Source organism: Oncorhynchus nerka, linkage group LG24 (genome assembly GCF_034236695.1).
Source record: "Oncorhynchus nerka isolate Pitt River linkage group LG24, Oner_Uvic_2.0, whole genome shotgun sequence".
Classification (NCBI taxonomy): Eukaryota; Metazoa; Chordata; class Actinopteri; order Salmoniformes; family Salmonidae; genus Oncorhynchus; species Oncorhynchus nerka.
The window spans coordinates 77120468-77264646 of NC_088419.1; the positions used below are offsets into that span (position 1 = coordinate 77120468).

General features: G+C 44.2%; 2 protein-coding genes across 4 annotated transcripts in view; both read left to right on the forward strand.

Annotated features, from left to right (window-relative positions):
• Nucleotides 1-2034: 2034 nt before the first annotated feature.
• mylk4b (myosin light chain kinase family, member 4b) lies at nucleotides 2035-77730 on the forward strand. 2 transcript variants are annotated; one of them, XM_029633149.2, is made up of 15 exons: nucleotides 2035-2313; nucleotides 35776-35959; nucleotides 36340-36408; nucleotides 60031-60130; nucleotides 62185-62515; nucleotides 62669-62892; nucleotides 63360-63465; nucleotides 66427-66520; nucleotides 67097-67206; nucleotides 67367-67508; nucleotides 67917-67987; nucleotides 68230-68358; nucleotides 71256-71408; nucleotides 71649-71727; nucleotides 74477-77730. In XM_029633149.2, the coding sequence occupies exons 1-15, from the start codon at nucleotides 2249-2251 to the stop codon at nucleotides 74537-74539; spliced, it is 1920 nt and encodes a 639-aa protein (XP_029489009.2). In that variant the 5' UTR covers nucleotides 2035-2248; the 3' UTR covers nucleotides 74540-77730. The 2 variants fall into 2 exon arrangements, with proteins under 2 accessions (XP_029489009.2, XP_029489010.2); XM_029633150.2 differs by lacking the exons at nucleotides 2035-2313; nucleotides 35776-35959; nucleotides 36340-36408 and adding an exon at nucleotides 40812-41475.
• A 27032-nt stretch (nucleotides 77731-104762) lies between these two features.
• The window catches only part of gmds (GDP-mannose 4,6-dehydratase), a 195862-nt gene continuing 156445 nt past the window's right edge, over nucleotides 104763-144179 (forward strand). Inside the window, exons 1-5 of one of the 2 annotated variants that reach the window (XM_065009167.1) lie at nucleotides 104763-104954; nucleotides 129051-129095; nucleotides 130864-130951; nucleotides 131287-131307; nucleotides 133985-134094. In XM_065009167.1, the coding sequence (XP_064865239.1) occupies nucleotides 104859-104954; nucleotides 129051-129095; nucleotides 130864-130951; nucleotides 131287-131307; nucleotides 133985-134094 (360 nt within the window). In that variant the 5' untranslated portion in view covers nucleotides 104763-104858. The remainder of the gene's footprint in view (nucleotides 104955-129050; nucleotides 129096-130863; nucleotides 130952-131286; nucleotides 131308-133984; nucleotides 134095-144179) is intronic. The other variant, XM_065009168.1, reaches the window with a different exon arrangement.

Consider the following 144179-nt stretch of genomic DNA (forward strand, 5'->3'; position numbering starts at 1 on the left):
CATACAGAAACGGTATATGGTATATGGCATACAGAAACGGTATATGGCATACAGAAACGGTATATGACATACAGAAACGGTCTATGACATACAGAAACGGTATATGACATACAGAAACGGTCTATGACATACAGAAACGGTATATGACATACAGAAACGGTATATGACATACAGAAACAGAAACGGTATATGGCATACAGAAACGGTATATGACATACAGAAACGGTATATGACATACAGAAACAGAAACGGTATATGGCATACAGAAACGGTATATGACATACAGAAACGGTATATGGCATACAGAAACGGTATATGACATACAGAAACGGTCTATGACATACAGAAACGGTATATGACATACAGAAACGGTATAAACGGTATATGACATACAGAAACGGTATATGACATACAGAAACGGTATATGACATACAGAAACGGTATATGGCATACAGAAACGGTCTATGACATACAGAAACGGTATATGACATACAGAAACGGTCTATGACATACAGAAACGGTCTATGACATACAGAAACGGTATATGACATACAGAAACGGTCTATGACATACAGTACACTTTTAGTTTTTGTTGTCATTGGCTACCTGGCTAAAATGCTTGCTCACTAGCATAACTTCCTTTCATGGGCAACGATGACCCAGCAAGTTAACATTAGCTAGTTAACATTAGCTTAGTTAACATTAGCTCGTTAACATTAGCTTATTAGATCTAGCTACACATTCTATCCTCTCAGGCCAGGGACACAATGTAAGAATGTATGGTTGGATCAGAAACTCTGTTTTAATCATTGGCCAGTACGGAGAATTAAGTAAAACCCACAAGTCCAAAGTGATACCTCCATCCATGGCTAATTTAGGGAAGGGCCAATTTTAGCTAGCTAGCTAGTCACCAGAGGACAACAACACAACAAGATGCAACAATTATTATTTTTCCTGTCATTTGACGTTTTGCTCTCGATGTGATGGAATTGGTGAAAATCCAAATTGACTTCACTTAATACTTTTTTTGGGTGCACCAGGACCATTCACAGTTGAGCTCACTCAGTTTAGCTCAACGCTGATTGGCTATTATTTTATATTTGTTTTCACTGGCTTCCCTTGCATTTAATGCTATGGGTGGCAACAATGTCATACTCATTTTGACTAGACAGCATCAGATAGGCCAAGATGGGCTACACATACAGAGAGGTGCTGTTTCGCTCGCTCGGATGCTTTCTCAGGAGAGATACATTCAGCCTTTTGCGATTTGAAAGAAAATGATGAAACACAGACGAAAGATACATAATTTGAATACACGCTACAGCATCTATATTCTTATATACATTTTTAAATGTTGATCCTCCCATGTGGTCAGGCCTTTAAACCCCCATCATCTCTCTTCCTTATTTCAACCACTCTCCAGTTGTCAGCCCTCTCTTAACCTCATCTCCCTTACACCACTCTTGCTGTCCCCCTCTCCCCTCCCCCTACTCCCCACCCCCTCTCCCCCATTCGGAGACTCATGGCGCTTCAGCATTCCAGGCATTCCATTTTAACAAGCCACATTCCCTGGAAGACTTCCTCACTCCCATCTGTCCCTGTTGTCCCAGGAGTGAATGGAGGAGCAGAGAGATAGAGCCTCTTCTTATCTAGTTCATACCCCTCTTGCCTCTCCAGTCCCATCAATCCCTTCGACCCCTTCCCTTCTTTATATCTCCCCTGCCCCTCATGCCCCCTCCCTCCCTTTCCCCACATCCTGATTCTGTACCCCCTCTACCCCCAAAATCCCCCTCCCAGGACCTGCCCTTCATGCCCACTCCCTTCTTTGTACCCCTCCTCCTACTTTCCCCTCCCTTCCTTCTCTGCCCCTCTCCTCCTCCCTCCTAACCCATCCTACCATTATATTACCCCTCCTCCTCTTCCTACCTCCAAGCCTCTTATCCAGTTATACCCCTCCTCCTTGTCCTCCTCCTCCTCACCCCCGCCATACTATAGACTGATGTCCTTCAGGGCCCCACTACAGAGCAGAGTGACTCTTACTCCAGCCCTGTACACTGAGCTATCTCACTGTACACACAGAGAGGAGAGAAGTGGACATCTATAACCTGGTCTGTCCCCCCAGAGCTCACCTGAACACAGAGGTATACACTATAGTGTGACTCTTACTTAGACATCACCACGACTACCACTCACGAAAGGAGAGAGGGACAGGTAAACAGACGGCTGGAGGAAAAAAGGGACCGAATCGATGAGAGATATGGGTGGGAAGGAGAAGAAGACTGTAGGCATTACCAATGTGCCAAAATACCAGGGGTGAGTGTCACTATATCTAATTGGCTTTAACAAATGGACTCAAATGAGACGTGGAGATTTCATTGTCTTGAAATGTACAGCTGTGAAAAAGTGGGAAAAGAAGACTTTTGATAATGCAAAACAATAATGAAAACAATCAGACCTTTTGATACATTTGCATTCTGGTATGAAATTAGATCAGAGCAAATTACAGTAGTTTTAACCTCTTGTTAGCCTTTTCTGTATATCTCTCTCTGTTATTCTACAGAGGTTCCGTGCAATCTCATGCGTGCACATAACCATGATGTGAATGTTAGCACCTCTTTCCCTTTGGTGTTGGTTGCATCCCATGCAAGGTGATAGCTAACAAGAAACACTGCACAAGAACGATCACAGTTTAGCTATCATACATTTAATGGTGCCCCATGAAACATTTTACAGATATTTTTTTAACTATTGGCATACAGGATAGCCCTTAGTGAAAGTTAACCTTGCTATGACCCCAAAAACATTATTTGCTTGCATGTGAAGTCATTATATTGTTAACATTTCAACTCGAAAATGAGAACCGCCAGAAAATCATGAAGGCTCTTCTTTTTGTTATACTGTGTACACTGAAGGTAGCCAGCAAGCCACTCTGACAGGAGACAAACTTCAGAACTTAGGGTGGTACATTTTTCTCTATCACAATGAATGTATTATTTGACCCATCCCTTGTTATCTATATCAAAGACTATATTGGGTATTAGTATATACACGTTAGGAAATTCACATTCAAGATGATGTGAAAATCAAAAAAAAATCTATGAATATTTGATGCAAATCAGAATGATTTATCTGACAGTATTGAATCGTTATTGAATGAAACCTTTCATATTCAATAATACTTCTCAACCTCACTTGTTCACTTTATCAATGTAATTCCTTTACTGCAAATAATGAATGAGCAAATGAGTGGAATAACAACACTTACAACGCAGACTGTACAACATCAACAACAACACTTACAACGCAGACTGTACAACATCAACAACAACACTTACAACGCAGACTGTACAACATCAACAACAACACTTACAACGCAGACTGTACAACATCAACAACAACACTTACAACGCAGACTGTACAACATCAACAACAACACTTACAACGCAGACTGTACAACATCAACAACAACACTTACAACGCAGACTGTACAACATCAACAACAACACTTACAATGCAGACTGTACAACATCAACAACAACACTTACAACGCAGACTGTACAACATCAACAACAACACTTACAACGCAGACTATACAACATCAACAACAACACTTACAACGCAGACTGTACAACATCAACAACAACACTTACAACGCAGACTGTACAACATCAACAACAACACTTATAACGCAGACTGTACAACATCAACAACAACACTTACAATGCAGACTGTGCAACATCAATAACAACAACACTTACAGCTGCTACAGTTTACATGTCCACACAGAGAGATACATGTGCAGAGGTTTACACCAGGGAGATGTGAGATGTGACTTTCCACCGTGATTATTTTTGGTAATGCTGAAATGGGCGTACTAAAAGAAGGACTGTCTGCTTTGTTTTCTGCTGTTGAACGGAAAAGTACATTGGGTGGGACGAGGAGAGGGGTACAGTTACACTCTTCTGCAAGGTTGCTTGGCTGTCGCCGGTGTGAAGGATGGGGAAAGAGTTTGTTTGTGTGTGTGTGTGTGTGTGTGTATGTGTGTGTGTGTGTGTGTGTGTGTGTGTGTGTGTGTCTGTATGTGTGTGAGAGAGAGAGACAGGCTGCTAAGGAGGATAGATTCATGGCCTACATAAAATATTCATAAAAAATAATTGCACACAGTCACAGCCATACACACACACACACACACACACACACACACACACACACACACACACACACACACACACACACACACACACACACACACACACACACACACACACACACACACACACACACACACACACAGTAAGCCTACAGAGCTGGGATTGGGTTCTGGAGGACTTGGTTGTTGTAATCGTATACACCCCCAGTCCAGACCTTCAGTAAGAGTAATGGCGATGACACTGTGATACTTTGACCATGGCGAATTCGGCTTTAGACACGATCAAAGCAGCGACGTGTGTGTGTGTGTGTGTGTGTATGGAATGTTGTTGGCTTGGATGGAGAAAATAATCCTGCTGATGGCTCATATATTATATTCTCTTTAATTACAATTAACTTAACAATAATTTGTTAATAATCTGTCATAGTGTCAGTTAGAGAGAGAGTGTCACACAATCACACAACTCCTCTTAGAGGACCTATAGTAATTAAAGAGAGGGAACAAACACCATCTACTTGACCTCATTGGGTATCTTTCTGGCAAACTTGTTGGTGTTTGGAGAGTGTGGTCAATTAGTACCAGGGTAGTTGGAGATCTACGTGTTGATCTCTGGCTAAAAGCCTTGGAGCTTTCAGTCAGATCTCCACATCTCTCTGGGCCAAAACTGCCTTCAAATACTATTTGAAATCATTTGAAATACTTTATATGTGGTTGATTGAGTTTGCCTGTTGCAATGGAACCAATATAAAAGTCCTAAAAGCCATCCAGCTGGCACTCAAAACAGGCTAAGGCAAACCCCTTTAAAGTTTTTGAAAGATTTCAAATACTATTTGAACCTAGGCTTGACCATGAGAGGTGGTTGCCATGCAACTTAACCTTGACTACAAAAACAACAACACTCAGACTGAGACTGTGTCAAAGTTTGCACCCTATTCCCTATATAGTGCACTACTTTTGACCAGGACCCATAGGGTACACACACACACACACACACACACACACACACACACACACACACACACACACACACACACACACACACACACACACACACACACACACACACACACACACACACACACACACACACACACACACACACACACCGTCTCTCTAACCTGAAGTTATGTGTTTGTCACTGGCTATGTTTATGTTTGCCTGTATCCCACTAGTATGTATCTGTATGTCCTTTCATGGTCATGCCAACTGGACTGGGTCAGTGACGTCCAGACATGACCCATTCTCTCACTCCTTCATTCTGAATGACCTCAGAGCTTGGTTTAGTTGAGAGATTGTTTCCATGTAGAGCAGGGGTTTCAAACTCATTGTCTAGCTTTCATTTGGGTGATTAGTAGCGAGTCAAGAAACTGCATGAATACAGGTCCATTATCTTTTCTATACTGTTTCGATTTGGTTTAAGTTATTTTAAAGTACACTATATATACAAAAGTATGTGGACACCCCTTCAAATTAGTAGATTTGGCTATTTAAGCCACACCATTGCTGACAGGTGTATAATATGAGGCTGCGTGATGAATCACGCTTCACAATCGAGCAGTCTGACAGACAAATCTGTGTTTGGCGGATGCCAGGAGAAAGCTATCTGCCCCAATGCATAGTAAAGTAATGTTTGGTGGAGTAGGAATAATGGTCTGGGGCTGTGTTTCATGGTTCGGGCTAGGCCCCTTAGTTCCAGTGAAGGGAAATCTGAACTGTACAGCATACAATGAGATTCTAGACGATTCTGTGCTTCCAACTTTGTGGCAACAGTTAAGGAAATGTTTTCTCCTGGATTTATTTACACTTGCCATAACAAAGGGGTTGAATACTTATTGACTAAAGACATTTCAACGTTTCATTCATTTAATTAATTTCAAAATGTTTCTGAAAACATAATTACACTTTGACATTATGGGGTATTGTGTGTAGGTCAGTATCCCAAAAATCTAAATTTAATACATTTTAAATTCAGGCTGTAACACAACAAAATGTGGAAAAAGTTAAGGGGTGTGAATCTTTTCTAAAGGCCCTGTAGCTAGTGACGTCAGCCTCACGTGCTTGCTGATCAACACATGCGCACACACAAACACACACACGCACAAACAAACAAACAAACGCACGCATGCAGACACACACACACACACACACTCACAGTTATAGAGATCCACACACCATGGGGTCCTTTGACAGAGCAACGCTACTTAACCTTTGGGAAAGGCATACCGCTAGCGCCCGGCCTCGACAACATCCGGTGAAATTGCAGAGTGCGAAATTCAAAAACACACAATTTGTAATATTAAACACTCATGAAAATATAAGCGTTATACATCGGTTAAAAGCTTAACTTCTTGTTAATCCAGCCGTTGTGTCAGATTTAAAAAAGGCTTTACGGCAAAAGCATACCATGCGATTATCTGAGAACAGAGCCCCACATACAAAAGCATTAAAAACAATTTCCAACCAAGCAGATGCACCGCGAAAGGTAGAAATTGCGATAAAATAAATCACTTACCTTTGAAGATCTTTCTCTGTTTGCAATCTCAAGGGTCCCAGCTACATCACAAATGGTTGTTTTATTCGGGAAAATCCTTCTTTATATCCCAAAAAGTCAGTTTAGTTGGCGCGCTTGACTCAGTAATCCACCGATTTCCCTCGTTCAAAATGCATACAAATGAATCCCGTAAGTTACCATTAAACTTCTTCCAAACAAGTCAAACAATGATCCTAATCAATCCTCAGGTATCCTAATATGTAAATAAACTATACAATTTAAGATGGAGAATAGTATATTAATTACCGGAGATAAATAACGAAGTGCCCTCACCGGAATGTGCTACAAACACTACAGCCAAAATGGGAGTCACTTACAAAAACTACAAACTCTAGCTCATTTTTCAAAAAACAAGCCTGAAACTCCTTCTAAAGACTGTTGAACTGCAATCTGGGAGGTATTCCTTTTATATTCCCATTGCCAGCCATTGTAATCAGTGGTGAGCTGGAAAAAAAACAATTCTGGATGGATTGTCCTCCGGTTTTCGCCTGCCATATCAGTTTTGTTATACTCACATTCATTATTTTAACAGTTCTGGAAACTTTAGAGTGTTTTCTATCCAATACTACTAATTATATGCATATCCTAGCTTCTGGGCCTGAGTAACAGGCAGTTTACTTTGTGCACCTCATTCATCCAAACTTCCGAATACTGCCCCCTATCCTGAAGAAGTTTTAACGTTAAGTAATTGAGAATAACTGTGGATTTACATGGAGACAGGAAATGTGAACGAGTCAGTTCTACTCACACGCAAAGTGTGGACTAAACAGAAAAAAGTAATTTAATAAAATGTATTAGATTATGTCATTTGCTAAGTGAGATTGTGATCCTGGAGGTTGGGTTTCTTTTCCACTGATGCCTCACAAAGAACATGATGTCCTATTTGTTTCCTACAGGGTGGAGAGACAGTGGGATGTGTTTTCATCAAGATTAAAGGGTATGATTGCCCATCTCAAGGACTCAATTGATTGAGAATAATGTCATTTAAAGGTCCCTAGTTGTTGTTTGGAGCAGTCAAGTCCCCAAGTCATGCTATAAATAAGAATTTGTTCTTAACTGACTTGCCTAGTTAAATAATGGCAACCAACACAACAGAGGAATTTATTATGTTTGGCATGGCAACCAACACAACAGAGAAACTGATTATGTTTGGCATGGCAACCAACACGACAGAGGAATTGATTATGTTTGGCATGGCAAATAAACACAACAGAGGAATTGATTATGTTTAGCATGGCAACCAACACAACAGAGGAATTGATTATGTTTAGCATGGCAACCAACACAACAGAAGAATTGATTATGTTTAGCATGGCAACCAACACGACAGAGGAATTGATTATGTTTGGCATGGCAACCAACACAACAGAGGAATTGATTATGTTTGGCATGGCAACCAACACGACAGAGGAATTGATTATGTTTGGCATGGCAACCAACACGACAGAGGAATTGATTATGTTTGGCATGGCAACCAACACAACAGAAGAATTGATTATGTTTGGCATGGCAACCAACACGACAGAGGAATTGATTATGTTTGGCATGGCAACCAACACGACAGAGGAATTGATTATGTTTGGCATGGCAACCAACACGACAGAGGAATTGATTATGTTTGGCATGGCAACCAACACGACAGAGGAATTGATTATGTTTGGCATGGCAACCAACACAACAGAATAATTGATTATGTTTGGCATGGCAACCAACACGACAGAGGAATTGATTATGTTTGGCATGGCAACCAACACAACAGAGGAATTGATTATGTTTAGCATGGCAACCAACACAACAGAAGAATTGATTATGTTTAGCATGGCAACCAACATGACAGAGGAATTGGCTATGTTAGGCATGGCAACCAACATGACAGAGGTATTGACTATGTTTGGCATGGCAACCAACATGACAGAGGAATTGGCTATGTTTGGCATGGCAACCAACATGACAGTGGAATTGGCTATGTTTGGCATGACAACTAACATGACAGAGGAATTAGCTATGTTTGGCATGACAACCAACATGACAGAGGAATTGATTATGTTTGGCATGACAACCAACACAACAGAAGAATTGATTATGTTTGGCATGGCAACCAACACGACAGAGGAATTGATTATGTTTGGCATGGCAACCAACACAACAGAGGAATTGATTATGTTTAGCATGGCAACCAACACAACAGAAGAATTGATTATGTTTAGCATGGCAACCAACATGACAGAGGAATTGGCTATGTTAGGCATGGCAACCAACATGACAGAGGTATTGACTATGTTTGGCATGGCAACCAACATGACAGAGGAATTGGCTATGTTTGGCATGGCAACCAACATGACAGAGGTATTGACTATGTTTGGCATGGCAACCAACATGACAGAGGAATTAGCTATGTTTGGCATGACAACCAACATGACAGAGGAATTGATTATGTTTGGCATGACAACCAACATGACAGAGGAATTGGCTATGTTTGGCATGGCAACCAACATGACAGAGGAATTGGCTATGTTTGGCATGACAACCAACATGACAGAGGAATTGGCTAAAGCACAAACAGATCTGCAACTAAGCTAAACAACCTCAACGACTGGTGCCATTTGATGTCCTAGATTGCCTTGTCATGGACTGTTCACTCTGGGGAAATGCTGTGTCTCCATGCTGGATCCCACACCTGTTTCCCTCTGCTTTGTCTTAACCCACCCTGTCAGTGTCTTACCCCCTGTCAGCCATTCTAGTCCCTGGTCCCTGGTCCCCGGTTTAATAAGTCTGAGTCCCAAATAGTACACCGGCTATTCCCTATAGTGCAGAAGTTTTGACCAGGGCCCATAGGGTGCCATTTTGGACTCAGACTTCTAAGTATTAAAAGCTTGGCTATTTCCAGGCCAGATCAACTACTCTTGTGTTCCACATCGCAAGAACAGCCTTCTTGACAGAAATCAAAGGCAACATACAGCATACAGTGCAGTAGTGTATGATCATTTCCTGATCATTAAATTCCACTTGTTAGCATTATAATCCTAATCAACATTTATTATGAGTATCACAATCCACACCTGAAACCCCCTGAAGACTTCTTCCAGTATAAAAAGATGGAAGGGAAATCTGATGCCGTGGGCTTGCATTGCGATATGTTTTGACGGACATGTCTGCTCTCATCACTGTACTCCTGTAGCACACTCTGCAGTTCAGCTACGGAGGTTAAGCTATGCACAGAGCTTCATATCACCCTTCACACTATCTGTCTGTCTGTCTGTCGCTCCCTCTCTCGCTCTCTCTCTCTCCCCCTTTCCCTCTCCCTCTCTCTCTCCCTCTTTTACGTTCTCTCCCTCTCGCCCTCTCTCTACCTCCCTATCTCGTGCTCTCTCGTTCTCTCCCTCTCCCCCTTTCCCTCTCCCTCTCTCTTTCACTCTCTCTCTCCCTCTTTTAAGTTCTCTCCCTCTCGCCCTCTCTCTACCTCCCTATCTCGCGCTCTCTCGTTTTCTCCCTCTCTCTCTCTCCCCCTTTCCCTCTCCCTCTCTCTCTCCCTCTTTTACGTTCTCTCCCTCTCGCCCTCTCTCTACCTCCCTATCTCGCGCTCTCGCGTTTTCTCCCTCTCTCTCGCTCGCCCTCTTTCGCAGGTGCGCATGCACCATGCACACACGCATGCACGCACACACACACACGCTCACACACACATAGAAACACACACTTAAATGCACCTACTCATGGACGTACAGAAATACACACCCTGTGTCTCTGTCTTTATGGTGTCTTTACGAGGTATGAGGCACACGCAGCTCTTCCTATCAGTTACATAGAGGGGATTATACAGTGGAAGACAGAGAGGACCTCTCCTGCTATCTGTGTTATGGACAGGGATAAGTATGGGGCAGATTAGGAAAACACACACACAAACTGATGCATAGCTGAACCACACACATAGCATGCACGCACACGCACACACATCATGAAACACAAACTACAGCATTGTCTCACACATTTCCATCCAAACACCAATCCTATCTTTAGCACTTTGTTACTATCCCACACTCTACTAGACTACTGTTCACCACTCTACCAGATGACTGTACACCACTCTACCAGACTACTGTACCCCACTCTACCAGACTACTGTACACCACTCTACCAGACTACTGTACCCCACTCTACCAGACTACTGTACACCACTCTACTGTACACCACTCTACCAGACTACTGTACCCCACTCTACCAGACTACTGTACACCACTCTACCAGACTACTGTACCCCACTCTACCAGACTACTGTACACCACTCTACTGTACACCACTCTACCAGACTACTGTACCCCACTCTACCAGACTACTGTACACCACTCTATCAGACTACTGTACCCCACTCTACCAGACTACTGTACACCACTCTATCAGACTACTGTACAACACTCTACCAGTATACTGTACCTCACTCTACCAGATTACTGTACACCACTCTACCAGACTACTGTACACCACTCTACCAGACTACTGTACCCCACTCTACCAGATTACTGTACACCACTCTACCAGACTACTATACACCACTCTACTGTACACCGCTCTACTAGACTACTGTACACCACTCTACTGTACACCGCTCTACCAGGCTACTGTACACCACTCTACCAGACTACTGTACACCACTCTACCAGACTACTGTACCCCACTCTACCAGATTACTGTACACCACTCTACCAGACTACTGTACACCACTCTACCAGACTACCGTACACCACTCTACCAGACTACTGTACACCACTCTACTGTACACCGCTCTACCAGACTACTGTACACCACTCGACCAGACTACTGTACACCACTCTACCAGACTACTGTACAACACTCTACCACTCTACTGTACACCACTCTACCAGACTACTGTACACCACTCTACCAGACTACTGTACACCACTCTGCCAGACTACTGTACAACACTCTACCAGACTACTGTACAACACTCTACCAGACTACTGTACAACACTCTACCAGACTACTGTACACCACTCTACTGTACACCACTCTACCAGACTACTGTACACCACTCTTCCAGACTACTGTACACCACTCTACCAGACTACTGTACAACACTCTACCACTCTACTGTACACCACTCTACCACTCTGCTGTACACCACTCTACCAGACTACTGTACACCAATCTTCCAGACTACTGTACACCACTCTACCAGACTACTGTACAACACTCTACCACTCTACTGTACACCACACTACCACTCTGCTGTACACCACTCTACCAGACTACTGTACACCACTCTTCCAGACTACTGTACACCACTCTACCACTCTACTGTACACCACTCTACCACTCTGCTGTACACCACTCTACCAGACTACTGTACACCACTCTACCAGACTACTGTACACCACTCTACCAGACTACTGTACACCACTCTACCAGACTACTGTACAGCCTGCCTGCCTTCCTTTAACAGCTAACCCCTCTGTCCATAACTTTTGACTTCCTACCACTCTGCCTCTCTGATGCTCCAAAAATAACCCCATTTAAAGCGGGTGATCCTACACCCCCCTGGGGTGACTCTCCACCCCCTGCCAGGAACACTGAGGTCCTAGATGTTCTCTGATGTCTGTTCAGGGCAGCCGTCGGCCCTGTAAATAAGGCATGCAAATGCTGCAATAAATTCTCCTTTAACCCCTAACCCCTCTATCCATAGCATTTAACCCCCAACCCCTCTATCCATATCCTTTAACCTCTAACCCCTCTATCCATAGCCTTTAACCCCTAACCCCTCTGTCCATATCCTTTAACCCCTAACCCCTCTATCCATAGCCTTTAACCCCTAACCCCTCTGTCCATATCCTTTAACCCCTAACCCCTCTATCCATAACCTTTAACCCCTAACCCATCTGTCCATATCCTTTTACCCCTAACCCCTCTGTCTATAGCCTTTAACCCCTATAACCTTCTGTCCATAGCCTTTAACCCCTAACCCATCTATCCATAGCCTTTAACCCCTAACCCATCTATCCATAGCCTTTAACCCCTATACCCTTCTGTCCATAGCCTTTAACCCCTATACCCTTCTGTCCATAGCCTTTAACCCCTAACCCATCTGTCCATATCCTTTTACCCCTAACCCCTCTGTCCATAGCCTTTAACCCCTATAACCTTCTGTCCATAGCCTTTAACCCCTAACCCATCTATCCATAGCCTTTAACCCCTAACCCCTCTGTCCATAGCCTTTAACCCCTATACCCTTCTGTCCATAGCCTTTAACCCCTAACCCCTCTATCCATAGCCTTTAACCCCTATACCCTTCTGTCCATAGCCTTTAACCCCTAACCCCTCTATCCATAGCCTTTAACCCCTATACCCTTCTGTCCATAGCCTTTAACCCCTATACCCTTCTGTCCATATCCTTTAACCCCTAACCCCTCTATCCATAACCTTTAATCCCTAACCCTTCTGTCCATATCCTTTAACCCCTATACCCTTCTGTCCATAGCCTTTAACCTCTAACCCTTCTGTCCATAGCCTTTAACCCCTAACCCCTCTATCCATAGCCTTTAACCCCTATACCCTTCTGTCCATAGCCTTTAACCCCTATACCCTTCTGTCCATATCCTTTAACCCCTAACCCCTCTATCCATAACCTTTAATCCCTAACCCTTCTGTCCATATCCTTTAACCCCTATACCCTTCTGTCCATAGCCTTTAACCTCTAACCCTTCTGTCCATAGTCTTTAACCCCTAACCCTTCTGTCCATATCCTTTAACCCCTAACCCTTCTGTCCATAGCCTTTAACCTCTAACCCTTCTGTCCATAGCCTTTAACCCCTAACCCCTCTGTCCATAGCTTTTAACCCCTAACCACTCTGTCCATAGCCTTTAACCCCTAACCCCTGTGTCTACAGCATTTAACCCCTAACCCCTCTGTCCATAGTCTTTAACCCCTAACCCCTCTGTCCATAGTCTTTAACCCCTAACCCCTCTGTCCATTGCCTTTAACCCCTATACCCTTCTGTCCATAGCCTTTAACCCCTAACTCCTCTATCCATAGCCTTTAACCCCTATACCCTTCTGTCCATAGCCTTTAACCCCTATACCCTTCTGTCCATATCCTTTAACCCCTAACCCCTCTATCCATAACCTTTAACCCCTAACCCTTCTGTCCATATCCTTTAACCCCTATACCCTTCTGTCCATAGTCTTTAACCCCTAACCCTTCTGTCCATATCCTTTAACCCCTAACCCTTCTGTCCATAGCCTTTAACCTCTAACCCTTCTGTCCATAGCCTTTAACCCCTAACCACTCTGTCCATAGCTTTTAACCCCTAACCCTTCTGTCCATAGCCTTTAACCCCTAACCCCTTTGTCCATAGCTTTTAACCCCTAACCACTCTGTCCATAGCCTTTAACCCCTAACCCCTGTGTCTACAGCATTTAACCCCTAACCCCTCTGTCCATAGTCTTTAACCCCTAACCCCTCTGTCCATAGTCTTTAACCCCTAACCCCTCGGTCCATAGCCTTTAACCCCTAACCCCTCTGTCCATAGTCTTTAACCCCTAACCCCTCTGTCCATAGCCTTTTACCCCTAACCGCTCTGTCTACAGCATTTAACCCCTAACCCCTCTGTCCATAGTCTTTAACCCCTAACCTATTCTAGTAACTCATTCTGGTAACCTATTCTAGTAACCCATTCTGGTAACCTATTCTAGTAACCCATTCTGGTAACCTATTCTAGTAACCTATTCTAGTAACTCATTCTAGTAACTCATTCTGGTAACCTATTCTAGTAACTCATTCTGGTAACCTATTCTAGTAACTCATTCTGGTAACCTATTCTAGTAACCCATTCTGGTAACCTATTCTAGTAACCCATTCTGGTAACCTTTTCTAGTAACCCATTCTGGTAACCTATTCTAGTAAGCCATTCTGGTAACCTATTCTAGTAACCCATTCTGGTAACCTATTCTAGTAACCCATTCTGGTGTCCTATTCTGGTAACTCATTCTGGTAACCTCTTCTAGTAACCCATTCTGGTGTCCTATTCTGGTAACTCATTCTGGTAACCTCTTCTAGTAACCCATTCTGGTGTCCTATTCTGGTAACTCATTCTGGTAACCTCTTCTAGTAACCCATTCTGGTGTCCTATTCTGGTAACTCATTCTGGTAACCTCTTCTGGTAACCCATTCTGGTAACCTATTCTGGTAACTCATTCTGGTAACCTCTTCTAGTAACCCATTCTGGTGTCCTATTCTGGTAACTCATTCTGGTAACCTCTTCTAGTAACCCATTCTGGTGTCCTATTCTGGTAACTCATTCTGGTAACCTATTCTAGTAACCCATTCTGGTGTCCTATTCTGGTAACTCATTCTGGTAACCTCTTCTAGTAACCCATTCTGGTGTCCTATTCTGGTAACCTATTCTAGTAACTCATTCTGGTAACCTATTCTAGTAACCCATTCTGGTAACCTATTCTGGTAACTCATTCTGGTAACCTCTTCTAATAATCCATTCTGGGAACCTATTCTGGTAACTCATTCTGGTAACCTCTTCTAGTAACCCATTCTGGTGTCCTATTCTGGTAACTCATTCTGGTAACCTCTTCTAGTAACCCATTCTGGTGTCCTATTCTGGTAACTCATTCTGGTAACCTATTCTAGTAACTCATTCTGGTAACCTATTCTAGTAACCCATTCTGGTAACCTATTCTGGTAACTCATTCTGGTAACCTCTTCTAGTAACCCATTCTGGGAACCTATTCTGGTAACTCATTCTGGTAACCTCTTCTAGTAACCCATTCTGGTAACCTATTCCAGTAACCCATTCTGGTAACCTATTCTAGTAAGCCATTCTGGTAACCTATTCTAGTAACCCATTCTGGTGTCCTATTCTGGTAACTCATTCTGGTGTCCTATTCTGGTAACCCATTCTGGTGTCCTATTCTGGTAACTCATTCTGGTAACCTATTCTAGTAACTCATTCTGGTAACCTATTCTAGTAACCCATTCTGGGAACCTATTCTGGTAACTCATTCTGGTAACCTCTTCTAGTAACCCATTCTGGGAACCTATTCTGGTAACTCATTCTGGTAACCTCTTCTAGTAACCCATTCTGGTGTCCTATTCTGGTAACTCATTCTGGTAACCTCTTCTAGTAACCCATTCTGGTGTCCTATTCTGGTAACTCATTCTGGTAACCTCTTCTAGTAACCCATTCTGGGAACCTATTCTGGTAACTCATTCTGGTAACCTCTTCTAGTAACCCATTCTGGTGTCCTATTCTGGTAACTCATTCTGGTAACCTCTTCTAGTAACCCATTCTGGTGTCCTATTCTGGTAACTCATTCTGGTAACCTCTTCTAGTAACCCATTCTTAACCTAGTAACCCATTCTGGTAACCTATTCCTATTCTGGTAACTCATTCTGGTCCTATTCTGGTAACTAACCTATTCTAGTAACCCATTCTGGTGTCCTATTCTGGTAACTCATTCTGGTAACCTCTTCTAATAACCCATTCTGGGAACCTATTCTGGTAACTCATTCTGGTAACCTCTTCTAGTAACCCATTCTGGGAACCTATTCTGGTAACTCATTCTGGTAACCTCTTCTAGTAACCCATTCTGGTGTCCTATTCTGGTAACTCATTCTGGTAACCTCTTCTAGTAACCCATTCTGGTGTCCTATTCTGGTAACTCATTCTGGTAACCTCTTCTAGTAACCCATTCTGGGAACCTAGTAACCCATTCTGGAACCTATTCTGGTAACTCACTGGTAACCTCTTCTAGTAACCCATTCATTCTGGTAACCATTCTTCTAGTAACCCATTCTGGTGTCATTCTATTCTGGTAACTCATTCTGGTAACCTCTTCTAGTAACCCATTCTGGTGTCCTATTCTGGTAACTCATTCTGGTAACCTATTCTAGTAACCCATTCTGGTGTCCTATTCTGGTAACTCATTCTGGTAACCTCTTCTAATAACCCATTCTGGGAACCTATTCTGGTAACTCATTCTGGTAACCTCTTCTAGTAACCCATTCTGGTGTCCTATTCTGGTAACTCATTCTGGTAACCTCTTCTAGTAACCCATTCTGGTGTCCTATTCTGGTAACTCAAACTGGTAACCTCTTCTAGTAACCCATTCTGGTGTCCTATTCTGGTAACTCATTCTGGTAACCTCTTCTAGTAACCCATTCTGGTGTCCTATTCTGGTAACTCATTCTGGTAACCTCTTCTATTAACCCATTCTGGTGTCCTATTCTGGTAACTCATTCTGGTAACCTATTCTAGTAACCCATTCTGGTAACCTATTCTGGTAACTCATTCTGGTAACCTCTTCTAGTAACCCATTCTGGGAACCTATTCTGGTAACTCATTCTGGTAACCTCTTCTAATAACCCATTCTGGTGTCCTATTCTGGTAACTCATTCTGGTAACCTATTCTAGTAACCCATTCTGGTGTCCTATTCTGGTAACTCATTCTGGTAACCTCTTCTAGTAACCCATTCTGGTGTCCTATTCTGGTAACTCATTCTGGTAACCTCTTCTAGTAACCCATTCTGGTGTCCTATTCTGGTAACTCATTCTGGTAACCTCTTCTCGTAACCCATTCTGGTGTCCTATTCTGGTAACTCAATCTGGTAACCTCTTCTAGTAACCCATTCTAGTAACTCATTCTGGTAACCCATTCTAGTAACCCATTCTGGTAACCTATTCTGGTAACTCATTCTGGTAACCTATTCTGGTAACTCATTCTGGTAACCTCTTCTAGTAACCCATTCTGGGAACCTATTCTGGTAACTCATTCTGGTAACCTCTTCTAGTAACCCATTCTGGTAACCTATTCCAGTAACCCATTCTGGTAACCTATTCTAGTAAGCCATTCTGGTAACCTATTCTAGTAACCCATTCTGGTGTCCTATTCTGGTAACTCATTCTGGTGTCCTATTCTGGTAACCCATTCTGGTGTCCTATTCTGGTAACTCATTCTGGTAACCTATTCTAGTAACTCATTCTGGTAACCTATTCTAGTAACCCATTCTGGGAACCTATTCTGGTAACTCATTCTGGTAACCTCTTCTAGTAACCCATTCTGGGAACCTATTCTGGTAACTCATTCTGGTAACCTCTTCTAGTAACCCATTCTGGTGTCCTATTCTGGTAACTCATTCTGGTAACCTCTTCAAGTAACCCATTCTGGTGTCCTATTCTGGTAACTCATTCTGGTAACCTCTTCTAGTAACCCATTCTGGTGTCCTATTCTGGTAACTCATTCTGGTAACCTATTCTAGTAACCCATTCTGGTGTCCTATTCTGGTAACTCATTCTGGTAACCTCTTCTAGTAACCCATTCTGGTGTCCTATTCTGGTAACTCATTCTGGTAACCTCTTCTAGTAACCCATTCTGGGAACCTATTCTGGTAACTCATTCTGGTAACCTCTTCTAGTAACCCATTCTGGTGTCCTATTCTGGTAACTCATTCTGGTAATCTCTTCTAGTAACCCATTCTGGTGTCCTATTCTGGTAACTCATTCTGGTAACCTATTCTAGTAACCCATTCTGGTGTCCTATTCTGGTAACCTCTTCTAGTAACCCATTCTGGTGTCCTATTCTGGTAACCTATTCTAGTAACTCATTCTGGTAACCTATTCTAGTAACCCATCCTGGTAACCTATTCTGGTAACTCATTCTGGTAACCTCTTCTAATAACCCATTCTGGGAACCTATTCTGGTAACTCATTCTGGTAACCTCTTCTAGTAACCCATTCTGGTGTCCTATTCTGGTAACTCATTCTGGTAACCTCTTCTAGTAACCCATTCTGGTGTCCTATTCTGGTAACTCATTCTGGTAACCTCTTCTAGTAACCCATTCTGGTGTCCTATTCTGGTAACTCATTCTGGTAACCTCTTCTAGTAACCCATTCTGGTGTCCTATTCTGGTAACTCATTCTGGTAACCTCTTCTAGTAACCCATTCTGGTGTCCTATTCTGGTAACTCATTCTGGTAACCTATTCTAGTAACTCATTCTGGTAACCTATTCTAGTAACCCATTCTGGTAACCTATTCTGGTAACTCATTCTGGTAACCTCTTCTAGTAACCCATTCTGGGAAACTATTCTGGTAACTCATTCTGGTAACCTCTTCTAGTAACCCATTCTGGTGTCCTATTCTGGTAACTCATTCTGGTAACCTATTCTAGTAACCCATTCTGGTAACCTATTCTAGTAACCCATTCTGGTGTCCTATTCTGGTAACTCATTCTGGTAACCTCTTCTAGTAACCCATTCTGGTGTCCTATTCTGGTAACTCATTCTGGTAACCTCTTCTAGTAACCCATTCTGGTGTCCTATTCTGGTAACTCATTCTGGTAACCTCTTCTCGTAACCCATTCTGGTGTCCTATTCTAGCAACCCATTCTGGTAACCTCTTCTCGTAACCCATTCTGGTGTCCTATTCTGGTAACTCAATCTGGTAACCTCTTCTAGTAACCCATTCTAGTAACTCATTCTGGTAACCTCTTCTAGTAACCCATTCTGGTGTCCTATTCTGGTAACTCATTCTGGTAACCACTTCTAGTAACCCATTCTGGTGTCCTATTCTGGTAACTCATTCTGGTAACCTCTTCTAGTAACCCATTCTGGTGTCCTATTCTGGTAACTCATTCTGGTAACCTCTTCTAGTAACCCATTCTAGTAACTCATTCTGGTAACCTCTTCTAGTAACCCATTCTGGTGTCGTATTCTGGTAACTCATTCTAGTAACCTCTTCTAGTAACCCATTCTGGTGTCCTATTCTGGTGTCCTATTCTGGTAACCTATTCTAGTAACCCATTCTGGTGTCCTATTCTGGTAACTCATTCTGGTAACCTCTTCTAATAACCCATTCTGGGAACCTATTCTGGTAACTCATTCTGGTAACCTCTTCTAGTAACCCATTCTGGTGTCCTATTCTGGTAACTCATTCTGGTAACCTCTTCTAGTAACCCATTCTGGTGTCCTATTCTGGTAACTCAAACTGGTAACCTCTTCTAGTAACCCATTCTGGTGTCCTATTCTGGTAACTCATTCTGGTAACCTCTTCTAGTAACCCATTCTGGTGTCCTATTCTGGTAACTCATTCTGGTAACTTCTTCTATTAACCCATTCTGGTGTCCTATTCTGGTAACTCATTCTGGTAACCTATTCTAGTAACCCATTCTGGTAACCTATTCTGGTAACTCATTCTGGTAACCTCTTCTAGTAACCCATTCTGGTGTCCTATTCTGGTAACTCATTCTGGTAACCTATTCTAGTAACCCATTCTGGTGTCCTATTCTGGTAACTCATTCTGGTAACCTCTTCTAGTAACCCATTCTGGTGTCCTATTCTGGTAACTCATTCTGGTAACCTCTTCTAGTAACCCATTCTGGTGTCCTATTCTGGTAACTCATTCTGGTAACCTCTTCTCGTAACCCATTCTGGTGTCCTATTCTAGTAACCCATTCTGGTAACCTCTTCTCGTAACCCATTCTGGTGTCCTATTCTGGTAACTCAATCTGGTAACCTCTTCTAGTAACCCATTCTAGTAACTCATTCTGGTAACCCATTCTAGTAACCCATTCTGGTAACCTATTCTGGTAACTCATTCTGGTAACCTATTCTGGTAACTCATTCTGGTAACCTCTTCTAGTAACCCATTCTGGGAACCTATTCTGGTAACTCATTCTGGTAACCTCTTCTAGTAACCCATTCTGGTAACCTATTCCAGTAACCCATTCTGGTAACCTATTCTAGTAAGCCATTCTGGTAACCTATTCTAGTAACCCATTCTGGTGTCCTATTCTGGTAACTCATTCTGGTGTCCTATTCTGGTAACCCATTCTGGTGTCCTATTCTGGTAACTCATTCTGGTAACCTATTCTAGTAACTCATTCTGGTAACCTATTCTAGTAACCCATTCTGGGAACCTATTCTGGTAACTCATTCTGGTAACCTCTTCTAGTAACCCATTCTGGGAACCTATTCTGGTAACTCATTCTGGTAACCTCTTCTAGTAACCCATTCTGGTGTCCTATTCTGGTAACTCATTCTGGTAACCTATTCTAGTAACTCATTCTGGTAACCTATTCTAGTAACCCATTCTGGTAACCTATTCTGGTAACTCATTCTGGTAACCTCTTCTAGTAACCCATTCTGGGAACCTATTCTGGTAACTCATTCTGGTAACCTCTTCTAGTAACCCATTCTGGTGTCCTATTCTGGTAACTCATTCTGGTAACCTATTCTAGTAACCCATTCTGGTAACCTATTCTAGTAACCCATTCTGGTGTCCTATTCTGGTAACTCATTCTGGTAACCTCTTCTAGTAACCCATTCTGGTGTCCTATTCTGGTAACTCATTCTGGTAACCTCTTCTAGTAACCCATTCTGGTGTCCTATTCTGGTAACTCATTCTGGTAACCTCTTCTCGTAACCCATTCTGGTGTCCTATTCTAGCAACCCATTCTGGTAACCTCTTCTCGTAACCCATTCTGGTGTCCTATTCTGGTAACTCAATCTGGTAACCTCTTCTAGTAACCCATTCTAGTAACTCATTCTGGTAACCTCTTCTAGTAACCCATTCTGGTGTCCTATTCTGGTAACTCATTCTGGTAACCACTTCTAGTAACCCATTCTGGTGTCCTATTCTGGTAACTCATTCTGGTAACCTCTTCTAGTAACCCATTCTGGTGTCCTATTCTGGTAACTCATTCTGGTAACCTCTTCTAGTAACCCATTCTAGTAACTCATTCTGGTAACCTCTTCTAGTAACCCATTCTGGTGTCGTATTCTGGTAACTCATTCTAGTAACCTCTTCTAGTAACCCATTCTGGTGTCCTATTCTGGTGTCCTATTCTGGTAACCTATTCTAGTAACCCATTCTGGTGTCCTATTCTGGTAACTCATTCTGGTAACCTCTTCTAATAACCCATTCTGGGAACCTATTCTGGTAACTCATTCTGGTAACCTCTTCTAGTAACCCATTCTGGTGTCCTATTCTGGTAACTCATTCTGGTAACCTCTTCTAGTAACCCATTCTGGTGTCCTATTCTGGTAACTCAAACTGGTAACCTCTTCTAGTAACCCATTCTGGTGTCCTATTCTGGTAACTCATTCTGGTAACCTCTTCTAGTAACCCATTCTGGTGTCCTATTCTGGTAACTCATTCTGGTAACTTCTTCTATTAACCCATTCTGGTGTCCTATTCTGGTAACTCATTCTGGTAACCTATTCTAGTAACCCATTCTGGTAACCTATTCTGGTAACTCATTCTGGTAACCTCTTCTAGTAACCCATTCTGGGAACCTATTCTGGTAACTCATTCTGGTAACCTCTTCTAGTAACCCATTCTGGTGTCCTATTCTGGTAACTCATTCTGGTAACCTATTCTAGTAACCCATTCTGGTGTCCTATTCTGGTAACTCATTCTGGTAACCTCTTCTAGTAACCCATTCTGGTGTCCTATTCTGGTAACTCATTCTGGTAACCTCTTCTAGTAACCCATTCTGGTGTCCTATTCTGGTAACTCATTCTGGTAACCTCTTCTCGTAACCCATTCTGGTGTCCTATTCTATTAACCCATTCTGGTAACCTCTTCTCGTAACCCATTCTGGTGTCCTATTCTGGTAACTCAATCTGGTAACCTCTTCTAGTAACCCATTCTAGTAACTCATTCTGGTAACCCATTCTAGTAACCCATTCTGGTAACCTATTCTGGTAACTCATTCTGGTAACCTATTCTGGTAACTCATTCTGGTAACCTCTTCTAGTAACCCATTCTGGGAACCTATTCTGGTAACTCATTCTGGTAACCTCTTCTAGTAACCCATTCTGGTAACCTATTCCAGTAACCCATTCTGGTAACCTATTCTAGTAAGCCATTCTGGTAACCTATTCTAGTAACCCATTCTGGTGTCCTATTCTGGTAACTCATTCTGGTGTCCTATTCTGGTAACCCATTCTGGTGTCCTATTCTGGTAACTCATTCTGGTAACCTATTCTAGTAACTCATTCTGGTAACCTATTCTAGTAACCCATTCTGGGAACCTATTCTGGTAACTCATTCTGGTAACCTCTTCTAGTAACCCATTCTGGGAACCTATTCTGGTAACTCATTCTGGTAACCTCTTCTAGTAACCCATTCTGGTGTCCTATTCTGGTAACTCATTCTGGTAACCTATTCTAGTAACCCATTCTGGTGTCCTATTCTGGTAACTCATTCTGGTAACCTCTTCTAGTAACCCATTCTGGTGTCCTATTCTGGTAACTCATTCTGGTAACCTCTTCTAGTAACCCATTCTGGTGTCCTATTCTGGTAACTCATTCTGGTAACCTCTTCTCGTAACCCATTCTGGTGTCCTATTCTATTAACCCATTCTGGTAACCTCTTCTCGTAACCCATTCTGGTGTCCTATTCTGGTAACTCAATCTGGTAACCTCTTCTAGTAACCCATTCTAGTAACTCATTCTGGTAACCCATTCTAGTAACCCATTCTGGTAACCTATTCTGGTAACTCATTCTGGTAACCTATTCTGGTAACTCATTCTGGTAACCTCTTCTAGTAACCCATTCTGGGAACCTATTCTGGTAACTCATTCTGGTAACCTCTTCTAGTAACCCATTCTGGTAACCTATTCCAGTAACCCATTCTGGTAACCTATTCTAGTAAGCCATTCTGGTAACCTATTCTAGTAACCCATTCTGGTGTCCTATTCTGGTAACTCATTCTGGTGTCCTATTCTGGTAACCCATTCTGGTGTCCTATTCTGGTAACTCATTCTGGTAACCTATTCTAGTAACTCATTCTGGTAACCTATTCTAGTAACCCATTCTGGGAACCTATTCTGGTAACTCATTCTGGTAACCTCTTCTAGTAACCCATTCTGGGAACCTATTCTGGTAACTCATTCTGGTAACCTCTTCTAGTAACCCATTCTGGTGTCCTATTCTGGTAACTCATTCTGGTAACCTCTTCAAGTAACCCATTCTGGTGTCCTATTCTGGTAACTCATTCTGGTAACCTCTTCTAGTAACCCATTCTGGTGTCCTATTCTGGTAACTCATTCTGGTAACCTATTCTAGTAACCCATTCTGGTGTCCTATTCTGGTAACTCATTCTGTAACCTCTTCTAGTAACCCATTCTGGTGTCCTATTCTGGTAACTCATTCTGGTAACCTCTTCTAGTAACCCATTCTGGGAACCTATTCTGGTAACTCATTCTGGTAACCTCTTCTAGTAACCCATTCTGGTGTCCTATTCTGGTAACTCATTCTGGTAATCTCTTCTAGTAACCCATTCTGGTGTCCTATTCTGGTAACTCATTCTGGTAACCTATTCTAGTAACCCATTCTGGTGTCCTATTCTGGTAACCTCTTCTAGTAACCCATTCTGGTGTCCTATTCTGGTAACCTATTCTAGTAACTCATTCTGGTAACCTATTCTAGTAACCCATCCTGGTAACCTATTCTGGTAACTCATTCTGGTAACCTCTTCTAATAACCCATTCTGGGAACCTATTCTGGTAACTCATTCTGGTAACCTCTTCTAGTAACCCATTCTGGTGTCCTATTCTGGTAACTCATTCTGGTAACCTCTTCTAGTAACCCATTCTGGTGTCCTATTCTGGTAACTCATTCTGGTAACCTCTTCTAGTAACCCATTCTGGTGTCCTATTCTGGTAACTCATTCTGGTAACCTATTCTAGTAACTCATTCTGGTAACCTATTCTAGTAACCCATTCTGGTAACCTATTCTGGTAACTCATTCTGGTAACCTCTTCTAGTAACCCATTCTGGGAACCTATTCTGGTAACTCATTCTGGTAACCTCTTCTAGTAACCCATTCTGGTGTCCTATTCTGGTAACTCATTCTGGTAACCTATTCTAGTAACCCATTCTGGTAACCTATTCTAGTAACCCATTCTGGTGTCCTATTCTGGTAACTCATTCTGGTAACCTCTTCTAGTAACCCATTCTGGTGTCCTATTCTGGTAACTCATTCTGGTAACCTCTTCTAGTAACCCATTCTGGTGTCCTATTCTGGTAACTCATTCTGGTAACCTCTTCTCGTAACCCATTCTGGTGTCCTATTCTAGCAACCCATTCTGGTAACCTCTTCTCGTAACCCATTCTGGTGTCCTATTCTGGTAACTCAATCTGGTAACCTCTTCTAGTAACCCATTCTAGTAACTCATTCTGGTAACCTCTTCTAGTAACCCATTCTGGTGTCCTATTCTGGTAACTCATTCTGGTAACCACTTCTAGTAACCCATTCTGGGAACCTATTCTGGTAACTCATTCTGGTAACCTCTTCTAGTAACCCATTCTGGTGTCCTATTCTGGTAACTCATTCTGGTAACCTCTTCTAGTAACCCATTCTAGTAACTCATTCTGGTAACCTCTTCTAGTAACCCATTCTGGTGTCGTATTCTGGTAACTCATTCTAGTAACCTCTTCTAGTAACCCATTCTGGTGTCCTATTCTGGTGTCCTATTCTGGTAACCTCTTCTAGTAACCCATTCTGGTGTCCTATTCTGGTAACACTCCCACATATTCACGAAAGACAGGTTGGTTGTTTAGCAACAACACCGATGGTGCACAACTTTGGGGCAAAAGACACAGTCTCCAAATGTTTATTGAAAGCATAAATACATTTACACAATTAGCACTTGTTGTCTCTGAAATACATTGTTACAGTTGGTTAGCCAGTTAATGTATTTTAGCCATATTAGCATAGACGTGACATCAGTCAAAACACCTCAAAACAAGACATGGTTTCAAGAACAAGATAAACTAGCTGAAACAAGCCACCTATGATTCCCCACATGGCAGCTTCTTGTTGCTAACTATCTGATCATTCAGAATCATAACAACACAACACTCTGCGATGCACGCACATCATTTTCGTGATGTTGTCAGGCAACCCGTCTATAGAGACAAAGAGGTGATACTAAGAGATAGGGACTTATCTCCATCAGGCTAAACATCTCCTAAATGATTCAAAGCTGAGACTTTTGCGTTGAATCCTCATGTCTGTCAACGGGAGAGTTGTGCTCATCTTTGGTGGAAAACTGTTCCCACTAACCATTGTCCAATGTTTCTAACATGATTTGGTTAAGTCTCTTAAGGCTTTTGTGTTTTAATATTTGTGTTCTGTAATGTAGACATAGAAGTTGCTTTGAATGTTGTAAAATAAACTGTGTGTGGCACAGGACAGAAATAGAGAGGAAGAACAGGTGTGTTTCTGCCTGACAGGCTGTGTGGTTTCAACACTGCTGACTGAGGGTGAAATACAACACTGATAAATAGTCCCTTTGATTCTGAGGAAGAAGAAAGAGGACCTTGAGGGGAGTGTGATGGGAGGAAGGCAGCAGTCTGCGGGACTAACCTGAGTTTGAAAGAGGACCTTGAGGGGAGTGTGATGGGAGGAAGGCAGCAGTCTGCGGGACTAACCTGAGTTTGAAAGAGGACCTTAAGGGGAGTGTGATGGGAGGAAGGCAGCAGTCTGCGGGACTAACCTGAGTTTGAAAGAGGACCTTGAGGGGAGTGTGATGGGAGGAAGGCAGCAGTCTGCGGGACTAACCTGAATTTGAAAGAGGACCTTGAGGGGAGTGTGATGGGAGGAAGGCAGCAGTCTGCGGGACTAACCTGAGTTTGAAAGAGGACCTTGAGGGGAGTGTGATGGGAGGAAGGCAGCAGTCTGCGGGACTAACCTGAGTTTGAAAGAGGACCTTGAGGGGAGTGTGATGGGAGGAAGGCAGCAGTCTGCGGGACTAACCTGAGTTTGAAAGAGAACCTTGAGGGGAGTGTGATGGGAGGAAGGCAGCAGTCTGCGGGACTAACCTGAGTTTGAAAGAGGACCTTGAGGGGAGTGTGATGGGAGGAAGGCAGCAGTCTGCGGGACTAACCTGAGTTTGAAAGAGGACCTTGAGGGGAGTGTGATGGGAGGAAGGCAGCAGTCTGCGGGACTAACCTGAGTTTGAAAGAGGACCTTGAGGGGAGTGTGATGGGAGGAAGGCAGCAGTCTGCGGGACTAACCTGAGTTTGCAGACCACTTGCCCTTGCCGACGTCTGTAAAACCCGTTTCACACTAATGAGCTGAGCCGAGCCAAGCCCTGGTTTACTTACGAATCCATCAAATTTGCCAGAAATATGCTGGAAAGGACAGTGTGAAAACATAATATCCACAGCAGTATAATGTGGTTTGGGTCGGCACAATACTAACCTGAGCCTGTTGACCACTTGCTGATCTGGCGATATACAGAAGTGTCAAATTTCACACTCATATAGTTGCTTAAAATCATTTAAGGATCACTAATTGTTGTTTGGAACACCCAAAAGGAGTTGTCATCATGTCATATTATACACTTGTTGCGATGACCTCTGTAATTGTTAGGCTTGGGGACCTCATTGCCACTATGCAGATAAATATATCAGCAGTCACTAGCTGTCCTTGGGGATCAGCAGGTAAAAAGCTAAGCCTGCTGTCGCCGCATGGGCTATCAGTATAGATGCCTGCTTTGTACCATCACTCAACAGAGTTAGATTGTAAAACCGTCCCATTGGAATGGCGGATTAGCGAGATTAGCGAGAGAGATTGAGAGTAAGATCTTTACAGCTACCAGTATTTCAAAGCACTGCCATCATTCGCAGATATAGACAGCTTCAATGGAGCATGAATCTGATGATTGAATGATACTGTATTAGGACCTGTAGATGTGTAATTTATATTATTTGTTTTGTAATATATTATTTTACATTATTATTAGAATTCTTTACAATAAAAAAACATACATAGACAAAAAATAATAGACAACTTAACATTTATACACATTTCCACAAACATGAATGATGTCACACTTGCTCAGACCCACATGTTCCCACTGTATCCACACTGTCACGTGTGCTCCCTCTCCGGCCTCTAGGTCACCAGGCTGCTCATTATGGTGCACACCTGTCACCATCGTTATGCGCACATCAGACTCACCTGGACTCCATCACTTCCCTGATTACCTTCCCTATATATGTCACTCCCTTTGGTTCCTTCCCTATATATGTCACTCCCTTTGGTTCCTTCCCTATATATGTCACTCCCTTTGGTTCATTCCCTTTGGTTCCTTCCCTATATATGTCACTCCCTTTGGTTCCTTCCCTATATATGTCACTCCCTTTGGTTCCTTCCCTATATATGTCACTCCCTTTGGTTCCTTCCCTATATATGTCACTCCCTTTGGTTCCTTCCCTATATATGTCACTCTCTTTGGTTCATTCCCTATATATGTCACTCCCTTTGGTTCCTTCCCTATATATGTCACTCCCTTTGGTTCCTTCCCTATATATGTCACTCTCTTTGGTTCATTCCCTATATATGTCACTCCCTTTGGTTCCTTCCCTATATATGTCACTCTCTTTGGTTCATTCCCTATATATGTCACTCCCTTTGGTTCCATCCCTATATATGTCACTCTCTTTGGTTCATTCCCTATATATGTAACTCCCTTTGGTTCCTTCCCTATATATGTCACTCCCTTTGGTTCCTTCCCTATATATGTCACTCCCTTTGGTTCCTTCCCTATATGTCACTCCCTTTGGTTCCTTCCCTATATATGTCACTCCCTTTGGTTCATTCCCTATATATGTCACTCCCTTTGGTTCCCTATATATTCACCCTTTGGTTCATTACCTATATATGTCACTCCCTTTGGTTCCTTCCTATATATGTCACTCCCTTTGGTTCCTTCCCTATATATGTCACTCCCTTTGGTTCCTTCCCTATATATGTCACTCCCTTTGGTTCCTTCCCTATATATGTCACTCCCTTTGGTTCATTCTATATATGTTCCCTTTGGTTCCTTCCCTATATATGTCACTCCCTTTGGTTCCTTCCCTATATATGTCCCTTTGGTTCCTTCCTATATATGTCACTCCCCTTTGGTTCATTCCTATATATGTCACTCCTTTGGTTCCTTCCCTATATATGTCACTCCCTTTGGTTCATTCCCTATATATGTCACTCCTTTGGTTCCTTCCCTATATATGTCACTCCCTTTGGTTCCTTCCCTATATATGTCACTCCTTTGGTTCATTCCCTATATATGTCACTCCCTTTGGTTCCTTCCCTATATATGTCACTCCCTTTGGTTCCTTCCTATATATTTCACTCTCTTTGGTTCCTTCCCTATATATGTCACTCCCTTTGGTTCCTTCCCTATATGTCACTCCCTTTGGTTCCTTCCCTATATATGTCACTCCCTTTGTTCCTTCCCTATATATGTTCCTTTGGTTCCCTATATATGTCACTCCCTTTGGTTCCTTCCCTATATATGTCACTCCCTTTGGTTCCTTCCCTATATATGTCACTCCCTTTGGTTCCTTCCCTATATATGTCACTCCCTTTGGTTCCTTCCCTATATATATATGTCACTCCCTTTGGTTCCTTCCCTATATATGTCCTTTGGTTCCTATATATTCTCCCTTTGGTTCCTTCCTATATATCTTTGTTCCTCCCTTTGGTTCCTTCCCTTATATATGTCACTCCCTTTGGTTCCTTCCCTATATATGTCACTCCCTTTGGTTCCTTCCCTATATATGTTCCTTTGGTTCCTTCCCTATATATGTCACTCCCTTTGTTCCTTCCCTATATATGTTCCCTTTGGTTCCTTCCCTATATATGTCACTCCTTTGGTTCCTTCCCTATATATGTCACTCCTTTGGTTCCTTCCCTATATATGTCACTCCTTTGGTTCCTTTTATGTTCCTTTGGTTCCTTCCCTATATATGTCACTCCCTTTGGTTCCTTCCCTATATATGTCACTCCCTTTGGTTCCTTCCCTATATATGTCACTCCCTTTGGTTCCTTCCCTATATATGTCACTCCCTTTGGTTCCTTCCCTATATATGTCACTCCCTTTGGTTCCTTCCCTATATATGTCACTCCCTTTGGTTCCTTCTCTATATATGTTCCTTTGGTTCCTTCCCTATATATGTCACTCCCTTTGGTTCCTTCCCTATATATGTCACTCCCTTTGGTTCCTTCCTATATATGTCACTCCCTTTGGTTCCTTCCCTATATATGTCACTCCCTTTGGTTCCTTCCCTATATATGTCACTCCCTTTGGTTCCTTCCCTATATATGTCACTCCCTTTGGTTCCTTCCCTATATATGTCACTCCCTTTGGTTCCTTCCCTATATATGTCACTCCCTTTGGTTCCTTCCCTATATATGTCACTCCCTTTGGTTCCTTCCCTATATATGTCACTCCCTTTGGTTCCTTCCCTATATGTCACTCCCTTTGGTTCCTTCCCTATATATGTCACTCCCTTTGGTTCCTTCCCTATATATGTCACTCCCTTTGGTTCCTTCCCTATGTCACTCCTTTGGTTTCTTCTATATATGTCACTCCCTTTGGTTCACTCCTTTGGTTCCCTATATATGTCACTCCTTTGGTTCCTTCCCTATATATGTCACTCCCTTTGGTTCCTTCCCTATATATGTCACTCCCTTTGGTTCCTTCCCTATATATGTCACTCCCCTTTGGTTCCTTCCTATATATGTCACTCCCTTTGGTTCCTTCCCTATATATGTCACTCCCTTTGGTTCCTTCCCTATATGTCACTCCCGTTGGTTCCTTCCCTATATATGTCACTCCCTTTGGTTCCTTCCCTATATATGTCACTCCCTTTGGTTCCTTCCCTATATATGTCACTCCCTTTGGTTCCTTCCCTATATATGTCACTCCCTTTGGTTCCTTCCATATATGTCACTCCCTTTGGTTCCTTCCCTATATATGTCACTCCCTTTGGTTCATTCCCTATATATGTCACTCCCTTTGGTTCCTTCCCTATATATGTCACTCCCTTTGGTTCCTTCCCTATATATTTCACTCTCTTTGGTTCCTTCCCTATATATGTCACTCCCTTTGGTTCCTTCCCTATATATGTCACTCCCTTTGGTTCCTTCCCTATATATGTCACTCCCTTTGGTTCCTTCCCTATATATGTAACTCTCTTTGGTTCCTTCCCTATATATGTCACTCCCTTTGGTTCCTTCCCTATATATGTCACTCCTTTGGTTCCTTCCCTATATATGTCACTCCCTTTGGTTCCTTCCCTATATATGTCACTCCCTTTGGTTCCTTCCCTATATATGTCACTCCCTTTGGTTCCTTCTCTATATATGTCACTCCTTTGGTTCCTTCCCTATATATGTCACTCTCTTTGGTTCCTTCCCTATATGTCACTCCCTTTGGTTTCTTCCCTATATATGTCACTCCCTTTGGTTCCTTCCCTCCCTTTGGTTCCTTCCCTATATATGTCACTCCCTTTCGTTCCTTCCCTATATATGTCACTCCCCTTTGGTTCATTCCCTATATATGTCACTCCCTTTGGTTCCTTCCCTATATATGTCACTCCCTTTGGTTCCTTCCCCTATTGTCACTCCTTTGGTTCCTTCCCTATATATGTCACTCCCTTTGGTTCCTTCCCTATATATGTCACTCCCTTTGGTTCCTTCCCTATATATGTCACTCCCTTTGGTTCCTTCCCTATATATGTCACTCCCTTTGGTTCCTTCCCTATATATGTCACTCCCTTTGGTTTCTTCTCTATATATGTCACTCCCTTTGGTTCCTTCTCTATATATGTCACTCCCTTTGGTTCCTTCCCTATATATGTCACTCCCTTTGGTTCCTTCCCTATATATGTCACTCTCTTTGGTTCCTTCCCTATATATGTCACTCCCTTTGGTTTCTTCCCTATATATGTCACTCCCTTTGGTTCCTTCCCTATATATGTCACTCCCTTTGGTTCCTTCCCTATATATGTCACTCCCTTTGGTTCCTTCCCTATATATGTCACTCCCTTTGGTTCCTTCCCTATATATGTCACTCCCTTTGGTCCCTTCCCTATATATGTCACTCCCTTTGGTTCCTTCCCTATATATGTCACTCCCGTTGGTTCCTTCCCTATATATGTCACTCCCTTTGGTTCCTTCCCTATATATGTCACTCCCTTTGGTTCCTTCCCTATATATGTCACTCCCTTTGGTTCATTCCCTATATATGTCACTCCCTTTGGTTCATTCCCTATATATGTCACTCCCTTTGGTTCCTTCCCTATATATGTCACTCCCTTTGGTTCCTTCCCTATATATTTCGCTCTCTTTGGTTCCTTCCCTATATATGTCACTCCCTTTGGTTCCTTCCCTATATATGTCACTCCCTTTGGTTCCTTCCCTATATATGTCACTCCCTTTGGTTCCTTCCCTATATATGTAACTCGCTTTGGTTCCTTCCCTATATATGTCACTCCCTTTGGTTCCTTCCCTATATATGTCACTCCCTTTGGTTCCTTCCCTATATATGTCACTCCCTTTGGTTCCTTCCCTATATATATGTCACTCCCTTTGGTTCCTTCCCTATATATGTCACTCCCTTTGGTTCATTCCCTATATATGTCACTCCCTTTGGTTCCTTCCCTATATATGTCACTCCCTTTGGTTCCTTCCCTATATATGTCACTCCCTTTGGTTCCTTCCCTATATATGTCACTCCCTTTGGTTCCTTCCCTATATATGTCACTCCCTTTGGTTCCTTCCCTATATATGTCACTCCCTTTGGTTCCTTCCCTATATATGTCACTCCCTTTGGTTTCTTCTCTATATATGTCACTCCCTTTGGTTCCTTCTCTATATATGTCACTCCCTTTGGTTCCTTCCCTATATATGTCACTCCCTTTGGTTCCTTCCCTATATATGTCACTCTCTTTGGTTCCTTCCCTATATATGTCACTCCCTTTGGTTTCTTCCCTATATATGTCACTCCCTTTGGTTCCTTCCCTATATATGTCACTCCCTTTGGTTCCTTCCCTATATATTTCACTCCCTTTGGTTCCTTCCCTATATATGTCACTCCCTTTGGTTCCTTCCCTATATATGTCACTCCCTTTGGTTCCTTCCCTATATATGTCACTCCCTTTGGTTCCTTCCCTATATATGTCACTCCCTTTGGTTCCTTCCCTATATATGTCACTCCCTTTGGTTCCTTCCCTATATATGTCACTCCCTTTGGTTCCTTCCCTATATATGTCACTCCCTTTGGTTCCTTCCCTATATATGTCACTCCCTTTGGTTCCTTCCCCTATATGTCACTCCCTTTGGTTCCTTCCCTATATATGTCACTCCCTTTGGTTCCTTCCCTATATATGTCACTCTCTTTGGTTCCTTCCCTATATATGTCACTCCCTTTGGTTCCTTCCCTATATATGTCACTCCCTTTGGTTCCTTCCCTATATATGTCACTCCCTTTGGTTCCTTCCCTATATATTTCACTCCCTTTGGTTCCTTCTCTATATATGTCACTCCCTTTGGTTCCTTCCCTATATATGTCACTCCCTTTGGTTCCTTCCCTATATATGTCACTCTCTTTGGTTCCTTCCCTATATATGTCACTCCCTTTGGTTTCTTCCCTATATATGTCACTCCCTTTGGTTCCTTCCCTATATATGTCACTCCCTTTGGTTCCTTCCCTATATATGTCACTCCCTTTGGTTCCTTCCCTATATATGTCACTCCCTTTGGTTCCTTCCCCAGGTGTTATTGTTTTTGTTTCAGTTTCATGTCTGTGCGTTGTCCGTGTTTCTTATTTTGTATTATGTTGTGTTCATTTACTAAAACACTCCCTCCCTGAACTTGCTTCCTGACTCTCAGTGCACATCGTTACACCCAATGGTGTTTGTAATGCTTGTTGTTTCTAATGCCCCACATGACTTCAAATTGTGTTATGTTGTTTCTGTCCATAGATTTTTTTTCCATTATGTAAATAAAGCATTTGATTCTTCCATTCTCTTAATGTTGGAGTTTCATTTGACTTCCATTATTTAAGTAAGAGCTTCTTCCGTATACGTGACAAAAAGAGAATTGTCCAACCCATTGTGTATCTCACCACACCTCAATATACCATGTCTTGAATAGAAAGATGGATAAAAGTAAACTTACATTGTAAAACTTCTGACAGCCAGCTTTCTAACTGACCATAACTTTTGGACTTTATAGCATGCCCAGAAGGATCTTACCTATCTTATGAGTATATTTTTCCCACAACATTGCTCTGATGTCCAAAAGCTTTCAGGTCAAAATTTCTTGAACTAGAATATGAATATCCTTGATTCAGGGCCTGAGCAGTTAGATGTACGTATGTCATTTTAGGCGAATTTTTTTTTGGTAGATTATAAATTACTTATTTTTTCTTCAGTTTTTTTCCGTGTTCATTTTATACCCTTGAGATTTTAGACTATTCAATTCATAATGTTTTTTCCAAGGGGTGCATTGACTTTGTTATTTTAGTCAGGTATATCAGAAGATTGTCGGCAAGTACGTTTTGTTTATATTCATGTTTACCAATACTGATACCTCTTAAGTTTGGGTCGGAGGAAACACCGTTACACCTAGCAACCTGGACAGCGTGCACTGTGCCTGGCCTGCCATAGGCCAGGCACTAGTGCGCAATGAGACAAATATACCCCTACCGGCCAAGCCCTCCCTAACCCAATTGTGCGCCGCCCCATGGGCCTCCTGGTCACGGCTGGCTGCGACAGAGCCTGGGCTCGAACCCAGAGTCGCTGGTGGAACAGCTAGCACTGCGATGCATCGCCTTAGACCACTGCGCCACCCGGGAGGCCCTTTAGTCTTTTGTAGTTGGGAATAATAATCTCCAGCTGTCCTGGAAAATATTTGTAGAGATGAACATTTTCAGCCTTTTTGGAGACTCCTTGATTTTCCCTTTTTAATTGCTGTCTGTCTAACTTGCTGAATGCTTGATTTAGGTCACCGACTAAAATAATACTTTCTGTCTGGGTTTGATCTAATATAGCTTAAGTTCCATCTAAAATAAAAGCAGGTTTGTCTCTGGGGGGATATACAATGAAATCAATGTGTATTTGCAAAATGAGAAAACATCCTTCTTGGTCCCTGTGCTGGGATATAAGGGGAAAGGGTGTATTTTAATTGATCAGGATGACTAAACCTCTGCTGTTACTACAGTAGGTGGCAGCATATGACTCTCCAAATCTTACTTTTTACATTTTTTGAAGTGCAGCTCTTGCAGGAAAATCACATCTGCCGATAATCTCATGTAATGTTTTTGTAGCCATCATGACAGCACCGACCACCACTCTTCTCAACCTAGCAGACAGGTCCTGTATGAAATAAAAGGACTGGCCTTGGAATTGGATCTCCTTTCCCCCCTGTGCCTTCATAATGTTGACTTTGATCTGATAGTTCCGCACTTTGAAGATTACCATGCGTGGGTATTTAGCATTCTTCTGTTTCATGACGATTCTATGGCATCGTTCCAGATCCTCTGGTGATATACCCACGTCAAGTTCTTCTGATATCAGTTTGACCATGTAGCTGGAAAGATCTCATTTTTCCTCATCTTCCAGTGAGGACAATATTCTCATGTTGTTTTGTCTCATTCAGTTTTCTTGCTGGTCCAATTCATCTTCTAAAGTTTACAACTTTGTTTACAAAATGCTCATTTTGTTGTCTTGTTCGTTCATGCACAAGCCTTGTTTGTGCATGTCTGACACGATAGCGAATGTACTTCTTTAACAACAGATTGTAGCAGTTAGTTTTGGTGAGGTGGGCATTGAGATCATTTTAGCTTTGTTTTCCTGGACATCCTTTAGCTGTTCATTACTCTCGTTTGGGTCTCCAAGTTGCTCCTTGTCTTTTCCTCTGGGGGAAGCCATGGCTTGTTGGATTTGTGTCGCCACGCCGCTTTACCAACTGTTGGTTCACTGTTGTACATAACTGACCACTCACTCTCTCCCATTTGCTTGGGGAAATGTTGATTTTATTTTATTTTAGAGGCTTAATTTCATCTTTGTTTTCTGGTTTCTACCTATAACCAGTTTTGTCAGTACAAACGGAGCTACTCACAGCCCATGTGTCCTATCGGTACACACATGGGAGATATGGGAGAGACATATTTCTTCTCATGGGCAATACAATATTCTTCCATTCTATTCCAAACTGATCTAATTTTGTTTGTTTGTACGTTGTGGTTGTAGGTCAGACAAGAAGCCTTCCCCATGCTGTGAAGGCCGTAGCAGTGAGTCAGCCCCAGGAAGCAGAAAGCAGAATGGCAAAGTCCATCAGACCCAATTGCCGTTCTTTAGACACCTGGAGAAGGTGGAGACCATGAGGAGCTTCTGGGAGCTCAAACACGTGGAGCAGGAGGGAGAACGACAACAGGTTGGACCAGCACCCCAAATACTCACCTATTTGTTCCCCTCAATCCTCTTATCTCTTATCTGTACACTCATTCATACCTTAACCCTTGACAAGTAGGGTCATCAACCCCATCCTCACCTTTAACCGAACATGTAGGGCTATCACCACCGATCCTCGCCTACACCCCCTCCAACAGTAGAGTCTGCACCCAAAACCTGCACCCATACCCCTCATTCTCTTACCCCCTAAATGTATCATCTTTGCCCCTCAACCCTCATTCATAACATAAACATAACCCCCTTAACTTAACCCCTCATTATCTCACCTTTCAAGCTACCCCCAATCCTCACCGTTTACCCTCTTCATCCTCTCACTTGTACCTCTCTTCCTCTCACATTTAGGGTAGCCCCTGCCCTCAGCTATTGCCCCTCATCCTCAAGCAAGTGGAGAAGAAAGGAGACCATCAACAGGTAGGACCATTACCCCTCTCTTTACACCATCATTGTCAAGTGTGAACCTAATTAAGATTTTAATTGTACTGTGTACCTTGTGTATCCTGTGCATACAGGGCTCTAAAGTGCGACCATTTGCAATGAAATATTTTGCTGTGCAACCAGGAGTTTTATTTTGGGAGTACTGTGTCTCCCAGATAATATTGTTTGTAATGATGAGGCTTCACTGTGCCGTTGTTTCCAAGTGCCCTAGATAAACAAGGGGGTACAGATTCGTTAGCATTATGGCTGCACAATTACTACAGTGAAAACGGCTTACTTCTAGCCCAACCAGGCCAAAAGTTCTGACCAGGACCGCATTTTATTTCATAAACCATGTTGTTCAGTCACGTTGCCCCATCGGCTAGCTAGCTAACGACGTGTTAACTTTACCAGTATATTCAAACATTTGGGGGTGCAGAAATAAAAGGGAAAGGGATAGCTTCTTCTTCAGGAGATCAATGACTATGACTCTGATAAAATAAAGGTTACATCAAAAAAGATAATGGCAAATGAATGAGTGACATCTACAAGTAGTCATCACAAACCTGACGTTTTTAAAGAGATAGTGTACAATGTTCAATGTAATGCATCTCAATCAGAAAATAGAGCATTTACACAATGTAGAAACCTAATATTCCACAAATTACTTTGTAATTTCAATGACAGGTATTTACAGTGTTACATATTATTTTCTAGGGCACAACATGTGCTTCAAAGTACCTATAATTTATATTGGCCCAATATAGGCTGTATTATTTCATGTAGTGCCCCTAACTTTTAAAAATTCGGAGCACCAGTGCTATCAATTATTTTAATTTTTATTTAGAGCCCTGTGTGCATATGACAAATATATAGTATAGCCTGTGGGTATAGCCTGTGGTTATAGCCTGTGGGTATAGCCTGTGGGTATAGCCTGTGGGTATAGCCTGTGGTTATAGCCTGTGGATATAGCCTGTGGTTATAGCCTGTGGTTATAGCCTGTGGTTATAGCCTGTGGGTATAGCCTGTGGTTATAGCCTGTGGTTATAGTAAAGGCACAGGTGCTTTACTTACTGCCCTCTGTTTGTATCACCAGTTGCCTTAAATAAGCAGATCCTTTAGTCCAGGCAGGACCTATTCTGCCCCCCACACCTGTTGGCCTGCACTGACTGGTGTAACACTTCACTTCTAACACAAGAGGAGGCTAAGGCTCTGTGATTCTGCATTCAGAGACTATCTCACACGCTACAGTGGACGTGATTGTGCTGAGATGATAGCACTGAAGACAGCATTTGAATAAGAACCACCACAAGGTGGTGTCTAGGGACTGAGTAAGATGTGTTGTGTTGGTATATTTCACAGTAGTTCAACAGAAAGCCACAGTAATGTGCTGCTATTGAACATGCCATGAGTGTATTTCGGCTATACTGTATCTGTGTGGATTTTTTTTGTTTTTTTCCCATGAGTGTGTGGACTTTTAGAGGTCAGATATCCAATACGAGGTGGTCTTGTCCCAGCGGTGTATTGCTGTCAGTGCCTACAACTAAAGTAGAAAAACAATCACGATCATATTATGATAATTTCAAGTACAACCTCCTTCAAAAATAGCTGCTATGATTGATTGTATTTTGTGAACCAGGGTGGATTCGGAGTGTGTTTGTGCATCACAGCAGAAGTGCATTCTCTTCTTCAGGCTGAACATCAAATGAAATGTGGTCTGCTTTCCCTTTCTATATGTACCACTGTTGCCCAAGCTACAGCCAATGAGAGCCCAAGGAAATGTTCCAATCAGACTCTGCTGCATGTGTAACTCAAGATCCCTGGCTATTTGAATCTAACTGCATCTACATTCTCTCTCTCAGCATGTTCCAGGGCATCAAGGCACTGCACAGATTCACAAATTGTATTCACATATAGGTATTTACAATGCACACTGATTTGTAGATCAGTGATTCTAAACAGCACCTTGCTCCAGCAATCATCTCTCTCTTGCTCGTTTTCTGTCTTGTTTATCTAAGAGAAGGATGTCTTTTGACACAACAGACACTGTCCAGTAGCTGCATTTACAAGGCAACTTCTCTTCTGTTCCTTACTGAGGTCAGGTTCCTTTCAAATGTATTTCTGACAAGTCCTGCTCTCTAACCCCTGCTTTCGTCCCAAATTGCACCATGTTCCCTATTTATTGCTTTCATTTTGACCAGAACCCATAGGGAATAGTGTTCTATATCAGTAATATGGTGCTATTTGGGATGCACCCCTGTTCTCTGCTCTCCCACCTGCTGCTGCCTGTTAAAGGTCCAGGAGACCACTGCTGGGATATAGTTCACAGAGTGCATAGGTGGCATTTGGACTGCCAAATAGAAGTCATTTGAAATTAAAGATATTACTTTTACATTTGATACTTAAGTATATTTTTGCAATTGCATTTACTTTTGATACTTACAGTGCATTCGGAAAGTATTCAGACCCCTTGACTTTTTTCACATTTTACTACATTACAGCCTTATTCTAAAATGTATTAAATCTTTTTTTACTCATCAATCTACACCCAATACCCCATAATGACAAAGCAAAAACAGGTTTTTAGACATTTTTACAATTTTATTTAAAAAATACCTTATTTACACAAGTATTCAGACACTTTGCTATGACACTCGAAATTGAGCTCAGGAGCATCATGTTTTCATTGATCATCCTTGAGATGTTTATACAACTTTATTCGAATCCATCTGTGGTAAATATAATTGATTTGGAAAGGTACACACCTGTCTACATAAGGTCCCACAGTTGACAGTGCATGTCAGAGCAAAAACCAAGTCATGAGGTTGAAGGAATTGTCCATAGAGCGCGGAGACAGGATTGTGTCAAGGTACAGATGTGGGGATGGGTACTGAAAAATATCTGCAGCATTGAAGGTCCCCGAGAACACAGTGGCCTCCATCTTTCTTAAATGGAAGAAGTGCGGAACTACCAAGACTCTTCCTAGAGCTGGCCGCCCAAAGGAGAAAGGCCTTGGTCAGGGAGGTGACCAAGAACCCGATGGTCACTCTGACAGAGCTAAAGAGAGAGAAGGGAGAAGCTTCCAGGAGGACAACCATCTCTGCAGCACTCCAGTCGGAAGCCACTCCTCAGTAAAAGGCACATGACAGCCCACTTGGAGTTTGCCAAAAGGCACCTAAAGACTTGCAGACCATGAGAAACAAGATTCTCTAGTCTTATGACACCCATAATACTGTTTTTGCAAACATTTCTAAAAACTTGTTTTTGCATTGTCATTATGGGATATTTTGTTTGGATTGATGAGGGAACAAAACTATTGAATCGATTTTAGAATAAGGCTGTAACGTAACAAAATTGAGAAAAGTCCAAGGGGTCTGAATACTTTCCCAATGCACTGTAAATATATTTAAAACCAAATACTTTCATACTTTTACTCAGGTAGTCTTTTACTGGGTGACTTTCACTTTTACTTGAGTCATTTTCTATTAAGGTATTTTTACTTTTACTCAAGTATGACAATTGGGTACTTTTCCACCACTGATTTTATCCATTCATGTGTGCATACATTTTCCTAAGGGTGGCCTAGCAGGAATCCATCCACTATCCTTGGCATTGAGAGCCATATGGTACTTGCACACAAACACATTATGCACCTGCAGACACACAGAGAGAGAGAGAGAGAGAGAGAGAGAACGAGAGAGAACAAGTGAGAGAGAGAGAGAGAGAGAGAGAGAGAGAGAGAGAGAGAGAGAGAAAGAGAGAGAGAGAGAGAGAGAGAGAGAGAGAGAGTGAAATGAAGCGGAGGAGCAAGCAGCTCCACAGCAACAGACATACTTAACACCGAAGTTAAAGGATACCAGGCATGGTCTGCATCCCAAATGGCACCCTATTCCCTACATAGTACACGACGTGGTCCATGACGTGGTGCACTTCACACTTTGGGATGCCACATGGTCTCTGGTGTTCTGCTGACACACCAGCCAGACAACGCTAGCCTACCAACACCCTGAACCTAACACCACCTGTCCCACGCACACACACGCACACACACATACTCCTCCGCTTCATTTCACTCTCTCTCTCTCTCTCTCTCTCTCTCTCTCTCTCTCTCTCTCTCTCTCTCTCTCTCTCTCTCTCTCTCTCTCTCTCTCTCTCTCTCTCTCACACACACACACACACACACACACACACACACACACACACACACACACACACACACACACACACACACACACCTGTCCCCCTCTCGTCGTCTCTGAGACAGCATGTACTCTCCCCTTTGGCTGGGGGGTGGTGGAGGGGTCGGGGGTCGAGGGAACAGGGCCGAGGAGCAGGTGGGGGGTGTAGGACAGCTCGACTGGGCAGAGATGTACTTGTTGTGACTGAGAGGAGTGGGAAGAGTGTCTGAGTGACTGAGAGGAGTGAGAGGAGTTTCTGAGTGACTGAGAGGAGTGGGAGGAGTGTCTGAGTGACTGAGAGGAGTGGGAGGTGTGTCTGAGAGACTGAGCGGAGTAGGAGGAGTGTCTGAGTGACTGAGAAGAGTAGGAGGAATGTCTGAGTGACTGAGAGGAGTGAGAGGAGTGTCTGAGTAACTGAGAGGAGTGTCTGAGTGACTGAGAGGAGTGGGAGGAGTGTTTGAGTGACTGAGAGGAGTGGGAGGGGTGTCTGAGTGACTGAGCGATCAGATCAGATTGGTCAGAGAGAGACAGAAAGAGAGGCCTTGTTGTTCCATAAACACCTAGCGCCCACTGTCATGCCCATGTCAACAACCCCAACCTGCCGCCGATCACCCCGAGACCCATCGCTGCTGTCGACAAGAGAGAGGCAGATGGAAATAATCCAGCTCTGAGCTCAGACGTGGAATAGGTGCAGAAGGAAGAGTAGGGACTCTGAGATCTAGAACCATCAGTAGTTACCATGGAGAACTTTCTGAAGGATAAGGATATTTGGATAGTAGGGAGTGTGTGTCTGGTGGCCTCGTTCCTATGGAGACGGATCTGGAATTTATTCACCTACAAGAGGAAGAGGGAGAGGGACAGGGACACACCCTTTCCAGACATGCAGGTACAGATAGACCTGTTCTCTGTCTTTATTGGTTCATTCATACTACTGAGCTGAGCCAAAATGTACTGTGCTATCTGGTTTATGTATCCACCATAGTTGCTTAAACACCATGCTGGAAAAGACCACGTGAAAAGAGTCAGTACTGTATGGTTCGGGCCAGTACGATAGTGTAAAAAGGGTATGATTGCAGGGCTTAGTGCACGCTCAGGTGTGCAGGTGTGCAGGTGTGGCTGGTTGAATCTTCTTGTGGAGGTGAGGTTCTGTTTGACCTATCAGAGTAGGACGTTTTCGTTAGTGGAGCAAATTCTACACGTAGGATGTTTTGTTGTTTTTCATCATCCTGTCATAATGGAAACATGGTAGAGGAGAGAGAGAACGTGAGAGTACTGGTAGGCCTGTAGACTGAAGTAAAGTCTTGAAATATGTTGGCACATTATCACCCTAACAGACATGTTAATCTATAGTATAAAGACTTAGAACCGGTGTCCTGGACACAGAATTAGCCTATAGATAAAATAAGCCTGTAGATTCTCCATTGAGAATGCTTTTAAGTCCAGGACTAGGCTTAAACTGGCCCTTAGTCAGTGGTGGAAAAAGTGTCCAGTTTTCATACTTGAGTAAAAATAAAGATGCCTTAAATAAAAAATGACTCAAGTAAAAGTGAAAGTCACCCAGTAAAATACTATTTGAGTAAAAGTCTAAAAGTATTTGGTTTTAAATATACTTAAGTTCAAAAGGAAATGCAATTGATAAAATATACTTAAGTATCAAAAGTAAAAGGAAAAGTAGAATTTTAAATTCCTTTTTTTAAGCAAACAAGACACCATCATTCACTTGTTATTTTTTTAATGGATGGTCAGGAGCTCCGACACTCAGACATCACTTACAAACCAAGCATGTGTTTAGTGTGTCCGCCAGATCAGAGGCAGTTGGGATGACCAGGGATGTTCTCTTGATAAGTGTGTGAATTAGACAATTTTCCTGTCCTGCTAAGCAGGAATGTAATGTAATGAGTACTTTTGGGTGTCAGGGAAAATGAATAAAGTAAAAAGTTCATAATTTTCTTTTGGAATATGGTGAAGTAAAAGTTGTCAAAAATATAAATAGTAAAGTAAAGTACAAATACCCCCCAAAAACGACTTTAGTATTACTTTCAAGTATTTTTGCTTAAGTACATTACACCACTGTCCTTAGTTTACATTGAGTGTGAGATCTCTGGCTTGCAGGATCAATTTCTGTGATCCTAGGCCATAATGGCTAGAGAAAACAACTACACCCCAACTGTCAGGCGAGACAACGTGCTGGGCAGAGGGCCATAATATTTGATTGATCATGTCACAGGCCTTGGAAAGAAGACCCGGCCATCTCTCATATGAGCTATGTCCATGTGATCTGAGGGTGGCAGTGGTTGCATTTAGTTACAGACAGGTTTCTCTTACTGAGATCTGGAAAGAAAGGGTCTGCTTTAATGATGCAATAGGAAGTTTTGGTTGAATGATTGTGTTCTGCTACTGATGTGGTGAGTCTCATAACTATGACAGAAACATTGGGTCCAATTCAGAGGTAGTAAGCGTGAACAACTCAAGTAAATCATTGATGGACGTCAAATGGAGTTGTCAGAATACCCTTCACTGAAGTTGCTGCACACTGTTTACATGCTCCCAGTTTTAAACCTGACACATTGCTACTGTATATTCATACACCTTTTGTATACACTGAAATAAACTAATCAATCAATCAAAATGAAGCAGACATGAAGTGCCGTTGGAATGCAATACTGTCACATCAGCAAAAGCTGCAGAATCATGTCTGTCTCATCAGTCTCTCTGTTCTGGGCCAGAAAGAGGGTCAATTTGAACTGATGCCAAAATGTGGGACCCCCCCATGGAACAACTAACGCTTGTCACAAGCTTTTCGCACACAGAAGGACATGATTGAGAAGATCAGATGAGCTTTGACGTAGATCAAGATTGTTATATTGCCACACAACTGTGGTAGCCTATTTGGTGGCATAGACGTCAGTTCAACATCTAGTTTTCATTTGCAACTAGTTTTCAACTAACCTGAATTCAACATGAAATCAACAAAAAATGTAATTGCATTTAGGTTAAAAGTTTGATGAAAAAAGTACTTTTTGGAAATCCAATCAGTTTTCCATGTTGATTCAACATCATTGCATAGATCCAACCAGTTTGACAGGAGTGTAGTGTAGAACAGCTTTTCAAATACACAGTGACATGATTAAGAAAACGAGAGGTACTAAATGTAGCAGAGGGCTGTAAGTTTCAGTGTTGCTGTATAATTGAGGTACTAATGGTTCATTGGGTAAGAGCACGATGTTGGCAACACCAGAATTGTGTGCGTTTGATTCCTATATGGTCCACATATTTCTGGATATATCAATGTCGACAGCTTTGTACATTTTCTTGGGTAAATGACCATAGTAATATTATATAGTATTATTTGTTCGTCCTCTGGGTGAGAGTTTTCCCACCTTGTGCTAATGTGTGTAAGAGGAAGAGAGTTCCCTCTGAAGCCTGTGTCTAATGTGACAAAGGGTTCTCTCCTTGTCGCAGGGTCTACATAACTGGACAGATTTAGCTTACTGCGAAATGAATGAGGGAGAGGGAGGAAGAAGGAGACAGTGGTAGGTAGAGTGACCAACAAAAAAATGGGTGATTCCTCACTTCTACTTAAGCCGATTTTCATTCAGTCTACTTCAATCTAATGTTAATTTAGTCTAAGTGAAAGTTCGGATTATTCCCACAGTGAGTAACTAAGTAAAACAACGTATCCAACTTGGGTTGCAGAGGGCAAAGACAGTTGCAGAAAGCTATAGAGAGGAGCTGAGCAACCTGTACTCAGGGGTAGACGTAACATCGTAAAAGTAAAGACTCTCCAATTAGTATGATATGTTAAGTATGAATTAATTTGAGGATGTCCATCATCCAATTCATACAATATGTTACGAATTTGCTAAACATATGATATGTTACGAATTGTGATTGGGAGTCCCATAGGGCAGCGCACAATTAGCCCAGCTTCGTCCACATTAGGTTTGGCCGGGGTAGGCCATCATTGTAAGTAAAAATTTGTTCTTAGCCGACTTGCCTAGTTAAGTAAAGGTTCAATATAAAAACACGCAAACCTACTTATGTTTTTGCCTTAAGTAACATTTTGTCTTATGTAACCATACCATACGTAAAATATCATACTAATTTGAGTGTCCTGGATTTACTTGAACTATGAGACCAGGCTGAGCTGAGAGGTAAAAAGAAAGAGATGAAGGAGAGAGAGCCATAGGTAGAGTGACCAACCAAAAGATGAATTGAGAAAGAAAGAGATGTTACATTTGGGATGTAAAGGACAGTGGCAGACACATACAGTTTAGAGAAATGAGCTGAGGTACTATTGCCAAGACAATAAAGGCCCTGATAGGTGAACCACTGATAGCTCTTTGTCTGTGGGCAAGGTCAAACACAATGGATTTAAGATATTGTTGACATATTTGATTACATTGTGTATGTTCATTTATACAGCAACTATTATTCAATATGTCCTCACCTGGGATTTGAACTCACAACCTCTTGGGTCATGGTATTGTGAAGTTCCTGCTACGCCGCTATGTACTCATATCATTGATTTTATTTACTTTTTTCCGCAATTAAAGGGCTTTCTGTATATATATATTTTCAAATCAAATCAAAGTTTATTAGTCACATGCGCCGAATTCAACAGTGAAATGCTTACTTACGAGCCCTTAACCAACAATGCAGTTTATTTATTAAAAAAATACGAATAAGAATAAGAAATAAAAGTAACAAGTAATTAAAGAGCAAAGGTAAAATAACAATAGCAAGACTATATACAGGGGGGGTACCAGTACAGAGTCAATGTGCGGGGGCGCCGGTTATTTGAGGTAATATGTACATGTAGGTAGAGTTATTAAAGTGACTATGCATAGATGATAACAACAGAGAGTAGCAGTGGTGTAAAAGACAGGGGGGGGGGGGGGCAATGCAAATAGTCTGGGATGCCATTTGATTAGATGTTCAGAGGTACTTGGGGGTAGAATGCTGTTAAGAAGCCTCTTGGACCTAGACTTGGCGCTCCGGTACCCGTCAGGATGCTCTCGATGGTGCAGCTGTAAAACCTTTTGAGGAACTGAGGACCAATGCCAAATCTTTTCAGTCTCCCGAGGGGGAATAGGTTTTGTCGTGCCCTCTTCGTGACTGTCTTGGTGTGCTTGGACCATGTTAGTTTGTTGGTGATGTGGACACCTAGGAACTTGAAGCTCTCAACCTGCTCCACTACAGCTCTGTCGATGAAAATGGGGGCGTGCTCGGTCCTCTTTTTCCTGTAGTCCACAGTCCTCTCCTTTGTCTTGATCATGTTGAGGGAGAGGTTGTTGTCCTGGCACCACATGGCCAAGTCTCTGACCTCCTCCCTATAGGCTGTCTTGTCGTTGTCGGTGATCAGGCCTACCACTGTTGTGTCATCAGCAAACTTAATGATGGTGTTGGAGTCGTGCCTGGCCATGCAGTCATGAGTGAACAGGGAGAACAGGAGGGGACTGAGCACGCACCCCGGAGGGGCCACCGTGTTGAGGATCAGTGTGGCGGATGTGTTGTTAACTACCCTTCCACCTTGGGGCGCCCCATCAGGAAGTCCAGGATCCAGTTGCAGAGGGAGGTGTTTAGTCCCAGGGTCCTTAGCTTATTGATGAGCTTTGAGGGCACTATGGTGTTGAACGCTGAGCTGTCGTCAATGAATAGCATTCTCACATAGGTGTTCCTTTTGTCCATGTGTGAAATGGCAGTGTGGAGTGTAATAGAGATTGCGTCATATGTGGATCTGTTTGGGCGGTATGCAAATTGGAGTGGGGTCTAGAGTTTCTGGGATGATGGTGTTGATTTGAGCTATGACCAGCCTTTCAAAGCACTTCATGACGTGATTGCTACGGGTCGGTAGTCATTTAGGCAGGTGACCTTAGTGTTCTTGGGCACAGGGACTATGGTGGTTTGCTTAAAACATGTTGGCATTACAGACTCGGACAGTGAAGACACTTGCCAGTTGGTCAGCGCATGCTTGCAGTACACGTCCTGGTAATCCGCCTGGCCCCTCGGCCTTGTGAATGTTGACCTGTTTAAAGGTCTTACATCGGCTGTGGAGAGCGTAATCACACAGTCTTCTGGAACAGCTGGTGCTCTCATGCGTGTTTCAGTGTTATTTGCCGGTAGAAGTAATTTAGTTCATCTGGTAGGCTCGTGTCACTGGGCAGCTCTCGGCTGTGCTTTCCTTTGTAGCCTGTAATGTTTTGCAAGCACTCCCACATCCGATGAGCGTCAGAGCCGGTGTAGTACGATTCGATCTTATTCCTGTATTGATGCTTTGCCTGTTTGATGGTTCGTCAGATTGCATAGCGGGATTTCTAATAAACTTCCACGTTAGAGTCCCAATCCTTGATCTAGCCTTTAGCTCAGTGCGGATGTTGCCTGTTATCCATGGATTCTGGTTGGGGTGTGTACGTACAGCCACTGTGGGGACGACATCCTCGATGCACTTATTGATGAAGCCAATGACTGATGTGGTGTACTCCTCAATGCCATCGGAGGAATCCCGGAACATATTCCAGTCTGTGCTAGCAAAATAGTCCTGTAGCTTAGCATTTGCTTCATCTGACTACTTTTTTATTGATCGAGTCACTGGTGCTTCCTGCTTTAATTTTTGCTTGTAAGCAGGAATCAGGAGAATATAATTATGTTCAGATTTTCCAAATGGAGGGCGAGGGAGAGCTTTGTATGCGTATCTGTGTGTGGAGTAAAGGTGGTCCAGAGGTTTTTTCCCTCTGGTTGCTCATTTAACATGCTGATAGAAATTTGGTAAGACCGATTTAAGTTGCCCTGCATTAAAGTCCTCGGTCACTAGGAGCGCCACCTCTGGATGAGCATTTTCCTGTTTGCTTATGGCGGAATACAGCTCATTGAGTGCGGTTTTAGGTCCCAGCCTGGTCTGTGGTGGTAAGTAGACAGCTACGAAAAATACAGATGAAAACATATTCTATCTCAGGAAAGCAAAACCTTGAGACTTCCTTAGATATCATGCACTAGCTGTTGTTTGCATAAATGCATAGACCCCCACCCCGTGTCTTTGACCTCTGTCATTGCCAACAAAGGGAAACTTAAATCGGCTATATAACAAAGTATTGAGATAAACTTTTGTTATTGACCAAATACTTATTTTCCACCATAATTTGCAAATAAATTCATTAAAAATCCTACAATGTTATTTTCTGGATTTTTTTCCTCATTTTGTCTGTCATAGTTGAAGTGTACCTATGATGAAAATTACAGGCCTCTCTCATCTTTTTAAGTGGGAGAACTTGCACAATTGGTGGCTGACTAAATACATTTTTGCCCCACTGTAACTCCTCTTTCTATTCATAATATCATTAATAAATATAATATATATTTTTTAAATTCTACTTCACCATCCGTTCATTCTATTGGTAAACTACACGGTAGTGTAAACATCGTATTTTTTAACGATTCAATACGTTATATGGTGCACTTGTCATAATTAGGTTTTAATTCAGAGAGGCTAGAAAAGTGATGAGACTGTGCAGGGATCTAGATTGCGGACTTAAGAAAAAATACCTTTTGTTTTTATCCCCTGGATTTCTAACCCCTTGATGTTCTTATTGGATCTAATTTTAATAGCAGCATTTCAATGGCCATAATAAATAGATATGGAGACAACAGACAGCCTTGTTTTGCTCCTCTTGAAAGCTCAATACTTTCTGAGAAGTAACCATTGTTTACTATTTTACATCTGGGGTTGCTGTACATAACTTTTATCCATTGTATAAGAGGTTAGAAGCATGTCTATCTAATATATTTAATGACAAACCATCTAACTACTTAGGTAAAAATATGAATTACCTGTTGCACAACGTTCGGCGCAGGTATTGGTAACTGCTTCACCATTCACCATATTCATTACCTAAGTAATATCCGTACATTATTGACCCGTGACTGACAATTTTGAAGTATGTTAGCTAAAACCCTAAAATGAGGTGAAGGTGGGACACAATGCATATATCCCGGTTAGCCACTTTGCGGGAGCACTGGTTGGTCGGCCCAATTGAGTTAGTATGTACATGAATGTATAGTTAAAGTGACTATGCATATATGATAAACAGAGAGTAGCAGCAGTGTAAAAAGAGGGGTTGGTGGAGGCACACAATACAAATAGTGCGGGTAGCCATTTGATTACCTGTTCAGGAGTCTTATGGCTTGGGGGTAAAAACTGTTGAGAAGCCTTTTTGTCCTAGACTTGGCACTCCGGTACCGCTTGCCATGTGGTAGTAGAGAGAACAGTCTATGACTGGGGTGGCTGGGGTCTTTGACAATTTTTAGGGCCTTCCTCTGACACCGCCTGGTATAGAGGTCCTGGGTGACAGGCAGCTTAGCCCCAGTGATGTACTGGGCCGTATGCACTACCCTCTGTAGTGCCTTGCGGTCAGAGGCCGAGCAGTTGCCGTACCAGGCAGTGATGCAACCATGCTCTCGATGTTGCAGCTGTAGAACCTTTTGAGGATCTCAGGACCCATGCCAAATCTTTTTAGTTTCCTGAGGGGGAATAGGCTTTCTCGTGCCCTCTTCACGACTGTCTTGGTGTGTTTGGGCAATTCTAGTTTGTTGTTGATGTGGACACCAAAGAACTTAAAGCTCTAGCAGTTAAGAGCGTTGGGCCAGTAGTTGAAAGGTCGCTGGTTTGATTCCCTAGCCGGCAAAGTGGAGAATTCTGCCCTTCAGCCCTTGAGCAATGCAGCTAACCCCCAGCAACAACTGCTCCCAGGGCGCTGATGATGTGGATATCATTCTGATTCAGAGGGGTTGGTTTAAATGCGCAAAACACATTTTTGTTGAATAAATTCAGTTGCGCAACTGACAAAATATCCACCTCTCTCTCTCTCTCTCTCTCTCTGTGGTGTGAGGAACTGTAGGAATGTGTTGTTTTCACCAGGCCTCTCTCTGGTGTCTGGTAACCGACCGATCAGCTTGGCACCTACTGGGCCTGCTGCTTGACACATAGAACACAGAGCACAGCACATATGGGCAAAGACGCACATGCAAACAGGTGCACCCTGTGCAGATGCACATACAGGCAATCGTATACACACGCCGACAAACAGGTGCCTCTATATCTTACTGTATATGTAGTCTTGAGGTAGAATGATTACAAACTGTGCATGTCATGTTTTCTGTAAAAGTGAGTGTGTTTAGTATAGCTCCTGCCTGTGTGTGTGTGGTTATGGTTGTGTGTCTGTGTGTTTGTGGTTGGATGGGGAGGGAGAAGGGACAAATGTCTTGGGACGTACCGAGTGAGAGTGAAGGACAGAGATTGTGGTAGACATATAAGCTAGGGAGATATTAAGAGGTTGGGTGGGAGCAATGTTTAGTCTCAAAGGTGCAGAAGAGTGTCTCTATTTCTGACATCACCCACGTAGCAATGGACTCAGAGGAGGGACGGTGGGAGGAGGAAAGAGGTGGAAGAGCAGAGAGAGAGTGAGGAGCGAAGAGGGTAGAATTAAGCTTTTGACTGACATACAATCACAGCAGGTAGTTAAAGGGCTATTCCACTACGGTCACACTTTATGGGCTGTCAGCACTTTGGGTTTTTTAAAGACTAAGGTAGACCGCTAGATTTGAAAGAGATAGACAGAAGAGAGAGAGAGAAAGACAGAGATACTGTATATAATGACTGGATGGTCTCCGCCCTAACAATGGAATTTGTTGTCTCAAAGGTGGGAAGGCAGGCGGTCTGCTTATTGGTCTGCTTGTTGCTGTATTTGCAGGAGTTGACTCTCTTTATTTGCCTCTTCCTCTCTGGTGTGACTGATATGAGGCCAGTTCTGTAGCCCCCTTGAAGGGTTTGTTTGTCTCTCCTGACCTCCAGTGGTCAGGGAAGGAAGGGCAGGAGTAACCCCATGAATACTGTATATACTGAACAAAAATATAAACACAAAATGCAACAATTTCAAAGATTTGACTGAGTTACATTTCATATAAGTGTCATGACGTTGCACTGTTGGTGACGTTTATGACCCCCATGAATACTTTTCCCCCTTTTCTCTCTACTCTACAGAATGAACACTTGGAAAGCCCTTTGTTAACATAGAGTATGGTAACATCAGAAGGTTGTGGAAAAGAACAATCTGTATGTATTCCAACCAGTTGAAGTGTCCGTTGGTACTTAAAGAATATGATGTCAGTTGTCGTCTGAGACATTATTATTGATGACAGGATGACATAAACTGTATCCTGGAAAGTCTACACCTTCATGTTATCAGATACACATGCAATTGTTGTGCAATGTAAATGTTTAAATATTCAACTATTTGTGAAAAGATTAAATGTAATTTTAGTTTTTAAAATTAGAGAAATGTTTTCATGAGTAAAATATGCTCAATCATTGGCCACGCCCACGTGAATAGGCATTGGTTGGAAATGATGAACCAACCCCATTCTACATTTCTATAAGAGCCTGTTTGACCAATTTCACAGCGAACTAAGCCAACCTTACCATGAGCTCTGGTTGCGAATGGTTGAACGACTACAACCTAACGAAATTAACATTGTGTTCCTGATGACTGATGTCCATACGTTTAGAAGGGCGAATTTCAACGTGGAGGTGACGATCACCACGCTGGAAGGATGAATTTGACTACACCAGCCAGAATATTGCATGAGCTTATAGTATGGCAACTTGGTATGAACTTTGAACTCTTATTCACTAAAGAAGTGATACATCCTAGATGTCGAGTTATCAGCAGCAGCTGTAAACGTGCGTGGCCTAGGAAAGGATGGACAAATCTCTTCAGAACGACAGGGTACTACAATGTATACGTTCTACCACACACTACAACATATTTGCCCAGAAATATTCTTCAAAGGACAAGGGAGAGCTCTGTTGGGCAACCCAGCCTTCCATCGTCGACCAATCTATTGAAGCGTAAATCAGATCAGAGTAAATATATTTCTTGCATTTTCCTTTTCCGAATGGGTGGTTATTTAGAATGCTTAAGATTCTGCATTTATGATAGTATAGCTTCATAAGGGCCAATAGAGACCCAATCCTTTTGTTCCTCAGCTTTCCCGCTCTTTCATTCAAACCGAACCCCCTTTCTTTGTGTAACCAGCCGTCATATCGGTTTCGTCCGCCAGGGACGTTTTCTTTTATGACATAATTAGTAATCAATGTATGATCCATCGTGTGTATATGTTATTCTGGGTGATTATTTAGGTATTTCGTAAATAAATAATTAAACCAAATGTTGGATTGCTGATTCAACTTGTTAGCCAGGGTTCGTGAAGATAACCAAGAATTTTAAGACGTTCAGATGAGATTGAAGAAGGTGACGATTAATAATTGACTGCTATTGATGTAAAATATTACCAGGTCTTTAAGAGTTATTCAGAAGACAACAGCTCTATAAACATTCCTCCATGGTGCCCTGACTTCCTAGTTAATTACATTTACATGATTAGTTTAATCAGGTAATATTAATTACAGAGAATTGATTTGATAAAATACCATGTCATATATCACTTAATCCATAGTAAAGACACGACATAAGGAAATCAGTCAATTGAAATAAATTCATTTGATCCTGATCCATGGATTTCACGTGGCTGGGAATACAGATATGCATCTGTTGGTCACAGATACCTTTGGAACAGATACCAGGAATTGTGTACAGATCCTTGCGACATTGGGCCATGTATTATCATGCTGAAGGTGATTTCAGCGGATGAATGGCACGACAATGTGCTTCAGGATCTCGTCACGGTATCTTTGTGCATTCAAATTGTCATCGATACAATGCAATTATGTTCGTTGTCCATAGCTTATGCCTTCCCATACCATAACCCCACCGCCACCGTGGGGCACTCTGTCCACAACGTTGACATCAGCAAACCACTCGCCCACATGACGCCATACGCGTGGTCTGCAGTTGTGAGGCAGGTTGGACATACATCTAAATCTTCTAAAATGATGTTGGAGGCAGCTTACGGTAGAGAAATTAACATTACATTCTCTGGCAAAAGCTCTGGTGGACATTCCTGCAGTCAGCATGCCAATTGCACGCTCCCTCAAAACTTGAGACATCTGTGGCATTGTGTTGTGTGACAAAACATTTTATTGTCCCCAGCACAAGATTTACCGGTGTAATGATCATGCTGTTTAACCAGCTTCTTGATATGCTGCACCTGTCAGGTGGATGGATTACCTTGGCAAAGGAGAAATGCTCACAGGGATGTAACATGGGACCAAAGGAGAAATGCTCACAGGGATGTAACATGGGACCAACTCTTTACATGTGTTTATATTTTTTGTCCTGTAGAATCTAAACTAATTCTGAGAAACAATCACTCTGAGGACCGATCAGCAGGAGTGGTTTCTAAATAATAAAATATTATGAGTTTGGTATGTGTTTGGTTTGTGTTAAGTGTCTTAGATTTCACCAGTGGTAACTGAGGAAGGCTGGAGTGATTACTCTTTTAACGCCTGGTCCTTCTCAGTGTGTGTGTGTGTGTGTGTGTGTGTGTGTGTGTGTGTGTGTGTGTGTCAGGGCTAGGAGGAGAGGTCAGTCCCACTGCTCATACTATGGGGTTAGAGGGCACTGTTTACCCAGAATACCAGGCACGTGGGCACTGCTTTTTCCGAACAGTTGTCTTGATGTCGTAAGCAACGTTACATAATATAATCCATTAAACCAGTAACACATTCAGCCCCCATCTGCATGGCCCTTCTCACATCTAAGGGTCTGAAACTAGCAAGTCATTGTGTATGTGTGTGTGTTTTGCCAATTAGTGTGTAGCCCGTCAATCAGCAAGCAGCACACAAGGCTGACTTCACTAGCTACCTCTACATGGAAACAATCTCTCAACTAAACCAGGCTCCGAGGTCATTCAGCAAAAAGGAGTGAGAGAACGGCTCATGTCTGGACGTCACTGAACTCACAGAACTCTTTTGGGTTCCTTTGTAGAACCCTCTGTGAAAAGGGTTCTACATGGAACCCAAAAGCATTCTACCTGTAACCAAAAAGGGTTCTTCAAATGGTTCTCCTATGGGGGCAGCCGAAGAACCCTTTTCTGTTCTAGATAGCACCTTTTTTTCTAAGAGTGTAGAGACTGGCTGGGTGTAGAGGGATTAGTGTACAGGACATAATAGGCTATTGTGTGTGGGGGTGTGATTGTTGTGAGTCTGATCATTTGTACGCTCTTACTGATGTCTCCCCTTCTCTACTTTCACGTTCTAGACCATTCATAGACCGGAAGGATGTCCCAACAATGGCTATTGGCTAAGCTATGCTAAGCTATCTCCTAAATGAAGCCTGAAACTGAATTCTAATTATGCAGTCAACAGCTAAATTATGCTAAGCTATCATCTGAATAATGCTTTGAAACTGAACTCTATCCATTTAGCCAGTGGCTAAACTATGCTAAGGTACCATCTGAATATAGCTGTCACGTTCGTCGTAAGAATTATCGGACCAAGGTGCAGTGTGATATGGTTTCCACATGTTTATTAACGGAAACGCACAAAAACAATAAAGAATGAACGAAACGTGAAGACAATGAGGTGCTCACAAGCAACTACACATAACAAAATCCCACAAATACAGGTGGGAAAAATAACTACTTAAATATAATCCCCAAATAGGGACAACGATTACCAGCTGCCTCTAATTGGGGATCATATTTAAGTAGTTTTTTTCCCACCTGTGTTTGTGGGATCTTGTCCATGCACTAGGCTTCAAGTGCGCCTTCCCAGTCCGGTACCACCTGTACCGGCTCCACGCACTAGGCCTCCAGTGCGTATTCACAGTCCAGAGCTTCCGGCGACGGTTCCCAGTCAGAGCTTCCGGCGACGATCCACAGTCCGGAACCTCCTACGACGGTCCACAGTCCGGAACCTCCTACGACGGTCCACGGTCCAGAACCTCCAGCGACTGTCTGGAACCTCCAGCGACGGTCGACGGTTCGGAACTTCTAGACATGTCGTCCAGTCCCGCTCCATGGCAGGAGCCTTCCTCTGCACCGATGTCCAGGCCAGGGCTGGTGTCCAGTCCCGCTTCATGGCAGGAGCCTTCCTCTGCACCGATGTCCAGGCCAGGGCTGGTGTCCAGTCCCGCTCCATGGCAGGAGCCTTCCTCTGCACCGATGTCCAGGCCAGGGCTGGTGTCCAGTCCCGCTCCATGGCAGGAGCCTTCCTCTGCACCGATGTCCAGGCCAGGGCTGGTGTCCAGTCCCGCTCCATGGCAGGAGCCTTCCTCTGCACCGATGTCCAGGCCAGGGCTGGTGTCCATTCCTGCTCCATGGCAGGAGCCTTCCTCTGCGCCGGTGCCCAGTCCAGGCACGGTGTTCAGTCCTGTTCCATGGTCAGAGCCTTATTCTGCACCGGTGCCCAGTCCAGGTACGTCGTCCAGTCCCACTCCATGGCAGGAGCCTTCCTCTGCGCCGGTGCCCAGTCCAGGCACGGTGTTCAGTCCTGTTCCATGGTCAGAGCTTTATTCTGCACCGGTGCCCAGTCCAGGTACATCGTCCAGTCCCACTCCATGGCAGGAGCCTTCCTCTGCACCGGTGCCCAGTCCAGGCACGGTGTTCAGTCCTGTTCCATGGTCAGAGCCTTATTCTGCACCGATGTCCAGTCCAGGTACGTCGTCCAGTCCCACTCCATGGCAGGAGCCTTCCTCTGCACCGGTGCCCAGTCCAGGTACGGCGTCCAGTCCAGCTCCATGGCTGGAGCCTTCCTCTGCACCGGTGCCCAGTCCAGGTACGATGTTCAGTCCCACTCCATGGCAGGAGCCTTCCTCTGCACCGGTGCCCAGTCCAGGCACGGTGTTCAGTCCTGTTCCATGATCAGAGCCTTCCTCTGCACCGGTGCCCAGTCCAGGTACGTCGTCCAGTCCCACTCCATGGCAGGAGCCTTCCTCTGCACCGATGCCCAGTCCAGGTACGTCGTCCAGTCCCACTCCATGGCAGGAGCCTTCCTCTGCACCGGTGCCCAGTCCAGGCACGGTGTTCAGTCTTGTTCCATGGTCAGAGCCTTCCTCTGCACCGGTGCCCAGTCCAGGTACGGTGTTCAGTCCCACTCCATGGCAGGAGCCTTCCTCTGCACCGGTGCCCAGTCCAGGTACGTCGTCCAGTCCCACTCCATGGCAGGAGCCTTCCTCTGCACCGGTGCCCAGTCCAGGCACGGTGTTCAGTCCCGTTCCATGGTCAGAGTCTTCCTCTGCACCGATGCCCAGTCCAGGTACGTTGTCCAGTCCCACTCCATGGCAGGAGCCTTCCTCTGCACCGGTGCCCAGTCCAGGCACGGTGTTCAGTCCTGTTCCATGGTCAGAGCCTTCCTCTGCACCGGTGCCCAGTTCAGGTACGGTGTTCAGTCCCACTCCATGGCAGGAGCCTTCCTCTGCACCGGTGCCCAGTCCAGGCACGGTGTTCAGTCCTGTTCCATGGTCAGAGCCTTCCTCTGCACCGGTGCCCAGTCCAGGTACGGCGTCCAGTCCAGCTCCATGGCTGGAGCCTTCCTCTGCACCGATGTCCAGGCCAGGGCTGGTGTCCAGTCCCGCTCCATGGCAGGAGCCTTCCTTGACACCGAGGTCCAGTCCAGGCATAATGTTCAGCCCGGGTCCATGGCTGGATCCGCGGGATGAGTGGGTTCTTCAGCCCGCACCAGAGCCTCCACCAAAGCTGGCAGATCCGCGGGATGAGCGGGTTCTTCGTCCCACACCAGAGCCGCCACCGATGCTGGCAGATCTGCGGGATGAGTGGGTACTTCACCCCGCACCGGAGCCGCCACCGACACTAATCACCTCCTCTACCCTCCCCATTTGGTTTCAGGTTTTGCTGCCAGATTCCGCACCTTTTGGGGAGGGGGTACTGTCACGCCCTGACCATAGAGAGCCATTGTCGTGACTAGGGGGTGATCTAGTATATCTATGTCTATGTTGTGTTCTAGTTTCTTTTTCTATGTTGGTGTTTTGTATGATTCCCAATTAGAGGCAGCTGGTAATCGTTGTCTCTAATTGGGGATCATGTTTGTGGGATCTTCTTCATGTGTAGGTGCCTGTTAGAACTCCATTGTCTTCACGTTTCGTTCATTCTTTATTGTTTTGTGTGTTTTAGCTGGGGGGCCAGTATTGAGTAGCTTGGATGAATAAGGTGCCCAGAGTAAACTGCCTGCTACTCAGCCATAAAAGCTAGAATATGCATATAATTAGTATATTTGGTTAGAAAACACTCTGAAGTTTCTAAAACTGTTTGAATGATGTCTGTGAGTATAACAGAGCTCATATGTCAGGCGAAACTGAACTGTCCCTCACTTTTCTCACTCTTTACTGCAGCAGCTGATTTGTTTTTAGACGTGGCTTGTTACTGCTCACAATCTCCCCCCCCCCTTAACTACTACCCATCACTGACGTCCACTGTATTTTGGAGGACACTCCTATGCCCCACACTGTTCTTAAAACTCCCACTGTCTCTCAGGCTAGGAAGAGGAGATGATTGACTGGCAGACAGCCTGTATGTCCTGTCCTCTCTCTGTTCTCTGTCTCTCTTCACAGTCTCTTCACTGTTTCTTTGTGAAAGGATTTTCCATTTCGTTGGTATTTGTAACAAGCCTGTGATTGGACTGATCTGACTTTAGTTGGACTTTAACCCACTGTGAAGAGGATACAGAGGTCGAAGGGTCAATCGGTCAGACTTCTGGGTGGAGTATTACCACAGAGGGGACTTTGCGCGGAAGATTGCCTTACTTTTAAGCGGCCAGTGACTGTGGTTGACTGCTCTGCAGTCTGGTCAACTCTCTGGCCAAGGTGTACGACCCCAACCCTTGTCACGGTCAGAAACCAGCCGGGACGAAGCTAACACCAACTGGACCTGACAAACAACCCCACACACCGTCCTCAGCCTCTTCCTCCTCCTTGTCTGCCTCCTCTGGGTCCTGGGGGGTCTCTGGGTCCCAGGGGTCTCTGGGTCCTGGGGGGTCTCTGGGCCCCGGGGGTCTCTGGGTCCCAGGGGTCTCTGGGTCCTGGGGGGTCTCTGGGTCCCGGGGGTCTCTGGGTCCCGGGGGTCTCTGGGTCCTGGGGGGTCTCTGGGTCCTGGGGGGTCTCTGGGTCCAGGGGGTATCTGGGTCCGGGTGTAGATGGGTAAAGCAAACATCTATAATGTCAGCATTATTATCTTGGTTAAGTCCCAAATGGCACCCTATTCCCTATATATATATATATATATTTTCTCGATATAAAGTATATATGGGCCCTGGTTAAACTTAGTGCGCTATATCAGGAATAGGGTGCTATTTGGGACGTATACATAGTATCACCTTCTGGGCCTCTAATGTTTAGGCACTCTGGTGGAGAGAGGGGCGGTATAGATGACATGCTATGTGTGTGTACGATCCCACACACACACACACACACACACACACACACACACACACACACACACACACACACACACACACACACACACACACAGTAGTTGGAGATGACATCATACAATATGAGATGACATTTAAGCCCTTCTCTGTCTAGGAGACGATCTGTCCATCATGACATGACAACCATGTTTCAGTCATGATGGCAACCATCATGACAACAAACACATGCATCTATTTAATGTGTAGTGAAACATACAATTCCACTTTTGCTAATACATAATAATAATAATACTAATAATAAATAATACATGCATGGAATATGAACCAATAGCTTCACAGATCCTTAAAGCATCCTGGCCATACGTGCAAATTGTTGGTAATAGAAGGTGCAAACAAACGTGCCAATCTACAGATGTAGGATCTTAATTTGATCACCCTGTTGCAGGAGAACTTTCCTGCAATGCAGGACATTTAAACTTGTAGTGTATTTGAGGTTTAAAAGGGATCCTGAGGTTTGTCATTTCCATTTTGTAATTTCAGACTTGATTTTTACGAAACATTATGAAAAATGTATCGACCATTACAGTCGTGGCATCAAGTGTCAAAGGCTTTTATTCACAATTACATGAAGTTGATGCAAAGAGTCAATATTTGCAGTGTTGACCCTTCTTTTTCAAGACCTCTGCAATCCGCCCTGGCATGCTGTCAATTAACTTCTGGGCCACATATTGACTGATGGCAGCCCATTCTTGCATAATTAATGCTTGGAATTTGTGGGCTTTTGTTTGTCCACCCGCCTCTTGAGGATTGACCACAAGTTCTCAATGGGATTAAGGTCTGGGGAGTTTCCTGGCCATGGACCAAAAATGTCAATGTTTTGTTCCCCGAGCCACTTAGTTATCACTTTTGCCTTATGGCAAGGTGCTCCATCATGCTGGAAAAGACATTGTTCGTCACCAAACTGTTCCTGGATGGTTGGGAGAAGTTGTTCTCTGAGGATGTGTTGGTACCATTCTTTATTCATGGCTGTGTTTTGGGGCAAAATTGTGAGTGAGCCCACTCCCTTGGCTGAGAAGCAACCCCACACATGGATGGTCTCAGGTTGCTTTACTGTTGGCATGACACAGGACTGATGTTTTTCCTGGAGAGAAGTGGCTTCTTTGCTGCCCTTCTTGACACCAGGCCATCCTCCAAAAGTCTTCGCCTCACTGTGCGTGCAGATACACTCACACCCCGCTGCTGCCATTCCTGAGCTAGATCTGTACTGGTGATGTCCCGATCCCGCAGCTGAATCAACTTTAGAAGACGTTCCTGGTGCTTGCTGGACTATCTTGGGCGCCCTGAAGCCTTCTTCACAACAATTGAACCGCCTCTCCTTGAAGTTCTTGATGAACCGATAAATGGTTGATTTAAGTGCATTCTTACTGGCCCTTTTTGTGCAAAGCAATGATGACGGCACGTGTTTCCTTGCAGGTTACCATGATTGACAGAGGAAGAACAATGATTCCAAGCACCACCCTCCTTTTGAAGCTTCCAGTCTGTTATTCGAACTCAATCAGCATGACAGAGTGATCTCCAGCCTTGTCCTCGTCAACACTCACACCTGTGTTAACGAGAGAATCACTGACATGATGTCAGCTGGTCCTTTTGTGGCAGGGCTGAAATGCAGTGGAAATGGTTTTTGAGGATTCAGTTCATTTGTATGGCAGAGGGACTTTGCAATTAATTGCAATTCATCTGATCACTCTTCATAACATTCTGGAGTATATGCAAACTGCCATCATACAAACTGAGGCAGCAGACTTTGTGAAAATTAATATTTGTGTCATTCTCAAAACTTTTTTCCACGATTGTACAGAAATTCCATTAATTAAAATCCACATAATAATGAACATTTCCTGTTGCGACAGGATTATTTTCCTGCTGTAGCAAACGGGCTCAAATGAAGATCCTACTTCTGTATTTCCCCTGTCTCTTCTCTTTCCATCGCTCCCTTCTCTTCACATTCACTGTCATATCATTCAAATGTAAGACCAGAGTGTTGTTGCCCAGGTTTCAATGAGCATTTAAAGTGTATGTCTCCTCCTCTCTCCCTGTCAGCTGAAGGACAATGGGATGAGGGATGGAAAGGACAAGGTCAAACTCAGCCTGCAAGGCCTGAAAGCCCAGAAGAAGAAGAAGAAGCCTCCACATGCATCGGGTAACAGAGATAAATACACCATCTTCACCTCAACTTGTAACACAATAAAGCAGTCAAATAAATGTAACTAAAATAGAGCAGCAGTGCTTCTTTGGTAATAGAGGTCTAATGAGGGGTGCTCTTTGGTAATAGATGTCTAATGAGGGGTGCTCTTTGGTAATAGATGTCTAATGAGGAGTGCTCTTTGGTAATAGATGTCTAATGAGGGGTGCTCTTTGGTAATAGATGTTTAATGAGGGGTGCTCTTTGGTAATAGATGTCTAATGAGGGGTGCTCTTTGGTAATAGATGTCTAATGAGTGGTGCTCTTTGGTAATAGATGTGTAATGAGGGGTGCTCTTTGGTAATAGATGTCTAATGAGGGGTGCTCTTTGGTAATAGATGTCTAATAAGTGGTGCTCTTTGGTAATAGATGTGTAATGAGGGGTGCTCTGTGGTAATAGAGGTCTAATGAGGGGTGCTCTTTGGTAATAGATGTGTAATGAGGGGTGCTCTTTGGCAATAGATGTCTAATGAGTGGTGCTCTTTGGTAATAGATGTGTAATGAGGGGTGCTCTTTGGTAATAGATGTGTAATGAGGGGTGCTCTTTGGTAATAGATGTGTAATGAGGGGTGCTCTTTGGTAATAGATGTCTAATGAGGGGTGCTCTTTGGTAATAGATGTGTAATGAGTGGTGCTCTTTGGTAATAGATGTGTAATGAGTGGTGCTCTTTGGTAATAGATGTGTAATGAGTGGTGCTCTTTGGTAATAGATGTGTAATGAGGGGTGCTCTTTGGTAATATATGTCTAATGAGGGGTGCTCTTTGGTAATATATGTGTAATGAGTGGTGCTCTTTGGTAATAGATGTGTAATGAGGGGTGCTCTTTGGTAATAGATGTCTAATGAGGGGTGCTCTTTGGTAATAGATGTCTAATGAGGGGTGCTCTTTGGTAATAGATGTCTAATGAGGAGTGCTCTTTGGTAATAGATGTGTAATGAGTGGTGCTCTTTGGTAATAGATGTGTAATGAGGGGTGCTCTTTGGTAATATATGTCTAATGAGGGGTGCTCTTTGGTAATAGATGTGTAATGAGTGGTGCTCTTTGGTAATAGATGTCTAATGAGGGGTGCTCTTTGGTAATAGATGTGTAATGAGTGGTGCTCTTTGGTAATAGATGTGTAATGAGGGGTGCTCTTTGGTAATAGATGTCTAATGAGGGGTGCTCTTTGGTAATAGATGTCTAATGAGGGGTGCTCTTTGGTAATAGATGTCTAATGAGTGGTGCTCTTTGGTAATAGATGTCTAATGAGTGGTGCTCTTTGGTAATAGATGTCTAATGAGGGGTGCTCTTTGGTAATAGATGTCTAATGAGTGGTGCTCTTTGGTAATAGATGTCTAATGAGGGGTGCTCTTTGGTAATAGATGTCTAATGAGGGGTGCTCTTTGGCAATAGATGTCTAGTGAGGGGTGCTCTTTGGAAATAGATGTCTAATGAGGGGTGCTCTTTGGTAATATATGTCTAATGAGGAGTGCTCTTTGGTAATAGATGTCTAATGAGGGGTGCTCTTTGGTAATAGATGTGTAATGAGGGGTGCTCTTTGGTAATAGATGTCTAATGAGTGGTGCTCTTTGGTAATAGATGTCTAATGAGGGGTGCTCTTTGGTAATAGATGTCTAATGAGTGGTGCTCTTTGGTAATAGATGTCTAATGAGTGGTGCTCTTTGGTAATAGATGTCTAATGAGGGGTGCTTTTTGGTAATAGATGTCTAATGAGGGGTGCTCTTTGGTAATAGATGTCTAATGAGGGGTGTTTTGGTAATAGATGTGTAATGAGTGGTGCTCTTTGGCTCTTTGGTAATAGATGTCTAATGAGGGGTGCTCTTTGGTAATAGATGTGTAATGAGGAGTGCTCTTTGGTAATAGATGTCAAATGATGGGTGCTCTTTGGTAATATATGTCTAATGAGGGTTGCTCTTTGAAGATAAGGATGAATACTCAAGGCAAATAAAGTTGTTGATTGGGTGAATCTACACCAAAGCATGATTTGTTTTGCTCTGTTTGTCCCTCCACAGACTCTGTAGAGACCCTTCTTCTAGACCAGGTGGAGAAGCTCAACAGGCAGAATGCTGAACTTTCCCATGGTAACGGGGTGGTTCTGGACATGCTCCGCGCCCCCGTCGTCCAACCAGAGGACCTGGAGGATCTAGAGGGGGAGGAGGAGGAGAAGAGGAGAACCCCTGAACGGGAGGAAGAGCAGAGGGCTAGGGAGGAAGAGGAGGGGGATATATTTGGTGAATCTGAGGAAGAGGAGGGTAGGGAGGAACAAGTTGGAGAGGAAGAGGTGGAGAAGAGAAGGGGAGGAGGGGAAGAAGAGTCATCATTGTCACCAGAACCTCTAGAAAGGTACCTTTTGAAATTCAACCCATCTTTTGACATTACTATGACTGTAAATTGCAATTTCTGTATACTGTACACTTACCAAAATAACTACTTGCTAATTACTTAACATAATTAATAGTTGATTTGATATTTGTTTGATGTTGGTTTGTTATTTAGCTCCGAAGAGTTAGGTGAAGTGGCCGCCAGCAGTAAAAACTGTGTCACAGAGGAGGACCTACTGAAAGATGACCTGAAAAATAGCAGAATGGAGGAAAGGAAAGAGGAGGATAAAGAGGGAGGAGTACCTGAGGGGGTAGAGCCTCAGGCTGGCCAATCAAAGGCAGAGAAGACGAAGGAGGAAGAAGAGGTGGATGATGGACAGCCAGAAGAGTACATCATTGGTGAGGTTCACCAAACACAGAAATGCAAACTGACAAAAGTTTGAAAACAAAACAGGAAGCTAATTTGGACTTCTGTTGCAATTGTGGCAACATTCCTGAAATAAAATATAGTGTTGACGTAACTTCTGTAAATGAAGTCTCTTGATATTATCCTGGGTTGGCAAGCAGGCTGAAAAACTGTCAGAAACCCTAACGACTACTCTGTCTTCCTAGTCAGTCACTCACCACACAGACCACATTACTTAACCACACCTTGCATGTTTAAAAGTTACAAACATGTCACAGCTGGCAAATTGGATAATGAAATGCTGGCATGAGACCGTATGAGCCGTTTGGTTACCAAGACAGAACAGACACTAATCTCCTGTATGCTCCCTATCCACTCTGTCACCTCACTCTATTTCCCTTATCTCTCCCTCCCTCTCCTTTTCCCCAACTCCCTCCTTCCTCTCTCTCCATCATCTCAGACTTTACCCCTCCGCCAGCAGCCCCCTTTGACCACCGCATTGTGACTCCAAAACCTCACCAGATTGCTACCTTCTACGCCATTAACAGAGACGAGGTCCTAGGAGGGTGAGTCAGGAGGAGAGAGTGAGAGAGAGAGAGAGAGAGAGAGAGAGAGAGAGAGAGAGAGAGAGAGAGAGAGAGAGAGAATGGAATGGCAAGCCCAGGTAGGGGATTCAGAATACACTCACAGTTCAATTAGACCCTCAAACACTCACTACACTAAAACCCCCACCCTCAGCTCTCATAACACCACAGTCAGGCAGTTTATTTTTACTCCACAGTATGTGAAACTCACACACACACACACACACACATTTGATATAATTTACTTGAATACACCAATCACATTTACAAAAAAAGGATCCAAATAGTTCAAAGGTCCCTGTATGCATGGCACTCAAGGGTACAGAAAGCACCTCCTTCTCCTGTATGCATGGCACTCAAGGGTACAGAAAGCACCTCCTTCTCCTGTATGCATGGCACTCAAGGGTACAGAAAGCACCTCCTTCTCCTGTATGCATGGCACTCAAGGGTACAGAAAGCACCTCCTTCTCCTGTATGCATGGCACTCAAGGGTACAGAAAGCACCTCCTTCTCCTGTATGCATGGCACTCAAGGGTACAGAAAGCACCTCCTTCTCCTGTATGCATGGCACTCAAGGGTACAGAAAGCACCTCCTTCTCCAAACAGCTAGGCAGCTATGCTGCCCAAAACAGCTGAAACAGAACAGTACCTACAGTAGGCAAATTCTATGCCCTAGTTTTTGTTAGGCCTGCAATCTGGAGGACACACACACACACATACACACTCCCCCCTAGCTGTAACGATGCAATATGCTTCAATATGCTTTATGTCATTTTATGGCATTGAGTGATTCCAAAATACAATAATTTGTATATACACCATCTACCAATACAGATACAGTAGCAATGCTATTTAACCCTGTCTTCTGCATTTGGCTACGGGTTCTCATCCATATAACATCTTATGTCATCTTGGGCAATATACCTAGGAAAGAATCTTTTGGCAATCTTCTGCAGATATGTCCAGGCATCCAGCATTCATTGCATCCAGGAGGGACATTTGATCATGTGGATGGTGGTCATAAACCTTCCACCTCCATGTGGAAAATAATTCCTCTATGGGGTTGAGGAATGGAGAGTAAGGTGGGCTGCAAACCACTCTGTGAATGCATGGGACTGGTGAAGTGCCACATTGTCCCATACAATTACAAACGTTGGCCGATTTCGCCTCACTGTAACCCTTTCCTCACCTGGCACAACCCTTCCATAGAGGTCATCCAGGAATGAAATGAGACGCTCAGTGTTGTATAACAGCAATTCATCAGAGGATATTGCTGCCCACATTGTGATGTTGGCACCCCTCTGGCCCCTGACATCCACTGTGGCTCTTTTCCCAATCACATTTCTTCCTCGCCACCATGTTTCGGCCACGTTGAATCCAGCCTCATCCACAAAGATGAATATGTGGGTTGTTTGCCTGGCTTCAATCTCCATGACTCTCTAAAATAAATCCACACGACAACATAAGAGTCAGGGTATTACTGTAGTTGGCATTATACCTAAAAACATGCCGCAGTGTGCCTCTGCCCTGTTTGGTTTTGTTCAAAACTACTTCTGTATTTTATAGTCATCTTACCTGGACATATTGGTTCCTGAGTTGCTTTACTCGTTCAGAGTTCCTCTCAAAGGGGGACAGTGTACAACTGCTTCATCCTGACTTGAAGTTGTTTCAGGACTCTAGAAATAGTTGTTATGCTTACATTGTGAATATTTCCAAATGTAAAGTTGTCTGCCAACACTCTGTCCCGAATCTCTGAGTTTTATGCCATTGTTTCTGATGACCATACAACAATTTACAGCAGTGAAAATCCCACCTGTCCCGCCTGTGGGAGGTAACCGTTGGGTCCTAAGCAGAAATACCAGAACAATTACAGACAAGTGGGTTTGGAAGCTTTGATCATTTTACTTCTTTAATGTGCAGTTCAGTCAGATGCAGAATGCACATTTTACCTGTTGTTTTGCTGGAAATTTCTCATAATTGATGCCACTGTTGAGCGTTGCAGATTTGTCTGCACTCTCAGACCAGCCTCTCTTATTGACAGACCATGATTTATTACATTATCAATCATAGTGGCCCTAATCTCATCTGAGTACAGCTCTTGATCTTCCTCTCAGTCTTCTTCCACCATGCATACGTACTCCTCTCCCTCTCCCAGCCACTCTTCTTCCTCTGTCAGCCACTTCTCCATCTCTGGCTGGGTCCATGTTTACATTACAGTACAGTATTATTCCTAAGATGTCCCCTTTTGTATAGATGGTAATGAAATTGAAAGACGAACACCTGGGTAGGTGTTCAGCTACAATTGGAATCAGCTGTGGTTGGTCTAATTGTTTTGATAGTATTTCATTTTTTAGATGTGGTATATATTTCAATACGGTATTACTGTAGAAATGTAGCAAATTGCTGTCTTATTAAATGTTGTGTTATTTTAGGTTTTGAACTTAAGTTTAACAGTTATGAAAAGAGTATGTAAACATGTGCAAATTGGCCTGTAGGTACATAGAGTTTTGGTGGTGGTTGTGTCTGAGTGAGAAAAGAATTCATGAAATTTGAAAGATGTAGTCATTGAATGCATTTTGTGCCAAAGCAATGAAAAATGATCCACAGTTTAGCCCATGTAGACAGACTGCTGTTGTGCTCACTGTGTGAAGAGTTTTGAAAAAGTGAGAGAGAGAGAGAGAGAGATCTGTGAGTGTGCATACCATCCCTACAATGACAAACCAATTAAAGAATGATTTAGAAGAGTAAACATTTCTATAATGTTATTGTTAAGTTAGCTTTATTGTACGTTGAGGCAAAAAGGACAGGGTGTTATAAAGCATCACTGTTATTCATCTCGGGCCGCCAGAACCAAAGCAGATCCTCAACTTTAATGTTAAGGCTGTCACAAGAGACTACACTGTTTCTGAACTTGTTTCTCTGTATTGGATGGTGGGATCATAGGGGACGTTTTGGACAAGTCCACAAATGTGTGGAGAACTCTTCTGGACTGACTCTGGCTGCCAAGATGATCAAAGCCAGGAGCCAGAAAGAAAAGGTAAGGATCATAGTGATTGAAATGTGAGACCTGAAACAGAAGCTTGATTATAGCTGCTTCCCAGATGCAACCCTATTCCCTATTAAGTGCAACAGGGCCCTGGTCAAAAGTAGTGCACTGCATAGTGAATAGGGTGTCGTTTGGAACAAGCCATTAATATCAGATGTACAGTATGTGTCCAATGTCCCCACCATCATTAAGATGGATGGATATTTTATCATAGCACATAAGTAATAGAATCCCATTTTAAAGTAGCTTTATCACCCTCATATCCACTGTACATGTGGCAGTGTGTCAGAGTCAGTCTCATCTTATGCTCCCTCTGGTCAGCTGAGTATAACGTGAGATAAGATAGTCGTCAGCTGTCTGTGGCAGTGCATAGCTTGATGAGTACGTTATCATGTCAGATATTCACGAAGTAGTTTTCCCACCAATGCCACGGCCAAAGCCATAGCTGGCTCAGGTTGCTGTGTGGTACTGTAGGTCTCAATAACCAACCCCGTTGGCACTGTCTGTGTGTGTCTGTTTCTGTGTCTGTTGCTCTGTCTGTCGTTCTAATGTTGTCCTGTTTCCCAGGATGTGGTGAAGAATGAGATCCAGGTGATGAACCAGCTGAACCACGCTAACCTTATTCAGCTCTACGCCGCCTTCGAATCACGCCACGACATCATCCTCGTCATGGAATAGTAAGTCCCTCCCTCCCTGTGTGTGTGTGTGTGTGTATTTCTCCTCTCTACACTACACCATATGTCTACTCTTTAAATCCCATTGTGGGACTGTATTCCTCTCTCTCTACTGTAGTCTATGATGACTGACTGTCTCTCCTCTCCTCTCCTCTCTATGTAGTGTGGATGGCGGGGAGCTGTTCGACCGGATCATAGATGAGAACTACAATCTGACAGAGCTGGACACAGTGCTGTTTATCAGACAAATCTGTGAGGGACTACAGTACATGCACAGGATGTACATCCTGCATCTAGACCTCAAGGTAGGACAGGACTCATCCTAGCTCTCTACTTTCAAATCCTCAACAATCTGTCACTCTGTTACTTTCTCGCTCGCTGCCCCCTTCTCTGTCTCTCTCTCGCTCACTCTCTCACTGTCCTATTGTTTGTTGTCTGTTTCTATTGCAACCTTCCCCATTGTACTTTTCAACACTTTACCTTTCTATAGCTATAGCTCTATCAATTCAATTCAAGGGCTTTATTGGCATGGGAAACGTGTTAACATTGCCAAAGCAAGTGAGGTAGATAATATATAAAGTGAAATAAACAATAAAATGATCTATCTCCATCTTCCTGTCATTGTAGCACAATAGCTTAGGGATGATGCTAATAATTGCATGCTGTTATTTCCTTTGTCTCACTGTTTTGGGTTATTTAATATCCTTTCCTAGCCCGAGAATATTCTGTGTGTGAGCAGAGCCACAAACAAGATCAAAATTATTGACTTCGGGCTCGCCAGGAGGTAAGTTGAATTACCAGTGGTTCCTGGCTTGATACAGGGTAGCAAGTAGCCTAGCGGTTAAGAGCGTGCCCAGTAACCGAAAGGTCGCTGGTTTGAATCTTCAAGCCGACTAGGTGAAAAATCTCTCGAGGTCCCTTGAGCAAGACACTTAACCCTAATTGCTCCTGTAAGTTGCTCTGGATCAGAGTGTCTGCTAAATGACTCAAATGTCACCTCTTAACTTTCTTTTCTGGCTTTCTCAGGTATAAGCCCAGGGAAAAGCTGAGGGTGAACTTCGGAACGCCTGAGTTCCTGGCTCCGGAAGTCATCAACTATGAGTTTGTCTCATTCCCTACGGATATGTGGAGTCTGGGGGTCATCACTTACATGCTGTGAGTCCTGATATTCACTAACCGTTACATCACTGTGGGTCCTGATATCCACTAACCGTTACATTACTGGGGGTCCTGATATTCACTAACCGTTACATTACTGGGGGTCCTGATATTCACTAACCATTACATTACTGGGGGTCCTGATATTCACTAACCGTTACATCACTGGGGGTCCTGATATTCACTAACCGTTACATCACTGTGGGTCCTGATATCCACTAACCGTTACATTACTGGGGGTCCTGATATTCACTAACCGTTACATCACTGGGGGTCCTGATATTCACTAACCGTTACATCACTGTGGGTCCTGATATCCACTAACCGTTACATTACTGGGGGTCCTGATATTCACTAACCGTTACATCACTGGGGGTCCTGATATTCACTAACCGTTACATCACTGGGGGTCCTGATATTCACTAACCGTTACATCACTGTGGGTCCTGATATCCACTAACCGTTACATCACTGGGGGTCCTGATATCCACAACCATTACATCACTGGGGGTCCTGATATCCACTAACCGTTACATCACTGGGGGTCCTGATATTCACTAACCGTTACATCACTGGGGGTCCTGATATTCACTAACCGTTACATTACTGTGGGTCCTGATATTCACTAACCGTTACATCACTGGGGGTCCTGATATCCACTAACCGTTACATTACTGGGGGTCCTGATATTCACTAACCGTTACATTACTGGGGGTCCTGATATTCACTAACCGTTACATCACTGGGGGTCCTGATATCCACTAACCGTTACATTACTGGGGGTCCTGATATTCACTAACCGTTACATCACTGGGGGTCCTGATATCCACTAACCGTTACATTACTGGGGGTCCTGATATTCACTAACCGTTACATTACTGGGGGTCCTGATATTCACTAACCGTTACATTACTGGGGGTCCTGATATTCACTAACCGTTACATTACTGTGGGTCCTGATATCCACTAACCGTTACATTACTGGGGATCCTGATATTCACTAACCGTTACATCACTGGGGGTCCTGATATCCACTAACCGTTACATTACTGGGGGTCCTGATATTCACTAACCGTTACATCACTGGGGGTCCTGATATCCACTAACCGTTACATCACTGGGGGTCCTGATATTCACTAACCATTACATCACTGGGGGTCCTGATATCCACTAACCGTTACACTTACATTACTGGGGGTCCTGATATTCACTAACCATTACATTACTGGGGGTCCTGATATTCACTAACCGTTACATCACTGGGGGTCCTGATATCCTAACTACATTACTGGGGTCCTGATATTCACATCACTGGGGTCCTGATATTCATATCCACTAACCTGATATCCACTAATCACTGGGGGTCCTGATATCCACTAATCACTGGGGGTTACATCACTGTGGGTCCTGATATCCACTAACCGTTACATTACTGGGGGTCCTGATATTCACTAACCGTTACATTACTGGGGGTCCTGATATTCACTAACCGTTACATTACTGTGGGTCCTGATATCCACTAACCGTTACATCACTGGGGGTCCTGATATCCACAACCATTACATCACTGGGGGTCCTGATATCCACTAACCGTTACATCACTGGGGGTCCTGATATTCACTAACCGTTACATCACTGGGGGTCCTGATATTCACTAACCGTTACATTACTGTGGGTCCTGATATTCACTAACCGTTACATCACTGGGGGTCCTGATATCCACTAACCGTTACATTACTGGGGGTCCTGATATTCACTAACCGTTACATTACTGGGGGTCCTGATATTCACTAACCGTTACATCACTGGGGGTCCTGATATCCACTAACCGTTACATTACTGGGGGTCCTGATATTCACTAACCGTTACATCACTGGGGGTCCTGATATCCACTAACCGTTACATTACTGGGGGTCCTGATATTCACTAACCGTTACATTACTGGGGGTCCTGATATTCACTAACCGTTACATTACTGGGGGTCCTGATATTCACTAACCGTTACATTACTGTGGGTCCTGATATCCACTAACCGTTACATCACTGGGGGTCCTGATATTCACTAACCATTACATCACTGGGGGTCCTGATATCCACTAACCGTTACATTACTGGGGGTCCTGATATTCACTAACCGTTACATTACTGGGGGTCCTGATATCCACTAACCGTTACATTACTGGGGGTCCTGATATTCACTAACCGTTACATCACTGGGGGTCCTGATATCCACTAACCGTTACATCACTGGGGGTCCTGATATTCACTAACCATTACATCACTGGGGGTCCTGATATCCACTAACCGTTACATTACTGGGGGTCCTGATATTCACTAACCGTTACATTACTGTGGGTCCTGATATTCACTAACCGTTACATTACTGGGGGTCCTGATATTCACTAACCGTTACATTACTGGGGGTCCTGATATTCACTAACCGTTACATCACTGGGGGTCCTGATATCCACTAACCGTTACATCACTGGGGGTCCTGATATCCACTAACCGTTACATCACTGGGGGTCCTGATATCCACTAACCGTTACATCACTGTGGGTCCTGATATCCACTAACCGTTACATTACTGGGGGTCCTGATATTCACTAACCGTTACATTACTGTGGGTCCTGATATTCACTAACCGTTACATTACTGTGGGTCCTGATATCCACTAACCGTTACATTACTGGGGGTCCTGATATTCACTAACCGTTACATTACTGTGGGTCCTGATATCCACTAGCCATTACCTTCTTATGCTCACATATTGTACCTGGCCTTGAGGTTAGAAACCTATTTTGCGATGGGGACCTCACAAGAAGTCAGCAGGAAATAGTCCGTTTGTACATACACAACCCATGAACACACTATACAATACATCCTTTTCTCCAGGCTGACAGGTCTGTCTCCGTTCCTGGGGGACGATGACAATGAGACTCTGAACAACATCCTGGCCTGTCAGTGGAACTTTGAGGAGGAGGCGTTTACAGACATCTCTGAGGAGGCCAAAGACTTCATCACACGCCTGCTGGTCAAGAGCAAGAGGTGAGGGGTACCTGTGTGTGTGTGTGTGTGTTGACAACTATGTTGTCGTTCTCTAAAGTTGTATTATTATTCAGTTGTGGACCTGTGTATGCCTGTGAGAGTGTGTGTTTTAATCATGTATGTGTGTGTGTGTGTGTTTATGCCTGTGAGAGTGTGTGTTTTAATCATGTATGTGTGTGTGTATGCTTGTGAGAGTGTGTGTTTTAATCATGTATGTGTGTGTTTGTGTGTGTTCTCTAGTTGGAGGATGAGTGCATCACAGTCACTAAAACATTCCTGGCTGTCGGATCACAATCTTCACTATCGCCTGCATCAGAAGGTAGAACAAACACACACAAACAACACACACACACACACACACACACACACACACACACACACACACACACACACACACACACACACACACACACACACACACACCTATTTCTTACAGAAACATAAGTGCCACTCAACACACCCTTACCCTCCCCGTAGATCAAAACAGGGAAGCTGTGAAAACCACCCAGCCCACCATATCACAAACTTTCTAGACATTCCATTCATCTTCAGCTACTGTATACTGTACATCTACACTGAACAAAAATATAAATCCAACATGTAAAGTGTTGGTCCCATTTTTTTATGAGCTGAAATAAAAAATCCCATACATTTTCCATACGAACAAAAACGTATTTTTCCTTAAAAAATTGCACTAATTTGTCTACATCCCTTTTATTGAACATTTCTCCTTTCCCAAGATAATCCATCCACCTGACATGTATTGCATATCAATAAGCTGATTAAACAGCATTACACAGGTGCACCTTGTGCTGGAGACAATAAAAGGCCACTAAAATGTGCAGATTTGTCACACACACAATGCCACAGATGTCACAAGTTTTGAGGGAACATGCAATTGTCATGCTGACTGCAGGAATGTCCACCAGAGCTGTTGCCAGAGAATGTCATGTTTATTTCTCTACCATAAGCTGCCACCAACGTCGTTTTTGAAAATGTGGCAGTTAGTCCAACCGGCCTCACTACCGCAGACCATGTGTAACCACGCCACCACAGGACCTTCACATCCAGCTTCTTCAACTGCAGGATTGCTTGGGTCTTGCTCCCCAGTGGGTACCCTCCCAGGCCCACCTATGGCTGCACCCCTGCCCAGTCATGTGTCCTAATTATTTAAATTGAATGATTTCCTTATATGAACTGTAACTCAGTAAAATATTTGAAATTGGTGCATGTTGTGTTTATATTGTTGAAGTTGGAAGTTTACATACACCTTAGCCAAAGACATTTAAACTCAGTTTTTCACAATTCCTGACATTTAATCCTAGTAAGAATTCCCTGTATTAGGTCAGTTAGGATCACCACTTTATTTTAAGAATGTGAAATGTCAGAATAATAGTAGAGAGAATGATTTATTTCAGCTTTTATTTCTTTCGTCACATTCACAGTGGGTCAGAAGTTTACATACACTCAATTAGTATTTGGTAGCATTGCCTTTAAATGGCTTAACTTGGGTCAAACGTTTCAGGTAGCCTTCCACAAGCTTCCCACAATAAGTGGGGTGAATTTTGGCCAATTCCTCCTGACAGAGCTGGAGTAACTGAGTCAGGTTTGTAGGCCTCCTTGCTCGCACATGCTTTATCAGTTCTGCCCACATATTTTCTATGAGCCATTTTGTCACAACTTTGGAAGTATGCTTGGGGTCATTGTCCATTTGGAAGACCCATTTAGGACCAAGCTTAACCTTCCTGACTGATGTCTTGAGATGTTGCTTCAATGTACCCACATAATTCCCCTGCCTCATGAAGCCATCTAATTTGTGAAGTGCACCAGGCCCTCCTGCAGCAAAGCACCCCCACAATATGATGCTGCCACCGCAGTGATTCACGGTTGGGATGGTGTTCTTCTTCCACAACATGATGCTGCCACCCCTGTTCTTCATGGTTGGGGTGGTGTTCTTCTTCCACAACATGATGCTGCCACCCCCGTGCTTCACGGTTGGGGTGGTGTTCTTCTTCCACAACATGATGCTGCCACCCCCGTGCTTCACGGTTGGGATGGTGTTCTTCGGGCTTGCAAGCCTCCCTTTTCTTTCTCCAAACATAACGATGGTAATTATGGCCAAGCAGTTCTATTTTTGTTTCATCAGACCAGAGGATAATTCTTCAAAAAGTACAATCTTTGTCCCCATGTGTAGTTGCAAACCATAGTCTGGCTTTTTTAAGGCGGTTTTGGAGCAGTGGCTTCTTCCTCGCTAGGCGGCCTTTCAGGTTATGTCGATAAAGGACTTGTTTTACTGTGGATATAGATACCTTTGTACCTGTTTCCTCCACCACCTACACAAGGTCCTTTGCTGTTGTTCTGGGATTGATTTTTTGCACCAAAGTATGTTAATCTCTAAGAGACAGAACGCATCTCCTTCCTGAGCGGTATGACTGCTGCATGGTCCCATGGTGTTTATACTTGCGTACTTTATTTTGTACAGATGAACGTGGTACCTTCAGGCATTTGGAAATTACGTCCAAGAATGAACCAGACATGTGGAGGTCTACAAATAAATGTCTGAAGTTTTGGCTGATTTCTTTTGATTTTCCCATGTTGTCAGGCAAAGAGGCACTGAGTTTGAAGGTAGGCCTTGGTACACAGGTCCACAGGTACACCTCCAATTGACTCAAATGATGTCAATTAGCTTATCAGAAGCTTCTAAAGCCATGACATCCTTTTCTACAATTTTCCAAGCTGTTTAAAGGCACAGTCAACTTAGTGTATGTAGTCTTCTGACCCACTGGAATTGTGATACAGTGAATTATAAGTGAAATAATCTGTCTGTAAACAATTGTTGGAAAAATGACTTGTGTCATGCACAAAGTAGATGTCCTAACCGACTTGCCAAAACTATAGTTTGTTAACAAGAAATTTGTGGAGTGTTTGAAAAATGAGTTTTAATGACTCCAACCTAAGTGTATGTAAACTTCCGACTTCAACTGTATTTTTTGTTCAGTATATATTCACAAATACAATGTAGATGCCAAACATTGGAGTCTTATTGTCCCTCTTTTGTGTTGGTTTAGTCTCCCATCCAAAACGAGTGTCCCCTCCAAAATGACTCCCAAGACCCTGTGGATACCTTATGATGACACGGGTCGGTGCCTTTTGATGACACTGAGGCCAGGGACAGGGCTCAACACTGGACCAACACTGCCGTACCTCTATGGCTACTGTATTACTGCTCTCTACTCTGCCTCGCATCTGTTAGCTTAGCTCTGCAGCTTGTGCAACTGATTTAAAAACGTACCGTAAACTCACTCCACAGCTAGCTTGAAATGTCGCTGATAGAGCTATCGAGTTAGATAGCTCAAACGGTTTGTACGTTGTCAAGGAAAGAGGTCACTATAAAATGCACTTTAATGTATCACTATCAAATGCAAACATAACCACTTTTTTGAACGATCATATTTCTTACATTTTCAGCTTACTGTAGATTTCAAATAACTCAACACAGGCCTAGTTTACCAAGTCTTATCATACCATTGCATTGTATTTGTTTGTTGGGTTTTGATTTAAAATAAAGCTTTGGGTGCAATTTATTTTCCTGGTATTGTAAAAGTTTAGTTTCTATAGAGTTAGGAATTCATTTTTACACACCTTTCTCCTTGGTTTGCCCCATCAAACTTTTAATAGATCACATTCATTAAAATAAATCAATCATTATCAATCCAGGTCAACATAAACTTGTCGATATTAGACATAAATCCTCACTATTAACCCCTGCTGCTCTGCCCGTTGCTACTGACTTTAATTTCTCCTGGAGCCACTGCTGTGAATATACTGTAAAACTGCCTCTTCTGTGCCTGCATGCTGTTGGCTTGACCTCAACCTTTACCTTTCTTTGCTTTCGCCCTTTAGATTAACCCTCTCACCTTCCATGAAGGCATATTACTGATCAACAAAACACTACCTATATGATTTCATAATTCATGTTTATCGCTGAAGTTAGTAGCCTAAGTGCCAGTCTGTTTGTGTTGTCATGACAACTCCTTGTCACTCCTTGTCATGACATATATTTGTACTACCCTTCCGACTGGGCACACAATGAAATGATGTTGACCCAACGTGGAATAGACGTTGAATTTACGTCTGTGCCCAGTGGGTTGTGTTTGGAGGGTAGCTGTGAGGGTTATTGAATTAGGGTCAAATCCAGAAGATTTGATCCTGATATCTGATTGCTGGGAGGCCAGACTGTTTGGCTTGACAATGAGCAATGGAGTTCGCATGAGCTACAACAGATCTGAGACCAGTCTATGGAGTTACAGTGGGGCAAAAAAGTATTTAGTCAGCCACCAATTGTGCAAGTTCTCCCACTTAAAAAGATGAGAGAGGCCTGTCATTTTCATCACAGGTACACTTCAACTATGACAGACAAAATGAGGGGGAAAAATCCAGAAAATCACATTGTAGGATTTTTTATGAATTTATTTGCAAATTATGGTGGAAAATAAGTATTTGGTCACCTACAAACAAGCAAGATTTCTGTCTCTCACAGACCTGTAACTTCTTCTTTAAGAGGCTCCTCTGTCCTCCACTCGTTACCTGTATTAATGGCACCTGTTTGAACTTGTTATCAGTATAAAAGACACCTGTCCACAACCTCAAACAGTCACACTCCAAACTCCACTATGGCCAAGACCAAAGAGCTGTCAAAGGACACCAGAAACAAAATTGTAGACCTGCACCAGGCTGTGAAGACTGAATCTGCAATAGGTAAGCAGCTTGGTTTGAAGAAATCAACTGTGGGAGCAATTATTAGGCAATGGAAGACATACAAGACCACTGATAATCTCCCTCGATCTGGGGCTCCACGCAAGATCTCACCCCGTGGGGTCAAAATGATCACAAGAACGGTGAGCAAAAATCCCAGAACCACACGGGGGGACCTAGTGAATGACCTGCAGAGAGCTGGGACCAAAGTAACAAAGCCTACCATCAGTAACACACTACGCCGCCAGGGACTCAAATCCTGCAGTGCCAGACGTGTCCCCCTGCTTAAGCCAGTACATGTCCAGGCCCGTCTGAAGTTTGCTAGAGAGCATTTGGATGATCCAGAAGAAGATTGGGAGAATGTCATATGGTCAGATGAAACCAAAATGGAACTTTGGTAAAAACTCAACTCGCTGTGTTTGGAGGACAAAGAATGCTGAGTTGCATCCAAAGAACACCATACCTACTGTGAAGCATGGGGGTGGAAACATCATGCTTTGGGGCTGTCTTTCTGCAAAGGGACCAGGACGACTGATCCGTGTAAAGGAAAGAATGAATGGAGCCATGTATCGTGAGATTGAGTGAAAACCTCCTTCCATCAGCAAGGGCATTGGAGATGAAACGTGGCTGGGTCTTTCAGCATGACAATGATCCCAAACACACCGCCCGGGCAATGAAGGAGTGGCTTCGTAAGGAGCATTTCAAGGTCCTGGAGTGGCCTAGCCAGTCTCCAGATCTCAACCCCATAGAAAATCTTTGGAGGGAGTTGAAAGTCCGTGTTGCCCAGCAACAGCCCCAAAACATCACTGCTCTAGAGGAGATCTGCATGGAGGAATGAAGACTTGAAGACTTACAGAAAACGTTTGACCTCTGTCATTGCCAACAAAGGGTATATAACAAAGTATTGAGATAAACTTTTGTTATTGACCAAATACTTATTTTCCACCATAATTTGCAAATAAATTCATTAAAAATCCTACAATGTGATTTTCTGGATTTTTTTTCTCATTTTGTCTGTCATAGTTGAAGTGTACCTATGATGAAAATTACAGGCCTCTCTCATCTTTTTAAGTGGGAGAACTTTTGGTGGCTGACTAAATACTTTTTTGCCCCACTGTAGTTCTTATGTTCATGAATTATCTTGGTTCCTAACTGGATTTTTACTTGAAATGCAAGGCTTAGCCTCCATAGGAAGGGTACATAATATTATTTTTATCCAGGAGAGAAAAAAACACATTCAAAATTGTTTATTTAATTAATTGTGTTTCATTGTCTGAATTTGAAGTGTTTGATTAATTGTATTGTAGATCTAAAGAAAAAAAGGTTTGTCTGTGTAATAGATTCACTATTTTCAAACTGTGCACAGTGAGTTGATTATTACTTGGTCAGATATTGAGTTATTGATTGAATGATTTAATAATTGATTGTCAGATTTGCCCTCCCTGGAATCAATTGTTCTCCTTATACCGTTGTGATTTTGTGTCATTTTTGTGTCATTATGAAACATAATTCTAGTTTGAAATGTATAAAAATAAATATAGACAGAAATAAAAACTGAAATAACTTATGTTGTCCTAGTTTTACTCTACTACGTAATGCACATAATACTTTGTTTGACAGTAGAGATAATTCATAGAAAAAATAGGAAGGGTGGATAGAATAATAACCTTTTCTACAGAGATGATCAATTGTTGATATTTGATCATCATTTGGATAAGGCCATATCATTTGGAGAGTGTATCCAGGTTATGTCTAATAATGGCCACTAGGGAGCAGTATCGGACAAGAACAGTCAGTCAAGACTCACACTGACCACCAGCAGCCTAGAGACTCATAATTCATGCTGGCCAAAGCCCTAGTCCAGAGTTCCCAAACTCTGTCCTCAGGACCCCAAGGGGTGCACGTTTTGTTTTTTTCTCTAACACTACACAGCTGATTCAAAGCTTGAGGATGATTATTTGAATCAGCTGTGCAGTGCTAGGGCGAAAAAACAAAATGTGCTCCTCTTGGGGTCCCGAGGACCGAGTTTGGGAGATCCTGCCCTAGTCCCTACACTGTACTGAAGCCCGGGTCTGATTTGTTTAAAGTCCATATCATGTTGCTTGGATAGTCCCTGCTAAATCAACATATTTCTGGTATTTTATATTAAGTCCTTTGGAATACAAGATATAGACTACAGTTAGAGTTGTTGCCTAAACATGGAGAGAACAAATGGACCCTCTACATATTCTCTGGAAAGTAGGCTAGAACAAAAGCATGTTAACACTACTTCTTTAATGTTTATTTTAAACCTTTTCTTTTTTACCCACCCCGATCATTGTGAGACATAAAGTAGCCTAGGAGGGGGCTTTCTTGGCTGGTCAGATAGTTAACCGTCTGACTTTTTTAATAACAGAGAGCATGTTCTATCAGGCCTACAGTACGTGATCATATATGACAAACCTACAGGTCTACCCTCTGTTTGAAGTCTGTGGTGGGCTGCATGATGAGACCACAGGACCTGACTTCTCACCATGGGTGTGCTGCTAGTGCTCCTTGAGCCTTGCCTCCAGGTATTTACCTAAAAACTAGGACCTGAGCGCAGCGGCGGTGGGATACGTCGCGTCACGCAGAGCACGATCAAAGCAACAGGTTCTAGACGTAATTAGGCCCTCCAACTGAGAAGCCAGTATATTCACTTCACTACGCTCACCTGAACAAATAAACCCTGAAGGGATGGAGGGATGGGGGCATTTTGACCATAGAGAGAGAGGGGGGGGGGGGGATGTAGCCAAAGAGGAATGTTTTTCAGAATGTGTGAAGTCTTCATGAGTTCTCAAACTTGGACCCCACACACACTGACTCACCGAATTCTCAACTCAAACTCAATACAATAGGCCTACAACATAGAAAGGGGGGGACTGGTTGGAGGAGGAATCTGATCTATTTCTACAGACATCCAGAACTCAATCAGTCACCCTTTAAACATAAACAACTTCCCTATAATTGATTTTAATGAAATCTATCTGATGTGTTTATTAAGTGACTGTCTGAACTGGGCTTCAGTCAAATAGACAGGCAGACACATGCTTTCTATTCTACCAGTAATGAGATAAGTGGAGCATAGTCAATCCTATGAAAAGGTTCTCACCATTGAGAACAGAACACAATTGATCTAAAACAGACTGTGTGGGATTCATGCCATAGGAACATATCTCTCTCTATTACCTGCCATCATCAACTCATTCTGGTAAGCCTACAGTACACAGATGACATTACCCACACAGGTCAGGTAGCTAAGTTCATGTGTAAATAAATCGACACATATCATTATATCAAGCAGTAAGCACACAAATGGATGAGAGTGTGTGCATACACACCGGATACAATGTATATGTGTGCTTTTTTGCATGTGCATTTGTTGATTTGAATTGCAAATAAAAGTGGAACACTACCATGCTCTAACTGCTAGACTACCTGCCTAGACAGGTCTGATGCCGCGTTGACGTGCTAGTCGGAAGTTGGAAACCCTGAAATTTCTGACTTGCTAACTGGTTGTAGTTATACATGTGCCACATTCAACCAGTTAGCACATTGAACATTTCTGACTTTCCTAGTTCCGACTAGCACGTGAACACGGCATGAGCCTTGGGCCTGTCAATTAACATGACCTCACCACCCTTGAGGCTGGATTAGTATAGGGGGGCAGCATGGTGTGTGTGTGTGTGTGTGTGTGTGTGTGTGTGTGTGTGTGTGTGTGTGTGTGTGTGTGTGTGTGTGTGTGTGTGTGTGTGTGTGTGTGTGTGTCTGTGTGTGTGTGTGTGTGTTCTGTGTCTGTGTGTGTGTGTGTGTGTCTGGTCTGTGTGTGTGTGTGTGTGTGTGTGTGTGTGTGTGTGTGTGTGTGTGTGTGTGTGTGTGTGTGTGTGTGTGTGTGTGTGTGTGTGTGTCTGTGTCTGTGTCTGTGTGTGCGCGTGTGCGTGTGCGCGTGCGCGTGCGCGTGCGTGTGTGTGTGTGTGTGTGTGTGGTGCGGGATTCCACTCTCCTGTCAGTCCTTTGTGTTTTGTACTGATTGTACCCTGCCACATCACCTTCATTGTGGAGGCTTAGTCAGCGGTCAGATGATCATCTCACATGCCAGACTTCACAAAAAAGTTGGTAGGAGGTTTGTAGTATATGCAATAATTGAGACACACTCATCTGGCTCACTGACATTACAAGTCTGCACACCATGGCTAAATCCAGCCTGGTCTACCGGGGATCTACACACACACTGCTTCAGGGTGAGAAGAGGACTGCAGAACCAAAGACATCCCCACTCCTCTTACAGTGTCTAGAGGACAGAAGGATCCCCACTCCTCTTACAGTGTCTAGAGGACAGAAGGATCCCCACTCCTCTTACAGTGTCTAGAGGACAGAAGGATCCCCACTCCTCTTACAGTGTCTAGAGGACAGAAGGATCCCCACTCCTCTTACAGTGTCTAGAGGACAGAAGGATCCCCACTCCTCTTACAGTGTCTAGAGGACAGAAGGATCCCCACTCCTCTTACAGTGTCTAGAGGACAGAAGGATCCCCACTCCTCTTACAGTGTCTAGAGGACAGAAGGATCCCCACTCCTCTTACAGTGTCTAGAGGACAGAAGGATCCCCACTCCTCTTACAGTGTCTAGAGGACAGAAGGATCCCCACTCCTCTTACAGTGTCTAGAAGACAGAAGGATCCCCACTCCTCTTACAGTGTCTAGAAGACAGAAGGATCCCCACTCCTCTTACATTTACATTACATTACATTTAAGTCATTTAGCAGACGCTCTTATCCAGAGCGACTTACAAATTGGTGCATTCACCTTATGACATCCAGTGGAACAGCCACTTTACAATAGTGCATCTAAATCTTTTAAGGGGGGTGAGAAGGATTACTTTATCCTATCCTAGGTATTCCTTAAAGAGGTGGGGTTTCAGGTGTCTCCGGAAGGTGGTGATTGACTCCGCTGTCCTGGCGTCGTGAGGGAGTTTGTTCCACCATTGGGGGGCCAGAGCAGCGAACAGTTTTGACTGGGCTGAGCGGGAACTGTACTTCCTCAGTGGTAGGGAGGCGAGCAGGCCAGAGGTGGATGAACGCAGTGCCCTTGTTTGGGTGTAGGGCCTGATCAGAGCCTGGAGGTACTGAGGTGCCGTTCCCCTCACAGCTCCGTAGGCAAGCACCATGGTCTTGTAGCGGATGCGAGCTTCAACTGGAAGCCAGTGGAGAGAGCGGAGGAGCGGGGTGACGTGAGAGAACTTGTGAAGGTTGAACACCAGACGGGCTGCGGCGTTCTGGATGAGTTGTAGGGGTTTAATGGCACAGGCAGGGAGCCCAGCCAACAGCGAGTTGCAGTAATCCAGACGGGAGATGACAAGTGCCTGGATTAGGACCTGCGCCGCTTCCTGTGTGAGGCAGGGTCGTACTCTGCGGATGTTGTAGAGCATGAACCTACAGGAACGGGCCACCGCCTTGATGTTATTTGAGAATGACAGGGTGTTGTCCAGGATCACGCCAAGGTTCTTAGCGCTCTGGGAGGAGGACACAATGGAGTTGTCAACCGTGATGGCGAGATCATGGAACGGGCAGTCCTTCCCCGGGAGGAAGAGCAGCTCCGTCTTGCCGAGGTTCAGCTTGAGGTGGTGATCCGTCATCCACACTGATATGTCTGCCAGACATGCAGAGATGCGATTCGCCACCTGGTCATCAGAAGGGGGAAAGGAGAAGATTAATTGTGTGTCGTCTGCATAGCAATGATAGGTTATGACAGAGCCAAGTGACTTGGTGTATAGCGAGAATAGGAGAGGGCCTAGAACAGAGCCCTGGGGGACACCAGTGGTGAGAGCACGTGGTGAGGAGACAGATTCTCGCCACGCCACCTGATGCGACCTGTCAGGTAGGACGCAATCCAAGCGTGGGCCGCGCCGGAGATGCCCAACTCGGAGAGGGTGGAGAGGAGGATCTGATGGTTCACAGTATCGAAGGCAGCCGATAGGTCTAGAAGGATGAGAGCAGAGGAGAGAGAGTTAGCTTTAGCAGTGCGGAGCGCCTCCGTGATACAGAGAAGAGCAGTCTCAGTTGAATGACTAGTCTTGAAACCTGACTGATTTGGATCAAGAAGGTCATTCTGAGAGAGATATAGCGGGAGAGCTGGCCAAGGACGGCACGTTCAAGAGTTTTGGAGAGAAAAGAAAGAAGGGATACTGGTCTGTAGTTGTTGACATCGGAGGGATCGAGTGTAGGTTTTTTCAGAAGGGGTGCAACTCTCGCTCTCTTGAAGACGGAAGGGACGTAGCCAGCGGTCAGGGATGAGTTGATGAGCGAGGTGAGGTAAGGGAGAAGGTCTCCGGAAATGGTCTGGAGAAGAGAGGAGGGGATAGGGTCAAGCGGGCAGGTTGTTGGGCGGCCGGCCGTCACAAGACGCAAGATTTCATCTGGAGAGAGAGGGGAGAAAGAGGTCAGAGCACAGGGTAGGGCAGTGTGAGCAGAACCAGCGGTGTCGTTTGACTTAGCAAACGAGGATCGGATGTCGTCGACCTTCTTTTCAAAATGGTTGACGAAGTCATCTGCAGAGAGGGAGGAGGGGGAGGGGAGGAGGATTCAGGAGGGAGGAGAAGGTGGCAAAGAGCTTCCTAGGGTTAGAGGCAGATGCTTGGAATTTAGAGTGGTAGAAAGTGGCTTTAGCAGCAGAGACAGAAGAGGAAAATGTAGAGAGGAGGGAGTGAAAGGATGCCAGGTCCGCAGGGAGGCGAGTTTTCCTCCATTTCCGCTCGGCTGCCCGGAGCCCTGTTCTGTGAGCTCGCAATGAGTCGTCGAGCCACGGAGCGGGAGGGGAGGACCGAGCCGGCCTGGAGGATAGGGGACATAGAGAGTCAAAGGATGCAGAAAGGGAGGAGAGGAGGGTTGAGGAGGCAGAATCAGGAGATAGGTTGGAGAAGGTTTGAGCAGAGGGAAGAGATGATAGGATGGAAGAGGAGAGAGTAGGGGGAGAGAGAGCGAAGGTTGGGACGGCGCGATACCATCCGAGTAGGGGCAGTGTGGGAAGTGTTGGATGAGAGCGAGAGGGAAAAGGATACAAGGTAGTGGTCGGAGACTTGGAGGGGAGTTGCAATGAGGTTAGTGGAAGAACAGCATCTAGTAAAGATGAGGTCGAGCGTATTGCCTGCCTTGTGAGTAGGGGGAAGGTGAGAGGGTGAGGTCAAAAGAGGAGAGGAGTGGAAAGAAGGAGGCAGAGAGGAATGAGTCAAAGGTAGACGTGGGGAGGTTAAAGTCGCCCAGAACTGTGAGAGGTGAGCCGTCCTCAGGAAAGGAGCTTATCAAGGCATCAAGCTCATTGATGAACTCTCCGAGGGAACCTGGAGGGCGATAAATGATAAGGATGTTAAGCTTGAAAGGGCTGGTAACTGTGACAGCATGGAATTCAAAGGCGGCGATAGACAGATGGGTAAGGGGAGAAAGAGAGAATGACCACTTGGGAGAGATGAGGATCCCGGTGCCACCACCCCGCTGACCAGAAGCTCTCGGGGTGTGCGAGAACACGTGGGCGGACGAAGAGAGAGCAGTAGGAGTAGCAGTGTTATCTGTGGTGATCCATGTTTCCGTCAGTGCCAAGAAGTCGAGGGACTGGAGGGAGGCATAGGCTGAGATGAACTCTGCCTTGTTGGCCGCAGATCGGCAGTTCCAGAGGCTACCGGAGACCTGGAACTCCACGTGGGTCGTGCGCGCTGGGACCACCAGATTAGGGTGGCCGCGGCCACGCGGTGTGGAGCGTTTGTATGGTCTGTGCAGAGAGGAGAGAACAGGGATAGACAGACACATAGTTGACAGGCTACAGAAGAGGCTACGCTAATGCAAAGGAGATTGGAATGACAAGTGGACTACACGTCTTACAGTGTCTAGAGGACAGAAGGATCCCCACTCCTCTTACAGTGTCTAGAGGACATAAGGATCCCCACTCCTCTTACAGTGTCTAGAGGACAGAAGGATCCCCACTCCTCTTACAGTGTCTAGAGGACAGAAGGATCCCCACTCCTCTTACAGTGTCTAGAAGACAGAAGGATCCCCACTCCTCTTACAGTGTCTAGAGGACAGAAGGATTCCCACTCCTCTTACAGTGTCTAGAGGAAAGAAGGATCCCCACTCCTCTTACAGTGTCTAGAGGACAGAAGGATCCCCACTCCTCTTACAGTGTCTAGAGGACAGAAGGATCCCCACTCCTCTTACAGTGTCTAGAGGACAGAAGGATTCCCACTCCTCTTACAGTGTCTAGAGGACAGAAAGATTCCCACTCCTCTTACAGTGTCTAGAGGACAGAAGGATCCCCACTCCTCTTACAGTGTCTAGAGGACAGAAGGATCCCCACTCCTTTGTTTGTCCTCCTTCCTTCTTTTTCTTCCTCCCTCCTTCTTTCTCACTGCCTCTCACCTGGTGTGCATTACTTTCAGTGAGGTCAGTCCTGTAAGGCAGGTAGGTGTCAGTCTTGTAAGCCAGGTAGGAGTCAGTCCTGTCAGTCAGGTAGGGGTCAGTCCTGTCAGTCAGGTAGGGGTCAGTCCTGTCAGTCAGGTAGGAGTCAGTCCTGTCAACCAGGTAGGAGTCAGTCCTGTCAGCCAGGTAGGAGTCAGTCCTGTCAGTCAGGTAGGAGTCAGTCCTGTCAGCCAGGTAGGAGTCAGTCCTGTCAGTCAGGTAAGAGTCAGTCCTGTCAGCCAGGTAGGAGTCTGTCCTGTCAACCAGGTAGGAGCCAGTCCTGTCAGTCAGGTAGGAGGTAGTCCTGTCAGTTAGGTAGGGGTCAGTCCTGTCAGTCAGGTAGGGGTCAGTCCTGTCAGTCAGGTAGAAGTCAGTCCTGTCAGTCAGGTAGGAGTCAGTCCTGTCAGTCAGGTAGGAGTCAGTCCTGTCAACCAGGTAGGAGCCAGTCCTGTCAGCCAGGTTGGAGTAAATCCTGTCAACCAGGTAGGAGTCAGTCCTGTCAACCAGGTAGGAGTCAGTCCTGTCAGTCAGGTAGGAGTCAGTCCTGTCAACCAGGTAGGAGTCAGTCCTGTCAGCCAGGTAGGAGTCAGTCCTGTCAGCCAGGTAGGAGTCAGTCCTGTCAGCCAGGTAGGAGTCAGTCCTGTCAGTCAGGTAGGAGTCAGTCCTGTCAACCAGGTAGGAGGTAGTCCTGTCAGTTAGGTAGGGGTCAGTCCTGTCAGTCAGGTAGGGGTCAGTCCTGTCAGTCAGGTAGAAGTCAGTCCTGTCAGTCAGGTAGGAGTCAGTCCTGTCAGTCAGGTAGGAGTCAGTCCTGTCAACCAGGTAGGAGCCAGTCCTGTCAGCCAGATTGGAGTAAATCCTGTCAACCAGGTAGGAGTCAGTCCTGTCAGCCAGGTAGGAGTCAGTCCTGTCAGTCAGGTAGGAGTCAGTCCTGTCAGTCAGGTAGGGGTCAGTCCTGTCAGTCAGGTAGGGGTCAGGCTTCAGTCAGGTAGGAGTCAGTCCTGTCAACCAGGTAAGAGTCAGTCCTGTCAGCCAGGTAGGAGTCAGTCCTGTCAGCCAGGTAGGAGTGAGTCCTGTCAGAGGAAGATAGATGACAGAGGGAGAGAAATGCTACAGACATTTATACAAACTGGTATGACAGGTAACTGGAAATGGCAGTTACAAATGATGCATTACTGTCAACCCAAGAATGTAGGTATAACGTTGTCATATTGTTGCCTTGGCATTTGATTACACAGATAACACACCTTTAACTAACGGCTAGCATGCTATCATGTTGAAAAGAGTTTGGGCAAACCAGCTCAACGAGACACTCTGGTTTAATGAGCAGTGGATCTTCAGTAAAATACATGTACATGCAAGGGTTCAGCAGAGGATGAGTGAAGGGCAATATATATATATGTTATGATAGGTCTTATTGACACCCTCTCCTCAAATCAAATCAAAGTGTATTGGTCATGTGCACAGAATACACGGTATAAACGGAACAGTGAAATGCTCTTCTCAACAGTGCAATTCACATTTCTAAAAAACTATTAAACTAAGAAGTAACAAAAAGTAAGAAATCAGTCATGTTTGGAATATGTAGACAGTAAGAATGAATGAAATGTACAAAAGTGAGTAGTGGCATGGTTGAACATCTTAAATTGTAGCAGCAACGGTGACTGTGTGTGTGTGTGTGTGTGTGCTGTGTGTGTATGTGTATTTGTATTTGTATTTATTATGGATCCCCATTAGCTGCTGCCAAGACAGCAGCTACACTTCCTGGGGTCCAATGAAGGCAGTTATACAATTTTAAAAATGTTACAATACATTCACAGATTTCACAACACACTGTGTACCTTCAGGCCAATTCTCCACCACTACCACATATCTACAACACAAAATCCATGTGTACATTTTTTAAAATTTTATTTCACCTTTATTTAACCAGGTAAGCAAGTTGAGAACAAGTTCTCATTTACAATTGCGACCTGGCCAAGATAAAGCAAAGCAGTTCGACACATACAACGACACAGAGTTACACATGGAGTAAAACAAACATACAGTCAATAATACAGTAAAAAAAACAAGTCTATATACAATGTGAGCAAATTAGGTGAGAAGGGAGGTAAAGGCAAAAAAGGCCATGGTGGCAAAGTAAATACAATATAGCAAGTAAAACACGGAATGGTAGTTTTGCAATGGAAGTGCAAAGTAGAAATAAAAATAATGGGGTGCAAAGGAGCAAAATAAATAAATTAATTAAATACAGTTGGGAAAGAGGTAGTTGTTTGGGCTAAATTATAGGTGGGCTATGTACAGGTGCAGTAATCTGTAAGATGCTCTGACAGTTGGTGCTTAAAGCTAGTGAGGGAGATAAGTGTTTCCAATTTAAGAGATTTTTGTAGTTCGTTCCAGTCATTGGCAGCAGAGAACTGGAAGGAGAGGCGGCCAAAGAAAGAATTGGTTTTGGGGGTGACTAGAGAGATATACCTGCTGGAGCGTGTGCTACAGGTGGGAGATGCTATGGTGACCAGCGAGCTGAGATAAGGGGGGACTTTACCTAGCAGGGTCTTGTAGATGACATGGAGCCAGTGGGTTTGGCGACGAGTATGAAGCGAGGGCCAGCCAACGAGAGCGTACAGGTCGCAATGGTGGGTAGTATATGGGGCTTTGGTGACAAAACGGATTGCACTGTGATAGACTGCATCCAATTTGTTGAGTAGGGTATTGGAGGCTATTTTGTAAATGACATCGCCAAAGTCAAGGATTGGTAGGATGGTCAATTTTACAAGGGTATGTTTGGCAGCATGAGTGAAGGATGCTTTGTTGCGAAATAGGAAGCCAATTCTAGATTTAACTTTGGATTGGAGATGTTTGATATGAGTCTGGAAGGAGAGTTTACAGTCTAACCAGACACCTAAGTATTTGTAGTTGTCCACGTATTCTAAGTCAGAGCCGTCCAGAGTAGTGAAGTTGGACAGGCGGGTAGGTGCAGGTAGCGATCGGTTGAAGAGCATGCATTTAGTTTTACTTGTATTTAAGAGCAATTGGAGGCCACGGAAGGAGAGATGTGTGTATGTGTGTACATGTGTGTATAGTGTATAGTGTTATTGTGCGTGTGTATGCATGCGTCTCTGCCTATGTTTGTGTTGCTTCACAGTCCCTGCTGTTCCATAAGGTGTTTTTTAAAAATCTGTTTTGTTAATAAAATTGTACTGCTTGCATCAGTTACTTGATGTGGAATAGAGTTCCATGTAGTCATGGAGAGATTGACATGCATATTATTAATACTAGCTCTCTGTGTACATCCAAGGTCCAGCCGTGCTGCCCTGTTCTGAGCCAATTGCAATTTTCCTGAGTCCCTTTTTGTGGCACCTAACCACACGACTGACCAGTAGTCAAGGTGCAACAAAACTAGGGCCTGTAGGACCTGCCTTGTTGATAGTGTTGTTAAGAAGGTAGAGCAGAACTTTATTATGGACAGACCATGACAGTTTACAATTCTCGGCTACTCCAAGCAGTTTAGTTACCTCAACTTGCTCAATTTCCACATTATTTATTACAAGATTTAGTTTGAGGTTTAGCGTTTAGTCAATGATTTGTCCCAAATACAATGCTTTTAGTTTTTTAATATTTAGGACTAACTTATTCTCTGCTACCCGCTCTGAAACTAACTGCAGCTATTTGTTAAACTGTTGCAGGCATTTCAGTCACTGTAGTAGCTGACGTCTATAGTGTTGAGTCATCCGCATACATAGACACACTGGTTTTACTCAAAGCCAGTGGCATGTCATTAGTAAAGATTTAAAAAGTAAGGGGCCTAGACAGCTGCCCGGAGGAATTCCTGATTCTACCTGGATTCTGTTGGAGAGGCTTCCATTAAAGAACACCCTCTATGTTCTGTTAGACAGGTAACTCTTTATCCACAATAAACGTGTAGCACGGGGTATAAAGCCATAACACATACATTTTTCCAGCAGCAGACTATGATCGATAATGTTAAAAGCCGAGCTGAAGTCTAACAAAACAGCGCCCACAATATTTTTATCATAAATTTCTCTCAGCCAATCATCAGTCATTTGTTTAAGTGCTGTGCTTGTTGAATGTCCTTCCCTATAAGCGTGCTGAAAGTCTGTTGTCAATTTGTTTACTGTAAAATAGCATTGTACGTCAAAGGTCGGCATTGTACATTTCTCGTCCTCTTGACCCTTGCCTGTCCTGACCACTGTAACTGACCCTGAGTCTGCCTGCCATCCTGTGCCTTTGCCCCTACTCTGGATTACTGACCTCTGCCTGACCTGACCCTGAGCCTGCTTGCTGTCCTGTACCCTTGCCCCACTACTCTGGATTATCGACCCCTGCCTGTCTTGACCTGTCGTTTGCCTGCCCTTGTTGCTGTAATAAACATTGTTACTTCAACACAGTCTGCATTTGGGTCTTACCTGAAACGTGATAATTCCTGTGCCTCATTCATCTCATTTTAACAGTTTTACAGTAATTTTCTTAATGGGTGCATGCTTATTAGTAACTGGAATATGCAATTTCAGAAATATGTCAAGTGCAGCGTCTGGTTGCTCCTCATTACACACCACGGACCAACAAATATTCTGTACATCACCAACATAGGAATCACAACAAAACATATTGTATGACCTCTTATACACTATATTAGGCGCAGCCTTTGGAACTTTGGTTTTCCTAGATATGGCTACTCTATTGTGATCACTACATCCGATGGATTTGGATACTAGGGGGCCTGTAAGTCGCTCTGGATAAGAGCGTCTGCTAAATGACTTAAATGTAAATGTAAATGATACTGCTTCCAAGCAAATTTCTGCAGCATTTGTAAAGATGTGATCCATACATGTTGATGATTTCATTCCTGTGCTGTTTGTAGCTACCCTGGTAGGTTGACTGATAACCTGAACCAGGTTGCAAGCACTGTTTGAAACTTCGAAACTTTTCTTGAGTGGGCAGCTTGATTGAAGCTAGTCATAAATTAGGTTACTTACATTGTGTCTACCAACGCCCCTGGTATAATGCTGAAGCATTATGACAACTCAGCGTCACAGGGATTAACTGAGCTGGGCTTGGGTCATTGATAAGTCATTGTCTCAACCACACCTTATAATGCTGTGAAAGGATCCAGGAACCCAAGTTATTTGGGTGGATCCAATCCTCCTTATAAAACGTGTTTTGTTTCCAAAAGGTTTCGAAATGTTCAATAAAAGTTACACCCATTGAGCTGCAATAATCACATATCCAGTTGTGAAGAGAAAGAATCCTGCTAAAGCGTCCAATGCCATAATATCCATGTCTTGACGTAGCACATTCTGGAGCAGCTTAGCAATGTCATTTACTCAAGCTTCAGGATAGGACATTGTTTTTGCACCAGGAACGGTCACATTTCTTACCATAGAGCTGCCCAAAATCACTGCTGGTGAGAAGGATGAGGAAATCCGCAGGTACCCCCAGCGAAGAAGGTGCAGGAAGATCAGGCTTCAGGATGGCGAAACTATTAATTGTTTGTATCCAATCCGGGCCTCTCGTTGGGAGTGTAGACTGCTCTGCTGGAGGCCGCTGTCTTCAACTTCCACGGCTCGTGACATGCGACCATCGTTGATTGCCATGCTCCTCTTGCTGTACTCCTTCAACTCCACTATCAGATGGAGATGCATCCAACACGCGTGACTGCCGTTCAGCCACAGGTGTAGTAAAGGTAAACATTCCACCCTGCGTTTTCCCCAGTATCTTACGTAGGCTGGCGACCTGCGTGATCAAGGAAGCCACTTCAAGCCTGCAATTCTTGGCAAGAAAACAATTGTGCAGGTAGACAGCTTGGGGTTCGCTGTTCAGCAGTCTTATGGTCTGGAAGTAGAAGCTGTCTCAGAACCTGTTGGTCCGAAACCTGATGCTCCGGTACTGCCTGCCAGAAGGTAACGGAGAGAGCAATCCACGGCTGGGGTGGCTGGAGTCCTTGGCAATCTTCCAGGCCTTCCTCAGATACCGCGCGGTGCAGATGTTCTGCAGGGCTGGGAGCTTGCACCCAGCTTGTGATGGACTGGGCACCACCCTCTTCTTGAGGAATTGAGGGACCATGCCAAACCTTTTCAGCCGACCTGAGGTAGAAGGGGCGCTAATGCGCCATTTTCACAACTGTACCTGTATGGTTGGTCCATGTCAGATCCTCTGTGATGTGTACACCAAAAAACTTGAAGCTCTCTACCCTCTTCACTGCATCCCACCCCCCCCCCCCCCCCACTACCACCACAATTACCTCCTTGATTAGCTGACATTGAGGGAGAGGCTATTTTATTAGGCTTTCTTGTCGTCGTCTGTGATCAGGCCTACCACCGTTGTGTCGTCTTCATTAGACTTTTTGATTGAAGATTGGCAGCCTCTGGTCAGTGCTTGAAATGGGCTGACACCTTTAATTCTGTGCTGTTTAAGTACCAACACCTCTTTTAGAATATTGGCTCTAAAATTATTTAAAAACTGACACTTTAAAATTCTAATGAATAAGACCTGTTTCATTGGACTCCATGCCCTGCCTTTGGTCAATACATCCCTGTGACAGAGAGACAGAAATGTGTCAGTATGAACGGCCAGAGGTCAGGGTGAGGTCATGTGGGAACATATATACAGTTTGAATGAAATCCAGCTAATACGTTGTATTACTCTTAATATGCACACATTGAGCCAAGCAGGTGAAGTTATTTGATCCGTCCAGCACTACCCTCCTCTGCTCTACTCTCCCTCCTCTCTCCTCTCCTCCCTCTCTCCTCTCCCTCCTCTCTCCTCTCCCCCCTCTGCTCTCCTCTCCCTCCTCTCTCCTCTCCTCTCCTCCCCTTTTCTCCCAAAATGGTGAGAAACTAAATTTAAGACCAGAGAATAAAATACAGATATCTTGATCCTATCTCGCACACGCAGGCGTGCACTGCAATCTAAGACAGCGGAATCAAGACCAGCTGGACAAACAGAGAGCAGGGGATTCCCTCAGTAAAGAGACAGAGACCACCACAGAACATGGACGTCCGTACGTCTGTCACATGTCATTACTAACAGTAGTACCATCTCTAGTCTAGCAGTATTAGTAGTAAAACTACTGATATTGACAGTAGTGTGGTGGTGTTCTATTATTACTCTTACACACAGTATGTAGGATCTTCATTTGAGCCATAATCCTGCAGCAATAGAAAATGTGAAATATTATGTAGATTATAATTAATGGACATTTTTGTAAATTTTTCATGAGGAAAAATCAAGTCTGAAATTTCAAAGTGGAAATGACAAACTTCAGAAGCATTTTTAAACCTCAAATACACTACAAGTTTAAAATTCCCTGCATTTCAAATTAAGATCTGTAGTATTGGGTTATAATGAATTGATTTGAGCTGAAGGTCGGTGTATTTGTGTATCATGTGTCTGATTTGAGATGGGAGTCGCCTCGGAGGTATTGTGTTTACAGCAGCAAGGGGAGGTTAAGGGGGAGAACATGAAGATGTGGGTGGCCCTCACACACATATACAGACGTAATGGTGTGAAGGGCTTCTCTACTCTGCTTCAACACAGCAAGACTCACCCACACACACACACAGTGAGACTCACATACCAAGACACACACAACAAGACACACACACAGTGAGACTCACATACCAAGACACACACAACAAGACACACACACACACAGTGAGACTCACATACCAAGACACACACAACAAGACACACACAGGCAGGAAGTCAGATGAAAAGATCAAACCAGAGGAAAAGGAATCCCACTTGGCACAGATGTCAATTCAACATCTATTCCACGTTGATTCAATGTAATTTCACTGAAATTACGTGGAACCAACATTGATTCAACCAGTGTGTGCCCATTGGGATGTCTCTAAGCTTTTCTCTTTTGATTGGGCAGGGTGGACGGACAGCCTCTGTGATTCTCAGGACCCCCAGGCAGGTGGTTTTTATTTGGAAGGCCAATGAGATGGTGTTTACATTTAGGCCAGGCATTGAGTGAGCCCTTTCATAATGTTACAGACAGGCTGAGAGAGTGTCCTAAAAAGAACCCTATTCCCTGCATAATGCACTACTTTTGACCAGAGCAGTGCACTAAATAAGGAATAGGTTACCATTTGGGACATACACTGAGACACAAACTGAGACATAAAAACTGATGTTTTTATGCGAGGTCGCATTATGGTATTTGCTCAATGTATTTGATTGCCTCAAAGGGTATTTTATGTCACTCCAAACGTTCAAACCAAATGGTTATGCCTGCCTCCCAAATGGCAGTGTATGGGAACATTGAAGATGACTATAGTTCACATTCTATTAAGAGTGATCAGCACAATGTTTAGCATATTTACAGTTTCTGTAATACACATACTTTCCAGAGTTTCATTTGCAACAGCCAGTGCGGGTTGATGATCAACCTGCTGAATGTCATGGCTTATTCTCATATCTGTTGATAGTGTTTGACTCCAGACGGGAAGTAAAAGGACCGAGGACACACTGATTACTCCCTGTTGTATTGTATTGATGACATTCTAGGAATACTGTGTTTTTCAGCAGCAGTTGTCTGTCTTTTTATTTTGACTTCCTACGAGCCTCTTGGGCTGGTGTTCACAGACGTTGGTGTTGTCTGATAAGGATATTAAGGGTCAACACACTATCATGGCTTATTGTGAAATAGACAGAAATTACTTTTTAGAAATGTGTTTATAAAGGCAAACAAAAAAGTATTTCTCGTGTGTATTACACAACCAATCTCCTTCTCATCGTTCTGTCTTAAGTGGCCTAATGTCTTTATCTGTGATTGAAATGCACTGTATACAATATCGTGTGGTGTAGCCTACACACAAAAAAATCCAATAAATAATTGGGGAGAATTGGCTCGTGATAATGACTGGAGTGGTATCAGTGGAATGGGATCAAATACACCAACCACATGGTGTCCAGGTATTTGATGCCATTCCATTTGCTCCGTTCCGGCCATTATTATGAGCTGTTCTCACCTCAGCAGCCTCCACTGATGGGTTGAAAGGGCCTGTCTCTGAAAGGCCAGTTAGACATTGCTTCTGTGCTGGGTGGTGTCTCCCTGTTACAACTTGTAATAAACTGGACAGATTTTTGATTGACTTTATCAACCAACCACTGCTCTCCTTTTTGTTCACCTGGAAAGTCCTATTACTGTAGCCTATTCCCTGTAAAGTGCAGTACCTTTGACCGAACCAATGGCACCCGATTCCCTATATAGTGCGCACTACTTAAATGTGGTGCAATTTATAGGTAATAGGGTGCCATTTTGGAGGCAGAAATGGTCTCATGTGATTTGTCTGTGCTGCAAAATAAATATCCCTACAGGGAGGATAACGATGAACCGAGTTAATGTAACAACAGTAGTCTTGAACTGTCAACAAACTTAATGCAAGCTACTACTTTTCACCTGAGCGGACTATAAATGTACCTTAAAACAGTACATTTCACATTCACAGTGCTTGATAAGAAGCCTGAATTGAAGACCTTGGATTTTCTGAATAGAATGAGAATTGACAGGTTAAACACTGGGCTAAAAAAGCTGATCTGAACGATGTTAAGGCAATGTTGACGCAGTCATCTGCTGTCCTTCAGATGTGTTATGAATGTGTTGATCTAGATCGACAAAGCACTGTGTCAATATTGCCTTGCCTGATCCTAACTGGCTAGTTTACGTCACTGACGGGACATTTGCCCATGCTCAAGACTGCCGGGAACGATTGGTAAGTCAGAGGGTTTGCCGAGAAGAGGTACGTCAGCCGGATTTACTAGGCCTATTGCGGAGGTTTATGAATCTGCGGCCGCATCCGGTACCACACACTGACAGGATTTTATCACCAGACACACCACACGCACAAATGCACACGCACACAAAGACGTTTACTCACTTGCATTATTTTCAGTGCATTACTCTTCTTCTTAGAAGGGGGGGCTGTAATGTTATACGCTATTGGTTTTATTTGGCCCATGTAGAGTAGTCCTGCATCCATACACAGTGTCTGAGAGCTAACTTTAGCTGCACACACATGCTGTTATCTCCTGTGAGATTACTGGCCATAGCTACACACTTGGCTGTCCTTCAGAGAATTGTCACTAATCAGAATACTCAGAAGTCTCCCAAGTGGCGCAGCGGTCTAAGGCACCGCATCTCAGTGCAAAAGGTGTCACTTCAGCCCCTGGTTCAAATCCAGTCTGTATCACATCAGGCCATGATTGGGAGTCCTGTAGGGCGGTGCACAATTAGCCCAGTGTTGTTTGGGTTTGGCCAGGGTAGGCCGTCATTGTAAATAAGAATTTGGTCTGAACTGACTTGCCTAGTTAAATAAATAAAAAACTACAGAATCACATAGTGTTTCAGATAATATAATCATCAGTGTCCTTGTACTTTGTACTTACAGTCTGGTGTCAGTCACAACAATGTGCACAAACAGAGCCCTGGAAGTCTTGTGTGTCACACGCGTTGTGTTTAACTTTATTCATCTTAAATATTCCCATTACTGTGTGTGTGTGTGTGTGTGTGTGTGTGTGTGTGTGTGTGTGTTCACCAGCAGTTTTCATGCTCACCACAGGCCTCTGAAAGAAGAGATCAGTGGAGATCAATCTAAAACATCTGCTTCTGCTTAGAGAAACCCATTCTCTCTCTCTCTCTCTTTGTCCTTCTCTCTCCCTCTCCCTCTCTCTCCCTCTGTCCTTCTCTCTCTCTCTCTCTCCTTCTTTCTCTCTCCCTCTGTCCTTCTCTCTCTCTCCTTCTCTCTCTCCCTTTGTCCTTCTCTCTCTCTCTCTCTCTCTCTCTCCCTCTGTCCTTCCCTCTCCCTCTCTCTCTCTCTCTCTCTCTCTCTCTCTCCCTCTCTCTCCCTCTGTCCTTCTTTCTCTCTCCCTCTCTCAATTCAATTCAATTCAAGGGGCTTTATTGGCATGGGAAACATGTGTTAACATTGCCAAAGTAAGTGAGGTAGATAATATTCAAAAGTGAAATAAACAATACAAATTAACAGTAAACATTACACATACAGAAGTTTCAAAACAATAAAGACATTACAAATGTCATATTATATATATACAGTGTTGTAACGATGTACAAATGGTTAAGGTTACACAAGGACAAATAAGCATAAATATGGGTTGTATTTACAATGGTGTTTGTTCTTCACTGGTTGGCCTTTTCTTGTGGGACTTTTCTTGCTGCTGTGATGGCACACTGTGGAATTTCACCCAGTAGATATGGGAGTTTATCAAAATTGGGTTTGTTTTCTAATTCTTTGTGGATCTGTGTAATCTGAGGGAAATATGTGTCTCTAATATGGTCATACATTGGACAGGAGGTTAGGAAGTGCAGCTCAGTTTCCATCTCATTTTGTGGGCAGTGTGCACATAGCCTGTCTTCTCTTGAGAGCCATGTCTGCCTATGGCGGCCTTTCTCAATAGCAAGGCTATGCTCACTGAGTCTGTACATAGTCAAAGCTTTCCTTAAGTTTGGGTCAGTCACAGTGGTCAGGTATTCTGCCACTGTGTGCTCTCTGTTTAGGGCCAAATAGCATTACAGTTTGCTCTGTTTTTTTTGTTAATTCTTTCCAATGTGTCAAGTAATTATCTGTTTGTTTTCTCATGATTTGATTGGGTCTAATTGTGCTGCTGTCCTGGGGCTCTGTGGGGTGTGTTTGTGTTTGTGAACAGAGCCCCAGGACCAGCTTGCTTAGGGGACTCTTCTCCAGGTTCATCTCTCTGTAGGTGATGGCTTTGTTATGGAAGGTTTGGGAATCCCTTCCTTTTAGGTGGTTGTAGAATTGAACTGCTCTTTTCTGGATTTGATCATTAGTGGGTATCAGCCTAATTCTGCTCTGCATGCATTATCTGGTGTTCTACGTTGTAAATGGCGGATATTTTTTGCAGAATTCTGCATGCAGAGTCTCAATTTAGTGTATGTCCCATTTTGTGAAATCTTGGTTGGTGAGCGGACCCCAGACCTCACAACCATAAAGGGCAATGGGCTCTATGACTGATTCAAGTATTTTTAGCCAGATCCTAATTGGTATGTTGAATTTTATGTTCCTTTTGATGGCATAGAATGCCCTTCTTGCCTTGTCTCTCAGATCGTTCACAGCTTTGTGGAAGTTACCTGTGGCGCTGATGTTTAGGCCAAGGTATGTATCGTTTTTTGTGTGCTCTAGGGCAATGGTGTCTAGATGGAATTTGTATTTGTGGTCCTGGCGACTGGACCTTTTTTGGAACACCATTATTTTGGTCTTACTGAGATTTACTGTCAGGGCCCAGGTCTGGCAGAATCTATGCAGAATATCTAGGTGCTGCTGTAGGCCCTCCTTAGTTGGTGACAGAAGCACATTTACATTTACATTTAAGTCATTTAGCAGACGCTCTTATCCAGAGCGACTTACAAATTGGTGCTTTCACCTTATGACATCCAGTGGAACAGCCACTTTACAATAGTGCATCTAAATCTTTTAAGGGGGGTGAGAAGGATTACTTTATCCTATCCTAGGTATTCCTTAAAGAGGTGGGGTTTCAGGTGTCTCCGGAAGGTGGTGATTGACTCCGCTGTCCTGGCGTCATGAGGGAGTTTGTTCCACCATTGGGGGGCCAGAGCAGCGAACAGTTTTGACTGGGCTGAGCGGGAACTGTACTTCCTCAGTGGTAGGGAGGCGAGCAGGCCAGAGGTGGATGAACACAGTGCCCTTGTTTGGGTGTAGGGCCTGATCAGAGCCTGGAGGTACTGAGGTGCCGTTCCCCTCACAGCTCCGTAGGCAAGCACCATGGTCTTGTAGCGGATGCGAGCTTCAACTGGAAGCCAGTGGAGAGAGCGGAGGAGCGGGGTGACGTGAGAGAACTTGGGAAGGTTGAACACCAGACGGGCTGCGGCGTTCTGGATGAGTTGTAGGGGTTTAATGGCACAGGCGGGAGCCCAGCCAACAGCGAGTTGCAGTAATCCAGACGGGAGATGACAAGTGCCTGGATTAGGACCTGCGCCGCTTCCTGTGTGAGGCAGGGTCGTACTCTGCGGATGTTGTAGAGCATGAACCTACAGGAACGGGCCACCGCCTTGATGTTAGTTGAGAACGACAGGGTGTTGTCCAGGATCACGCCAAGGTTCTTAGCGCTCTGGGAGGAGGACACGATGGAGTTGTCAACCGTGATGGCGAGATCATGGAACGGGCAGTCCTTCCCCGGGAGGAAGAGCAGCTCCGTCTTGCCGAGGTTCAGCTTGAGGTGGTGATCCGTCATCCACACTGATATGTCTGCCAGACATGCAGAGATGCGATTCGCCACCTGGTCATCAGAGGGGGGAAAGGAGAAGATTAATTGTGTGTCGTCTGCATAGCAATGATAGGAGAGACCATGTGAGGTTATGACAGAGCCAAGTGACTTGGTGTATAGCGAGAATAGGAGAGGGCCTAGAACAGAGCCCTGGGGGACACCAGGCACCAGATCATCAGCAAACAGTAGACATTTGACTTCAGATTCTAGTAGGGTGAGGCCGGGTGCTGCAGACTTTTCTAGTGCCCGCGCCAATTCGTTGATATATATGTTGAAGAGGGTGGGGCTTAAGCTGCACCCCTGTCTCACCCTACAGCCCTGTGGGAAGAAATGTATGTGTTTTTTGCCAATTTTAACCGCACACTTGTTGTTTGTGTACATGGATTTTATAATGTCGTATGTTTTACCCCCAACATCACTTTCCATCAATTTGTATAGCAGACCCTCATGCCAAATTGAGTCGAAGGATTTTTTGAAATCAACAAAGCATGAGACGACTCTGCCTTTGTTTAGGTTTGTTTGGTTGTCAATTAGGGTGTGCAGGGTGAATACGTGGTCTGTTGTACGGTAATTTGGTAAAAAGCCAATTTGATATTTGCTCAGTACATTGTTTTCATTGAGGAAATGTGCTACGAGTCTGCTGTTAATGATAATGCAGAGGATTTCCCCAAGATTACTGTTGGGGTCAAATTTGTCTCCACTTTTGTGGATTGGGATGATCAGTCCTTGGTTCCAAATATTGGCGAAGATGCCAGAGCTAAGGATGTTGTTAAAGAGTTTTAGTATAGCTCTCCCTCTCCCTCTCTCTCCCTCTATCCTTCTCTCTCCCTCTCTCTCCCTCTGTCCTTCTCTCTCTCCCTCTCTCTCCCTCTCTGTCCCTCTCCCTCTCTTTCCCACACTCCCTCTCTCCCTCTCCCTCTCTCTCTCCCTCTCTCTCCCTTTGTCCTCTCTCTCTCCCTCTCCCTCTCTGTCTCTCCTTCTCTCTCTCCCTCTCTCCTTCTCTCCCTCTCTCTCCCTTTCTTTCCCTCTCTCCCTCTCCCTTCCTCTCTCCCTCTCTCTCCCCCTCTCCTTCTCTCCCCCTCTCTCCCTCTCTCCCTTCTTTCCCTCTTTCTCTCTCCCTCTCTCCCTCTCTCTCCTTCTTTCCCTCTCTCTCCCTCTCTCCCTCTCTCTCCTTCTTTCCCTCTCTCTCCCTCTCTCCCTCTCTCTCCTTCTTTCCCTCTCTCTCCCTCTCTCCCTCTCTCTCCTTCTTTCCCTCTCTATCCCTCTCTCCCTCTCTCCTTCTTTCCCTCTCTATCCCTCTCTCTCCCTCTCTCCCTCTCTCTCCTTCTTTCCCTCTCTATCCCTCTCTCTCCCTCTCTCCCTCTCTCTCCTTCTTTCCCTCTCTCTCCCTCTCTCCCTCTCTCTCCTTCTTTCCCTCTCTATCCCTCTCTCCCTCTCTCTCCTTCTTTCCCTCTCTCTCCCTCTCTCCCTCTCTCTCCTTCTTTCCCTCTCTCTCCCTCTCTCCCTCTCTCTCCTTCTTTCCCTCTCTATCCCTCTCTCTCCCTCTCTCCCTCTCTCTCCTTCTTTCCCTCTCTCTCTCTCCCTCTCTCCCTCTCTCCCTTCTTTCCCTCTCTCTCTCTCCCTCTCTCTCCTTCTTTCCCTCTCTATCCCTCTCTCTCCCTCTCTCCCTCTCTCCCTTCTTTCCCTCTCTCTCTCTCCCTCTCTCTCCTTCTTTCCCTCTCTATCCCTCTCTCCCCCTCTCTCCCTCTCTCCCTTCTTTCCCTCTCTCTCCCTCTCTCCCTCTCTCTCCTTCTTTCCCTCTCTATCCCTCTCTCCCTCTCTCTCCTTCTTTCCCTCTCTATCCCTCTCTCCCTCTCTCCCTCTCTCTCCTTCTTTCCCTCTCTCTCTCTCCCTCTCTCTCCTTCTTTCCCTCTCTATCCCTCTCTATCCCTCTCTCCCTCTCTCTCCTTCTTTCCCTCTCTATCCCTCTCTCCCTCTCTCCCTCTCTCTCCTTCTTTCCCCCTCTCTCTCTCCCTCTCTCTCCTTCTTTCCCTCTCTATCCCTCTCTATCCCTCTCTCCCTCTCTCTCCTTCTTTCCCTCTCTATCCCTCTCTCCCTCTCTCTCCTTCTTTCCCTCTCTATCCCTCTCTCTCCCTCTCTCCCTCTCTCTCCTTCTTTCCCTCTCTATCCCTCTCTCTCTCTAGTCTTCAGTCTACAGCTCATGGAAAAATAACATACACTTTGCTGTAAAAAAAATATGTAACAATGAATTATAAATGTATTGAAATTCCCCTGTGACACTGAACTTCAACTATGCTTGTACATGTACATTTACTCACAGCATGGGAGCTGTATAACTTTATGTGCAGTTGAATGTACAGTACATGTATGCTATATGTGTACACAGTTATCTATGTCTGCATGCATGTTTGGCTATGTGTATACACAATGAAATAGTATTCAAACTGTAAATAAATTACACATATGCATGTGTGTTTTCCAGCATATAATTCACTAACAGGGTGAACCGGATACTCGGCTGTCACTACAATGATTCATTCATAAATGACCCTTCACACTAGCACACCCTCTCTCAGAGAAATGTAATGGTATACATCCTGTGTACATCCTTCTGCCACACACACATACACACACTCGTGCACGCATACAAGTGCGCATACACACACAGATTGGGTCTTTATTAGTCTTCCTGGTTTTGTCTCAGTGTCTGTGTTGGCTGTGAGGGGGGTGGGGATTTAAATGCTTTTAAATACATTAAATTATTTTTGGACTGTTTTTCTAACTAGAGTCCCATGTCTGTCAAAATGATAGGATCATAGTTGTGTGTAGAGGGCAGGGGGAGATGATGGAGGAAGGGAGGAAAGGAGGGAAGGAGAGGGGGGAAAATAGGGGAGAGGAAGGTAGGAGAGGAGGGGAATGGAAGGGAGGAGAGGAGAGGAAGGGGGTGGTGAGCGTCTTGTATTGGGATAGCGTCAATAATCGTTGTCCAAATGTTCTACTCTCTCCATGATGGACTAAGAGTCTTTCTGTCCTGACATTATTTTTGGGAAAGCGTCCCGGGAAAGTCAGATCTCAGATCTGTCTTTAAGAAGAATTTCAGAAGATGCAATATACAGTTGGGCAAACAAGTATTTAGTCAGCCACCAATTGTGCAAGTTCTCCCACTTAAAAATATGAGAGAGGCCTGTAATTTTCATCATAGATACACTTCAACTATGACAGACAAAATGAGAAAAAAAATTATGAAATTGTTCCAGAACTTGGCCCAGGCCTACTTGGTTTCATTCAGCCCCAATAACATGAACATACTTGATTTCCAACCCAACATCCCTCCAAATCGGTCACTCAAATAGTAAGGAAAAGTAACGAATTGTGTGTCGTAACATACAGCAAAGTTGGTACCACACGATAGGCCAAGATTACTTGTTTACAATGTGTTTTGTCAAAAAATAAATAAATATTTGAAGGTTTGTGGTCGATTCATTCTTTTTTTTTTTTTCGTGTTTTTTTCTCTCCATTTTGCACCAAACCGTGGGGTTTCCACTAATTACCACAGCCACAAAGTCAAAACTGTCTATATCATCAAAATGCTGTTTGTTCTTCATTTAAGGTTAGGGCTAAGCATAAGGTCGGCATTGTGGTTAAGGTTACGTTTTAAGGTTAAGGTTCAAAAATACATTTTAAGAGACATTTGAGAAATAGGCAGGGTTTATGACTTTGTGGCTCTGGTAACTTGTGACAACCCAAAACTTGTGTTCACAGCTTCAATTGATCTATGGAGCTTTCCATTCAAAGTTACAACTACGCTGAGTGTACAATAAATTAGGAACAACTCCATAATATTGAGTTGCCCCTTTTGCCTTCAGAACAGCCTCAATTCGTGCGGCATGGACTCTACAAGGTGTCAAAAGCATTCCACAGGAATGCTGGCCCATGTTCACGCCAATGCTTTCCACAGTTATGTCAAGTTGGCTGGATGTCCTTTGGGTGGTGGACCACTCTTGATACACACGGGAAACTGTTGAGCGGGAAAACCCCAGTAGTGTTGCAGTTCTTGTACATTCAGCGTATATGATCATATTTAATATTTAGTGTGCTTGCTTAAAGCAAGAGACTAAACACCTAAATGAGATGTATTATACATGATAACCATACATAATGACTACTCGTGATTGCTAATTGATATTACATAGTGGTATCCACAATTGGTCACCATATAAAAGGGTGTGTGTGTGTGAACACTTGCAATATCTTTCAACATGAAGCAGGACAGGCAGCAAGGGAGAGGAAGAAATCAAAGGGCTTGTAGACAAGGGGCCCCGTCAAAGAGGTGGGCATGGGCCCCGTCAAAGAGTTGGACATTAGAGAGATGGCGGCAGATGGCAGAGAACTGTTGTGTCTAATGAAGTCCGGGCCATCATCGTTGACCATGTGGTAAACAGAGGCCTTACCATGGCAGAGGCTGCCAGACTAGTTCACCTCAGTCTAGAAAGATCAACTGTCAATTCAATCATGAGAACATTTCACCAAGAAAGCTGGTAAGTCTGCGCTATGCATTACCATTACATTTACAGTAAATTTCATATTGTAATGCATGTAAATTCACAAAACATAGTAGAGTACAGTAAGTACAGTAAGATGACGCCGAAGAGGATGGCTGACATTTTACATGCTCCTAACCAACTGTGCTATTTTGCTAGTTTGTTTTGCGTTGTTTGCAACGTATTTTGTAACTGATTTTGTACATAATGTTGCTGCTACCATCTCTTATGGCAGAAAATAACTTCTAGACATCAGAACAGCGATTACTCACCACAAACTGGAAGAAGGATTTTCCTTTAACGAGTCTGAGGAGAAGGATATAATGCTTTCCTGGGAACAGGCCCAAATCCCCGTCATTTGCGTGAAGAAAGGACAGAGAATTATCCTACCAAAGAGACATTAAAAACTGTAATATCTTATGATTCACCGAGTTATGGCTGACCGACGACACAGATAATATTGAGGTGGCTGGATTTTCCATGCATCGGCAGGACAGAGAAGAAGCTACGTCTAGTAAGACGAGGGGTGGGTTGTGTGTCTATTTGTCAATAAAAGCTGGTGCACAATGTCTAATTTTAAATAAGTCTCGAGGTATTGCTCGCTTAAGGTAGAGTACCTTATGATAAGTTGTAGACCACACTATCTACCAAGAGAGTTCTCATCTATATTATTTGTAGCCATCTATTCACCACCACAGACCAATGCTGGCACTAAGACTGCACTCAACCAACTCTATAAGGCCATAAGCAAACAAGAAAATGCTCATCCAGAAGCAGTGCTCCTAGTGGCCGGGGACTTTAATGCAGGCAAATTTAAATCAGTTTTACCTCATTTTTACCAGCATGTCACATGTGCAACCAGAGGGGAAAAAAACTCTAGACCACCTTTACTCCACACACAGAGACACATACAAAGCTCTCCCTTGCCCTCCATTTGGCAAATCTGACCATAATTATATCCTCCTGATTCCTGCTTAAAAGCAAACACTCAAGAAGGAAGTACCAGTGACTCGCTCAATGCGGAAGTGGTCAGATGACACTGGCGCTACACTACAGGACAGTTTTGCAGCACAGACTGGAATATGTTCCGGGATTCATCCAATGGCATTGAGGAGTATACCACCTCAGTCATCTGCTTCATCAATAAGTGCATCGAACTACCGAGTTCCAAACTGCCTCTGGAAGAAACATCAGCACAATAACTGTTAGTTGGGAGCTTCATGAAATTGTTTTCCATGGCTAAGCAGCCACACACAAGCCTAAGATCACCATGTGCAATTCCAAGCATTGGCTGGAGTGGTGTAATGCCATTGGACTCTGAAGAAGTGGAAACAAGTTCTCTGGACTGATGAATCACGCTTCACCATCTGGCAGTCCAACGGACGAATCTGGGTTTGGTGGATGCCAGGAGAATGCTACATGCCCCAATGCATAGTGCCAACTGTACAGTTTGGTGGAGGAGGAATAATGGTCTGGGCTGTTTTTCATGGTTCGGGTTAGGCCCCTTAGTTCCAGTGAAGGGAAAACTTAACACTACAGCATACAATGACATTCTAGGCAATTCTGTATTTCCAACTTTGTGGCAACATTTCGGGGAAGGCCCTTTCCTGTTTCAGCATGCACAAAGCTAGGTCCCTACAGAAATGGTTTGTTGAGATTGGTGTGGAAAAACTTGACTGACCTGCACAAATCCCTGACCTCAACCCCATAGAAAACCTTTGTGATGAATTAGAGCGCAGGCTGCGAGCCAGCCTAATCGCCCAACATCAGTGCTCAACCTCAGTAATGTTCTTGTGGCTAAATGGAAGCAGGTCCCCGCAGCAATGTTCCAACATCTAGTAGTGGAAAGAAGAGTGGAGGCTGTTATAGCAGCCAATGGGGGACCAACTCCATATTAATGCCCATTATTTTGGAATGAGATGTTGGACCAGCAGGTGTCCACATACTTTAGACCATGTACTGTGATCATAAACAAATGTAAGCAAGGTTTGAAATGATTATGTTTTAATCAAATCTATCTGTTTGGGCTTCTTACAGTACATTTTTAGTCTACAAATTATTTGTAATTATCTTCCGGGCCCCTGTCCATCTACCCAAGAAAAAAATCGGCCCGCGACTGATCCCTGCTTTATGCAATCGTCAGTGTTCATGTTGGACTACTGTAGCTAGTCGGCGCTGTCCAAAGTAAGCACGGGAAACCCCAGACGGAATAATATCTTCTCTTCAGCCTGAAGATTCCTCTGCTCCGAATCTACTTGCCATCTGTCGATTGGCTGTCCTGCAGGCACTTCCTGGTACGTCACATGTTGTAGTTACAGACGTTCCTGTGCTTGTAGTGTCTACTGTACAACTGCTCATCAGAACAGCAAGTCAGTAGGTTTGATACTTTGAAACACTACGCGCAAAAATGGCCCAATGCACGGAACCGTCTACCAGCACCGGGGCGAACGGAGAGCTGAAAAAGCCAAGGAAGGTCGCTGTTATCACGGGCATCACTGGACAGGTAAACGCAGTCTCCGGATATGAATGGAAAGAGGATGTATGGACAGGGACAGGGTGCTTATATGAACACCTATAACGTTAGATAAATAATAATAAATACCAGCTGTAGCTATTATGTTTGTTTTGCTGTAGCCTGCGTACTGTTCGATAGACATTGGTATGATTTGACTAATAGACAGTGGTTTTGTGAGGAGAGCGATGGATGGAGCCTAGTTATCTCACTCGTCTAACTTTACATTCATATGTGTCAGGTGCACTGGCGCACCACAGCTGGTTACACAAGTTTCCCACACGAACGATGTATTCTTATGAATAAATATAATTATTTTAGTAACCAGCTGTGGTGCGCCAGTGCACCTGATACATTATGCACAGTCATGATACAGAGGTAAAGCAGGGCGTCAAACCAGGAAGTCGAAAGAGAATATTCCCCCAGAGAGACACGCTTCACCCGGATCCATGGCTATTCATTGCTGGTCTAATTTTACTTTTATAATTGACACTGATACACATGCCCTATGAATAGAGAATCTAGTGTGATATAGGCTAGCACTTAGCTGCTTTCATACTCTGCACTTGACTTAGCCCAGGGCTAACAGCCTCCTTAGCCCTGCATGTTTCAAGGATGTTATAATATAAGCTACCAGTACCACCGGTGTTAGTTTGAATTTACTGAAAGGTTCATGAATAGAATCTATGATGGTGATGATAACGATGCAGGTAATGATTACTCAATTTATGCATTTGTTATCAATGTTTCTTGCATCTCAGATGCTCAGCCCACATGACTTGATAAGACACTGCCTACATGTTTTTAGTCATTCTGAAGTGTAGTTGTAGAATTATTTTTATTTTTTTAGACAGTATGCCTATAACAGCCTCACATGAGCTGGAGGCACCATGTTGACTGGCTGGGAGAAGGATCCAGTACAAAAGGATTTGATTTGTTTGCCACATCACAGCAGGAACTAAAGCAGTCTGTGTTTGCTATCAAATAGGATACTGCTGGGCTGAGTGTCAACCCAAAGATCTAGTGTCCCCTGACTTAGCCAGCGGATAAGATGAAGTGACACATCGAGATCCTGTTAGTTCTGAGGAAAGAGAGGGAGGGAGGGAGAAAGGAGGGAGTGATAGGGAAATATCAGCTCTACTGCCCCTGATGTCGCTCCTTCTTGCCCTGCCCGATGTGTGTCCAAAGTCCAGAGTGTCCCCAGAGCAGGGGAGCAGATAGAAGAGAGGGTGGGGTTTTTCTATCAGAGGACTAAGTACACTGAAGAAGAGTGTATGTGTATGACGAGTGTACCTGCCTGTCTTCTATAGGCCTAATTCTATACACGTCACTGAACAGTGGTGTCACACCCTTGTAGGGAGCCAGCCAGGCTGGATTCAAGACGAGTCTAACTTCATAAATGGTAGCAGTTTGGTAGCAGACCCGAGTCACCTAGTCAAGGGCTTGATGATTAGTTGACAAGTTTAATCAGTTGTGCTAGCTCTGGAATAGGTCAAATACTATACATGGAATGGCTGGGTGTCCCCAATGAGAGGTTTGAGAGCCACTGGCCTATATAATTACAAGCCAGTCAGTCAAGTCCTGGTTGATTGAGAAATATCTACCAGACACGCAACCACGTCCTGTTTGCTTTGTTTACTCTCCTTTGTCTTTGCAATGGTTCTTGATGTGGCTCACACATGAATGAAACTAAGGGCTGGGAGGGCCAGTGTAGTGCATTATTACAAACTGGTTTGACTGGTACCACTGGTCTGTTAGGGTGTTTTCACATAGTCCTCTTTTAAAATAACCAATCTCTGTCCTCTTTAAAGGGAACTCTGGGGTAAAAACAAAGCAAAAGAACTCGGTTGTCTTTGTATTCACATTGCCCTTGCCTTTGAATGAAGAATATTTTGCCAGTTCACTTCACCTATTTTATGGTTAGAATCCTCTTAGCATTCACATTGCTCTGTTTAGAAAGAAACCAAGATCTTTTTCCAATATTCACTCAATGGACTCTGGGTTTTTACAAAGTGCAGGACAAGCCATTCCGTCAGATCATCTTATTGGGAAGCTAGATATACCTGCTTACATTTTGGAAGCTAAAATATTGCATTTAGTTAAAAGATGATGTGTAATAATATAAATGACTTAAATGTAATGTAAATGTAAATGTTAATTTAGACTTTATTTAGCTAGGCAAGTCAGTTAAGAACAAGTTCTTATTTACAATGACGACCTACCAAAAGGCCTCCTGCGGGGATGGGGGCTGGGATAATAAATAAATAAATAAATATATACATTCATACATACATACATACATACATTTGAAGTCGGAAGTTTACATACACTTAGGTTGGAGTCATTAAAACTCGTTTTTCAACCACTCCACAAATTTCTTGTTAACAAACTATAGTTTTGGCAAGTTGGTTAGGACATCTACTTTGTGCACGACACAAGTCATTTTTCCAACAATTGTTTAAAAAGACTTTTAATTCACTGTATCACAATTCCAGTGGGTCAGAAGACTACATACACTAAGTTAAGTTGACTGTGCCTTTAAACAGCTTGGAAAATTCCTTAAAATTATGTCATGGCTTTAGAAGCTTCTGATAGGCTAATTGACATAATTTGAGTAAATTGGAGGTGTACCTGTGGATGTATTTCAAGGCCTAACTTCAAACTCAGTGCCTCTTTGCTTGACATCATGGGAAAATCAAAAGAACTCAGCCAAGACCTCAGAAAAAATTTGTAGACCTCCATGGGTCTGGTTTATCCTTGGGAGCAATTTTCAAACGCCCGTATGTACCATGTTCATCTGTACAAACAATAGTACGCAAGTATAAACACCATGGGACCACGCAGCCTTCATACCGCTCAGGAGGGATATGCATTCGGTCTCCTAGAGATTAATTTACTTTGGTGCTAAAAATGACCATTGTCATGACCATTGTTATATCTGGAGGAAAAAGGGAGAGACTTGCAAGCCGAAGAACACCATCCCAACCGTGAAGCACAGGAGTGGCAGCATCATTTTGTGGGAGTGCTTTGCTGCAGGAGGGACTGGTGCACTTCACAAAATAGATGTCATCATCAAGATGAATAAAATGCCCTGACCTCAATCCTATAGAAGATTTGTGGGCAGAACTGAAAAAACGTTTGCGAGCAAGGAGGCTTCTAGAGGATTGAGGTCAGGGCTTTGTGATGGCCACTCCAATACCTTGACTTTGTTGTCCTTAAGACATTTTGCCACAACTTTGGAAGTATGCTTGGGGTCATTGTCCATTTGGAAGACCCATTTGCGACCAAGCTTAAACTTCCTGACTGATATCTTGAGATGTTGCTTCAATATATCCACATAATTTTCCTGTCTCGTGATGCCATCTATTTTGTCAAGTGCACCAGTCCCTCCTGCAGCAAAGCACCCTCACAACATGAAACTGCCACCCCCTGCTTCACGGTCGGGATGGTGTTCTTCGGCTTGCAAGCCTCCCCCCTTTTCCACCAATCATAACGGTGGTCATTATGGCCAAACAGTTCTATTTTTGTTTCATCAAACCAGATGACATTTTGATCTTTGTCCCCATGTGCAGTTGCAAACCGTAGTCTCGCTTTTTTTTATGGCACTTTTGAAGCAGTGGCTTCTTCCTTGCTGAGCGGCCTTTCAGGTTATGTCTATATAGGACTTGTTTTACTGTGGATATAGAGACTTTTGTCCCTGTTTCCTACAGCATCTTCACAAGGTCCTTTGCTGTTGTTCTGGGATTGATTTGCACTTTTTGCACCAAAGTACGTTAATCTCTAGGAGACAGAACGCCTCTTCTTCCTGAGAGGTATGATGGCTGCGTGGTGCCATGGTGTTTATACTTGCGTACTATTGTTTGTACAGATGAACGTGGCACCTTCAGGCGTTTGGAAATTGCTCCCAAGGATGAACCAGACCCGTGGAGGTCTACAATTTTTTTCTGACCTCTTGGCTGATTCCTTTTGATTTTTCCCATAATGTCAAGCAAAGAGAGTTTGAAGGTAGACCTTGAAATACATCCACAGGTACGCCTCCAATTGACTCAAATTATGTCAATTGACTCAAATGATGTAAATGAGCCTGTCAGAAGCTTCTTAAGCCATGACTTCATTTTCTGGAATTTTCCAAGCTGTTTCAAGGCACAGTCAACTTAGTGTATGTAAACTTCTGACCAACTGGAATTGTTATACAGTGAAATAATCTGTCTCTAAACAATTGTTGGAAAAATGACTTGTGTCATGCACATAGATGTCCTAACCGACTTGCCAAAAGTATAGTTTGGTGACAAGAAATTTGTGCCGTGTTTGAAAAATGAGTTTTAATGACTCCAACAAAAGTGTATGTAAACTTCCGACTTCAACTGTATGCCTTCCATTTCCATAAGACCCACCAATAATTAAATGATTTGATCAAAATAGTTGTATCTGCATTTTTGTTTTTGCAATAATCACTTATCTGGTTTTCATGTCTGTCTATAAAAATGCACTTTTTGTTTACAAATTTAACCAGAACCATTCATAATGCACATTCACTAATAATGTAGCAGGCGTGATAGAAAATCAACACCGGTTTTATAAACAATCTCTCAAGCACAAGCCCACGTGCTAGTGTGGAGCCAGCTAATATTTATATTTCAAGTTTGGCAACTTGGATCTAGGAATAATTTCACAAGCTCTGAATTCAGCAAAGAAGGTGAAACAGTTGTGTTGTTATGAACACACCCTTCTGTCCATCTCCAACTGTTTGAACAGCATGCTAGCCTGTCCACTTTGTTCAGATGTTGAAATCAAGTGGCCTACCTTATTTCTCAGAATGAAAACGAATGGCCAATTCCTTATAATTGCTTTATGCTTATTAAACATTTATAAAACACAGTCATCCAAACAGCTACTATAACAATCTTTATTTGACCAAAATGCTGGTAGCGATACGCGGTACCATAATGCGCGCGCGACAAACATGGCATTATTTTCCAGAATGAATGTTCATTGCTATATCTGTTTTAGTCGTGTCAACTCTGTTTGAATTGTGAGTAGTTGAAACAAACAGGGTATGGTTTGAAAGGTTAACTTTTCCTCTTTTACAGTAAACTAATGTCTCCATGTGTTTCGGTGTCCATATGACAGATTCTGTTGGACTAAACCTCAGAGAGGAAGAAGTGATCTCATCTTCGTTGTTGTGAGTTTTAGGGGGAGGGGCTTGAAAGTGACCAAGTGAGAGGTTTCCATCCAAAATGAGCCCAATGCGTTTCTATGGGCTTATTTTGAACCTAAGCTTGTCGCCTGCATTCCTGCCTTTGGGACCACGACTTCCATTGTTAGGGCGGAGACATGAGCATCTCGTCATTATATACACATCTCTGGTGCAAATGGGAAGGTTCACAGTGTAATGTAAAATGATTTTCAGCGTGAAATAATACCCAATCGTTCTGATTGGGACGTCATGTTATTTTTCACAGCATCAACATTTTCCCAGTCAGTAATTGCGCGCACGTCTCTATGGATGGCTGAGCTCATGCAGATGTTTCTCTCACACCCCCTCAACCTTGACTTAGCTAGCTAGCTAACTAGCATAATTACATTACTAAGCTGCTCCAGAATGTCCTACGCCAGGACATGGACATCGATTCTATCGTAGTCCATGTGGGTTTTAATGACATTATGAAGGGCAGCTCTGAACAGTTGAAACTGTTGAGACCGGCTGCGTTGAGACAATGACTTATCAATGACCCAAGCCCAGCTCATTGAATGCCTACCATTGTGTTGCTTCAGCAAAGGTGATCCAATGTCTCGTTATTATTTTTCTTCTTATTGTATGTTTGTTTATATAATAATAATTATTATTATTTTTTTGTTACTGTAACTGTCTGTTACTGTCACTTTGTCCTATCGTTGTCTAATATCTTTTCACTTTTGTTTTGAATGTTCTTAATTGGAAAATGCAAACATAAAATATTCAAAAAAATAAATAATGCTTCAGCAAATGTACATTATACCAGGGGCATTGGTAGACACAATGTAAGTAACCTAATTTATGTCCCTCTGACTACCCTGAATGCCTCTGCTGATCCAACAACTATTGTATGCAGCAATCATGTGCCTATGAACTAGATATGTTTTCAGCACTGAGGCGTGTGCCGTAGTAGGTAGTCCACTGTGTGCATCTCACCCTGCACTAACTTAAATAACATGAGAATATCTACTTCTGCTTCTCTTCCCAGTAAAGCAATGAAAACAAGCAAGCATCCCATAAAAGTGCTCAAAATAGCCCCTATTAACATACAGTGGGGAGAACAACTATTTGATACACTGCCAAGCGAACGAGACGAGACCAAAAAGACATGAGAACAAGCGTACAAAAATGCTCATAAAATGAAAAAGACAAAAAAACTTGATTCTGCGATACAGGTATTTGGTGTATCACGCAAAGACATGAATTAGAATTAATCGAATTAATTATATATATCGCCCAGCCCTAATACACTCACACAGAGAGAGAGAGAAGGTTTATTTTAGGGGTCGGAATAGTCAAGGACCTAAGAATACGATATTATCACAATACTTATTTGCCGAAATTTATTGCGATTCACATGACTATATGTAATACTGCAGTTTTGGTGCGCTGTTGTGCCGCCTTCACCACATTGTCTGTGTGGGTGGACTGTTTCAGTTTGTCTGTGATGTGTACACCCAGGAAAAAAAAAAAAAAAAAACTTTCCACCTTCTCCACTGCTGTCCCTTCGATGTGGATAGGGGGGTGCTCCCTCTGCTGTTTCCTGAAGTCCACAATCATCTCCTTTTGTTGACGTTGAGTGAGAGGTTGTTTTCCTGACACCACACTCCGAGGGCCCTCACCTCCTCCCTGTAGGCTGTCTCGTTGTTGTTGGTGATCAAGCCCACTACTGTTGTGTCGTCTGCAAACATGACAATTGAGTTGGAGGCGTGCATGACCACACAGTCATGGGTGAACAGGGAGTACAGGAGAGGGCTGAGCACACACCCTTGTGGGGCCCCAGTGTTGAAGGTCAGTGAAGTGGAGATGTTGTCTCCTACCTTTAAGTCCAGGACCCAGTTGCACAGGGAGGGGTTGAGACTAGAGGTCGACCGATTAATCGGAATGGCCGATTAATTAGGGCCGATTTTCAAGTTTTCATAACAATCGGAAATCTGTATTTTTGGGCGCCGATTTCCAATTATTAATTATTATTATATATTTTTTTGCCTGTAACGCGCATGCAGTAGAAGCCAAGGTAAATTGCTAGCTAGCATTGAACTTATCTTATAATAAACAATCAATCATAATCACTAGTTATAACTACTAATCCAGTTTAGCAGGCAATATTAACCAGGTGAAATTGTATAATTTCTCTTGCGTTCATTGCACGCAGAGTCAGGGTATATGCAACAGTTTGGGCTGCCTGGCTCATTGCGAACTAATTTGCCAGAATTTTATGTAATTATGACATACATTGAAGTTTGCAATGTAACAAGAATATTTAGACTTAGGGATGCCACCCGTTAGATAAAATACCGAATGGTTCTGTATTTCACTGAAATAATAAACGTTTTGTTTTCGAAATGATAGTTTCCGTATTCGTTCATATTAATGACCAAAGGTTCGTATTTCTTTGTGTTATTATGTTATAATTGAGTCTGATTTGATAGAGCAGTCTGACTGAGCAGCAGCAGGCCCGTAATCATTCATTCAAACAGCACTTTTGTGCGTTTTGCCAGCAGCTCTTCGCAAGCACAGCGCTGTTTATGACTTCAAGCCTATCAGCCTAATGGCTGGTGTAACCAATGTGAAATGGCTAGCTAGTTAGCTGGGTGTGCGCTAATACTGTTTCAAGCGTCACTCGCTTTTAGATTTGGAGTAGTTATTCCCCTTGCGCTGCAAGGCTTTTGTGGAGCGATGGGTAACGATGCTTTGAGTGTGGCTGTTGTCGACGTGTTCCTGGTTCGAGCCCAGGTAGGGGCGAGGAGAGGGACGGAAGCTATACTGTTACAGTGGCAATACCATAGTGCCTATAAGAACATCCAATAGTCAAAGGTATATTAAATACAAATGGTATAGAGAGAAATAGTCCTATAAATACTATATTAACTACAACCTAAAACCTCTTACCTTGGAATATTGAAGTCTCATGTTAAAAGGAGCCACCAACTTTCATATGTTCTCAGCAAGGAATTTAAACGTTAGCTTTTTTACATGGCACATAGATGGCACATATTGCATATTGGCACATATTACTTTCTTCTCCAACACTTTGTTTTTGCATTATTTAAACCAAATTGAACATGTTTCATTATTTATTTGAGGCTAAATTGATTTTATTGATGTATTATATTAAGATAAAATAAGTGTTAATTCAGTATTGTTGTAATTGTCATTATTACAAATTTAAAAAATTGTCAGATTAATCGGTATCGGCTTTTTTGGTCCTCCAATAACCGGTATCGGCGGTGAAAAATCATAATCGGTTGACGTCTAGTTGAGGTCCAGGGCCTCCAGCTTGATGATGAGCTTGGAGGGTACTATGGTGTTGAATGCTGAGCTGTAGTCAATGATCAGCATTCTTCTATAGGGATTATTTTTGTCCAGATGGGTTAGGGCAGTGTGCAGTGTGATGGTGATTGCGGACTTCTGTGGACCTGTTGGGGCGGTATGCAAACTGAAGTGGGTCTAGGGTGGCCGGTAAGGTGACAGTGATATGATCCTTGACTAGTCTCTTAAAGCACTTCATGATGCCAGAAATGAGTGCTTCGGGGCAGTAGTCATTTAGTTCAGTTATCTTTGCCTTCTTGGGTACAGGAACAATGGTAGCCATCTTGAAGCATGTGGGGACAACAGACTGGGATAGGGAGTGATTTTAAATATGTCTGTAAACACACCAGCCAGCTGGTCTGTGCATGCTCTGAGGACGCGGCTTGGGATGCAGTCTGGGCCAACAGCCATGCGAGGGTTAACATGTTTAAATGTTTTACTCACGTCAGCCACTAAGAAGGAGGGGGGGGCTCAGTCTTTGTTAGCGATCCACAACAGTGGCACTGTATTATCCTCAAAGAGGGCAAAGAAGGTGTTTTGTTTGTCTGGAAGCGTGACGTCTCTATCTGTGACGTTTTTGTTTTTGTAGTCCATGATGTCCTGTAGACCCTGCCACACAAGTCTTGTGTCTGAGCCATTGAATTGCGACTCCACCTTGTCCCTGTACCGCCATTTCGCTTGTTTGATTGCCTTGTGGAGCGAATAACTACACTGTTTATATTCAGCCATCCCGATGTGTAACTGTATTGTTTTCTTCTTCCCCATCCCTAGTTTATTAGTATTGTACAGGCGCCAGTCATCTTTCTGCAGGGAGAGTGTAGTTTGTCAGCCAGCACACAGCAGTATAATCTGTCTTGTAATGTGTGGTGCTCCACAGTGCTCTATGCCAGTCCTCCTAGGTCAGCACTCCTCTGTGTTTGTTGTTTTTGGCTGGGGTCATCCAGTATGGCTACGGATTCTCATCACTCCATTTTAACAAGGGGAGGATACCTACCTACCGCACACATACTCCACACCTGGTCAGTCTGAAGGGACTGGGAGAGCAGGTCTACTAATCTCAACCAAATACACCTAGGTCAAATAAATAAAGCCCGTTTATTAGGTACACCCATCTAGTACCGGGTTGAACCCTCCTTTGCCTCCAGAACAGTCCGAATTCTGGGAATTCGAAAAGGGCTCAATCGTTCCACAGGGATGTTGGTCCATGCTGACGTGATGGCATCACGCAGCTACTGGAGATTGGACGGCGGTACATTCAGGCTGTGACCAGCCCGTTCCTTCTCATCCTTAAGATGCTCTATAGGGTTGAGGTCTGGGGACTGACCAGCCCGTTCCTTCTCATCCTTAAGATGCTCTATAGGGTTGAGGTCTGGGGACTGACCAGCCCGTTCCTTCTCATCCTTAAGATGCTCTATAGGGTTGAGGTCTGGGGACTGACCAGCCCGTTCCTTCTCATCCTTAAGATGCTCTATAGGGTTGAGGTCTGGGGACTGACCAGGCCGTTCCTTCTCATCCTTAAGATGCTCTATAGGGTTGAGGTCTGGGGACTGACCAGCCCATTCCTTCTCATCCTTAAGATGCTCTATAGGGTTGAGGTCTGGGGTCTGACCAGCCCGTTCCTTCTCATCCTTAAGATGCTCTATAGGGTTGAGGTCTGGGGTCTGACCAGCCCGTTCCTTCTCATCCTTAAGATGCTCTATAGGGTTGAGGTCTGGGGTCTGACCAGCCCGTTCCTTCTCATCCTTAAGATGCTCTATAGGGTTGAGGTCTGGGGTCTGACCAGGCCTCTCGACTAAACTGAACTCACTGTCATGTTCCAGGTGATGTTTTTCCACTCCTCAATTGTCTAGTGTTGGTGATCACTTGTCCACTGGAGCCACTTCTTGTTTAGCTGATAGGAGTGGAACCCGGTGTGGTCGTCTGCTGCAGTAGCCCATCCATGACAAGGATCGACAAGTTGTGTGTTCCGAAATGCCCTTCTACACACCACTGTTGTACTGCTCATTTATTTGTCTGTATGTGGCCTGCCTGTTAGCTTGCACGATTCTTGCCATTTTCCTTCAACAGGACTGGATGTTGTTTGTTTGTAGCACCATTCTCAGTCAACCCTAGACACTGTCATGTGTGAAAAGCCCAGAAGGGCAACTGTTGCTGAGATACTGGATCGCACTGACGATCATACCACGCACAGTCACTTAGGTCACTCGTTTTGCCCATTCTAACATTCAATCGAACAGTAATTGGATGCCTGTCTGTCTAAGTGTAAAACATTAGGAACACTTTTCATGACAGATTGACCAGGTGACAGCTATGATCCCATATTGACGTCACATGTTAAATCCACTTAAATCAGTGTAGATGCAGGTGAGGAGACGGGTTAAAGAAGGATTTTATGCCTTGAGACCACTGAGACATGGATTGTGTATGTGCGCCTTTCAGAGGGTGAATGAGCAAGACAAAAGATTTAAGTGCCTTTGAACGGGATATGGTAGTGATGTCAGCTGCACCGGTTTGAGTGTGTCAAGAACAGCAACACTGCTGAGTTTTTCACGCTCAACAGTTTTTTCCGTTTTTATATCAAGAATGGTCCATCAGCCAACTTGACACAACCGTGGGAAGCATTCGAATCAACATGGGTCAGCATCCCTGTGGAACGCTTTCGACACCTTGTAGTCCATGCCCTGACGAATTGAGGCTGTTCTGAGGGGAAAAGGGGGGTGCAACTCGATGTTAGGAAGGTGTTGCTAATGTTTTGTAGTCTCGGTGTATAACAAGCCATGGCCACATGACACACTGTCCGTAGGAATGATCCATTTTTGTGAACGGGGTGTTGTATCTAATAAACTGTCCAGTGACTGTATGTTTATTAATCCTAAATATTCCAATTGCAGTGTGTGTGTGGACTTCATAACTGCAATTATGAAAGAACACCATAAGGATGAGTTATGCATGCACTTGACTTGCAGTGGAATCCCAACTGCTACTGACCTTTGCTGCAGACAGACGTTAGTAGAGGTGTCCAAAGTGTTTTTTCTTCCTCCCTATGAATGACTAGCCTATGTCTGAATAAACCGTGTGTGTGTGTGTGTGTGTGTGTGTGCAGACTCCAGAAAAAAAACAGTTCCATTTATGACCTAGACCCACATCCTGTTATTCACTACTAAAATGTCAACATCTATTTTTTTCATCACCTCTTTTTTTCTCTCTCTCACTTGTTTTTTATGTGCCCAGTCAGGACACAGTGGAGCCTGTGTGAGGTAGAGAGTGGAAGAGGTGGGCTCAGTTTTGAGCTAACTGAGTCGCTGCTTGTTTTCTGAACATGCACCTGAACATTCCCCTTTTCCCCTCTATCTCTCCTCCCTCTATCTCTCCTTCCCCCATCTCCCTCAAAAGGTAGACCTTAGATGCCAACCCATTAAATAGTGTCAGGGTGTTGGAGTGGGGGCACTGCCCAGTGTAGCCATTCTACCCTACACCACACTGGTCTTCTGTGTGTGGCTTAGAGAGTGGAGTGAAGGGGTGGTGGATGTGGCTTAGAGTGGAGTGAAAGGGTGGTGGATGTGGCTTAGAGTGGAGTGAAGGGGTGGTGGATGTGGCTTAGAGAGTGGAGTGAAGGGGTGGTGGATGTGGAGTGAAGGAGTGTGGATGTGGCTTAGAGAGTGGAGTGAAGGAGTGTGGATGTGGCTTAGAGAGTGGAGTGAAGGGGTGGTGGATGTGGCTTAGAGAGTGGAGTGAAGGAGTGGTGGATGTGGCTTAGTGAGTGGAGTGAAGGGGTGGTGGATGTGGCTTAGTGAGTGGAGTGAAGGGGTGGTGGATGTGGCTTAGAGTGGAGTGAAGGGGTGGTGGATGTGGCTTAGAGAGTGGAGTGAAGGGGTGGTGGATGTGGCTTAGAGAGTGGAGTGAAGGGGTGGTGGATGTGGCTTAGAGTGGAGTGAAGGGGTGGTGGATGTGGCTTAGAGTGGAGTGAAGGGGTGGTGGATGTGGCTTAGAGAGTGGAGTGAAGGGGTGGTGGATGTGGAGTGAAGGAGTGTGGATGTGGCTTAGAGAGTGGAGTGAAGGAGTGTGGATGTGGCTTAGAGAGTGGAGTGAAGGAGTGTGGATGTGGCTTAGAGAGTGGAGTGAAGGGGTGGTGGATGTGGCTTAGAGAGTGGAGTGAAGGAGTGGTGGATGTGGCTTAGTGAGTGGAGTGAAGGAGTGTGGATGTGGCTTAGAGAGTGGAGTGAAGGAGTGGTGGATGTGGCTTAGTGAGTGGAGTGAAGGGGTGATGGATGTGGCTTAGAGAGTGGAGTGAAGGAGTGGTGGATGTGGCTTAGAGAGTGGAGTGAAGGGGTGGTGGATGTGGCTTAGTGAGTGGAGTGAAGGGGTGGTGGATGTGGCTTAGAGAGTGGAGTGAAGGGGTGGTGGATGTGGCTTAGTGAGTGGAGTGAAGGAGTGTGGATGTGGCTTAGAGAGTGGAGTGAAGGAGTGGTGGATGTGGCTTAGAGAGTGGAGTGAAGGAGTGTGGATGTGGCTTAGAGAGTGGAGTGAAGGGGTGGTGGATGTGGCTTAGAGAGTGGAGTGAAGGAGTGGTGGATGTGGCTTAGAGAGTGGAGTGAAGGGGTGGTGGATGTGGCTTAGTGAGTGGAGTGAAGGAGTGTGGATGTGGCTTAGAGAGTGGAGTGAAGGAGTGGTGGATGTGGCTTAGTGAGTGGAGTGAAGGAGTGTGGATGTGGCTTAGTGAGTGGAGTGAAGGAGTGATGGATGTGGCTTAGAGAGTGGAGTGAAGGGGTGGTGGATGTGGCTTAGAGAGTGGAGTGAAGGAGTGGTGGATGTGGCTTAGTGAAGGAGTGTGGATGTGGCTTAGTGAGTGGAGTGAAGGAGTCTGGATGTGGCTTAGTGAGTGGAGTGGTGGATGTGGCTTAGTGAGTGGAGTGAAGGAGTGTGGATGTGGCTTAGTGAGTGGAGTGAAGGAGTGTGGATGTGGCTTAGAGAGTGGAGTGAAGGAGTGTGGATGTGGCTTAGAGAGTGGAGTGAAGGAGTGGTGGATGTGGCTTAGTGAGTGGAGTGAAGGAGGGTGGATGTGGCTTAGTGAGTGGAGTGAAGGAGTGGTGGATGTGGCTTAGAGTGGAGTGAAGGAGGGTGGATGTGGCTTAGTGAGTGGAGTGAAGGAGTGTGGATGTGGCTTAGTGAGTGGAGTGGTGGATGTGGCTTAGTGAGTGGAGTGAAGGAGTGGTGGATGTGGCTTAGAGTGGAGTGAAGGAGTGGTGGATGTGGCTTAGAGTGGAGTGAAGGAGTGGTGGATGTATGTGGGTTAGAGAGTGGAGTGATGGGGTGGTGGATGTGGCTTAGAGAGAGGAGTGAAGGGGTGGTGGATGTATGTGGGTTAGAGAGAGGAGTGAAGGGGTGGTGGATGTATGTGGGTTAGAGAGAGGAGTGAAGGGGTGGTGGATGTATGTGGGTTAGAGATGTGGGTTAGAGAGGAGTGAAGGGGTGGTGGATGTATGTGGGTTAGAGAGAGGAGTGAAGGGGTGGTGGATGTATGTGGGTTAGAGAGAGGAGTGAAGGGGTGGTGGATGTATCTGGGTTAGAGAGAGGAGTGAAGGGGTGGTGGATGTATGTGGGTTAGAGAGAGGAGTGAAGGGGTGGTGGATGTATGTGGGTTAGAGAGAGGGGTGGTGGAGTGAAGGGGTGGTGGATGTATGTGGGTTAGAGAGAGGAGTGAAGGGGTGGTGGATGTATGTGGGTTAGAGAGAGGAGTGAAGGGGTGGTGGATGTATGTGGGTTAGTGAGAGGAGTGAAGGGGTGGTGTGTTAGGGATGGTCTGGAGTTTAGCTGGGTGAGGTGATGCAGATGGGACAAGGTTGCTAACAGAGCAGAGCTGTAACTGGCTCTTCTGTTGCTCCTGTCCACACAGGTTCTACAGTACAACAGGACTCTACATATCACCACCCTGACCCACAGGCTCAGACCTCCCCTCACCTGACCAAGCTCAGCTTGGTAAGCCCAGTCAGACCTTGTAGAAGTCAAACTGAACAGCTCCTGTTACCCAGCTTTTCCAGATTGGAAATGTACAGCGAGCCTATGCCTATAATGTTTAATATGGTTCAAGCTGTGTTTGTCAGGTGTGTGTATGTGTTTGACTATATAGTATAGTAGGATATTATGTCTCATGCCTTCCCACACTACGTCAGATTCAGTCTTTTACCATTATTACATCACATGTTATCAAATACAAATATAGATATCAACCTGGCCAGATTGTACGATTTGCTTCAATTTTGGCGTCAGGTTCTGCGATCGGCTTGCGAAGATTCGTCAGCCGATGTAGGCTACGTCACCTGCTGTGGTGTATTTGACCTGCGCCCGCATCACCAGTGCAATCTCTTATGCACAAGTGAAGTGAGTTCAGAAAAACTGAAAGTATGAATCTTAGTAGTTTTCACATAGGCTTCAAACTTTATATTTCTGCAATCAGAATCAAATAAACAAGATTATTAGGGAAATTATTCTTGCAAAGCATATACTCTAACTGTTTAAATCTAACTTGTATTAATCTGACTTCACAACAAACATTATTGTGGACATACTCAGTGCTGGCCATGTTCCTATTGGCCAGTCACTGGGATCGGCTTGTAACACCAGCCATACTTCACGATAAAGGCTACACTTCTGACACTGGCAGATCTTTGTCGGAGACTACGACCGCCCGTAGTGGTACTGAATCAGCAGACCTAGACCTTGTCAAACTGAACGAGCCAAGACGTAGTGGTACTGAATCAGCAGACCTAGACCTTGTCAAACTGAACGAGCCAAGACGTAGTGGTACTGAATCAGCAGACCTAGACCCTGTCACACTGAACGAGCCAAGACGTAGTGGTACTGAATCAGCAGACCTAGACCCTGTCACACTGAACGAGCCAAGACGTAGTGGTACTGACTCAGCAGACCTAGACGGGTGTGGAATGTGGACCCGCAAATGGTTGGGCAGACGTGGATAATATGGACTTTCTATTCTACAGAGGAAATTGGAGGTTTATATAAACCTTTTTAATATTGACAAGGCAGCTGTGTTCTCTCTACAGCTCCACCAATCTGTCTTCATCACCTCGGTCCACACAGTGCTTTCTGTTGTTACTCTCCTCTTTGCCGTCATTGTTTTGGTGCTCATTGGCTATTGGCAGAAGTCCTTGCCCAATCATGTCGTGGCACTGCTCATACTACAAGATGCACGACCAAATGATCGGGTCATCCGACAGAGGTCTGGAGAACAGAACAGTCATCATCGGTGAGTCCTTGACCAGCTCAAACTACCCGAGTCCCGACGTACTGATCCTAGTGCAAGTTTATTCAATTTCACCCTGATCATTAGAATTTGCTGGGAAGACAAAATTGTGTAGTGTATGCCCGCATTAGTGAGATGGTAGTAAGTTTGGGAATAGTTGAGATGTCACTTGACCTAGATATTCCTTCCTGAATCCTGAGCCTTCCTAGAAGCCTCCCTGGACACAGAGCCATCCCATTCCCAGATCTTGGAAAGTAATTTCCAACCTCTCACATTCCTCTCTCCACCTAGCGCTCCTGTGGCATTCTCCCTCTGCACTCTCTCCTTTCATCCTCTTTCTCTCTTTTTCCCCTTTCTCTCATTCTCTCGCTCTTTTTCTATTGCTCCTTTTTCGCTCTCTCTCCCTCTTTTTCTCTCTCTGTTTCTCTCTCTCCCTGCCGCTCTCTGTCCCTAGACTCCCTGGCCCTCTCCTACTTTTCCCCCTCCAACAGAAAACAAAGAATAACAGTGTTATTTCATTTTTATTCTGCCCTTCAGTCTCTGTGATATATATCCCCCCTAACAGGGCAGTAGAATACTGAGGCCCTTGTCCCTGATGTGGAATCTCCATACAGGAATATACCATCTGGATATACCATCTCACACTCAGAGGGGGGTTCCCTAACACTGGTGGGGTCGTAAGGTTGCTACGATACCATAAATCTCCAGGCTAACTACTGTTCATAAATTGTGACTGGCCGAGGGCCGAAACATTTTGCTATTTGTCTTGTGGTGGCCTTAGGACCTCAGGCTACTGTGATTGGTTGAGCTGCAGGGGTCAGAGAATGTTCTGGGGTGTGAGTTATAGGTGACCACCTCAGTGCCAAAGCAAGGGGTCCACTCTGTGCTGTGTTCTCCGCTGGATGGCTTAGTATGAGTACAGGACAGGGAGGGGAGGAAGGTGAGGACTTGAGAGGCCGGGTTCCGTCCCCCTCTCTCTCTGGTCAGCAATAAAATGGGCCTTTTCTTTGTTTTGGGGTATTACTCTGCTTTAAAAAAAACTTGTCTAGGAAAACAACACCGTGTTTTGATACACACTCACATCCTACAAACTCTCCTTCTTATTTTTTTGTGGGCATTTGATACACTGCCCCCCCCCCCCCCGTTCCAAAGACAGCGTTCAGTAATAGCCACACAAGGGGGACTGAGAGGTTTTCGGAATGCCAGGAATAATAATCATAAAGCGAAGAATCCGTGCACATCTCCTCTGTGATCCCTACTCCGTTGCTCGTAATCGCTCCTGATCGCCCCTCCAAGGCTGATTCTGCCTCAGAATCCGATTTATCTGGAGATCTGACAGGATTCAAGAAAGAAAGAAAAAAATATGTGGGTGCAGATCCTAAGGTCTAAATCTTCACATCATATTGGTGCTATATAGCCAAGCCAAGCTGGTTAAAGGTTCATGTAAAACATCTAATATTACACCCATCACTATAGTGTGAATCTGGCATCAGTCTCTTCCAGACATATATCTGCCTTGTGAGACTTTTATGGTAGCGAGTCTCGGGCTAAGCTAACCAAGTATGAGCTTATGTCCTTATAGGTGTTCACTTTTATACCCTGCTGCCATGAATATGAAATACAAGTCAAGGTATTAATAAGAGAGGGTGTGTGTGTGAACAGTAGCTGTGTGTGTGTGGGGCCAGCAGGGCCATGTCTGTCACGCCCCACTGTGAGAAGTCATAAAGTGATGGATTTCCTGTGAGGACAGGAAGTGCCATCAGAGCTCCCTCACTGATTACAGAAACACATTGGAGTATGTCAAGTAGTTCTGCACGCGCTCAGTCAGTCGTTTGTTACAGTGAAATGCCTGGTTTGGGCTAAAGGATCGGGATAGTGCTCACTCCAAGAGAATACTGTATGCATATCGTGCTCATTTACTCTCTGTCTGAGTGTGTTTGTGTGTGTCTGTTATGGCTGTGATGATACCGGTATCTCAGCATGTTTTCCATGGCAAAAATGAAAGCAGATGAAGACTGAACTCTTTGGTCCTTTAAAAACCTGCTATATGTGAAATACTGTGTCCCTTAGCTGGGACTGGATGACAACATAATGTTTCCAACATTAGGGCTGCTTTCCTAAACAAGTTAAATCAGCTTTGTTTTCGATACTAACGAGTATCTGATACTGGTATCGTCCTGGACCTAGTCTATGTGTGTGAGCTTGTGCACTCTACACTACGTGTCCTGTGGTCTGTGATTGCAGGTTCATGTAAGTCTATCAGCTCTAATTGCAGCCCAGTGGTGTGTCTGGCAGCCTCTCTCTTTGGTCTAAAGAAAAGCACATTAAAATGAGTTATTTATACACACTGACAAATAAGCACGCTCTGTACACACACACACACACACACACACACACACACACACACACACACACACACACACACACACACACACACTATCCAGGGTGGGACCAAAACATTTATTCACATTCAAAATCCTATTTTCCCTAACCCCAACCCTTAACCATAAAACAAACCTCCATTACAGCTGTCTCTGTACAGACATATTGTACATCTATTCTTCTACATCCCCAATATATTTGACACTCATGCATAACTTAGATAAATGTAAAATAGCCTCTACTTGGAAAAGAGTCCAGTCACAAAGAGCCTGCAATAAAGCCTTGTTATTTCAATCTTAAGCCAGCAGGGGGAGCCATACTAGTTTTCTATGGAGCATCGCTTATTTCTTTCATTTAACCTTTATTTAACTAGGCAAGTCAGTTAAGAACAAATTCTTATTTAGAATGACGGCCTACCCCAGGCAAACCGAGACGACGTTGAGCCAATTGTTCGCCTCCCTATAGGACTCCCAATCACGACCATGTGATTGGGAGTGATTGGGATGTGTTTTAGCCTGGATTCGAACCAGGGACTGTAGTGACACCTCTTACACTGAGATGCAGTGCCTTAGAACGCTGTGCCAATCGGAAGCTGGCTTATGTCTCTCCATCTTTCTATTTCTGCTCTGTCATGTTTTTCTCTCTCTCTCTCTCCCTCCATCTCTTCTCGCTCTCTCTTTCTCTACTGAGGCATGGCCATGTTTATATAGTCATAACAAACACAATCACTGGGTCTTGCTAATGCATCACATTCTCCCATAGTACAACTGTATAACTAGACTGAGATGCTATCATTGTTGTTGGTAATCGGTAGTGGGATGTGGGCAATGGATAATACTGTACTGGAAGGAATCACGGGAGTTGGAATTGCTTACCAATGTAACAGAAGCTTGATAAAATAATGTAGAATGTTTTGTCCATGCTTTCACTAATGGTCTGCACTAATTCAAATTCACGCACTATGCCTTCACTTTGACCATCGATGCCAAGTCAATGCTTTGGATCTAATGGTGGACTTAAAGGTGTTGCTGATGAGCTAACATAGCAAACATACTTCATACACATGGATTGGTTTGGCAAGCCTCTGCATTGGTCATTTGGCTAGTTAGGTAGTGTGTTGAATCTTTAGTTGGAACACACACACAAAGTCTATCTGGATTGTGGGCGTGTGTTGTCTAACTGCACTATCCTTTTGGATTCCAAAAGTCCTCACAAGGATAGTAAAACAAGGAACATTTTTTTTGTGTGTGTGTGTGTGTGTAAAGGGAAACTCTTATTCAATTTCCTCTGTATCCCACTATTGGACAGTATAGTGTATAACACCTCATCAGGTTCAGGTCTGTACTATGTAACTGTGGTCCTGGACTGGAACAGGAGGATTCCTCCCAAATTACACCCTAGTCCATATATATTGCACTGCTTTTGACCAGGGTCCATATGGCTCTGGTCAAAGGTATGTATGTATGTATGTAGGGAATAGGTTGTCATTTCTGACGCAGCCCTGCCAGAGGACCGTGGGAAGTACATCTGGCAGCACTGCTCTCCCCCTGGGCTAGACTCTGCTCAGCATTCAGTTGTATTGTCTCCTTGTCACTACGTGTGGCGTGGCATACACCTGGGGCTTGTGATTGGCTGGCTGGTTTGGGGTATACAGTATCTCACTGGACCTGTCTGATACAGGTTTGCTGTACATGACTCACGCCCCCTTCAGGTGTATCTCACACACTGCACCCTGAGAACAGAATGTATCGTTATTCACTAATCAGACTCCCACAGATGCATATGTTGTTCACTTAGTTTCCCATCCAGAGGGAAAGAGAGCAGTAAGTATGGTTACTGCACACAATGATACGATTATTGTGGATAGTCCGATTTAATATAATAGCTTGTTTAAAAACATGCTTTGCAAGAAGCACGATTTGTCTAATAATCCTGTTTACATGGACACACCTGAAATCAGGCTACCTGTTGAGATTTAGATAAATGCAGAAAATGGCCAATCAAAATAACATAAGAGGGAGGCTCGCGCTACTGGTGCTGGCACATGGCCATATCACAGACGCTGCTGGAACACAGATTACGCTGTTTACATGGCCTAATAATTCTAAAGATTGCTCAGAAAACCAGATGTTTTAATCGGCGTGTATAGACAAGCAGAGTTGTTTTTACATGACTATTGCCATAATTAGTTTAATATGGAATTATTAGTGTGCATGTAAACATACTCAGTGACAGATCAGTCAGATCCTCCAATCCCTTGACCCCTGACCCAACTGTCACCTCTCTGACCAATGGAATTTGTGTTTGATCTAGTTGCTGAAGAGCTGTCTGATTATGGTGTTTTGGCCCAAAATGAGATTGGGTGGGGGGGGGGGGGGGGGGGCTTTTCTGGTCTAGAGAGGGCCTCACTGGGAGCACTGGGTGTGCTGTTCAGATAGTGTGTGCATGCATCTGCCCACCTCCCCTGGCTCCCCATAACAGGAAACCGAGCGGTGAGGCCAGGGTTTATGGACTAAAACGGCCTCAAAAGAGCCTCTTGTTTTCAAACATTAAACCAACTCTTCATGTTTTTTTCCGTAATTCATTTGGCACGTTGATGTTTGACACTGGCACAGGGTCAGGAAAACATGCAGGACCCGGGGGACGGGGCATTGAATGGCACAGGGTCAGGAAAACATGACAGGACCCGGGGGACAGGGCATTGAATGGCACAGGGTCAGGAAAACATGACAGGACCCGGGGGACAGGGCATTGAATGCCACAGGGTCAGGAAAACATGACAGGACCCGGGGGACGGGGCATTGAATGGCACAGGGTCAGGAAAACATGACAGGACCCGGGGAACAGGGCATTGAATGCCACAGGGTCAGGAAAACATGACAGGACCCGGGGGACGGGGCATTGAATGGCACAGGGTCAGGAAAACATGACAGGACCCGGGGGACGGGGCATTGAATGCCACAGGGTCAGGAAAACATGACAGGACCCGGGGGACGGGGCATTGAATGGCACAGGGTCAGGAAAACATGACAGGACCCGGGGGACGGGGCATTGAATGGCACAGGGTCAGGAAAACATGACATGACCCGGGGGACGGGGCATTGAATGGCACAGGGTCAGGAAAACATGACAGGACCCGGGGGACGGGGCATTGAATGGCACAGGGTCAGGAAAACATGACAGGACCCGGGGACGGGGCATTGAATGGCACAGGGTCAGGAAAACATGACAGGACCCGGGGACGGGGCATTGAATGGCACAGGGTCAGGAAAACATGACAGGACCCGGGGGACGGGGCATTGAATGGCACAGGGTCAGGAAAACATGACAGGACCCGGGGGACGGGGCATTGAATGGCACAGGGTCAGGAAAACATGACAGGACCCGGGAGACGGGGCATTGAATGGCACAGGGTCAGGAAAACATGACAGGACCCGGGGGACGGGGCATTGAATGGAACAGGGTCAGGAAAACATGACAGGACCCGGGAGACGGGGCATTGAATGGCACAGGGTCAGGAAAACATGACAGGACCCGGGGGACGGGGCATTGAATGGCACAGGGTCAGGAAAACATGACAGGACCCGGGGGACGGGGCATTGAATGGCACAGGGTCAGGAAAACATGACAGGATCCGGGGACGGGGCATTGAATGGCACAGGGTCAGGAAAACATGACAGGACCCGGGGACGGGCATTGAATGGCACAGGGTCAGGAAAACATGACAGGACCCGGGGACGGGGCATTGAATGGCACAGGGTCAGGAAAACATGACAGGACCCGGGGGACGGGGCATTGAATGGCACAGGGTCAGGAAAACATGACAGGACCCGGGAGACGGGGCATTGAATGGCACAGGGTCAGGAAAACATGACAGGACCCGGGAGACGGGGCATTGAATGGCACAGGGTCAGGAAAACATGACAGGACCCGGGGGACGGGGCATTGAATGGCACAGGGTCAGGAAAACATGACAGGACCCGGGGGACGGGGCATTGAATGGCACAGGGTCAGGGAAACATGACAGGACCCGGGGGACGGGGCATTGAATGGCACAGGGTCAGGAAAACATGACAGGACCCGGGGGACGGGGCATTGAATGGCACAGGGTCAGGAAAACATGACAGGACCCGGGGGACAGGGCATTGAATGGCACAGGGTCAGGAAAACATGACAGGACCCGGGGGACGGGGCATTGAATGGCACAGGGTCAGGAAAACATGACAGGACCCGGGGGACGGGGCATTGAATGGCACAGGGTCAGGAAAACATGACAGGACCCGGGGGACGGGGCATTGAATGGCACAGGGTTATGGAATAGGGTGCCCAAATGGCACCCTATTCCCTATATAGTGGACTACTTTTGACCAGGACCCTGGAAAGCATAGGGTGCCATTTGGGATGCACCTGGGAAGGGAGAGGCTACATGGTGTGGTGCCAGGCTGGTGTGGTGCCAGGCTGGCAGTGCCAACCTATCTCTGGGTACCAACTACCAAGTCAGGCTGTGCTTAGTCAGGCTTCAGTGCCACCTTCCATAGAGCTAGACCCAGAACCAAAGAGCCAGAGCCCCCTCCTGAACCACAGTGAACCCACCTGAACCACAGTGAACCCACCTGAACCACAGTGAACCCACCTGAACCACCGTGAACCCACCTGAACCACAGTGTACCACAGTGAACCCACCTGAACCACAGTGTACCACAGTGAACTCACCTGGACCACAGTGAACTCACCTGGACCACAGTGAACTCACCTGGACCACAGTGAACTCACCTGGACCACAGTGAACTCACCTGGACCACAGTGAACCCACCTGGACCACAGTGAACCCACCTGGACCACAGTGAACCCACCTGAACCACAGTGTACCACAGTGAACCCACCTGAACCACAGTGTACCACAGTGAACCCACCTGGACCACAGTGAACTCACCTGGACCACAGTGAACTCACCTGGACGACAGTGAACCCACCTGGACCACAGTGAACCCACCTGGACCACAGTGAACCCACCTGGACCACAGTGAACCCACCTGGACCACAGTGAACCCATCTGGACCACTGTGAACCACTGTGAACCCACCTGAACCACAGTGAACCACAGTGAACTCACCTTGCCAAAGCAGGGGCCTAATAGAGCTGATCCTTCATACTGTGGTGACCACTGATTCCACCTGAACTACACTGAACTCCATCCTATGATACTGGTCTATTCTGAACTGTGGTAGACGGCCCATAATGAGTGAGGTTTCATACTGATCTCTTCTGACAGTGCTTAGCTGCACTAACATAACCATGATACACAATGAGCTACACATCCCTCTGACTTGAGTGGTGGACCATAGAAATAGAATGAATAAAATGGTCTTGGAACCTCTGACCTGATAAATTCATTTGAATTATATTTGGTTGGTGTGCTATGTTTATATCCTTAGCTCACAGCTCCCATGGAGTCTATACCGAGGCTGGGGCCTCGTGATGGTTGTTGTCATTAGGAGTTGGAAAGACAGCACAAACTGATCTGGGACCAGTTTACTCCAACATTGCTTAGCCTTGGTTGGTAGACTGAAATCTAATTCTCTTCCAACTTTCTTCCTCACATGTTCCCCTCTGGTCTGGATGGCCAGAGGTCTGTGGCCAAATCACCCCCAGACCCGGAGAGGAAGTGTTGGGGGGTGGGGTTGTGTGTGGGTAGGTGGAGGAAACTGGGATGGAGGTTAGGGAGAGGGAATGCCATGACTGGTTTGGAATGTCCCAGAATGTGCAGTCTGAGGGGGAGAAGAGAAGTTAGGCTACATGGGTACAAGACCTTATTGAATGGGTGAAAACACTCCAACACACACAGTCATGCATGTGTTGCTCTCTAACAGACCTGTGTGTTTTGTCTGTGTTTCAGGATGGCTCCTACCTGGCTGAGTTCCTGCTGGAGAAGGGCTATGAGGTGAGAGAGACTCCCAGGGAGAGGCTCCCAGACTGGGATACACACCCTGCCTCTCTCTTCTGTGCCTCAGACATCCACACTGCTATACACACACATTCCCTAGATAAGCTCTATCCGAGCTGCCGAGAGAAGACTGACAGGCAGACTCACACCTCAGTCACATCAGATATATATATCTTTTTGAAATTGAACCTTTATTTAACGAGGCAAGTTAATTTGAACTTTTAACAAGGCACACGTTTTAATTGAAATGAAGCACTATTCTCTCCAATCTCAAAAACATTTGTGAAAGTAGGCTCAGTGCCGTTATCTTCACTAGGGAGGGTGCCGGACTATTGAAAACGAAGGTGCCAGTAATTGTGACACCTATTTTTTATTCGATTTTGTTTTATTAACTTGTTAAACAACATTGCTTTCTCTGAGCAATTGTCTTAGTATATTTTTTGGAGCATGCAATAATATAGCTCAGTATTTGTATGATTTATTTTATACAGTCTTTTTTGCTCATCTTTATCGAGGGTGCCAATCATTTTGGACCTGCCTGTAACCTTTGTAACCTCTGTGTGACACTGGCTCTGTTAACCTCTGACCTTTAACCTCGGGGTCAGACCATTAACCAGGAAATGGCTGTTATTATATGGCCATGAGCGAGATCATTCATCACTTTCACCTGCTGCTGTTACGCACTGTTCTCAGGAGCACAGCTCCATCAAAGTCAACATGGCCTTTTGGTCACACAGTTTTACAGGGGGCTGCTGACTGAATAGGAGTACGTAGCTAAAACTCTTGCTATGTGACTTCTGTGACATTACATCAGACACAAACATACCCACACTCTCTGTGCGAGCTCTGGATCTGTTTTCTCTGCAGTAGCTGAATGATTTAATTTCCCCTGGATGGTTTAGCAGTATCCCCCCGCCCCACACTTTTACATATTTTATTTAGTAGATGCTTTTATCCAGAGTGAAATTCAATTAGTACATTTAACAAAGGTAGGTAAAACAACCACGTATCACCATCATTGCACGTAAAGCCGCCTTCAAAATAGCCGATATCTTCACAATCAGGGGGGATGATCGAGGCGCAGGCAGGAAGTGGAGAGTGAATAAAGGAAGTGAGGTCTGGGCACGATGTCTTCTCAGTAATGTGCTCCCAGTCATACCAGCCCTGCTCTTGTGGAACTAGCCCACAGTGGACAGGAAGTGTCTTCAGGCACCACAGGAAGTGGCTCTGCTCCAGGCTCCAGACTGGGGACTCGTTGCGAGGGGGGATGATAGAGAGACGGACAGGCAGGCAGGAAGTGGAGAGTGAATAAAGGAAGTGTGGTCAGGGCACAATGTCGTCTTAGCTGGGGAACTGGGGAGCACATTACTATCTCTTCACAACAGAGCTTCCTATGCATCCCCAGAACTCCCCCAAAACCACCTCCCTACTCCCTCACATGTAGATTGGGAGATGGGGAAGGAGAATGTTTGGAGATTGTAATGAATCCAATCTATCTCCTAGAGTCAGGGGTTGGAACCAAAATTATTTTTCAATGGTTTCTACTTTTTTTTTTCTTTTTTTCGTTCCACTTTTCTGACCAGCAAAATAAAGTTTGATCCTCTAAACAAGGTGTATTTTGTTTCTTTCTGTTCCTTTTTTAACCTGTGAAATCAAGTGTTTTACATTTAGCTCATTAAATGACTTAACCAATCAGTGCGATTAGAGCTAGTTGTTTACATGCGTGATGGACAGATAAGTGTAGCCCATGTATTCCCCCCTGCAGGTTCATGGTATCCTGCGAAGATCCAGCTCTTTCAACACCGGTCGTATTGAGCACCTGTACCAGAACCCCCAGACACACACTGAGGGAAGTAAGTACTGACCTTCAACCTTCTGACCTTCAACTCTTCTTTAGTTAGTTACAGTTCAGCTGGAGCTTTAAAGTTACTCTCTTTATATACTCATACAGTACTGTTCTCATAAAAACAATACAAATGATTTCGTAGTATAAGGTATTGTTAAGTTCACAATTAAGTTGGGGTAAGCCTAGCGAACTAGGAAAATATGAACCATACTAAAAACGAAAATGCCCACTTTTATTTTTGCTACTTAGATGTGCAGTGATAAAATGATAACAGCATTACTGTAAGTTTGTTGAGCTCCTCTAACTTATCTACATCTAACTCGTTATCATTATTATCACCAGAGGATGGAACTACAGGTGGCCGTAAGTGTAATTTTACAATTAATCAAACATCAGGTTGGTTATCTGAAATGGGAAAATGGGTGTCTTCTGAACAGTAGCCTCCACTATTGCTACTCTGATTATACCCATCTCTTTAGTTGGTCTTTTTGGTGTTGATGCTGTCTCATTCACTGTAATACTGAGAAAAAAAACTCATAGTAAATTAAATGTAATGGTGAAAAATGCCATCTCTGTGTTTGGCATAATAGTCACGTTAACATCAAAAAACCAGACAATGAATTTTGCTCTATAGCGCCAGTCGTATATGTATGCCTTAAGGTGAAGGGGTGTTTTACTCTCTGAGATCTCTCTTACAAGCTTTCAGATTTCAGTTTTCAAATTCTCAGAACACTCGGACAGAGAGATGTGATTGGTGAGACCTGACAGCCATTGATGATGTCACTATTAGCCATTTTATCTTCAGGCACTGGAGCAAACAATTCAATGTGCCTTTTAAATCACCCTCTCTGTCATGACTGTGCTCTTTTTTCCCCAATTTGTTTTCATTGATTTGACCTACGAACTATGAACTCAAACTCCAATCTCCTTACTGTGTATTATCATTATAAACCGTATCTATTACAGTGGAGCAAAAAAGTATTTAGTCAGCCACTAATTGTGCAAGTTCTCCCAATTAAAAAGATGAGAGGCCTGTAATTTTCATCATAGGTACACTTCAACTATGACAGACAAAATGAGGGAAAAAAATCCAGAAAATAACATTGTAGGATTTTTAATGAATTTATTTGCAAATTATGGTGGAAAATAAGTATCTGGTCACCTAAAAACAAGCAAGATTTCTGGCTCTCACAGACCTGTAACTTCTTCTTTAAGAGGCTCCTCTGTCCTCCACTCGTTACCTGTATTAATGGCACCTGTTTGAACTTATCAGTATAAAAGACACCTGTCCACAACCTCAAACAGTCACACTCCAAACTCCACTATGGCCAAGACCAAAGATCTGTCAAAGGACACCAGAAACAAAATTGTAGACCTGCACCAGGCTGGGAAGACTGAATCTGCAATAGGTAAGCAGCTTGGTTTGAAGACATCAACTGTGGGAGCCATTTATTAGGAAATGGAAGACATACAAGACCACTGATAATCTCCCTCGATCTGGGGCTCCACGCAAGATCTCACCCCGTGGGGTCAAAATGATCACAAGAACGGTGAGCAAAAATCCCAGAACCACACGGGGGGACCTAGTGAATGACCTGCAGAGAGCTGGGACCAAAGTAACAAAGCCTACCATCAGTAACACACTACGCCGCCAGGGACTCAAATCCTGCAGTGCCAGACGTGTCCCCCTGCTTAAGCTAGTACATGTCCAGGCCAGTCTGAAGTTTGCTAGAGAGCATCTGGATGATCCAAGAGAAGATTGGGAGAATATCATATGGTCAGATGAAACCAAAATAGGACTTTTTGGTAAAAACTCAACTCGTCGTGTTTGGAGGACAAAGAATGCAGAGTTGCATCCAAAGAACACCATACCTACTGTGAAGCATGGGGGTGGAAACATCATGCTTTCGGGCTGTTTTTCTGCAAAGGGACCAGGACGACTGATCCGCGTAAAAAGGAAAGAATGAATGGGGCCATGTATCGTGAGATTTTGAGTGAAAATCTCCTTCCATCAGCAAGGGCATTGAAGATGAAACGTGGCTGGGTCTTTCAGCATGACAATGATCCCAAACACACTGCCCGGGAAACGAAGGAGTGGCTTCGTAAGAAGCATTTCAAGGTCCTGTAGTGGCCTAGCCAGTCTCCAGATCTCAACCCCATAGAAAATCTTTGGAGGGAGTTGAAAGTCCGTGTTGCCCAGCAACAGCCCCAAAACATCACTGCTCTAGAGGAGATCTGCATGGAGGAATGGGCCAAAATACCAGCAACAGTGTGTGAAGACTTACAGAAAACGTTTGACCTCTGTCATTGCCAACAAAGGGTATATAACAAAGTATTGAGATAAACTTTTGTTATTGACCAAATACTTATTTTCCACCATAATTTGCAAATAAATTCATTAAAAATCCTACAATGTGATTTTCTGGGGTTTTTTTCTTCTCATTTTGTCTGTCATAGTTCACGTGTACCTTTGATGACAATTACAGGCCTCATCTTTTTAAGTGGGAGAACTTGCACAATTTGTGGCTGACTAAATACTTTTTTGCCCCACTGTATGTGAATCTGATCATCTTTGCCCAGATGAGGCAAAACTCCATTGAGAAGTGATTCACTGAATCCAGTGCTTGAATCCAGTCAACTGACAAGATTCACTCAACTTTACGGGAACAGAAAACCCCAAAGGCCACCCACCCAAATGATCTTCCCGTTAACGTAGTATCATCTACTCAAACTGTACGTTTGTTTCAGGTAGTGTGATGTCGAGCTTTTCAACAGGTGTGGGTCAGTTCTTTCCAGGTTTTGCTTTTGATCAGTAATGATCTGTAATAGTTGTTATAAGCTATCATTGTCTTCTGACAGGTGCCCTCACCCTGACATAACACAATGAATATATAACTTATCCTGTGGTGTTGGTGAGCTCTTTATGGTACCTGGGTGAGGTGTATAGTTATTATTGCCCTTAGTAAGAGTTTGTGTGTGTGTGTGTGTGTGTGTGTGTGTGTGTGTGTGTGTGTGTGTGTTGTGTGTGTGTGTTTCTCAGACATGAAGCTACACTATGGGGACCTGACAGACAGCACTTGCCTGGTGAAGATCATCAACCAGGTCAAACCTACAGAAATCTACAACCTGGGAGCCCAGAGCCACGTCAAGGTAGGACATCTACTTCCACAATGCTTTACATTAGACTTTATTCACACCATGGACATGATAGTTCTTAATCCAGGCTAGCTCGGGGCGGCAGGGTAGCCTAGTGGTTAGAGCGTTGGACTAGTACCCGGAAGGTTGCAAGTTCAAACCCCTGAGCTGACAAGGTACAAATCTGTCATTCTGCCCCTGAACAGGCAGTTAACACACTGTTCCTAGGCCGTCATTGAAAATAAGAATTTGTTCTTAACTGACTTGCCTGGTTAAATAAAGGTAAAATAAAAAATGTGCTCCACTCTAGTGCTAAAACTTTCCTCCCGTTTATTCGAGCATAGGGAAAATAGCCTTGACTTTTGGTGTAATGAGTTTGAATTCCCTCTGTGAATGTTTTTTTAAATACTTTTATTTGTATTTTTTCCATTTGTATTGACTGCTACGTGGGTCATAATATTGTTAAACTAGAAACCCAAGCTGAAACATGGTAATCGGGGCTGTAAATCTGGAGAGGATATTGGGGTTGATGAGGCAGGATGTAGTGGTTCTTGTGTGTGTGTTTGTCTGTGCGTGTGGCACAATGTCCCTTTTGTTGGAGATCTCCTCCAGTGGATCCCAGGAGAAACCTGTGTAACGCCTACACCTTCTGTACTGCCCCTGCAGACTCTGGGATCTGAACAACACAAAGAACCGCATTCTGTGTGTGTGTGTGTGTGTGTGTGTGTGTGTGTGTGTGTGTGTGTGTGTGGTGCATGTTTGAGAGAGAGAGACCATGACTTTGCTCTAAACCACCTATGTGGACGATCCTTCCTGGACCCAACATGGACACATACATACAGAGTAGTTTCTGTATTTCTTTGTTTGTTCACTAGTGAGCCTATGCCATCCCAGACTCCTGAGTCGCTGGCTGGCTAATAGACGAGCCCTCTGGATTACTAGCAGGAAACCATAGTGACGTTTCCAGTCTCACCAGAGAGGAAAAGATCATTCACAGGAGCTACTCATCTCTCTACCTCACTTCCTCTCTCTGTGTCAGAGCATTGTATTTAGTTATTTCCAGGGAAACCCGGAATAGTTAGCCCTGTGTGAGTCAGTCTATTAAATCTCTATATTTTTGTGCGCTCTGTGTTTTCGTATGAGTTTGTCTGAGTGGGTGCTTGTTTCCTCAGAGAGTCATTAAGAACAGTACTGCTAGGAGGGAGTAGTTAGGGAATTGTGGACGGACACTGGAGGGCTAGGGACCCAGCCAGCTGCAACATCAAAAGACAATCACTAAAGAAACGCAGCAAACATAAGGGTTTTCATTAAGATACTTATCCCTATCTACCATAACAGGGCTTTGTTCTGAGCTCTGTGTCCAGTCTAAAATGAGATAGACAGTAGGTTTATTACAGTCACTATTACACTTCTGTCATCTCAATCTGTATTTAAAATATATTAGTTGGAAACTTCCCTTTTGAAATATGCATGACCAGTGTGACTACAGGTGTCGACAGGGGCTATAATGATGGTAATAAAATGATAATAAATGTTATATCAATCTTAAATACCGGCTTAGGGGATGAATAGTTTGGAAACTTCCCTTTTGAAATATGCATGATGCTGTGTGAATGCAGGTGTGGATATGAATGGTTAAAACATCAGTCTGAACACCGTTTCATTGTTTTCTCTCACTGAGGCGCTCTGTCAGGTACAGAGAAGGAACAAAAGCCCAAAGGTGTCTGTCTAAAACAGCCAATCACCTGTAAAACAGCCATTCACATGCAGCTGTCAGGGGAGAGTGGTGGTAGTATGGAGCTGAATTATTAACACTGACTGAGGAGGGGACAAGGAGGGGGTGACGAGAGAGGGAGGGGGTGACGAGAGAGGGAGGGCCACGGAGGGGGTGACGAGAGAGGGAGGGCCACGGAGGGGGTGGAGAGAGAGGGAGGGACACGGAGGGGTGACGAGAGAGGGAGGGACACGGAGGGGTGACGAGAGAGGGAGGGACACGGAGGGGGTGACGAGAGAGGGAGGGACACGGAGGGGTGGCGAGAGAGGGAGGGACACGGAGGGGGCGACGAGAGGGAGCGGCACGGAGGGGGCGGCGAGAGGGAGCGACACGGAGGGGGCGGCGAGAGAGGGAGGGACACGGAGGGGGCGGCGAGAGAGGGAGCGACACGGAGGGGGCGGCGAGAGAGGGAGCGACACGGAGGGGGCGGCGAGAGAGGGAGCGACACGGAGGGGGCGGCGAGAGAGGGAGCGACACGGAGGGGGCGGCGAGAGAGGGAGCGACACGGAGGGGGCGGCGAGAGAGGGAGCGACACGGAGGGGGCGGCGAGAGAGGGAGCGACACGGAGGGGGCGGCGAGAGAGGGAGGGACACGGAGGGGGTGGCGAGTGTCAGTGTGTGATGGGTTTCCGCTCCAGTGAGGGTACAGTATGTGGTGTATCGGGCCAGCCTCACGTTCAGTCAGATAAGATAAGCAGCAGCTCATACAACAGAAAATAAAGTGCTTAAAACATCCTCTTTTATCAGCATCCTTCTTTTCTCTGCTCCTTTTATCCCTTGTTCTTTCTTCTTCTTCCCACATCCGGCTTGACTGTACAGTAGCTCCCACGCCAGTGGTTTACTGAAAGCTGGGTTTACCGCGCCTGTTTTCCTCAAATCTGGGAGGGCTTTTAAAAAGCCTCGACTGTTGTTGGTTTTGTTTGTCTTTGTAGTTGTATTTCTTATGGATCCCCATTATCAATCTTCTTGGGGTCCAGCAAAATGAAGGCAGTTATACATTTAAAACATTACAATACATTCACAACATATTTCACATGACTAGTGAGTAGTCATATTTTGTAATGTGACGTCTGTGTTGGTAAAAGTAGTTGATTTAAAAGTACCAAGTTGCATTGTGTGTGATTCTGTGTGTATTTTAAAATGAATCCATTGCTTTGGGATTCCCGGTGCGGTGAGGAGAGGATTTGCCCTGGCTATTACCTGTGGTTTGGGAAGTCATTGCCTATTTGCTTTTGTTTTGTTCTTGAGGGCATCCTAAAATGCACCCTAGTTAGTAGACCTGGAGGAGACAGTAGGGTTTAAGAGCCAAACAACCTCGTTGTTTAACCACAGAGAAACAGTTCTTTAATCCATCTACACATTTCCCTATTTCTCTAAGTATACTATTTAATTATACGGTGGTACAGTTAAATGTTCTAGTATCACTACAGCCTCCCCACTACCCCAGATCATCAAGGCTGAAGATAACATACCCTGGGCAGTGTGATGTGTGATTATACGAGCTGCTTTATGCGAGATGAGAGCAGAATGCTTTCTGTGTTGTGTGTTCCCCTTAACACCCCATTGGCTAGGTTTACCCGCCCTCTCTGATTGGTGTTTACATTACCATCCTCCAATCATCCCCTCCGGTGGCAGGCTCAGCTCTCTCTCTGTGTGTGTGTGTGTGTGTGTGTATGTGTGTGTGTGTGTGTGTGAGAAACTGCCTCATTCCGTGCCTAAATAATTAGATTATATTGAGATTTCTTTGCTTATGACAAATCGAGAGCGAGGCAGCAGAAAATACTTATATTTTACTCTGGCCATAGTTCCTATTTCTTACATGAACAAGACAGACTGGCCTGATTTGCCCTTGTTGTCTACTCACTGTGGTCAGTCAGTCTAGCTCGGCCCCTGAGCAGTCAGGAAGGCAGAGACACCTATAGGCATGTTTTGAAAGGTTGGTTCTTGGTGGACTGGGCTGGCTTCACTAGGGTGAAAGTTAACTTTAAATTAAGAATAGACTGCTCCATGCCAAGATAAGCAAGTCTGTCCTTTCCGTGCTCAGTGATTTGAAATGAGGGGAGAGGTTTTTGTTGTACTACATTATGGGACAGATTTATACAGCATCTGCAAAAATGTTATATTTTATTTTTAAGCCCGGAAACATTGTCTTGACTTTTACTTTACATTTTTACGTTTTTTTCTTTCTGTTAATTAGGAGGTGCGAAGTTACTTTTAGTAAATCGCTATGAGAGTGATTTTTATTGAATGATTGACAGACTGTGTCTGACTCAGGTACTAGACTTGCCTATAGAGAAAGGCCTATTACTACAGTGTACAGTGTAAGACCTTAGTTCCTCCTGTGACAGATAGATGGCAGCAGGGAGGGAGAATTTTATTTTATTTAACCTTCAAATAAATTCTGCGTGGTTACAGGGTTAAAACAGAATCCACTCAAGGTCAACAGTTCAGGCATTTAAATCTGAATGGTTAATGTTAGGGCTATGCTTTGGGGAAGGCTTGGACAATATTTTTTGTTTTTTTAAAGCGCAGAGGAAGGCGTACAGTATATCGACGTTGTCAGTACCTTTTTCAAACGACCAACATCTATTTCTAGTGGTCAGGCTGTGCATGGCATGCAGTATGAGACAAATGAGTCTCCTCCTTGATAGGGCCCTTCTTGTCTATCATCAGTACAGACTCGTTCATCCACATACACACACATGGTGACAGAAGCTCATTTAGTAGATGTGTAGAGCTTACACACTTTGTGCAATACACACTAAGTCTTCCTTTACTAAAGAGGTGTAATGGGTTGTTTGTGTAATTTTCTAGTTTGTTTTGAGTTTTCCTTCCGAGTGTTGGCTGCGGCTGGCTTGCTTCTTAGCCCATGAGCTGGTTGAGCTCTATTACCGCACAGCTTAAATGTAAGTCTATGAATTAAACTGCAATACAAATATAAAATGGTAATACCAGTGTTGTAATTCTTCCTTAGAAGAATCATCTTCCTTAGTTAAACATGTGTTTTTTGTGTGTGTGTGTGTGAGAGAGAGAGAGAGAGAGAGAGAGAGAGAGAGAGGGCCATTTGCTGCATTACTAACTTAATTCACTGTAATGTGTTGTGATCTCACTTAGGGCTGGGCGATATGGCCAAAATATTATATCATGGTATTTAAAAAAAAAAAAAAAATTGGGCTGTCTGACTGTATTTGACTGTTTAAAAAAAAAAGTTTTTGAATAATAAAAGTAGTACATTTGCTTTATGAGTAGTGAGTGATCCTAGGGTGCTTTATGAGTAGTGAGGGATCCTAGGGTGCTTTATAAGTAGTGAGTGATCCGAGGGTGCTTTATGAGTAGTGAGTGATCCGAGGGTGCTTTATGAGTAGTGAGTGATCCTAGGGTGCTTTATGAGTAGTGAGTGATCCTAGGGTGCTTTATGAGTAGTGAGTGATCCTAGGGTGCTTTATGAGTAGTGAGTGATCCTAGGGTGCTTTATGAGTAGTGAGTGATCCTAGGGTGCTTTATGAGTAGTGATTGATCCGAGGGTGCTTTATGAGTAGTGAGTGATCCTAGGGTGCTTTATGAGTAGTGAGTGATCCCCGGGTGCTTTATGAGTAGTGAGTGATCCTAGGGTGCTTTATGAGTAGTGAGTGATCCTAGGGTGCTTTATGAGTAGTGAGTGATCCTAGGGTGCTTTATGAGTAGTGAGTGATCCTAGGGTGGCAACACATACATTCTAAGTGATTTCAAGGGGTCTTTCTCCTTTCTGATTGTTTGATGCTGTTCAATTCAACTTCAACCAAAACGAATTTCAGCACATCAGTATAAATACTGGTGTGCAAAAAAGTAAATAAAAACAATATGCGGATGAGGTAGGTAGATTGGATGTGCTATTTATAGGTACGTACAGCTGCAGCGATCGGTTAGCTGCTCAGATAGCTTATGTTTAAAGTTAGTTAGGGAGATATAAGTCTCCAACTTCAGTGATTTTTGCAATTCGTTCCAGTCATTGGCAGCAGAGAACTGGAAGGAAAGGCGGCCAAAGGGGGTGCTGGCTTTGGGGGTGACCAGTGAGAGATACGTGCTGGAGCGCGTGCTATGGGTGGGTGTTGTTATCGTGACCAGTGAGCTGAGAAAGTGGAACTTTACATAGCAAAGACTTATAGATGACCTGGAGCCAGTGGGTCTGGCGACGAATATGTAGAGAGGACCAGCCGACGAGAGCGTACAGGTCGCAGTGGTGGATGGTATATGGGGCTTTGGTGACAAAACGGATGACACTGTGATAGATTGCCTTCAGTTTTCTGAGTAGAGTGTTGGAGGCTATTTTGTAAATGACATCGCCCAAGTCGAGGATTGGTAGGATAGAGCAACATAGGGTAGCCTAGTGGTTAGTGTTGGACTAGTAACCGGAAGGTTGCAAGTTCAAACCCCCGAGCTGACAAGGTACAAATCTGTCGTTCTGCCCCTGAACAGGCAGTTAACCCACTGTTCCTAGGCCATCATTGAAAATAAATAAGAATTTGTTCTTAACTGACTTGCCTAGTTAAATAAAGGTAAAATTTAAAAAAATTAATAAAAATAAAAATAGGACAAGCAAGACGTAGCATACAGACAGAGCAACATAGGACAAGCAAGACGTAGCATACAGACAGAGCAACATAGGACAAGCAAGACGTAGCATACAGACAGAGCAACATAGGACAAGCAAGACGTAGCATACAGACAGAGCAACATAGGACAAGCAAGACGTAGCATACAGACAGAGCAACATAGGACAAGCAAGACGTAGCATACAGACAGAGCAACATAGGACAAGCAAAGGCGTAGCATACAGACAGAGCAACATAGGACAAGCAAGACGTAGCATACAGACAGAGCAACATAGGACAAGCAAGACGTAGCATACAGACAGAGCAACATAGGACAAGCAAGACGTAGCATACAGACAGAGCAACATAGGACAAGCAAGACAATATTCATAAAAGCAACAAAGTGTTTCCACACCTCACAAGCTACAGACAACATGGAAAGCGGCAACACACAGCTAGGGACCAAATCTGATTGACCTTTAGCCATGTCTTCATGCATTTTGTGAAAGTGTGATATGTGGTGCAATTATGTGTGTCTGATGGCAGTGTATTCCAGACATGGAAAACTCTCACAGCGAAAGCGGATTTACTAAAGGTGCTTTTCCTTAGGGGAACTATACAGTCACCTCTCATGGCAGACCTTGTGCATCTGCTGCCATATGTTTGGGTTTTCTGTTTAACAAAAATACTGAGTGGAGGGGGAGCCAGGCCATTTAGGATCTTGAATACAAGACATGTGTCTGTGTATTGCACAAGATTTTCCCCACTCAGGAGCTCATGCTTTCTGAGGATGTAACAGTGATGATGGCTATTGGGCTTCCTATCAAGCACTTTGAGAGCCTGTTTGTAGACAGACTGAATAGGTTTTAATGTTGTAGGAGCAAGCTTGGGCCCAACTAGTCAAGCAGTATGTTAAGTGGGGGAGTATCATAGATTTGAAGTACAGTTTTGCTACCTCTGTAGTCAAACAATTTCGTATAAATTGGAAATTAGCTAGGTTGAATTTGGTTATTTGAATGACCTTTTTCACATGCTTTTTAAAAGAGAGGTTGGAATCAAGTACACCAAATCAATCTGTGTTTTAGAGCAACAAGTCACCCTGGTTGGCCCTTTAACTAGCTGTGTAAGGTCAAAGGTATTAGTGAATCATTCGAGGGTTTTCCTACCAGACTTGTCTTCATAATTAATATTAAAATCTCCCATTAAGATGACCTCTTTCCCAAAATCACCTTCCCTAAGCATGTTATTAAACTGATCAAAAAACACACTTTTGGTGGAAGGTGGCCTATACATTCCAATAAGGGTAAAATACATTTGTGTCGACAGTGTAACGTTCAGGCCAATACATTCTAGTTCATTATCACATGACCACATTACAAACCGCTAGCAGCAAAGTAGATTGGTCAAGCAAGTCAGAAAAAAATTAATCGCTTACCTTTGATCTTTGGATGTTTGCACTCATGAGACTTCCAGTTACACAATAAATGTTTGTTTTGTTCGATAAAGATTATTTTTATATCCAGAAACCTCCATTTGGTTGGCGCGCTTTGTTGAGTAATCCACAGGCAAGTCACGACGGGCAGAAAATAGTATCCGTAAAGTTCGTAGAAACATGTCAAATGTTTTTTAAATCAATCCTCAGGTTGTTTTTACAATAAATAATAAATAATATTTCAACCGGACGGTAGCCTTTTCAATAGGAGAGAGAGAGAAGGTCTCGTTCCTGTGTCGCACGCATTAACAAATCTGGGGACACCTAGCTATCCACTGACGCGATGTGATCATTATCGCTCATTTTTCAGAATGAAAGCCTGAAACTATGTCTAAAGACTGTTCACACCCTGTGGAAGCCATAAGGAAAGGAATCTGGTTGATATCCCTTTAAACGGAGGATAGGCTTGCAATGGAACAGAGTAGTTTCGAAAAACAGCACTTCCTGGTTGGATTTTCCTCAGGTTTTCGCCTGCAATATCAGTTCTGTTATACTCACAGACAATATTTTGACAGTTTTGGACACTTTTTAGAGTGTTTTCTATCCTAATCTGCCAATTATATGCATATTCTAGCTTCTGGGCCTGAAAAATAGGCAGTTTACTTTGGGAACGTTTTTTATCCAAACATTAAAATACTGCCTGTCTCCAATGCACTTATTTATAAATGCACTCACTGAGTCAGCGTTTAGGTCAATATTGTCCTCCGAGGCTGATCGGAACATATTCCAGTCCGCATGATCAAAACAATCTTGGAGCGTGGCTTCCGATTGGTCAGACCAGCGTTGAATGGTTCTCGTCACTGGTACGGGACGAGCAAGATGCCGAAGGGAAGGTGGGGGAGGGCTTTGTATGCATCGTGGAAGTTACAGTAGCAGTGGTTGAGAGTATTAGCCCTACGTGTCTTGCAATCAACATGCTGATAAAATGATTTAGGGCAACTTGCTAAGAAAATACAAACTAGCTGTTTGCTGATGTAAGAAACACAAAGTAATAGTGTAATTATAGAACACTAGTGGATTTATATTAAGAAGCAAAGTGAAAACAGCATCGTTGTCATCAACATTGTTGCGTGTGCTACGTTGACCATGTAGACTGAACGCAAGCGTCTAGTGGTTGAGGAACATCAAATGCGCTCCTTGAGTGACGTGGCATGGTTAGGTCTGTGTGGAAAGTGTCTCGTGGTTGAGGAACATCCTTGAGTGACGTGGCATGGTTAGGTCTGTGTGGAAAGTGTCTCGTGGTTGAGGAACATCCTTGAGTGACAGGGCATGGTTAGGTCTGTGTGGAAAGTGTCTCTTGGTTGAGGAACATCCTTGAGTGACAGGGCATGGTTAGGTCTGTGTGGAAAGTGTCTCGTGGTTGAGGAACATCCTTGAGTGACAGGGCATGGTTAGGTCTGTGTGGAAAGTGTCTCGTGGTTGCTGAACATCCTTGAGTGACAGGGCATGGTTAGGTCTGTGTGGAAAGTGTCTCGTGGTTGAGGAACATCCTTGAGTGACAGGGCATGGTTAGGTCTGTGTGGAAAGTGGCACGGAGAGAGATGACTCAAGTAGCCATGTAAACTGTCAAAATTGACATTACACACGGCATATGACATTTAACAAACTAAACATTCAAATACCGGTATAGAGGGTAAAGTAAAAACCCAAACCGGTCCCTGCATCAATACCGGGATATCATAAAATAGAGTATACCGCCTAGCCCTAATCTCACTTTAGATTAGTGAGTAGAGAGGTAGTGTGGAGGGAGGGAGAGATAGGAGAGAGGGAGGTTGGAGGGAGGGAGAGATAGGAGAGCGGGAGTGTGGAGGGAGTGTGGAGGGAGGGAGAGATAGGAGAGCGGGAGTGTGGAGGGAGGGAGAGATAGGAGAGAGGGAGGTTGGAGGGAGGGAGAGATACGAGAGCGGGAGTGTGGAGGAGTGAATAATGACAGCAGATAGTGATCTAAATGTGGGGTAATTGTTTTAACCAGTCTAGTCTTTTTAATGAAGGTATTTTTGTATGCCATTGGAATCCCCCCCCCCCTATTTAGAACTCTAAATAGAAAATTATCTGATGGTATACTGTTTGCAGATGACATGGTCTTGGTCTATTTGTTTTTCATTAAGCCCTGTGAGCCACTAATAGCCACTACTATTGATACTACTTCAGTGTCCTAGGCGAACGCTAACACGTGGCAGTTAAGTCTTACTGCTCATCTGTCAACCATCCACATGACCTGTCAAGCACTCTCACCTATCTGTCCCCCTAACTTGTCCTGCCAG

Bases quoted from the DNA above. Each gene is read 5' to 3' on its own strand.
- mylk4b (XM_029633149.2), top strand. From the start codon at position 2,249: ATGAGAGATATGGGTGGGAAGGAGAAGAAGACTGTAGGCATTACCAAT. The intron at 62,516-62,668 runs GTACCTTTTGAA...TTTGTTATTTAG, and splicing joins TCACCAGAACCTCTAGAAAG to CTCCGAAGAGTTAGGTGAAG. The intron at 67,509-67,916 runs GTAGGACAGGAC...ATCCTTTCCTAG, and splicing joins TCCTGCATCTAGACCTCAAG to CCCGAGAATATTCTGTGTGT.